Source organism: Bubalus kerabau, chromosome 2 (assembly GCF_029407905.1).
Source record: "Bubalus kerabau isolate K-KA32 ecotype Philippines breed swamp buffalo chromosome 2, PCC_UOA_SB_1v2, whole genome shotgun sequence".
Classification (NCBI taxonomy): Eukaryota; Metazoa; Chordata; class Mammalia; order Artiodactyla; family Bovidae; genus Bubalus; species Bubalus kerabau.
In genome coordinates this window covers 167,628,006-167,772,184 of record NC_073625.1, presented here as the reverse complement: position 1 = coordinate 167,772,184, position 144,179 = coordinate 167,628,006, and positions in this window count along the sequence as shown.

Below are 144,179 nucleotides of genomic sequence, written 5' to 3'. Positions count from 1 at the left end.
TATAGTATATATAAAATAGATATCTAATGAGAATCTAGCACAAAATCTAGGGTACTCTGGTGACTTAAATAGGAAGGAAATCTAAAAAAGAGTAGATATATGTATAAACACTATATTTTATGTTGATGAAATGTGCTGTGTAAATGTCAACATGCCAAGCCTTGTTTTAAGCACTTTATGAATATTAACTCATTTCATCTTCTGACAATCCTATGAGGTAGGTACAGTTAATTCCTTTTTATATAGGAGGAAATGTATGCACAGAACTTGTGAACTTCTGAACTTCACAAAGTCAGAAAGTGACAGAACTGTGTTAACTTGTGTATATTCTATAATTACATGAATAGATTCCCTGGTTTAAAATTTAATCCTACCAGATTAAATCTGGTATACTACAGGATTGTAAACTTTATGATGGTATATTTTGTCTGTATCAGGATAAGTTTTGTCTGTTGAATCCCCAGCACATTTCAGTGCTTTATGCAAACTAAAAGCCAAGAAATGTTTGTTGTAGACTGATCATAGATACTCAGTTTTTTTCTAAAATCTCAGCATCTTTCCTTTCCTGTTTTTTTTGTTTTTTGTTTTTTTTTGCTGTTAACTTAGACACTTATGATCTAGATTTGTGTGTGTCAAGAGAATATGCCCTCTCATACATGATATAATGAGGAAAGTCAAAAGGTTTTCACTTGAAATTATTTTCCTAAGTGATTAATGTTAGCCAACTTTTAATGATTCATAACTCTGTATTTAGCATCTTTCTTGGAAGTCCTCTCTTTAAAATGTAAATACTGTTTATGAGAGCTACAATACATCAAATAATACTGAGTGAATTTGTTTAGCTTATCTCTCTTATTGATAAACAGTAAAAATAGGTTTAACATGAAGATGCTTTTTGTGGGAATCAAGGTGAAATCAGGGAATCTAGAAGGGTTGAAATTAAACCTCATTGAACTCAGATTGTTTTAACTTCTATTGAAATATGGCATACATACAAAAAAAGTGTACCAGTCATAAAAGCAGATCCTGATGGGATTTTTCACAAAGTAAAGACACCTTCAGTTCAGTTCAGTCACTCAGTCGTGTCCAACTCTTTGTAACCCCATGAACTGCAGCACTCCAGGCCTCCCTGTCCATCACAAACTCCCAGAGTTACTCAAACTCACGTCCATCGAGTTGGTGATGCCATCCAACTATCTCATCCTCTGTCATCCCCTTCTCCTCCCCATTCAATATTTCCCAGCATTAGGGTCTTTTCCAATAAGTCTGTTATTCACATCAGGTAACCAAAGTATTGAAGTTTCAGCTTCAGCATCAGTCCTTCCAATGAATATTTAGGACTGATTTCCTTTAGGAAGGACTTGTTGGATCTCCTTGATGTCCAAGGGACTCTCAAGAGTCTTTTCCAGCACCACAGTTCAAAAGCATCAATTCTTCAGTACTCAGTTTTCTTTATAGTCCAACTGTCACATCCATACATGACTACTGGAAAACCATAGCATTGACTAGATGGAACTTTGTTGGCAAAACAATCTCTCTGCTTTTCAATATGTTGTCTAGGTTGGTAAGGGACTAGATCTGATAGAGTGCCTGATGAACTATGGATGGAGGTTCATGACATTGTACAGGAGACAAGGATTAAGACCATCTCCATGGAAAAGAAATGCAAAAATGCAAAATAGCTGTCTGGGGAGGCCTTACAAATAGCTGTGAAAAGAAGAGAAGTGAAAAGCAAAGGAGAAAAGGAAAGATATAAGCATCTGAATGCAGAGTTTCAAAGAATAGCAAGGAGAGATAAGAAAGCCTTCCTCAGCAATCAATGAAAAGAAATAGAGGAAAACAACGGAATGGGAAAGACTAGAGATCTCTTCAAGAAAATTGAGATACAAAGGGAACATTTCATGCAAAGATGAGCTTGATAAAGGACAGAACTGGTATGGACCTAACAGAAGCAGAAGATATTAAGAAGACATGGCAAGAATACACAGAACTATACAAAAAAGATCTTCATGACCAAGATAATCACAATGGTGTGATCACTCATGTAGAGCCAGATATCCTGCAATGTGAAGACAAGTGGGCCTTAGAAAGCATCACTATGAACAAAGCTAGTGGAGGAGATGGAATTCCAGTTGAGCTATTCCAAATCCTGAAATATGATGCTGTGAAAGTGCTGCACTCAATATGTCAACAAATTTGGAAAACTCAGCAGTGGCCACAGGACTGGAAAAGCTCAGTTTCCATTCCAGTCCCAAAGAAAGGCAATGCCAAAGAATGCTCAAACTACCGCACAATTGCACTCATCTCACACGCTAGTAATGTAATGCTCAAAATTCTCCAAGCCAGGTTTCAGCAATACAAGAACCGTGAACTTCCAGATGTTCAAGCTGGTTTTAGGAAAGGTAGAGGAACCAGAGATCAAATTGCCAACATCTGCTGGATCATGGAAAAAGCAAGAGAGTTCAAGAAAAAAAATCTCTTCCTGCTTTATTGACTATGCCAAAGCCTTTGACTGTGTGGATCACAATAAACTGGAAAATTCTGAAAGAGATGGGAATACCAGGCCACCTGACCTGCCTCTTGAGGAATTTGTATGCAGGTCAGGAAGCAACAGTTAGAACTGGACATGGAACAACAGACTGGTACCAAATAGGAAAAGGAGTACATCAAGGCTGTACATTGTCACCCTGCTTAGTTAACTTATCTGCAGAGTGCATCATGAGAAATGCTGGGCTGGAAGAAGCACAAGCTGGAATCAAAATTGTAGGCAGAAATATCAATAACCTCAGATATGCAGATGACACCACCCTTATGGCAGAAAGTGAAGAAGAACTAAAGAGCCTCTTGATGAAAGTGAAAAAGGAGAGTGAAAAAGTTGGCTTAAAGCTCAGCATTCAAAAAACTAAGATCACGGCATCTGGTCCCATCACTTCATGGGAAATAGATGGGGAAATGGTAGAAAGAGTGTCAGACTTCATTTTTTTGGGCTCCAAAATCACTGCAGATGGTGATTGCAGACATGAAATTAAAAGATGCTTACTCCTTGGAAGGAAAGTTATGACCAACCTAGATAGCATATTCAAAAGCAAAGACATTACTTTGCCAACAAAGTTCCGTCTAGTCAAGGCTATGGTTTTTCCAGTGGTCATATATGGATGTGAGAATTGGACTGTGAAGAAAGCTGAGCACTGAAGAGTTGATGCCTTTGAACTGTTGTGTTGTAGAAGACTCTTGCAAGTCCCTTGGACTGTAAGGAGATCTAACCAGTCCATCCTAAAGGAGACCATTCCTGGGTGTTCTTTGGAAGGACTGATGCTGAGGCTGAAATTCCAATACTTTGGCCACCTCATGTGAAGAGTTTACTCATTGGAAAACACCCCAATGTTGGGAGGGATTGGGGGCAGAAGGAGAAGGGGACGGCAGAGGATGAGATGGCTGGAAGGCATCACTGACTTGATGCACATGAGTTTGAGTGAACTCTGGGAGTTAATGATGGACAGGGAGGCCTGGCGTGCTGCAATTCATGGGGTCACAAAGAGTCGGACATGACTGAGAGACTGAAGTGAAGTGAACTGAACTGAGGTTGGTCATAGCTTTTCTTCCAATCAGCAAACATCTTTTAATTTCAAGGCTGAAGTCACCATCTGGAGTGATTTTGGAGCCCCCCAAAATAAATTCTGTCACTGTTTCCTTACTTTGCCAACAAAGGTTCATCTAGTCAAGGCTATGGTTTTTCCTGTGGTCATGTACGGATGTGAGAGTTGGACTGTGAAGAAGGCTGAGTGCTGAAGAATTGATGCTTTTGAACTGTGGTGTTGGAGAAGACTCTTGAGAGTCCCTTGGACTGCAAGGAGATCCAACCAGTCCATTTTGAAGGAGATCAGCCCTGGGATTTCTTTGGAAGCAATGATGCTAAAGCTGAAACTCCAGTACTTTGACCACGTCATGCGAAGAGTTGACTCATTGGAAAAGACTCTGATGCTGGGAGGGATTGGGGGCAGGAGGAGAAGGGGACGACAGAGGATGAGATGGCTGGATGGCATCACTGACTTGATGGACGTGAGTCTGAGTGAACTCCGGGAGTTGGTGATGGACAGGGAGGCCTGGCGTGCTGAAATTCATTGGGTTGCAAAGAGTCGGACACGACTGAGTGACTGATCTGATCTGAATAAGACCGGATGCCATGATCTTAGTTTTCTAAATGTTGAGCTTTAAGCCAACTTTTTCACTCTCCTCTTTCATGTTCATCAAGAGGCTCTTTAGTTCTTCTTCACTTTTTGCCATGAAGGTGGTGTCATCTGCATATCTGAGGTTATTGATATGTCTCCCGGAAATCTTGATTCCAGCTTGTGGTTTATCCAGCCCAGCATGTCTCATGATGTACTCTTCATATAAGTTAACTAAGCAGGGTGACAATATACAGCCTTAACGTTCTCCTTTCCCGATTTGGAAACAGTCTTTTGTTCCATGTTCTGTTAGAACTGTTGCTTCTTGACCTGCATACAGATTTCTCAAGAGGCAGGTCAGGTGGTCTTGTATTTCCATCTCTTTAAGAATGTTCCACAGTTTGTTGTGTTCCATACAGTCCACGGCTTAGAGGCAAAGTCAAAGATACCTTAACCAAGCACAGAACATATTAACGCCCTAGAGACTCTAGTCACTTACCCTCCAAAGAACAAAAACTTGCTGATTTCTTTCATCATTGATTACTTTGCCTGTTTTTGTACCTAATATAAACAGGATGCTAAATCATGTTCTTTTGTGTATGGCTTCCTTCACTCAGTTGTGTTTTTGAAATTTATTTATAATTTATGATTCTTTGTAATTAATTCATTCTCATTGCTGTGTTGTATTCCACTGCATAAGCACATCATGATTTATTTATCTGTTTTATTGTTGATAGTTGCTTGCATATTTCCACTTTGAGACTGTTATAAATAATACTGATAAAAACTGTATATGTGTCTTTAGTAAAAATGAATTTATTCTGGGTATATACATTGGAGTAAACTTTGCGGGCCATGTGCATTTGAAAAGTTTAGCTTTAGTAAATACTGCCAAATGTTGCACTCTCCACTTTTTGTTTTTCTTCCCTTTTTTGGTGATTTGGGAGTGGAGGGCTCATCTTGGTCATCTTCCCTGATCTATTTTTTAATTAAAAATTTTTAATTAAAAAATTAATACAAAGTTACTTTGCATTTAGTTATTTTAAAAATTGGCTATATTCCCCATGCAGTACAGCCCATCCTTGACCAGCCTATCTTACATCCACTAGTTTATACTTTCTAATTCCCCACCCCTATACTGCCCTCTATCACCTCCCCACTTGTAACCACTAGTTTGTTCTCTGTATCTGTGAATCTACTTTTTTTAATGCCATATTCACTAGTTTGTTTTATTTTTTTAGATTGCACATATAAATGGTATCACATACTTTCTCTGCCTGACTCATTTCACTTAACCTAATTCCCTCCAGCCCATCCATTTTGCTGAAAATGGCAAGATTTTATTCTTTTATGGCTAAGTAGTTTTCCATTGTATATAGCCATTTATATATCCCATCTTCTTTATCCACTCATCTATTGATGGACACTTTAGGTTGCTTCCATATCTTGGCAGTTGTAAATAATGTTACCATAAACACAAACAAACAAACAAACAAAAAAACACTTTCCAAATTAGTGTTTTTTTGTTTGTTTGTTTGTTTTTCAGATATATACCCAGGAGTATATTACTGGGTCATATGTTAGTTGTATTTTTGGTTTATTGAGAAACCTCCATACTGTTTGCCACAGTGCTAGTACCAATTTACAGTCCCACCAACACCATACTAGAGTTCCCTTTTCTCCACCTCCTCACCAACATGTTATTTGTGTTCTTTTTAATAAAAGCCATTCTGACAGATGTGAGGTGATACTGTGGTTTTGATTTGTATTTCCCTGCTGATTAGTAACACTGAATATCTTTTCATGAGCCTTTTGGCCATCTGCAATTCCTCTTTTGAAATTTGTCAGTTCAGTTCTTCTGACCTTTTTTTTTTTTTTTAATTTTATTTTATTTTTAAACTTTACATAACTGTATTAGTTTTGCCAAATATCAAAATGAATCCACCATTTTAAATTGTTTTCATTTTGTTTTGAGTGATATAGGTTGTTTTTACATGTTGAATATTAATCCCTCATCAGTCATATCAGTTGTCAATATTTTCTTCCATCTAGTAGGTTTCTTTTTATTGATGGTTTCCTTTGCTGTGCAAAAGCTTTTAACTTTAACTGTGTCCCATTGGTTTATTTTTACCTGTATTTCCTTTACTTTAAGAGTAAGATCCAAAAAATATGACCATATTACCCAAAGCAATATACAGATTCAGTACAATCCCTATCAAAATATCAATGGCATTTCTCACAGAACTAGAACACATAATTTTAAGATGTGTGTGTGTGAATTTAGTCACCAGTCACATCTAAATCTTTGCAACCCCATGGACTGTAACCTGTCAGGCTCCTCTGTTCATGGGATTTTCCCATCAAGAATACTGGAGTGGATTGCCATTTCCTCCTCCAGGGTGTCTTCCTAACTCAGGGATCCAAAAGGCATCTCTCGTGTCTCCTACATTGTCAGGCAGACTCTTTACCACTGCTCCACCTTCCTATTTTATGGAAACACAAAAGACCCTGAAGAGCCAAAGCAGTCCTGAGAAATAAATTCAGAACTGGAGGAATCACAATCATGCTCCCTGATTTGAAAGTATACTACAAAGCTACAGTCATCAAAACAGTATAGTATGGCCACAGAACAGACCCATGGATTAGTGGAACAGGATAGAGAGGTCAGAGATAAACCCACAGTCTCATGGTCACTTAATCTGTGACAAAGGAGGTGAGAATATACAGTGGAGAAAAGACAGTCTCTTCAATAAGTGGTGCTGGGAAAACTGTACAGCTAAGTGTAAAAGAATAAAATTAGAACATTCTCCAACATTATATACAGAAATAAAATGGATCCTTTTATTTTATCTGAATGTAAGACCATACATTATAAAACTCCTAGAGGAAAACATCGGCAAAGCATTATTTGATGTAAATTGCAGCACTGTTTTTTGTTTTTTTCTTTTAATCTATCTCATCTTACCTGATATATAAGGGCTTTCATGATACACTGAGCCCTTTATTGAGCAGGTATGTATTGAGACCCTGCTGTGTACACAGAAAGACTGATAATGAATTTTGTGCTTTGAGTTTAAAAAATATGCATGCATATAAATCTTCCATTCGGGGGGAGGAGCCAAGATGGCGGAGGAGTAGGATGGGGAGAACACTTTCTCCCCCACAAATTCATCAAAAGAGCATTTAAACGTTGAGTAAATTCCACAAAACAACTTCTGAATGCCGGCAGAGGACATCAGGCACCCAGAAAAGCAGCCCAACTCTTCGAAAGGAGGTAGGAAAAAATATAAAAGACAAAAAAAGAGACAAAAGAGGGAGGGACGGAGTTCCGTCCCGGGAAGGGAGTCTTAAAAAGAGAGAAGTTTCCAAACACCAGGAAACCTTCTCACTGCCGAATCTGTGCTGAGCTTTGGAAGCACAGAGGGCAACATAAAAGGGAGGGAAAAAAAATAAATAAACAATTAAAAATCGCAGATTGTGAGCCCTACGGTAACTCTGCCAGCGGAGAAGCAGCGCAGACGCCTGCACAAGGCATTAGCAAGCGGGGGCTGGGCAGGGAAGTGCGGCGCGGGTTGTGTCCCTTAGAGTAAGAATCGGGCGGAATGTTCTGAGCGCTATCTGAGCGAAATAATTTGGGCTAGCAAACCAGACTGTGGGATATCTACCACGCGAAAAGCCAGCCCTAACCTAAGACACCGCCAGGCCCGCGCACAGAACAAAGGACTGAACAGAGATAGCCGGCTGCAGACCTTCCCCCTCCGGTGACAGGCAGCCAGAGCCGGAAGGGGGCAATCGCAGCCCCAGAGAGACACTATCTATAAAACTGTAAGCAGGCTTCTTTGCTAACTAAAACTTCTTGGGGGTCTGGACGGTCAACATCTGCCTGAGAAGGTGCGCCGGTTTTACACCCAGATAACCGAGTGGCGGGGAGGCGATAAGTCGCAGCATTGGCGCCCGCCAAACACCTCATCACCTGAGCTGCTCGGGTCTGGGAAGAGCACAAAACGCAGGCCCAACCAAGTCTGCGCCTCTGAGGACTACCCGAGTGCCTGAACCTGAGCGGCTTGGACCTGGGAGCTCAGCCCAGGGCCGGCCTCTGATTGTTCCCGGCGAAACAACCTAGAGCCCGAGCAGTGTGGGCAGGGAGGCTACACGCGCTGTGAGCGGGGGCAGACCCAGTGTGGCTGATGCACTGCGAGCACACGCCAGTGTTATCTGTTTGCAGCATCCCTCCCTCCCTCCCCACAGCGCGGCTGAACAAGTGAGCCTAAATAAAAAAAAAAAAAAAAATAGTGTCTGTCCTCAACCGTCCCCTTTGTGTCAGGGCGGGAACCAGACACTGAAGAGACCAGCAAACAGAAGAAGCTATAACAGAGGGAAAAGCCTTGGAAGCTACAGGCCATAGATTAAAACCCTGTGGTTACTACGGATTACATAGGAAGGGGCCTATAGATCTTGAGAAATATAAGTCAGACTAAGGAACTAGCCAAAAATGAACTGAACCCACAATACTCACAACAAAACCGGAGAAAGACCTAGATATATTTTTACTATTTTTACGATCAATCTTTCTTTTTTTTAAAAAAAATTTTAAGTCCTCTATTGTCCTTTAATTTTCACTTTTATAACTATTACTTTGCAAAAAAAAAAAAAAAAGACCCTATTATTTTTTTTTCTTCTTCAGCAAACTTCATATATATATTTTATAATTTTTTGACCGTGTTTTTGTTTTTGTTTTCTTTTTCTTCTTTTTTTAACATTGTATTTTTTTAATTCCAAACTCTACTCTAGATTTTTAATTTTAGCCTTTTGGTATATGTTATCAATTTTGTACCTATAGTTATTTTTTTATAATTTCTGTGACTTTTTTTTCTTTTTTTTCCCTCTGTTTCTTTCTCTTCTTCTTTTATATAACATCGTATATCTGCAATTCCAAACTGTACTCAAGATTTTTAATTTATGCTTTTTGGTATTAGATATCAAATTTGTACCTGTATTTTCTTTATAATTTTTGCAACATTGTTTTTGTTGGTTTGTTTGTTTTCTCTCTTTATTTTTCTTCTTCTTTTTTTTTTTTTTAACGTTGTATTTTTGAAATTCCAAACTCTACTCTAGATTTTTAATTTTTGCTTTTTGGTATTAGTTATCAATTTTGTACCTGTAGTTTCTTTATAATTTTCGTGACCTTGTTTGTTTTTCTTTGTTCGTTTTTTCTCTCTTTCTTTTCCTTCTTCTTTTCATTAACATCGCATTTTTGAAATTCCAAACTCTACTCTAGATTTTTAATTTTTGCTTTTATGTATTTGTTACCAATTTTGTACCTTTAAGAACCCAATTTTCAGGACCCATTTTTCACTAGGGTACGAGATTACTGGCTTGACTGCTCTCTCTCCCTTTGGACTCTCCATTTTCTCCACCAGGTCACCTGTATCTCCTCCCTAACCCCTCTCTACTCTACCCAACTCTGTGAATTTCTGTGTGTTCCAGACGGTGGAGAACACTTAGGGAACTGATTACTGGCTGGATCTGTCTCCCTCTTTTTCATTTCCCCCTTTTATCCTTCTGGCCACCTCTGTCTCCTGCCTCCTTCTTCTCTTCTCTATATAACTCCGTGAACATCTCTGAGCAGTCCAGTTGTGGAGTGCACATAAGGAAGTGACTACTGGCTAGCCCACTCTCTCCACTATTGATTCCACCTCATCTCATTTGGGTCACCTCTAACTCCCTCCTCCCACTTCTCTTCTCCATGTAACGCTGTGAACCTCTCTGAGTGACCCTCACAGTAGAGAAACTTTTCATCTTTAACGTAGATGTTTTATCAATGGTGCTGTATAGAAGGAGAAGTTTTGAAACTACTGAAAAATAAGACCGATAACTGGAAGTAGGAGGCTTAAGTCCAAACCCTGACTCCAGGGAACTCCTGACTCCAAGGAACATTAATTGACAGGAGCTCATCAAACGCCTCCATACCGACACTGAAACCAAGCACCACACAAGGGCCAACAAGTTCCAGGGAAAGACATACCAAGCAAATTCTCCAGCAACAAAGGAACACAGCCCTGAGCTTCAAGATACAGGCTGCCCAAAGTCACTCCAAAACCTTAGACATCTCATAACATATTACTGGACATTTCATTACACTCCAGAGAGAAGAAATACAGCTCCATCCACCAGAACATCGACACAAGCTTCCCTAACCAGGAAACCTTGACAAGCCACCTGTACAAACCCACACACAATGAGGAAACGCCACAATAAAGAGAACTCCACAAACTGCCAGAATACAGAAAGGACACCCCAAACTCAGCAATTTAAACAAGATGAAGAGACAGAGGAATACCCAGCAGATAAAGGAACAGGATAAATGCCCACCAAACCAAACAAAAGAGGAAGAGATAGGGAATCTACCTGATAAAGAATTCCAATTAATGATAGTGAAGTTGATCCAAAATCTTGAAATTAAAATGGAATCACAGATAAATAGCCTGGAGGCAAGGATTGAGAAGATGCAAGAAAGGTTTAACAAGGACTTAGAAGAAATAAAAAAGAGTCAATATATAATGAATAATGCAATAAGTGAAATTAAAAACACTCTGGAGGCAACAAATAGTAGAATAACAGAGGCAGAAGATAGGATTAGTGAATTAGAAGATAGAATGGTAGAAATAAATGAATCAGAGAGGACAAAAGAAAAACGAATTAAAAGAAATGAGGACAATCTCAGAGACCTCCAGGACAATATTAAATGCTACAACATTCGAATCATAGGGGTCCCAGAAGAAGAAGACAAAAAGAAAGACCATGAGAAAATACTTGAGGAGATAATAGTTGAAAACTTCCCTAAAATGGGGAAGGAAATAATCACCCAAGTCCAAGAAACCCAGAGAGTCCCAAACAGGATAAACCCAAGGCAAAACACCCCAAGACACATATTAATCAAATTAACAAAGATCAAACACAAAGAACAAATACTAAAAGCAGCAAGGGAAAAACAACAAATAACACACAAGGGAATACCCATAAGGATAACAGCTGATCTTTCAATAGAAACTCTTCAAGCCAGGAGGGAATGGCAAGACATACTTAAAATGATGAAAGAAAATAACCTACAGCCCAGATTATTGTACCCAGCAAGGATCTCATTCAAGTATGAAGGAGAAATCAAAAGCTTTTCAGACAAGCAAAAGCTGAGAGAATTCTGCACCACCAAACCAGCTCTCCAACAAATACTAAAGGATATTCTCTAGATAGGAAACACAAAAATGGTGTATAAATTCGAACCCAAGACAATAAAGTAAATGGCAACGGGATCATACTTATCAGTAATTACCTTAAACGTAAATGGGTTGAATGCCCCGACCAAAAGACAAAGACTGGCTGAATGGATACAAAAACAAGACCCTAAATATGTTGTCTACAAGAGACCCACCTCAAAACTGGGGATGCATACAGACTGAAAGTGAAGGGCTGGAAAAAGATTTTCCATGCAAATAGGGACCAAAAGAAAGCAGGAGTAGCAATACTCATATCAGATAAAATAGACTTTAAAACAAAGACTGTGAAAAGAGACAAAGATGGTCACTACATAATGATCAAAGGATCAATCCGAGAAGAAGATATAACAATTATAAATATATATGCACCCAACACGGGAGCACCGCAGTATGTAAGACAAATGCTAACAAGTATGAAAGAAGAAATTAACAATAACACAATAATAGTGGGAGACTTTAATACCCCACTCACACCTATGGATAGATCAACTCAACAGAAAATTAACAAGGAAACACAAACTTTAAACGATACAATAGACCAGTTAGACCTAATTGATATCTATAGGACATTTCATCCCAAAACAATGAATTTCACCTTCTTCTCAAGCGCACATGGAACCTTCTCCAGGATAGATCACATCCTGGGCCATAAAGCTAGCCTTGGTAAATTCAAAAAAATAGAAATCATTCCAATCATCTTTTCTGACCACAGTGCAGTAAGACTAGATCTCAATTGCAGGAGAAAAACTATTAAAAAATCCAACATATGGAGGCTGAACAACACGCTGCTGAATAACCAACAAATCACAGAAGAAATCAAAAAAGAAATCAAAATTTGCATAGAAACGAATGAAAATGAAAACACAACAACCCAAAACCTGTGGGACACTGTAAAAGCAGTCCTAAGGGGAAAGTTCATAGCAATACAGGCACACCTCAAGAAACAAGAAAAAAGTCAAATAAATAACCTAACTCTACACCTAAAGCAACTAGAAAAGGAAGAAATGAAGAACCCCAGGGTTAGTAGAAGGAAAGAAATCTTAAAAATTAGAGCAGAAATAAATGCAAAAGAAACAAAAGAGACCATAGCAAAAATCAACAAAGCCAAAAGCTGGTTCTTTGAAAGGATAAATAAAATTGACAAACCATTAGCCAGACTCATCAAGAAACAAAGGGAGAAAAATCAAATCAATAAAATTAGAAATGAAAATGGAGATATCAAAACAGACAACACAGAAATACAAAGGATCATAAGAAACTACTATCAACAATTATATGCCAATAAAATGGACAACGAGGAAGAAATGGACAAATTCTTAGAAAAGTACAACTTTCCAAAACTTGACCAGGAAGAAATAGAAAATCTTAACAGACCCATCACAAGCACGGAAATTGAAACTGTAATCAAAAATCTTCCAGCAAACAAAAGCCCAGGTCCAGACGGCTTCACAGCTGAATTCTACCAAAAATTTAGAGAAGAGCTAACACCTATCCTGCTCAAACTCTTCCAGAAAATTGCAGAGGATGGTAAACTTCCAAACTCATTCTATGAGGCCACCATCACCCTAATACCAAAACTTGACAAAGATCCCACAAAAAAAGAAAACTACAGGCCAATATCACTGATGAACATAGATGCAAAAATCCTTAACAAAATTCTAGCAATCAGAATCCAACAACACATTAAAAAGATCATACACCATGACCAAGTGGGCTTTATCCCAGGGATGCAAGGATTCCTCAATATCCGCAAATCAATCAATGTAATACACCACATTAACAAATTGAAAAATAAAAACCATATGATTATCTCAATAGATGCAGAGAAAGCCTTTGACAAAATTCAACATCCATTTATGATAAAAACTCTGCAGAAAGCAGGAATAGAAGGAACATACCTCAACATAATCAAAGCTATATATGACAAACCCACAGCAAACATTATCCTCAATGGTGAAAAATTGAAAGCATTTCCTCTAAAGTCAGGAACAAGACAAGGGTGCCCACTTTCACCATGACTATTCAACAAAGTTTTGGAAGTTTTGGCCACAGCAATCTGAACAGAAAAAGAAATAAAAGGAATCCAAATAGGAAAAGAAGAAGTAAAGCTCTCACTGTTTGCAGATGACATGATCCTCTACATAGAAAACCCTAAAGACTCTACCAGAAAATTACTAGAACTAATCAATGACTATAGTAAAGTTGCAGGATATAAAATCAACACCCAGAAATCCCTTGCATTCCTATACACTAATAATGAGAAAACAGAAAGAGAAATTAAGGAAACAATTCCATTCACCGTTGCAACGGAAAGAATAAAATACTTAGGAATATATCTACCTAAAGAAACTAAAGACCTATATATAGAAAACTATAAAACACTGGTGAAAGAAATCAAAGAGGACACTAGCAGATGGAGAAATATACCATGTTCATGGATTGGAAGAATCAATATAGTGAAAATGAGTATACTACCCAAAGCAATCTATAGATTCAATGCAATCCCTATCAAGCTACCAACAGCATTCTTCACAGAGCTAGAACAAATAATTTCACAATTTGTATGGAAATACAAAAAACCTCGAATAGCCAAAGCAATCTTGAGAAAGAAGAATGGAACTGGAGGAATCAACCTACCTGACTTCAGGCTCTACTACAAAGCCACAGTCATCAAGACAGTATGGTACTGGCACAAAGACAGAAATATAGATCAATGGAACAAAATAGAAAGCCCAGAGATAAATCCACGCACATATGGACACCTTATCTTTGACAAAGGAGGCAAGAATATACAATGGATTAAAGACAATCTCTTTAACAAGTGATGCTGGGAAATCTGGTCAACCACTTGTAAAAGAATGAAACTAGAACACTTTCTTACACCATACACAAAAATAAACTCAAAATGGATTAAAGATCTAAATGTAAGACCAGAAACTATAAAACTCCTAGAGGAGAACATAGGCAAAACACTCTCTGACATACATCACAGCAGGATCCTTTATGACCCACCTCCCAGAATATTGGAAATAAAAGCAAAAATAAACAAATGGGACCTAATTAACCTTAAAAGCTTCTGCACATCAAAGGAAACTATTAGCAAGGTGAAAAGACAGCCTTCAGAATGGGAGAAGATAATAGCAAATGAAGCAACTGACAAACAACTAATCTCGAGAATATACAAGCAACTCCTACAGCTCAACTCCAGAAAAATAAATGAGCCAATCAAAAAATGGGCCAAAGAACTAAATAGACATTTCTCCAAAGAAGACATACAGATGGCTCACAAACACATGAAAAGATGCTCAACATCACTCATTCTCAGAGAAATGCAAATCAAAACCACTATGAGGTACCATTTCACACCAGTCAGAATGGCTGCGATCCAAAAGTCTACAAGTAATAAATGCTGGAGAGGGTGTGGAGAAAAGGGAACCCTCTTACACTGTTGATGGGAATGCAAACTAGTACAGCCACTATGGAGAACAGTGTGGAGATTCCTTAAAAAACTGGAAATAGACCTGCCTTATGATCCAGCAATCCCACTGCTGGGCATACACACTGAGGAAACCAGAAGGGAAAGAGACATGTGTACCCCAATGTTCACCGCAGCACTGTTTATAATAGCCAGGACATGGAAGCAACCTAGATGTCCATCAGCAGATGAATGGATAAGAAAGCTGTGGTACATATACACAATGGAGTATTATTCAGCCATTAAAAAGAATACATTTGAACCAGTTCTAATGAGGTGGATGAAACTGGAACCTATTATACAGAGTGAAGTAAGCCAGAAAGAAAAACACCAATACAGTATACTAACACATATATATGGAATTTAGAAAGATGGTAACAATAACCCTGTGTACGAGACAACAAAAGAGACACTGATGTATAGAACAGTCTTATGGACTCTGTGAGAGAGGGAGAGGGTGGGAAGATTTGGGAGAATGGCATTGAAACATGTAAAATATCATGTATGAAACGAGTTGCCAGTCCAGGTTCGATGCACGATACTGGATGCTTGGGGCTGGTGCACTGGGACAACCCAGAGGGATGGAATGGGGAGGGAGGAGGGAGGGGGGTTCGGGATGGGGAACACATGTATACCTGTGGAGGATTCATTTTGATATTTGGCAAAACTAATACAGTTATGTAAAGTTTAAAAATAAAATAAAATTTAAAAAAAAAATCTTCCATTCAGTCACCATAGAATCACTATAAAATAGATGGTTGTGTGGCATTATCATTCTTTCTTATATTTGGATTATGACATTTGAGAAGATTAAATGGCCTGCTCTTCCCAGCTGGTAAATAGCAGTGCTTGAACATGAGCACAGGCTTCTGACAGAAAATCCTTTTATGATGATTTTCCTTGGTCGGTTCACCTCACATTAGAGATATGACATATTTTCTCCTATCGGTCTACTTGTCATTTGAGACCAGAATAATAAGGAAATTATTTTGGCCATATAACCTACTCCTTTGTGACATCAGGGAAGTGACTTTGACTTATTGCCTTCTACTATTGTATATTGTCACCCTGCTTATTTAACTTATATGCAGAGTCCATCATGAGAAACACTGGGCTGGAAGAAGCACAAGCTGGAATCAAGATTGCTGGGAGAAATATCAATAACCTCAGATATGCAGATGACACCAACCTTATGGCAGAAAGTGAAGAGGAACTAAAAAGCCTCTTGATGAAAGTGAAAGAGGAGAGTGAAAAAGTTGGCTTAAAGCTCAACATTTAGAAAACTAAGATCACAGCATCTGGTCCCATCACTTCAAGGTAAATAGATGGGGAAACAATGGAAACAGTGTCAGACTTTATTTTGGGGGGCTCCAAAATCACTGCAGATGGTGACTGCAGCCATGAAATTAAAAGATGCTTACTCCTTGGAAGGAAAGTATGACCAACCTAGATAGCATATTCAAAAGCAGAGACATTACTTTGCCAACAAAGGTCCATCGAATCAAGGCTATGGTTTCTCCTGTGGTCATGTATGGATGTGAGAGGTGGACTGTGAAGAAAGCTGAGCACCGAAGAATTGATGCTTTTGAACTGTGGTGTTGGAGAAGACTCTTGAGAGTCCCATGGACTGCAAGGAGATCCAACCAGTCCATTCTAAAGGAGATCAGTCCTGGGTGTTCTTTGGAAGGACTGATGCTAAAGCTGAAACTCCAGTACTTTGGCCACCTCATGTGAAGAGTTGACTCACTGGAAAAGACTCTGATGCTGGGAGGGATTAGGGGCAGGAGGAAAAGGGGACGACAGAGGATGAGATGGCTGGATGGCATCACTGACTTGATGGACGTGAGTTTGAGTGAACTCTGGGAGTTGGTGATGGACAGAGAACCCTGGCATGCTGCAATTCATGGGGTCACAAAGAGTCACACACAACTGAGTGACTGAACTGAAACTGAACTGAACTCTTTTACCAGAGGAGTTGCTAGATGCGGGCATGATTGTGGGGCAAAGAAGTCAGTTCTCCTTTAATAGGCCCTGAATTTGCCTAGAGGTAAAAGTAGGCTGGACTTTTCTAGATACCTCGCTATGCAAAAGCATGCCTTTGAGCCAGAGGAGACAGGCACAGAGCCAACACTGTCCAGCCTGCTCAGTTATGCTTTTTCTGACAACCTTTTATTTCACAACTCTTTTCTCCCAAAACCTAATTTTATAAATCTACAACCACTTTTATCAGCCAGGTAAAATTAAACTTTGACTAACAAAATTTAAACTCAGTGGCAAAAGCATCCAGTAAGATGGATAGTAACAGAGAAAAGATGGAAAATAAATGGGAATTAAAAAAATAAAACATTTTTACTCAAATATCAATACAGTTAAAGAAATGGCATATAAAATATCACTGTACAAATGAAAAATGTCTAGTTGGTAAAGTACATTTTATAAAGACAAAAATCAAGCCAAATTGTACCTTTAATTATCTACCCATAAATTCATGTCAGTGCTCCTGGATTCATTCAGGGTCCAGAATGACACATTTTAATTGCACACAGAAGTCCTGGAACAATCTTTTGTTTCTTTATTTACCTCTATTATAAAACATCTTGGCAGACTTAGCCATTAACATTTTCTGCTTTCTCAAGGAAAAAATAATTTAGCCACTTAAAGATATTAGGCTCCTGTGTATTGTTTCCCTCCATTTGGTACCCATGATTCCCCCTCTGAACATTTGAGTGCTTGCAATCAGGGCACAATGACACTCACTAATAACAAATGAACCACCACATCAGCCATAATGCTGTGCAGCTCCCTGATTCACCAGCGCCGAGCCCCAGCTATGTGGAACAGAGTCCCAGAGCAGAGGCTGCTCCTCTCCACAGCTACATCTGTTCCTTCTCCCTCTGGAGCATCTGCTATGAAGCATAATCCCTGCTGAACATGTGTAGACCCCAATTTGGGCCTCTTTCCCCTGAAATTCTCAGGCCCTAAAATTCTAGTACTTACATTCAAATACTCAGACTCCAACAACCATTGGAACCTTGAGGGAGCTCAGAAGAAATAGTGTTCTTGCTTGTATCAAGGGTATTTTTCCACTGACAGAAGTAGTTAAGAGAAGTTAGCATTACTTTACTGAAAGAAAAATAGATATTTTAATTTTTATGATAGGTAGTAAAGAAATGGTATCTTTTTTGTATATAAAGTAAAGATCATATGGATCTTAAGATTATCCCCATTGGAGGAATTTTGTCACTTCATTAGTTGTTTTACCTTACAATGCCTTACCTTCATCCTCATGTTCAAGAATGTCAGGTTTTATTTTTATTGTATATGAATTAAAAATATTTGGCTGTTAAGGATCAAGAGTTGGCATGATCCCCTTGAATAATGAAGATAATCCAGTAAGTCACAATTCAGAATTTTTTTAACCAAATTAACTCATGAAGGTAACATGGAATTTTCTGTTAGAAACAGCAGAATCATCAGATTTCCTAGTGGCAATTTTGATTCTTTGGGGGTAGATCATATTGTATCCAGGGCTTCCTTCATGGCTCAGCGGGTAAAGAATCCACTTGCAATGTAGGAGACACAGGAGATGTGGGTTCAATCCCTGAGTCAGGAAGATCCCTAGGAGGAGGAAATGGCAACTCACTCCAGTATTCTTGCTTGGAAATTACATGGACAGAGGAGTCTGCTGGGCTGAAGTCCATGGGGTCACAAAAGAGTCAAACACAACTGAGGCCCAGCACAGAGCAGATAGTATATTGTACTCAGGGTCACCACTCATGGAGTTGTATTGTGATGGGTTCCCTCACTACTGTAATCTCTCTTAGTCCTTTAAAAATTGCAACAGTTTAATTTAGGAGATGGGGAGGGATATATCTTTCTGTCTTTAAAAAAGAAATCCATCTTTGTTCTCTCCAGCCAATACTTATAATGTTTTATTAGCCCAACAACATTCACCTCTGCTTATAGTCTCCCATTTTTCTTAAGCATTATCCAACCAACCTGATCAACCCTCTGAAAACAGTGATCATCACTTATACAACTCAGCAGTGACTGATATAACAGCAAAGCTTGCTGTTAACATCTATTGAATAAATGAATGATTAAAAGCATGAATTATAAGATTTCCCACATGCTTAGACCAGAGATTTGCCTTAGGAACGTCTGTTACTTTAATACCAAAATGTGGTTGATATATTATTTAAGTCATTTTTTAAAATGGAAGTTTCCTGTTCTCTCACTGTATCCTGGACCTTATAAAGATAGACAGATGTCTACACTGCAGTAAGAATAATTGCTAATTGACCTCTGGTCTTCTTCTCCCCTTGTCTTTGATTAGCCAGGCAGGTAAGCTAAGAGGCTATGTTTTACCACATTTCAGTCTGAATTAGTCCTGAGCTGTTGTCAGCAGGCTTTGTTTTGTAAGAGAGATGAAACAGTAAAATATCACAGTCTTCCTAGTCTTTCTCTTTAAACCCTTTCAAGCTTCCTTCAACCCCAGGCTATTTGTAATACCATCACTATGCTCAGACCTACAAGAAACAACCTCTTAAGCCAGAAAACTCAGGTTCCCAACTCTCTTTCCTCCGGGTAGCATACCAAGTATCACTGAGATTATCTATTTCTTTTTTTGGCATTACCAACCTGCTTTAGCATTTATTTGCCTCCCTCTCTTTTAATAGAAGAAATTAGGTATGAAGCTCAATGTTTATGTTAAGCTCATCATTACCTCTCAGCTGAGTTGGAAGATCAGTTAACTAATATATAAAGGGACCAGGAACATCTTTGGAAACAAGATATAGTATTAATGGCTAGCATGTACTTCCTGTTACCTTTGTAATACCCGTATATGGCTCCTGACAGGCACCTACACCAGAGCCTGGAGGAACTCTCATCACTCTGCAGCAGGAATTCAGCTGAGAATGCCATGTACCTAGTTGGAATAGCCTTTCAGCAGCAGAGGGGCTCTCAGTGTGTGCAGTCTCCTGCATGTAGCTGGTTGGCATGGCCAGCCAGCTGTGGTTACCTGTGGGTATCAGCCAGGCAAGGCCACATACTGAGGAGGAGACCCAGGCTCCCACAACCCCCCACATACAGATACAGCTCAGATTTGAGACACAGTGTGTTTTTAGGCATGTGAAGTGGGCTAGCATCAAGAAAGCTGATGGTCCCTCACAGATAACCCAGCCTCTCCAGGCAGCTCGAGCCAACAATGCATTTTATATCTATGTCTTTCTTTTTTACAAGTCACTGGTCTTTCTCTCTGCCTCTCTCTCCCCTCTTCCTCCCTCTTTCTTTCTCTCTCACACACACACAAATGCTGCCAAAAACAGCGTGGCTGTGCAAACCTGCAGAGAAGTGACTTGTTTTTCTCTGAAATAGGGAAGTAAAGCTTTAAATCCCTGCAAAAGCTTGCTACTTCCTCTTTTTTCATTTGTTTTCAGTTTAAATTTGGCCAAGATATCCATGGCAGCAAGGGAAGCATGATTGGAGGGTACAAGTCAGGCTCTCTCTTCTAAATTGTCTCAGTCCTGCAGAAACGTCTATTTGTGTGTTCTGAAAATGGCAAGAGATATGTATTGTATATTCGAATAATATGGCAGTAAAAGCAAGATTCAAGGGTTGTTAATCTCAAACATATTATGGGATTGCAGAGCAACTAAGGAACTGAGTGTCTCCATTTTAATTACTCTGGTTGGCAGAGGAATCCAATTATGTTACTGTGTCCCCGACATAACCCTTCCTGTCTTTGTTTGCTGCTCCTCTATTCTGATCATGTTTTGATCACCTTTGTTTATTTATTTGTTATGCTATGTTTTCTACTATGCCAGTTTCTTGCTATAATTGGATAGATTTTTTTTAGGTTTTATTTTCCATCAAAGAGCTGCTCATCTTCCTCTAGAAAGCATGAAATTTTTCATGTTAAGAATATTTTGTTTCTTTTATCATTCCCTAGTGAAATTGAAGCAACGAGGATGACTGGCTTCCCATATGTGCCAGACCATTGTTTGTTTGAATGTGATGGTTACCAGCATCAGTTGCACAAATTACTGTAACTCTGAGCTTCTGACATCCCTGGAAATTTCAGGCTGGGGTAAATTTTTCTTTCATAAGTATTCTTAATACAATGTGAAGAAAGGATCCTTAGATTTTCCACTTCCAAGTAGATTTCATGCCGTAGTATCTGTAAGGTCCCAGGACTGAGTGGAAATAAGTAAAATTTTCAATTCCAGTTAACACTCTCATTGAGAGTTGGACTGAAATATTACCTGTATAGATAATGCATATACTTTTATAATACACATCAGATTAGCCATCAAGTGCTTTACATTCCACCTTCCATTATCCATGAAATCCACTACTTTTGTTTCTTTTCCTTATTGCTACTATGTTAGCCCTCATTGTTCTTCTGTAAATATTTTAATAATGATTTGACTAGTCTCTGCTTCCAATCTACCCTTGCTTTCTCCCTCACTTTGATTTTTCCCCCCAAACAGAGGCATCTTATTTTTCTGCTCAAACATTTTACAGGGTTTCAATCTGCCTGTAAACTATCATTCACTCTCCTCATCTGACATTTGAAACCTTATCTGTCATGGCACTAATCTAACCTTTCTATATAAACTTTATTTCCACATGTTCAACACTTCCATCATACTGCATTATTTTTTTATAGAATAATCTATTTGATAAGTGGTATTTTATTTCTCTTTTGAATGTTTTATTTATCTATTTTTATTTTGGGATGTGCTGGGTCTTTGTTGCTACATGTGGGCTTTTCTCTAGTTGTGGCAAGCAGGGGCTACTCTCTAGTTGTAGTGTGCCGGCTTCTTAGTGCAGTAACTTCTCTTGTTGTGGAGCTTGGGCTCTAGGTGTGCAGGTTCAGTAGTTATGACTCATGGGCTTAGTTGCTCTGTGGTATGTGGGATCTTCCCAGACCAGGGATTGAACCTGTGCCCCCTGTGTTGTTAAGCAGATTCTTAACCACTGGACCACCAAGACAGTCCAATAAGTGGTATTTTCATATAAAATTGTCATTTTAAGATTACAGCATTAAATGTTATTGTTGTGTCCCCATGGATGGGATCCCCTTCATAAAAATCTGAATAAGCTGTTTTAAATACATGGCCTTGAAAGTTCTTTTCTTATTAAACAAGTTGCCCTCCCTCCTTCTTCCTCCCTCATTGAATTGGTTTTTCAATGGAGCTATACTTAGCATACAGTTTCAACTAAGTATGTTAGTTTCAGGTGTATAATATAGTGAGTTGATATTTTCATACATTATGAAATGATCATCAAAATTAGTCCAATTACCATATGTCACATACAAAGTTGTTGCAGTATTATTGACTATAAGCCAATCAGGCTTATATCCCTATGTATACATTTTATATATATATATATATATATATATATATATAATGTATATATCCTTATATCCCTATGTATACATTACCTCCCTCTAACTTATTTATTTTGTGGCTGGAAAATTCAATCCCCTTTACCTATGTTGTCTGTCTCCCCTCCCCTCTGGCAACCCATGTGTTTGTTCTCTTTATCTTTGAGTCTGTTTCTGTTTTGTTTTTGTTTTTGTTTTTACTTATTTTTTTAAAAAGATTATACATAGAAGTGAAATTGTATAATATTTGTCTTATTTTATTTAGAATAATACCATTTAGGTTTATCCATGTTATTAGAAATATCAAGATTTTATTATCTCTTTTTTCTTAAGTTTTTATTGAATTTGTTACAATTTTGCTTCTGTTTTGTTTCTTTTTTTGTTTTTTTGCCCTTGAGGCATATGCGGTCTTTGTTCCTCAGCAAGGTATCAAACCCATACCCCCTGCATTGGAAGGCAAAACCTTAACCAATGGACCACAAAGGAAGTCCCCTATTCTTTCTTCTGGCTAAATGATATTCCATTGTGTATATACACCACATCTTCTTTATCTGATCATTTATAGATGGACACTTAGGTTGCTTCCATATCTTGGCTATTATAAATAGTGCTGCAAAGAACATAGGGGTACATATATCTTTTTGAATTAGTGTTTTAATTTCCTCAGATAGAAGCTAAATTGCTGAATTGTATGATAGTTCTATTTTTAGTTTTTTGAGAAGTTCCATAAAGTTTCCCATTATAAATTGTTTGCACCAAATAACATACCCACTAACACTACACAAGGGTTCCCACTTCAGTTCTCGTCAACACTTGCTATTTATTATCTTTTTGGTGATAGACTCTCTGACAGATATGAAGTGGTATCTCATGGTTTTGACTTTCATTTCCCTGATGATTAGTGATGTTGAGAAACTTTTCATGTGCATGTTGGCCATCTGTATATATTGTTGGGAAAAATGTCTATTCAGGCCCACTGCCCATATTTTAATAAGATTGCATGGTTTTTTAGCATTCATTATGTGAGTTCTCTTTTATATTTTGGATATTACCTCTTGATGGGATGTATCCTTTGCAAATATCTTCTCCCATTCAATAGATTGCCTTTTCTTTCTGTTGATGTTTGAGTTCCAGATGCTTTTTTAGTTTGATGTAGTACCGTTTATTTATTTTTGCCTTTGTTTCCCTTGCCTGAGGAAACATAGTCACAAAAGTATTGCTAAGACTAGTGTCAAAGAGTTCACTGCATGTTTTCTCTTAGAAGTTTTATGGTTTCAAGCCTCACATTTAAATCTTTAATTCATTTTGTGTTTATTTTTGTATGCAGTATAAGCAGATGATCCAGTTTTATTCTTTTGCATGTACTTGTCCAGTTTTCCAACACCATTTGTTGATGAAACTGTTTTTTCCTCCTTTGTATATTCTTGCCTCAATAATTATATTTTAAATAGTGTAGATTATTTATAGATTATTGTAGATTAATTGCCCATATGAGTGAGGGTGTATTTCTGGGCTCTCTATTCTATTCCACTGATCTATGTGTCTGTTTTATGCCAGTACCATACTGTTTTGATTACTATAGCTTGGTAGTATAGTTTCAAGTCTGGGAGCATGATACTTCTGGTTTTATTCTTTTTTCTCAGGATTGCTTTGGCTATTTGGGAACTTTTGTGGTTCCATACAAATTTTAGGGCTATTTGTTATAGTTCTGTGAAAAATATCATTGGCATTTTGAAAGAGATTGCATTGAATTTGTAGATTTCTTTGGGTAGTATGACATTTTAATATTAACCCTTCCAATACATGAGCACCAATACATGAGTATATCATTCTATTTATTTATGCTGTTTTCAATTTCCTTCCTCAATGTCTTTTACAGAGTACAGGTCTTTTACCTCCTTAGTTAGATTTATTCCTGGATATCTTACTCTTTTTTGGTACAGTTGTAAATGAGATTGTTTTCTTTATTTCACTTTCTGGTAGTTTGTTATTAGTGTATAGAAATGTAAAAAATTTCTGTGTATTAATTATATATGTATATATATATTGACAATTTACTGATTTCATTTATTAGTTCTATTAAATAGTAGCTTTTTGATAGAATATTTGGGGTGCTAGATATAATATCATGTCATCTGCAAATAATGACCACCTTACTTCTTAATTTCTATTTTGGGGATGCTTTTTATTTCTTTTTCTTCCCAGACAGCTAGCAAGGACTTCAAATAAAATGTTGAATAAAAGTAGCAAGGATGAGCATCCCTGTCTTGTCTGTGACATTAGAGGAAATGTTTTTAGCTTTTCACATTGATTTTAGCTATGGGTTTGCCATATATGGCCCAGAAACCTCGGTTCTTCTTTAAGAAGAACTACTGTATATGTAGGTGTAGATTCAGTATGTCCATGGGAGGAGGTGAGCTCAGGTTCTTCCTATGGTACCATGTTGAACCCATTCCCCAAAACTGCATTACTGAGTAGGCGACATATTTTCTACCACTATCTTTTTGCTTTTCCTTGCCCTTTTATAGCTAGGAATTAGGTTTTACTTCCATTTTCTTATATTCAAATTTAACTCTCAAGAAAGCAGTTATTACTCTTGCCCCATTCAATTTCAAAGAAGTCTTTACCAAAACCTTTTTGTAGCATATTTTATACTTGCTTAATCTTCATTATGTATATATTGATATCATGTAACATACTGTAAACATCGTGATCCGAAAGGTTATGTTTTACACATCTTTGTGTATCCTAAGTTGCCTTGGTACTCTGACATTAATATACATATTCATTCATTCAACAAATATTCATTGAGTTCCTATTCAGTGTCAAGTGCTATGCTAAATGCTAGGGATCTGGCTATCAATATAACACAATCATTTTTTCCTGTTTGTGTAATATTTTCTGTCAGAGGAAATATGTAGCCCTGGGAAGGAAAGCAGTGCAAGAGGTATAAAATTGAGATAGTGGGATGTCATTTCAGGTAGGGAGAACAGGAAAAGTGGCATTAGAGAAAGTAAGAAAGCACAAAATAGTATGAGAAAAGGTAATGGCACATGGGGATGGGCCTTGCAGAATTCTAGGACAACAAGTGAAAAGGCTCTGTGGAGGATTTGCTGAAGGTGAAAGAGAAATTTAAAGAGTAGTAGAAAATGAAGTAAAATTATACTTGGATTGGATGGACAGTGGTGATCAATTATATAGTACTTTGGAGTTAGTTATAAAGACATTGGTTTTAATTTGAATACTACAGCAGGTTATGATCAGAACTGGGCAGGAAAGGGAAATAACATGAATCATGTTTCAAATCATCCTCCAGTTTTAGAAATTAAAGTGGATTGAAGGGGTCCAAGGATGGAAGCAGAGAGAGCAGTTACAATATTATAGGATGTGGTGTATTATAGATATAAATGTACTATCTCTGTTAAGCCCTCTTTCTAGCCAATTGCATGAAGGTAGAAGTTGCAGCTAGATATATACTCAATAATCTTTGCATTTTATTATCATGCCTGGAAAGTCAAAGCTAACTGGCCATTATACAATGTGACCTAATAAAAATAAAAAGGAGGAGGAACAGCTCTTGTTGCACTGACCCATGAGTGCCACCTATATAAGATTGGATATAATTAATAGTAGAAACACAAGCTGGAATCAAGATTGCCGGGAGAAATAGAAATAACCTCAGATATGCAGATGACACCACCCTTAGGGCAGAAAGTGAAGAAGAACTAAAAAGCCTCTTGATGAAAGTGAAAGTGGAGAGTGAAAAAGTTGGCTTAAAGCTCAACATTCAGAAAATGAAGATCATGGCATCCGGTCCCATCACTTCATGGGAATAGATGGGGAAACAGTGGAAACAGTGTCAAACTTTATTTTTCTGGGCTCCAAAATCACTGCAGATGGTGACTACAGCCATGAAATTAAAAGACACTCCTTGGAAGGAAAGTTATGACCAACTTAGATGGCATATTGAAAAGCAGACATTACTTTGCCAACAAAGGTCCATCTAGTTAAGGCTATGGTTTTTCCTGTGGTCACGTATGGATGTGAGAGTTGGACTATGAAGAAGGCTGAGAGCTGAAGAATTGATGCTTTTGAACTGTGGTGTTGGAGAAGTCTCTTGAGAGTTCCTTGGACTGCAAGGAGATCCAACCAGTCCATTCTGAAGGAGATCAGCCCTGGGATTTCTTTGGAAGGAATGATGCTAAAGCTGAAACTCCAGTACTTTGGCCACCTCATGCGAAAAGTTGACTCATTGGAAAAGACTCTGATGCTGGGAGGGATTGGGGGCAGGAGGAGAAGGAGACGACAGAGGATGAGATGGCTGGATGGCATCACTGACTTGATGGACGTGAGTCTGAGTGAACTCCGGGAGTTGGTGATGGACAGGGAGGCCTGGCGTGCTGCTTTCATGGGTTCGCAAAGAGTCGAACATGACTGAGTGACTGAACTGAACTGAAGGATAAGTAAAATAGTTTGAGATAGAATAAAAACAAGACTGTAAAGAAGCTTAATCTCTTGTAATTGAAAGTGAAATTAATCTCAGAGGGAGAGCAGTAAGTGGTCCTGAAGACAGATCTTAGTTCCCTGCCCAGGAATTAAACCTGGGTAGCCTGGATGAAAACCAAGAGTCCTACCCACTAGACCACTGGGGGCTAGAGGCTGGAAACAAAGCATCCCTGGATCTTGCCCCTATTTGAAAGCAAGAATTTTTCAAAGAGGCAAAAACTGTAAAATGAAAGGTACAAAGTTTATTATTAGAGACACACACAATGTATGAGAGAGTACACAGGAAAACAATTTGTTTATTCAACTCAAAAGCAAGGCAGAGACACACACCTAGAGAGGAATGCAGGCATCCTCAGTGAGGAGGAGTACAGTATGTCAGAAACTAGGCAGTGACAAAACAACCAAGTAAACAAAGCTGGACTTTAGCTACTGGACATTTGATAGCTGCTGAGAAGACTCTTGAGAGTCCCATGGACTGGAAGGAGATCCAACCAGTCCATTCTAAAGGAGATCAGTCCTGGGTGTTCTTTGGAAGGAATGATGCTAAAGCTGAAACTCCAGTACTTTGGCTACCTCGTGCGAAGAGTTGACTCATTGGAAAAGACTCTGATGCTGGGAGGGATTGGGGGCAGGAGGAGAAGGGGATGACAGAGGATGAGATGGCTGGATGGCATCACTGACTCGATGGACATGAGTTTGAATGAACTCCAGGAGTTGGTGATGGACAGGGAGGCCTGGTGTGCTGCAGTTCATGCGGTTGCAAAGAATCGGACACGACTGAGCAACTGAACTGAACTGAATTACTTTTAGGGAGTGTAAGAGGGAAATAAAATTTTAAAATTATCAAAACTTCATTTTAAAAAGGTTAAGCAAGAAGCCGTGTACAGAACTGATGGATAGAGATATCTGAACATGGAAAATTTTAAGACATCACTAAAATCCTATCTGTGTCTGTCTGTGGGTCTCCTGTCTTAACTAATATTGCTGTAATTGTTCTCAAACTTTAACACTGATGTTTCACTGCAGAAAGTATATTTCAAACCTTTATACTGGTCTATTCATTGCTGGAGATGGATCACATATCCAGAATTTAATTTGGGCTAAATGGTTGTCATTTCAAAGTAAGTAAACCTAGAACAACCACACTTAGAATGGAACTTTTATCTTACAATGGTGACTAAATCCACATTGCTCATGATATTGGTTACTAATCTAAATGCCACAATGCAAAGAGAGGCACTACATACATAATGGGGGGACTAGTTATTAATAAAAGAAAGTCAAACTAGTCCAGCAACCATTTCTCAGCTGCAGTCTGTGTAGATTAAAGCTAGGGAGACATTGGCGAGAACAGGATTTTTTAAACTGAAGAAAATTGTAGGAGTAAAAAGAGCTGTCAGGATTTCCCTCTCCTCCTTGCTGTGCTCTCTAAATTTAGTTAGGATTTTTAAAAAACCTTTGGAGAATTTAGGAGAAGTTGGGGTCAAGAAGGAGGAATTGACTTTTACTCCCTGGCTACGCGTTGCTGAGCTCAGAAACCCATAGATAGGGTCCTTGCCTCTGCCAGGGTGGAAAGTGTTTGGGAGGAGGGTTTGGCCTAGAGTTTTCATATCAAAGAAACAAGCCTGGATCTCACACTGAAACTTCTGGAGCTGGGAGAAAGCCTGGAGCATCCTTACACTGGTGAGGTGAAGAGAAGTCACAATGGAAGCAAACTGAAATTCTGCAGTTTGACAAGCAAGAGTGTTTAATTTTCCCTTGTATCAAGTGGATGCTGTGGAAGATAGCTAGTCTGCAGTCATCTTGAAAATACTTCCCCCAGCCCAGTAAGAAAAGGCTACTAGCCGTGGTGAGGATCTAGTGTGGTGTCTTGCAGGAGACACTAGCTGAGAGCAAAATCACAAGATCAGCTCAGGACACCCACATTCTCACCAGAGAATATACAATAGTGGAGACCACCATGGAGTGGGTAGAGAGGGATGGTTCATAAAGAATCCGACCTTGTATTTCATGAAAGTTCAAGTTGGACATCTGCCATGACAGAGTAATGACCAGCTAGTGCTAGCCAAGAAAAAATTCCCAGTTATCCCACTTAGTAAAAAAAAAAAAAACCTTTACTCTAACTTTTACTCTTCTCCTCTAACCTTCTTCATTAAGCTTTAGTTCTTAGAAGAACCAAGAGGATGAAGAGGAAGAGCACAGTGCAGGCAGGTATGGGTTTATCATGAAGCTGATGGAGTCCAAACTTCAGAGCCCCTCACTAGCACAGGTCTCCTAAGAAAGCCATGAACCAAATTAGTAGTCATTATTTGTTTTATTTTTTCATAAAGAGAGTGTATCTCCCCAAATTTTAAATGTTTAAAGCGCTATAAACCTGGGTAGGACACAAATAAATGGGTAAATAATTCATGTCATTTTCTTGTTGCTGCTTGCCTGGCCATGGGATAGACTAGATTGGTGTGTACTTACTGGCTCAGTCATGTTCGACTCTTTGCGACCCTATAGTCTGTAGCCCATCTGGCTCCTCTGTCCTTGGGATTCTCCAAGCAAGGATACTGGAGTAGGTAGCCTTTCTCTTCTCCATGGGATCTTCCCAACCCAGAGATTGAACCTGCATCTCCTGTGTCTCCTGCATTGCAGGCAGATTCTTTACCTGCTGAGCCAGGACTCAATTGGGGTGGTGTTTAAATGGAAGGAGAAATTAATGTTTTGATATAGAATGGGAAGGACTTATTAGTATCTGAAATTAAGACACTTCTAACATCTTTTTTTTTTTTTTTCACTTCTAACATCTGAAAGTTACTGGAAATCTTAGTAATGTGCTTGAGTTGCTGTGAAGAAACAAGGGAAGGGAGATCTGAGAGAAGGTAGGAAGACTGTGGAGGGAAGAATAAGCTGCTTCCTATTATACCATAGAAGTTTACCTCACTGAATACTTGTGTTTTGTTAGAAAAGAAAATATCAGTGCCAGTTTTATGGTGAGACTTAAACATAATTTGGAAGGAAGGCAACTTAAATCCTCTCTTTCCATTTCCATGTTTCATGTTTGGACTGAATTTGTATCCTTAAAGCCAAGATTTCAGAGAGGTGCAAGGCAAAATGGTTTGAATGCTGTACACATGCACATACATGCACACATACTAATGGGTGAGTGCACACAAACACAAATATTTCTAGCCAACATTTGTAGTCAATCTGTAGTCAATCTGTAATACATCTATAGGAAAATTGCTCTAAAATTTCCAGCCTTGTGCTCATCTCATGAACAAAGAATTCATTAAAAAGGTGAGGTTTATATTTTTGCCTCCTATTTGAAGTAGTACAGATGAAAAACATGGACCTAAATAAATGACATTCTGTTACCTCAAAAAAATGCTCATTTTGCCTATGAAACAGTCCTACTTCTATGTAAAAATAGTTGTTGGTGTGTTTATCATGTGATCAGTATATATAGCTTAATTTCATTTTTGATAAATGAAAAGACAAGAGAAGTCTTCTAAGTAAAGGAAAATAAAGCAGCAAGTTAAGATGCTAGTTGTAATAAAATGTAATATTTAAGTGCAAAAAAAGTCTGAGTTGACATTAAATTGGATAGTAAAACTTCAATTTATAGTTAGCATGCTATAATGTTTTTGTGTTCTTATTTATCAGAATATCCATGAATATACTATAATTTGCTCCCCACTAGTTATAATCAGCTCATATTTTATGTGAAATGTATCATCTTTTTCTTCTTAGAACATTGTGCCCTCCAGTCGCATTTGTTATACTTTTCGTCCTATCACAAACCCTTTGGAATACAGAGTATGTTGAATTGAATCTCCATTTGGATTTCTTCCAGAGTTATTGCTTTGAGAAGAACACATGAAATAACAAAATTGGCAGGCGCTGGTTTAACTCCATGTCTAACTCTGTTGTTTTCTGTTGATGACAAGTGCACGGAATAGTTGAAAATGTGATCTACAATGTCATTCCTCTATGCAGACAGATTACATTATATATAATTTAGCATTTATCTTCAGTTACATCGTGAAGCTTCACATATTTCAGTAAACATCTCTTTTTTAGCTTATGATGGATAATTGATAACAATAGAGGATTGAAAATGAAGAAGCAGAATGATAAGACTCCCATTCACTCACTTGTGCACAACAGCCAACCTTGGGTTTTTCTGTTTTATTGTGATAGTTTTCTGTTCTGGCAAAGGCAGTAATGTGATCTGGGAATTTGATATTCTCTCTTTACTGCAATGATATCAAATATGGGTAAGCATCCTGGCCCTAATGAAATTTAAAGGAAGATTGAGGACATTAAGTGTTAATCAGGGTATTTTTTAGAGGAGTGTGTGCAAATACTACTGTGGGATCCTTGTTCTGATTTCGTGTGTGCAAGCAGCATTCTGGAATCACTCTTCTAAAAGAAATGTCAGTATTAGGTAAGAAAAAGTACCAATAAATTTTGATGTTCAAAAACTTTTTTGTAACCTTAGAGGTCAACCTAGGTTCCCTGTGCATCTATAATTCTATTCAGTTACCTCCATTTCCTTCTCACACCACATGTCCTTGAACTTCAAGCTCCTGAGTATTTTGTAACTACACCACACAATTCTCCACTTCTTAATTATGCTACCTGTATCATTTCACTTCTCATCCTAAAAGAAAAACAACAGATGTATATGAGAACCTGATGAAGTAGTGGAACGTATGAAGGGAATGGTTTCAGTTTCAGCTTTGGCAAGAGATATATATTTCATTAGTTTACATTTTTTAATTATATGAACCCTTATTAGCAGCTACTAAATGTTGCTTTGAAATAATCTTTAAATGTTTAAAGGCAATAATTAATGTTTTAAAAGCCAAATGTCTAAAAGTTAAATACTAATACGCTTCAGATGATTTGAGAGAAAAGAGGAATGCTGTGTTTTATTAAGCTAGACCCTCACCTTTTTGGCTTCCCAGGTGGATTCGCAGAATCTGCCTACCAATTCAGGATATGCAGGAGATGCAGATTCGACCCCTGGGTCAGGAAGATCCCATGGAGGAGGAAATGGCAACCCTCTTCACTATTCTTGCCTGTAAAATCCCATGGACAAGGGAGCCTGGTGAGCTGCAGTCCATGGGGTCACAGAGTCAGACACGACTGAGCATGCACACACTCACTTTTTGTGAATAAACTGATGTTCAAGTAGTAAATAACAGCTAATCTCTTGGCTTAAATGCTGACTCCGAATTCTCTGATTCTGCTCAAATATCATCTCCCTGTGATACTTTCAACTAGATTCCATGATGATGAGTCTACTATGAAAGTGAAAGTGTTTGTCACTCGGTTGTGTCATACTCTTTGTGACCCATGGACTGTAATCCCTCAGGCTCCTCTGCCCATGGGATTATCCAGGCAAGAATAGTGGAGTGGGTTGCCGTTTCTTTCTACAGGGGATCTTCCCAACCCAAGGACTGAACCCAGGTCTCCCACATTGCAGGCAGATTCTTTACCATCTGAGCCAACTGTACCAGTATTGTCATTTATTTTGTCTGTACTCTTTTCCTTTCAAGAGTATTAAGACTGAGAATGCCAACTATTTTTTGAATTATTTAGTAAAACCTAATTTTAAAACTGGGCAAAAGACTTGAACAGACATTCCATAAAGAAAGATATATGACTTTTCAATAAGTACCCCCAAAATAACTCAACATTGTTAATTATCAAAGAGCTACTAAAACAATAATGAACTATCCAGTACATTAGTTATAATTGAAAACTATTGACAAGAATCTGGAGAAAATGAAACTTCTTACATTGTTACTAGAAGTAAAAATTTTTACAACCACTTTGGAAATTGGGTGGGTATTTTCTCAAAAAATGGAATATATATTTCTCTATCTTAAACTTTCATTTGAAATTCTGAGGTCAAATACGAAGCCATTTGAGAAAAAAGAGGAATGCTATAATTTCTAATTCAAGGTCACCATCCAAAACATAAATATTTATAAGTTGTAATTTTACATGTACTCATTATTTTTTAGCAATTTGATTATGGTTTGCCTAGTTGAAGTTTTCTTTATGAATGATATATACTTCAAACCAAACATTAAAATTAATTTGAGGTAGATAATAAGCCTCAATATAAAAAGCTCTCTTAAAAAGTAGAGACATTACTTTGTCAACAAAGGTCCATCTAGTCAAAGCTGTTTTTTCCAGTAGTCATGTATAGATGTAAGAGTTGGACTATAAAGAAAGCTGAGCACTGAAGAATTATGCTTTTGAACTGTTGTGTTGGAGAACACTCTTGAGAGTCCCTTGGACTGCAAGGAAATCCAACTAGTCCATCCTAAAGGAAATCAGTCCTGAGTATTCATTGGAAGGACAGATACTAAAGCTGAAACTCCAACACTTTGGCCACCTGATGAAAAGAACTGACTCACTGGAAAAGACCTTGATTCTGGGAAAGATTGAGGGCAGGAAGAGAAGGGAATGATGGAGGATGAGACGGTTGATGGTGTCAGTGACTTGATGGACATGAGTTTGAGCAAGCTCTGGGAGTTGGTGATGGACAGGGAAACACAGCGTGCTACAGTTCATGGGGTCCCAAAGAGTCAGACACGACTGAGCAACTGAACTGAACCGATAAAAGCTCTCACTTTAAGCTTTCTAAAACAAAACATTGGAGAATGTTTTTATGACTTTGGGGTAGCACAGAGCAAAACTCATTAATCATAGAAGAAAAAAAAAGCAATAAAACTGTCTTCACCAAAATTAAAATTTCTGCCCATCAGGAAACACCACTAAGACGGGTAAAAGACATCATAGGATGGTAGAACTTGTTTGAAATGCATTATTTCTCAAAAAGGGCTTCCCTAGTAGCTCAGATGGTAAAGAATTTTCCTTTACCTAGAGACCTGGGTTTAATCCCTGGATTGGGAAGATCCCCTGGAGAAGGAGAAAGCTACCCACTCCAGTATTGTTGCCTGGAGAATTCCATGGACAGAGGAGCCTGGTGGGTTGCAACAGGTGACTGAGCACCATGTGACAAAAGACTTATATCCAATATATATCCATGTGTGTATGAGCATCAATATTACAAAAACAAATATGGGCAAGATACTTGAATAGGAACTTAATAAAAAATCAGAATTGCCAATAAACATATGAAAAAGAGTTTATCTTGACCAGCGATACACACATTAACATAATAAAAGGAAAACAGATTGGAAAATAAGAAGTAAAACTCCCAGTGTTTGCAGATTACAGGATCCTCTACATAGAAAACCCCAAAGACACCACCAGAAAATTACTAGAGCTAATCAATGATATTAATGTTTCAGGATACAAAATTAATACACAGAAATCCTTTGTACTCCTATACACTAAAAATGAGAAAACAGAAAGAGAAATTAAGGAAACAATCCAATTCACCATTGAAACAAACAAACAAAAAAACACTTAGGAATAAATTTACCCAAATAAAAGACCTATATATAAAAAACTATAAAACACTGATGAAAGAAATCAAAGATGACACAAATAGATGGAGAAATGTGCCATGTTCATGGATTGGAAGAATCAATATAGTGGGAATGAGTATATTACCCAAAGCAATCTATAGACTCAACACAACCCCTATCAAGCTATAGGTATTTTCCACAGAACTAGAACAAACAATTTCACAATTTGTATGGAAACACAAAAATCCTCAAAGAGCCAAAGCAATCTTGAGAAAGAGGAATGGAACTGGAGGAATCAACCTGCCTGACTTCAGGCTCTACTACAAAGCCACAGTCATCAAGCCAGTATGGTACTGGCACAAAAACAGAAATGTAGATCAATGGAACAAAATAGAAAGCCCAGAGATACATCCATGCACCTATAGACACCTTATCTTTGACACAGGAGGCAAAAATATACCATGGAGAAAAGACAATCCCTTTTACAAGTGGTGCTGGGAAAAATGGTCAACCACCTATAAAAGAATGAATCTAGAATACTTTCTAATACCATACCCAAAATTAAACTCAAAATGGATTAAAGATCTAAATGTAAGATCAGAAATTATAAAACTCTTAGAGGAAAACATAGGCAGAACACTCTCCGACATAAATCACAGCAAGATCCACTATGATCCATCTCCCAGAGTAACAGAAATAAAAACAAAAATAAACAAATGGGACATAATTAGAATTAAAAGCTTTTGCAGAATGAAGGAAACTATAAGCAAAGTGAAAAGGCAGCCTTCAGAATGGGAGAAAATAATAACAAATGAAACAACTGACAATTAACCTCCAAAATATACAAGCAGCTCATGCAGCTCAATACCATAAAAATACACGACCCAATCAAAAAGTGGGAAAAAACCTAAAGAGACATTTCTCCAAAGAAGACATACAGATGGCTAACAAACACATGAAAAGATGCTCAACATCACTCATTATCAGAGAAATGAAAATCAAAACCACAATGAGGTACCATTTCACGCCAGTCAGAATGGCTGCGATCCAAAAGTCTACAAGCAAGAAATGCTGGAGAGGGTGTGGAGAAAAGGGAACCCTCTTACACTGTTGGTGGGAATGCAAACTAGTACAGCCACTATGGAGAACAGTGTGGATATTCCCTAAAAAACTGGAAATAGAACTGCCTTATGACCCAGCAATCCTACTACTGGACCTACACACTGAGGAAACCAGAACTGAAAGAGACACGTGCACCCCAATGTTCATCACAGCACTGTTTATAATAGCCAGGACATGGAAGCAACCTAGATGTCCATCAGCAGATGAATGGATAAGAAAGCTGTGGTGTATATATATATATATATACATACATACATATATACACACACACACACACACAATGGAATATTACTCAGCTATAAGAGAACACATTTGAGTCAGTTTTAATGAGGTAGATGAAACTGGAGCTTATTACACAGAGTGAAGTAAGTCACAAAGAGAAACGCCAATACAGTATATTAATACATATATGTGGAATTTAAAAAGATGGTAATGATGACCCTATATTCAAGGGCACTCAAAGCCAATGCTCTGGGACAACCCAGAGGGATGGGGTGGGAAGGGAGATGGGAGGGGGTTCAGGATGGGGTAACACATGTACACCCATGGCTGATTCATGTCGATGTATGGCAAAAACCACCACAGTTCAGTTCAGTTCAGTCACTCAGTCATGTCCAACTCTTTGTGTAATTAAAAAAATATGACAGTGTGATGTAGTTACACAAGTACTATAATGATAAATTAAAAACACTGACAATTCCAAGTGTTGTCAGTAATGTGGAGCAACTAATATTCTCATGCACTTCTGTGCTGGGAGTGTAAATTAATATAACCATTTTGGAAAACTATTTTTGCTGCATCTATAACAAATCCATAACTAAATATATAAATTCAAATCCTCATTATAATCTTAGAAAACATGAAAGTCTGTGAGTCAGGATCTTCACAGCCATTACCCAATACCTATAAAGGACCCAAATGTCTGTCAACAGTACAGAGGATGAATATACTGTGGTGCACATATACCATGAAACAATATACAGCAATATTACATGCAATAATACAGATACATCTCACAAAGGTCCTGTTGTACCAGAAAAGCCGGGTAAATCAAGATTGGGAAGAAGCAGGAGAAGTCTTTCAAGTTATAGATTACTTTCGAATTATGGACCTGGGGATGTACTCGCTTGGTAAAATTTTATCAAGCTGACAGTTGTGAATTGGGTCTTTTTCTGTATATATTCAGTAAAAGTCTATTTTTAAAACATCCTTTTTAGTGCTGTAACCACAGATGCCCCAAAATATAATAAATAAAGCCTGTATAATACTTTTCTTATACAAGCATTGCCTTGATTCTCATTCAAAATGTTGTTACCTTTGCCATTCCCTTCTCCAGAGGCTCTCCCTGAACCAGTGATCGAACCCAGGTCTCAATTACAGGCAGATTCTTTACCATCTAAGCCACCAGGGAAGCCCTTATTTTACATTTAACTCATACCAAATTACCTTTTCTTGATTTCAAAATAATAGCAGATGAGCAGTAGGTTGGGAGTATTGGTTATTCAAAGAATGCTCCCTGTCAACAGAAAGATAAGCAGTGAACCTGAGGAAAAAATAGAAGAAACACATTAAGTACTCAAAATTTACAGAAATTTGGAGACATAAAGATCTTAGATTTTTAATATCTCCTAGAGTAACCTGCCATATTACAAGAGGATAGAATAACAGATAATTCAGCATGACAGTCTTTAGTCTACAATAATTATTTTAATAAATTAACTACATTTAATATTAAGTATTATATTAAATTACTGGCATGGGAAGTTATAGTGACAATAGATGCCTCTTTGCTTTCATGGAGCTTGCATTTTCATCAGGGAAATAGAATGAAAACAGGTAAACAAACGCAGAAGACCACTTTAAATAATGCTAAATGCTGTGAAAAAAGATGGTGTGATGGCCTATAAGTGACATTTAATCTGATACTTGAATGAGAGGTAATGGTTTGTGCAAAAACTATGAAGTAGAAACAAGCTAGATGTGTTCAAAAACAGAAAGAGACAAGTACGGATGAAACATGGTAACCATGGGTGGAGAGTTGGGAGACTGAGGATGGGAGAAAAGTGAGGTCAAAGGAGGAGGCAAGATACAGATCATGTGAAGTTTAAAGGCATGCAAAGGGTTTGTGTTTTAAGTGTGAATTTAAATTATTGTATAGTTTTAAGCAGGGCTGGAATAAAATAATCTGATTTGTATTTTTTATCACTCTGTAGAAAATGGACTGTAGTAGGGATGAGGAAGTGGGAACATATGAGTTATGCATCTATTGAACTATTTTGTGAAATAGAGAAATAGGAAATAACATTCATAAATATAACCAATAAAGATTATAAGTTATATGGTAAATTATATATATATATATAGCTGTCCTAATATCTCAAATTTATGGTGTGATATATTCCCCAAATTTTCAATATATTTAGTAAGTTTGTTTTTAAAACAAAGGAGCCCAAAACAGGTAAAGGCATATGTATTTTCTTATTTTCTAATCATATATAGTGTTATATAGTGAAGCTGCTCAGTTATGTCCGACTCTTTGTGACCCCATGGACTGTAGCCAACCAGGCTCCTCTGTCCATGGGATTTTCCAGACAAGAGTACCGGAGTGGGTTGCCATTTCCTTCTCCAGGGTATGTTTATGACCTAGGGATCAAACCCAGGTCTCCCGCACTATAGGCAGACATTTTACCCTCTGAGCCACCAGGGAATAACCATTTCCAATCATAGAACCACTATTAAATGTGAGGTTTGAAGGATTAAGTGATCATTGAGAATATATTTAATTTAAATATTCTATGATCATCATCATGAATTAAGTGATACTTACTTACAGAACTGAAGAGCACAATTAACTGTATTTTCTGTATTATTTAGAAAAATTGTTAGCCCTTACTAAGAGTTAATAGAAATTACATTTTAAAGGTCAGTATAATATAATGGGCTTCCCAAGTGGCACAGTGGTAAAGAATATGCCACCAATGTAGGACCAAGTGATGCAGATTCAATCCCTAGGTAAGGAAGACCCCCTGGAATAGTAAAAGACAACCCGCCGCAGTATTCTTGCCTAGAAAATTCCATGGACAGAGGAGCCTGGCAGGCTACATTCCATGGGATCACAAAGAGTTGGACATGACTGAGCACACAGGCATAACACTAACTTTAAAAAATCTTTTCGAACTTGGACTTCTGGGGAGATGAAGTAGACATAATTTATTCCTCCTCCTAGTAAGTACATCTGTTAACTCTAGAATTATATGTAGAACAATCATAAGAATGCTCTGAAAGGTTAGAGAAGGAGGAAGAAAAACTAAAGCCTAGGGTGTAAGGAGAGAGGATGGTGAGTTCTCTGGGTTTTCTTTGTTTCCTATATCCTAGCTGAAGCTTGCAACCCAGAAGTGCCAGGGGATATAGACAAAAATTTCTTAACAGAAGTCTGTCCTCTGCAAAAATCCTTAACAAAATTCTAGCAAACAGAATCCAACAACATATTAAAGATCATATATCATGACCAAGTGGGATTTATCCCAGGGATGCAAGGATTCTTTGATATCCACAAATCAATCAATGTAATACACCACATTAACAAATTGGAAAATAAAAACCATATGATTATCTCAAAAGATTCAGAGAAAGACTTTGACAAAATTCAACATCCATTTATGATAAAACTCTCCAGAAGCAGGAATAGAAGGAACATACCTCAACATAGTAAAAGCTATATATGACAAACCCACAGCAAACATTATCCTCAATGGTGAAAAATTGAAAGCATTTCCCCTAAAGTCAGGAACAAGACAAGGGTGCCCACTCTCACCACTACTATTCAACATAGTTTTGGAAGTTTTGGCCACAGCAATCAGAGCAGAAAAAGAAATAAAAGGAATCCAAATTGGAAAAGAAGAAGTAAAACTCTCACTGTTTGAAGATGTCATGATCCTCTACATAGAAAACCCTAAAGACTCCAGCAGAAAATTACTAGAGCTAATCAATGAATACAGTAAAGTTGAAGGATATAAAATCAACACTCAGAAATCCCTTACATTCCTATACACTAATAATGAGAAAACAGAAAAAGAAATTAAGGAACAATTCCATTCACCATTGCAACGAAAAGAATAAAATACTTAGGAATATATCTACCTAAAGAAACTAAAGACCTATATATAGAAAACTATAAAACATTGGTGAAAGAAATCAAAGAGGACACTAACAGATGGAGAAATATACCATGTTCATGGATTGGAAGAATCAATATAGTGAAAATGAGTATACTACCCAAAGCAATCTATAGATTTAATGCAATCCCTATCAAGCTACCAACGATATTTTCACAGAAGTAGAACAAATAATTTCACAATTTGTATAGAAATGCAAAAAAAAAACTCAAATAGCCAAAGCAATCTTGAGAAAGAAGAATGGAACTGGAGGAATCAACCTGCCTGACTTCAGGCTCTACTACAAAGCCACAGTCATCAAGACAATATGGTTCACAAAGACAGAAATATAGATCAATGGAACAAAATAGAAAGCCCAGAGATAAATCCTTGCACATATGGTCACCTTATCTTCAACAAAGGAGGCAAGAATATACAGTGGAGAAAAGACAATCTCTTTAACAAGTGGTGCTGGGAAAACTGGTCAACCACTTGTAAAAGAATGAAACTAGAACACTTTCTAACAGCATACACAAAAATAAACTCAAAATGGATTAAAGATCTAAATGCAAGACCAGAAACTATAAAACTCCTAGAGGAAAATATAGGCAAAACACTCTCCGACATAAAACACAGCAGGATCCTCTATGACCCACCTCCCAGAATATTGGAAATAAATGCAAAAATAAACAAATGGGACCTAATTAAAATTAAAGCATCTGCACAACAAAGGAAACTATAAGCAAGGTAAAAAGACAGCCTTCAGAATGGGAGAAAACAATAGCAAATGAAGCAACTGACAAACAACTAATCTCAAAAATATATAAGGAACTCCTGCAGCTCAATTCCAGAAAAATAAATGACCCAGTCAAAAAATGGGCCAAAGAACTAAACAGACATTTCTCCAAAGAAGACATACAGATGGCTAACAAACGCATGAAAGATGTTCAACATCACTCCTTACCAGAGAAATGCAAACCAAAACCACAATGAGGTACCATTTCATGCCAGTCAGAATGGCTGCTATCCAAAAGTCTACAAGCAAGAAATGCTGGAGAGGGTGTGGAGAAAAGGGAACCCTCTTACACTGTTGGTGGGAATGCAAACTGGTACAGCCACTATGGAGAACAGTGTGGAGATTCCTTAAAAAAAACTGGAAATAGAACTGCCATATGACCCAGCAATCCTACTTCTGGGCATATACACCAAGGAAACCAGAATTGAAAGAGACACGTGCACCCCAATGTTCATCACAGCACTGTTTACAATAGCCAGGACATGGAAGCAACCCAGATGTCCATTAGCAGATGAATGGATAAGAAAGCTGTGGTACAGATACACAATGGAATATTACTCAGTCATTTAAAAGGTTACATTTGAATCAGTTCTAATAAGGTGGATGAAACTGGAGCCTATTATACAGAGTGAAGTAAGCCAGAAAGAAAAACACCAATACAGTATACTAACACATATATATGGAATTTAGAAAGATGGTAACAATAACCCTTTTTGCGAGACAGCAAAAGAGACACAGATGTATAGAACAGTCTTTTGGACTCTGAGGGAGAGGGTGAGGGTGGGATGATTTGGGAGAATGGCACTGAAACATGTATGATATCATATGTGAAACAAATCTCCAGTCCAGGTTCAATGCATGATACAGGGTGCTCAGAGCTGGTGCATTGGGATGACCCAGAGGAATGGGATGGGGAGGGAGGTGGGAAGGGTGTTCAGGATGGGGAATACGTGTACACCTGTGCTAGATTCATGTCAATGTATGTCAAAACCAATACAATATTGTAAAGTAATTAGCCTCCAATTAAAATAAATAAATTTATATTAAAAAAAAAAGAAAGACATCTGTCCTCTTCAGCCAAAGGACTAGGAAGAGGGCAGGCTAGCATGAAAGAAAAATTTCAGAAGATAATTGATATACAATTGGTAAAAAATTTCATTCAGCTATTTTAACTAATGAAAAGTAGATATACAGACACTTGTGTGTGTGTATGCGTGTATTCATAGACCCATACATTCAAGCCCACAAATTCTACAATGATGAAACTTTCATGCTTAGCCAAATAATAGTTAACTTTCTTTTCTGAATTTGCAAGATGGCCACATCATAGAGGAAATCAACTAATCAAGGCTTTTCATTGTTTTAAATGTTGCTGTTGCCACTATGCTCAATTCAAATTAAATTCTGGTAATAGTTTGATTATAAATCAGGTACTCATTTTTCCCAGGCAGTGAATTTTAAAACAATAATAGTAGTCTGCCTAACCAGCTCAAACTTTTAAAATGTAGATGGAGTAAATGTCAAACAAATAATAAATCTAGATTATAGCTATTTAATATAGGAAAAGATCTTTTAGGTCTTTGGGATAAATATAACAGAAATGTTTTTAAATTTAATTTAAATACTTCAATTTTGCAGTTTTAAAGGGTTCTAACTTTTTACAAAGGTCACTATTAAAAATTGTCATGTCTTAGTGTGACAGTGATCCAAAGCCTTCCTTGGCAAGATCTTATCTTCTTAAAGGTGATCTTTCTTAATATAAAGTCTCATTTTATTATGGCTGTGAATTATATGTCATTATACTAGCTTTCAATATTTTGCAATCATTTTACAGTTTTTGTTAATCATTAAAATCTTGTTCTGGAATAGTTAGCAGTTCTTTTCAAGCAATTCCTCAACTTGCTCTGTATCACTGTCCTATCTGAGTGAGGAAATTAAAAGGCAGAAAGTCTAAAATTCAAAGAATTGCTAGATAAATAATTGTTAAAAATCAGAAGGCTTTCCTAACCCAGGTTTTCTTTGCTGGTCTTTACAGTTTTTTTTCTTTTTTATAACCTCTTCAGCTAGTCTTCTGAAGCTACATTTAACTTCTAAAGAATTTGTATTTCTGTTTCTGGGTTACATAGTTTTGCTTGCTTACTGTTGTCTTTGTTTTTAATTCCTGTGAAAGAGAGGAAGAGGAAATGAGGAACAAGTAGAAAATCTTACCCAGAATAATAAAATTATAAATCTGTAACTTAAGTTCAGAGACCATCTTGTTTAGTCTCTATCTTTCCTATCTTCACCAAATTAGGAAAAAATTTTATCCATTTTACAGTTTAAGCAATAGAGGCTAAGAGATGTTAAAATGATTTCCAAGACTACTGCATGGTACATGTTAAGGACATAAATATTAGTTGAATGGATATTTGAATGACTGTCACTAAAATATGCTAAAGTTGAGAATATAATCTATGCTTATCTCTTTTAACCCTGTACAACCACTAACTGCATTGCCGATTGCAGTAAATATAAAGAACTTTATAAAATTATTAAATTCTATTTATGTTCAAGGATTGACATTTCTTGTTAAAATACTAATTTTTGCTTTTTTCTCTTCCCTAGAACTTTGTCTATTTAATGTTATGGCAAAGAGAAAAGCATAACCCAGTGGGAATCAGGAAATCATTCATTAAGCCACCCTATTAAGTCACTTAAATATCTGATATTCAATCCAGACCTTTCTTTCAAATGTCTTATTTGCATTCTTCTAGAAATTATATATTTTTCAAACAAGTATGAGATGTTTCATATGTCTACATCTTGCTATATCCACTTACATGAGCTGCTCAGCTTAAAATCATATTAGTCTTATAAAACTTTATTTTTGTTGGTTAATGTATACATTTTACACTTAGGAACAGGTGTAAACTCTGACATCTGAAACATCCATCAGAAAAGAATGTCCCTGAGGCACTTACACAAGAGGATATCAATACACATTCACACAATGACATTTCAGACAGATAAGCGCCCTTATATCAGGGCACCGAATAAGAAAATAGAAAGCATGAGCAAAGAGCACATGACATAAAATGAAATACATATGTAGAGACTGACCACCATTTGAAGGGGTTAAAGCCTTATCCCATGGTAAAACTGAAGTCCATTTTAAAATGGAAGGTTTAACATTTAACAGCTAAGCACATAAAAAGGAATTTGTAACAGAAAAAACTACATCAATGGGAGTGACCTTTCTCAGAGATATCTTTTACAGATTTTTCCTTCTGGCTGTCTCTTCTCTTCCTTTCTCTACCCTAGACCTTTTTCAATAGAGACCTTTCTCTTTCTTTCCTCATAGATTAACCACATGTTAACATCTTTCGTCTTAGGAAACAGCTTCCAAGGTGGAAAAGTTTGAGATGATATTTCTGTCCTAGTGTTTGATGACTTTGGGAATTCCAGAGTTCTCTGATTATATCAGACTCCTTCTGTCAGGAAGTTGGTTCAAATTATGATAATAGAAAAAAGAAACATAGAAATTTGTCATGGTTGATATACATTAAACCCTTCAAAAATCCTTTGTCATGTTTCCTTTATTTTATCCCATCAAAATAGGAGCATAAGGGACCCTACTTGCCAGCCCAAAGTCGGGGCATTAAAAGAAAGTTATAAATTTGCTATTAGAAGACTTTTTGAGTGATGGATGTAACCTCAGTTTTATAATAAATTTGATTAATATTCTCTTGAGAATGGATTAAATAAGTACTATAGAAATGTCAAATCATATATATATATATATATATATATATATATATATATATCTCCTTGGTCAGAACCTTTATTTGTATGGCAACTCACTCAGACCCATGGAGGAAGTTTTTGAAATTTACAAAACAAGTTATTCCAGTACCTAAGTTGTAACCAATTTGCATTCACAAGCTTAAAGGTTACAGTTTTGGGGGAAAGGTACAAGAAAATATCATACCTGAAGAGTTTAATGAGCAGGGCTTCTGAAATCTCCTCCAGTTCCCTAGTTTAGATATGTCCTCAGATGGTGGCAGGCTTATGTGCTGGTCCAGAGTGAGAACTGATCATAAGCAGTTAAGAGCATCAAGAAAGGGCTTAACAAACTTCTTATACCCCAGTCATATAACTTAGGAACTCTAATATTACATGGTTTATAAACACCTTTGTGAAAGACATATTGCTTCTAACTTTAGGTTATAATTTCCTACTAGACAAACATTATCCTTTATGTATTTTCCATAGACTATATAAAAATGACAAGGCATCACCCTTGTATAACAGCTTTGAAAAATATATAAGAATGCACAGTATGACCATATGCAATTATTTATTTGACACAAGAATTAAAAAAACCTGACCAAGTCCTATCAAGGCAAAAAAGTAATTTCTTAGAGAAGTGCTTCTTTAAGCAGATCATTGTAATGAGCCAAAATGATATATGTGTACTTCAGTCTCCCACGGTCCTTGAGAATGGCCACTATGGTTACTCTTAGAAATAACCATAATAACTGAGTCAGGCTAGGAAACTCAATCAATGACCCTGGTAACATGCCATCCAAACCATGCCATATTCAAAGGTGATGTTCTCTTTGCTCATGTATTAAAAAGGTCCATTAGTTCCAAATGTAAACTATGGCAATCAGGGAAAAATACAATAAAATAATTCACTTGAAACCCATTCACCATTATTTTTAAAACAATGAAGAAAATAGCCTATCTTGAATAGAATATTATCATTGGACTATATGTACATCTATGGCAAAAGAATCATAGCTTGAGAGACTAAATTGAATTCACCCTAAGACTCAAACAGTCTGGTGAGTCTGTTTAAATGTCTACCAGGATCTTTTTGCATGCAGAACTAAGGAACTTCCTAGAAAAGAACAAATCTCTTGGAAAAAGAGAGTCAATAGCACAGAATTGCTTTAAGTTTTGAGAGAAAATAGAAAATTCACATGTAGATCAGATATTACAAATTCCCTCTAATTTCTTAAAGATATAGAGCAGATACCTGAGCATAGGAAATATACATTAAAAAGAGCTGATTCCTTAAGAATCTCTGTAAAACATAAAGAAAATAGAGCAACCAGAGCCTAGTGGTCTACCCGGCAGAGTATAGTACTTCCTATAATTTATATAATTATTGTCTCCTAGGTCACATTGGACATCCCAGGTGGCACTAGTGATAAACAACCCACCTGGCAATACAGGAGACATAAGAGATGTGGGTTCAGTCCCTTGATCGGGAGGATTCCCTGGAGAAGGGCATGGCAATCCACTCCAGTATTCTTGCCTGGAGAATCCCATGGACAGAGGAGCCTAGGGGATTATAGTCCATGGAGTTGCAAAGAGTCAGACATGACTGAGATGACTTCACACAGCACAACACACATGGTCACATTATCTGAAGCAGAAAACCAATCCAACCTCTGTGTGGAATGAAGGGCTGGAACATCAGAGCATTAAGAGAAGAAAGACATGACCTTACAGAGTCTGGTGTAGAAGACAAGAGAAATGGAGGACTCCCTGTGATATCCAAGAAGAGAAGATTATACTCCTTGAGTATAAACTGGTGGACTGCATCTTGCTATCCCCATGGGGAAAGCATGAAGTCTTTTGGAGAAATCTAAGGGAAGCTGAGCACCGAAGAATTGATGCTTTTGAACTGTGGTGTTGGAGAAGACTCTTGAGAGTCCCTTGGACTGCAAGGAGATCCAACCAGTCCATTCTAAAGGAGATCAGTCCTGGGTGTTCTTTGAAAGGAATGATGCTGAAGCTGAAACTCCAGTACTTTGGCCACCTCATGTGAAGAGTTGACTCATTGGAAAAGACTCATGCTGGGAGGGATTGGGGGCAGGAGGAGAAGGGGACGACAGAGGATTAGATGGCTGGATGGCATCACCGACTCGATGGACATGAGTTTGAGTGAACTCTGGGTGTTGGTGATGGACAGGGAGGCCTGGCGTGCTGCGATTCATGGGGTTGCAAAGAGTTGGACACGACTGAGCGACTGAAATGATCTGAACTGAACTGAACTTAAGGGAAGCTGAAGCTCCTGAAATTTTATGGATAGTGGCAAAAACAGAAAAGTACTATTTTATTACTCTTGTTAGTACATTATCTTTATTCCTAGACTGGTTTGTGTTGGAGAAATATGGATTACAAATATATAGTATTTAGTGAATTTCTTTTTCATATTATTTTTATAATGATCCTCCCTTAGAAAAATCTGAAGTCAAAGTCAACTTGCATAAGTTTTTGATAGAATGCATAGAATGCACCATTTTGAGCAAATGGCTTGGATAATTTTGTATTGTCAGTACGAGCTGGCTGGAAGTAGAAGTCTATTTTTGGGATTTGTTAAACTTTGTGTCCATAATCAATTCTTCAGCACTCAGCTTTAGTCCAACTCTCGCATCCATACATGACTACTGGAAAAAACCATACCTTTGACTAGATGGACCTTTGTTGGCAAACTAATGTCCCTGCTTTTTAATATGCTGTCTAGGTTGGCCATAATTTTTCTTCCAAGGAGCAAATGTCTTTACATTTCATGGCTACAGTCACCGTCTGCAGTGATTTTGGAGCCCCCAAAAATAAAGTCTGCCACTGTTGCCCCATCTATTTGCCATGAAGTGATGGGACCAGATGCCATGATCTTAGTTTCCTGAATGCTGAGCTTTAAGCCAACTTTCTCATCCTCCTCTTTCACTTTCATCAAGAGGCTTTTTAGTTCCTCTTCACTTTCTGCCATAAGGGTGGTGTCATCTGCATATTTGAGGTTATTTATATTTCTCCCAGCAATCTTGATTCCAACTTGTGCTTTATCCAGCCCAGTGTTTCTCATGATGTTCTCTGCATATAAGTTAAATAAGCAAGGTGAAATATAAAGCTTTGACATACTCCTTTCCTTACTTGGACCAGTCTGTTGTTCCATGTCCAGTTCTAACTGTTGCTTCCTGACCTGCATACAGATTTCTCAAGAGGCAAGTCAAGTGATCTGGTATTCCCATCTCTTTAGGAATTTTCCAGAGTTTGTTGTGGTACACAGTCAAATGCTTTGGCAATAAAGCAGAAGTAGATGTTTTTCTGGAACTCTTGCTTTTTCAATGATCCAACAGATGTTGGCAATTTAATCTCTGCTTCCTCTGCCTTTTCTAAATCCATCTTGAACATTTGGAAGTTCATGGTTTATGTACTGTTGAAACCTGACTTGGAGAATTTTGAGCATTACTTTGCTAGCATGTGAGATGCGTGGAATTGTGTGGTAGTTGGAGCATTCTTTGGCATTGCCTTTCTTTGGGATTGGAATGAAAACTGACCTTTTCCAGTCCTGTGGCCACTGCTGAGTTTTCCAAATTTGCTGACATATTGAGTGTAGCAGTTTCACAGCATCATCTTTTAGGATTTGAAATAGCTCAACTGGAATTCCATCACCTCCATTTGCTTTGTTCATAGTGATGCTTCCTTTTTTTTAGATTTATTTATTTATTTTTTGTTCTTGTTGCTCTTGTTTTTTTTTTATTTTATTTTTAAACTTTACAATATTGTATTGGTTTTGCCAAATATCGAAATGAATCCACCACAGGTATACATGTGTTCCCCATCCTGAACCCTCCTCCCTCCTCCCTCCCCATACTATCCCTCTGGGTCATCCCAGTGCACCAGCCCCAAGCATCCAGTATCGTGCATAGAACCTGGACTGGCAACTCGTTCCATATATGATATTATATGTATTTCAATGCCATTCTCCCAAATCATTCCACCCTCTCCCTCTCCCACAGAATTTAGAAAGATGGTAACAATAACCCTGTATACAAGACAGCAAAAGAGACACTGATGCATAGTGATGCTTCCTAAAGCCCACTTGATTTCGCATTCCAGGATGTCTGGCTATAGGTGAGTAATCACACCACTGTGATTATCTGGGTGTGAAGATCTTTTTTGTATAGTTCTCTGTGTATTCTTGCCACATCTTAATATCTTCTGCTTCTGTTAAGTCCATACTATTTCTGTCCTTTATTGTGCCCATCTTTGCATGAAGTGTTCCTTTTGTATCTCTAATTTTCTTTTAGAGATTTATAGAGTCCTGACAAAATGTGGTCCACTGGAGAAGGGAATGGTAAACCACTTCAGTATTCTTGCCTTGAGAACCCCATGAACAGTATGAAAAACAGACATATTGTCATTTTTATTCTTTACTTTGGTATATTTGCATTTTGTTTTACTATCCTGTTCTTTGTCAGGGAAAAGCAATATGGGAAACTTAACCCACTGGACCTAGAACCAAACCAACAGTTCCTCTTAACCAGATTTTTTTATTATTAGGTGAATGCCTTTAATTCATGCTTATGTTTAGAGAAAATATTTTTATTTGTGGAATTAAAATATTCCAAAATTGTTGTCTCTGTTGATGTTTCTTTGCATGGGAATACCTGATATCTGTGATATGATGTTCTCAGTAGAAGGAAATGGGAGAAAAATAAACAATAAATATCCTAAAACTTTAGTTTTTGGTCTTCCTAAAAAATCCTCTTTTTTCCTCGTGGACATGGGATGTCAGATATCTAATTTATATACATAATTTAAATGTTAATCAGAACAAGAAATAGCCAAACACAATTGAAAATCATACTCACCGTAGCAAGATCAGAAATCAGTGTTCTGTAAAGACCCTTTCACTCTTTTCTGTTTCATGATGAAATCACACCCCTACACTATCCACCAGTGATATTAAAATGAATAGGTCAAACTAAGCTGTTGATTAGGTAAAAATCTTCCCAACTCTAGGAAAAGTGCCTCACCAACATTGTATCAAACTCATTTCTGTATTGAATTATTTCATTGCTTAAATGAAAAACACCATGCTTTGGAAAGAACTTTGAAGAATAACTGGCATTTTCAATAAATCCAAGTACTGTGTTATAGCTATACTTTAGCAAATATTTAATTGCTTTCTTATTAGTTTTCTATTAGTAAACTCATTTTGCCCTTAGCATCAAAAGCACATTTTCCCTCACACCCCTGCATGCATGTGTGCTAAGTCACTTCAGTCATATTCTACCCTTCATGACCTTGTGGGCTATAGGCTGCCAGGCTCTATCTGTCCATGGGATTCTCCAAGCAGGAATAGTGGAGTGGGTTGCCATGCTTTCCCCCAGGGGATTGTCCTTCTGACCCAGTGATTGAACCTGTGTCTCTTATTTCTCCTGAGTTGGCAGGTGGGTTCTTTACCACTAGCGCCACCTGTGAAGCCCTCTCACCCCTGACTTCCCCTCCAAAAGGATAAAAACAAAAGCCTCTCAACTTTTTACAGTAAAGAAGAGAGCATTTACAAACAGCTAAACTTGGGATGAAAACATAAAATGATTTCAATTTAATTCAGTAGAAAGAGTAGCTCACATTTTTAATGTACATTCTAAAGCTAGTTTTTCCAGGCTCCTTTTAAATGAGTAAAGGGAGATGTAATTGAAACTGGGCTTTCCTTGTAGCTCAGTTGGTAAAGAATCTGCATGCAGTGCAGGAGACCTGGGTTTGATTCCTAAGTTGGGAAGATGCCCTGTAGAAGGAAATGGCAACCCATTCCAATATTCTTGCCTAGAGAATCCTATGGACAGAGGAGCCTGGCAGGCTACTGTCCACAGGGTTGCAAAAGTCGGACATGACTTAGCGATAAACAGACTTTCTATTTGATAGGAATTAACAAGATAGGTGCCTTCTTTATGGACTAACTCTTACATCCAAAAAGAAGGCATCTGTCTTGTTAATTCTTGTCAAATAGGAAATACGTTTATATGCTGGGCACATGCACATAGTTCATTTGCTAGAATCATCTCTTTGCATCTGTTCCTATATAACACTTCATTATAGTAGTAACATATTGTTACAGATTGAAGAGGTTTTTGCATTTTCAAACTTTTGTTTATATATAATATGAAAGTTGATCCATAAAGAAGGCTGAGCATCAAAGAATTGGTGCTTTTGAATTGTGGTGTTAGAGAAGACTCTTGAGAGTCCCTTGGACTGCAAGGAGGTCAAATCAGTCAGTCCTAAAGGAAATCAACCCTGAATATTCCTTAGAAGGACTCGCTGAAACTGAAGCTACAATACTTTGGCCACCTGTTGTGAAACATGACTCATTGGAAAAGACCCTGATGCTGGGAAAGATTGAAGGCAAAAGAAGGGGAGGGCAGAAGATAAAATAGCATCACTGACTGACTCAAAGTATATGAATTTGAGCAAACTTTAGGAGATAGTGGAGGACAGAGGAGCCTAGCATGCTGCAGTCCCTGGGATCACAAAGAGTCAGACACAACTTAGTGACTGAACAACAGCAACATGATAGATATAAAGCTAGATTCTGTCTCCCATTACAGAAGACAAAGTGGGGAAGTTGTCATATGGATGATAATAAGCTAATCAGACACTCCCTTCTAGAGTTTCAAACTTTGAGAAAGTTAGAACAAAGTACAGGCTCCAGTAGAGATTATTTCTATAGATGTAGTAAAGTAGCATATCAGCTAATGTCAGAGATGGCAGAGAGTCCCATACTATATTCTGTTTGAAGTTGACAAGTGTTAGGGTCTTGGCCCTCCTTAAGCCCGGTTTTCCAACCTTCTTTTCTAGTCCATGATGCATCCTTCCAGAAAATTCCTTTTCTGCTTAGGGAACTGAAGTGGTTTCTGTCCTCTATATTCAGAAATCCCACTCATACAGTGCCTTGCCTTCATATGCATTGGCATTAATCTATGATAGTTTAGGTTTGGCATGGCCAAATACAGGGCCTAAGTAAGTGTGTTATCCTTTTGGAATCAGAACACACAAAAGAGGAAATGTAGTTCACATTACTCATAAAAACATATTTTATAACTCTTTACTTTAAAATGTGAAATTGCTGATATTTGATGATTTTTGACAGTCAGTGGTGATTTCCTATGGTGCAACATAATAAAAATAATATTGTATTGAATTAAATAGACACTTCTATGACACATTTTCTTCTTAGGATTATAGAAAATTAAATTTTTGCCACATTAATATTCTTATCTGCCAGAAGTTACTGGATTTTTGTGATAACCTATAAAATATCAGAATGTTAAGGACACAAGATGGAGACTTTCATGTTTAGAAGAAAATAAATTTTGACTATGATTTATTGAGAGAGAATTATGAGGTGGTTTATTTTGAAAAAATTATGTGTGAATATATAACAGATCAAACACACCTTCCCCATGAGATCATTAATTTCAAAATATGGTATTAACTAGCATATTTTTTAAGAGGGATTCCTGGAAATGTCTTATGTAAAATATAAAGCAACTCAGTACAGAATGCCTGGCAAGTACTTAATTATTATTAATATTCAAAATCAAAATAGCTAATATTTATTGGATACCTACTATGTCCTAGGCACTACATTATGCTCTTTATATATATTATCTCATTTAATCCTCACAACAAGCCTGTTAGAAGTATATTGTCATCATGCTTACTTACGAAATAAGATATTCAATCTTTAAAAGGTCAAATAATATACTGAAGAATGTGGAGTAGAAAGTGACATGGCTAGGATGATAATCAGGTCTATCTGACTCTAAAAAAGTGATTACTAGCACTATTTTATTAATTTAGCAGATGACCTGAATATTATTGCTAATTACCAGATAATAGGCAAACACGAAGCACATTGTGTCCAACAGGATTGAAATACTTTGATTTTCTTTTAACCCTTTGACAATGGCAGTTCCCTCTATTGGGAAATTGGCACCTGTATTTTCTTCTATATTATTTAAAGAACATTAGTTAAAGCTGATCAGGAAGATCTTATTCAAGGTACTACCAATGAGGTTTTGTAGTAGGAAAGAGGAGATACTGGGCTCACTTCCAAATACAGCATGAACAAGTAGGGATTGATAACCAAGGAGCTATAAGGTTGGGGTGCAGGGCTGTGGATAGAAAATTATGAGGAGGAGGCATCAGGAGTGGGGAATCTTCGTAACTTGGTCAACAGAATTCTTGCTGAAAGCAGGCAAGCATAGTCAGATCCCAAGGATGGAAGAGTTTGGCTAAACTTATTTAGTGGGATTCTTGAACAATGCAGAGACTGACATTGAAGTCCATAGGTTAAGTCCCAGTCCAGAAAATGGCTCAGAAGAGCTTGACTTAACTTTGGTTAAACAGTCTTTGTCAGGTCCTCCTTTGGTTGAAGGAAAGAAGAGATGTTCTTCCTTCCTCTAAATAATACATGTGCATTTTCTCTTACAGTTGCCTTTTGTTGCAAAACTTGGCAGTGTTACCCAACTCCAGTCAGGCTGTTCATCACTCAGAAGTCAATACTCGAGAAGCAAGTGCTGGTAAAAACAGAAAGGTTGCTTTAATCAGAAAGTTAGCACTCTGGAGATAAAGCAGACTCATGCCCCAGGACCAAATCTGAAGCTTCTGCTCAGCTGTGAATGTTTTTCAAAGGAAAAGGGAAAATAATCTCAATTAATCATTGAGATAGGGGATCAGAGCATTGCCAGCTCCCACAGCATGAAGCCTTGTGACTCTTTCTGATCTTTTTTTAGATGTTATTTTGTTCACACAATTTGTTTGCCAGATTACTGAAGGGCGAGGTAGGAAAGAGACCTGGTCATCTGTTAATTACTTATTCTTTATTTCTACTTCTTTAATCTATGGAAAGAACCAACAGGCTAGGCAAGGTATTGTGTGATCAAAAGATTTGAAAAGTGTGCTTGGGCCAGAGATTAGCAGAGCGTGGGGTACCTGGTTTAAAATGTTAGTTACAATATAGCTTTGCTGAAGTGACAAGACAAAAGGGTCTCCTGCTGAGGTCAGTTTCCTGCAAAGAGCTGGTTACAGATCTCTATTTGTCAGACACCATTCCATTTCTATGGAATCATAGGTGAAGATACATCTTCTGTAACTTCATGCTGATGTAGGGAATCATATTTTTAAAGTGGAAGATGTTGACTTGGGCATATATCATCTCTTTGCTGATGGTTTTAGTTGCCTGCTTACATATGTGGACAGAACAAGCTAAATTATTTTGATACCCACAAAGATACAGAATATTATAAGCAATAATATTAATCATCCCATTTTCTTGAGACCAGTTTTTTGAATTGTGAGGCCATAGATTCAGTACTGCTCAAAATGGAACAGCTTATGTCAGGGCTAGAGTGTGGTCACCTTGCAGTAAGCTTCTTTTCCTCTGGTGGCAGTTATAATATCTGTAAAGCAGCTCATAAGTGTACATCAGACATGGAAAGATTCTGCAACTCTATTATCTTAATCACTGACTACTTGAACCTACTCTTTTTTGACTAGGGAGCTTGCGGGGAGGGGCCTACAGTGTTCTGACTGATTTCAATTCCTTTTCTTTGATACTCCTTAATCCTGAGGAGGAACAAGTGCAGAATATGAAAGGAGTAAAGTTTTGGACTTTATCATAAACTTGACAGAGGAGCTCACGTGTTCTGTTCAATTTCAATAGCAGAGAATATTTGCTAAACGGTACAAGCAGTCAGGCATTTAATGAGGGGAATTTCTATGGAAAAAAAAATTAGTAGTTTCAAACCTAGTTTCTGAATCAAGACAGCAACCAGTTGAGAAGACTTCTAGTTACTGAGCTCAAAATAACTTTAGTTAGAGGAGTGAGGGCAACAGTCTTCTGGCAGAGTCATCCATGCCAGTACACCCATGCCACACTGCCTGCATCTGCAAAATGCAGGACAAACTACCTGTGCATTTATCCCTGTTACTAATATATATGCTTCACATTCCAGAGAGGGGAGGAGAGTCAAGTAGAGAGAGACAAAAATGTTTTATGTAACAGAAACCACTGTCCTACTCTAAATAGTGACATGTCAGTTGGTTTTTGGCTCTTAAGCCTCTGGTTTCTTCCCTCTAGTCCACACAGCCCAACAGTTCAAGATACCAAAAGCATTTCATTTAGGCCTTTACTGATTAAACCAACACTGGCCATCAGATAACACATAAACTAGTTCAAGGCCAGGTTGCCTTTGTTAACTTCTAACCTAGCGTTATATGAACTGAGAACTTCCAGATGCTCAAGCTGGGTTTAGAAAAGGCAGAGGAATGAGAGATCAAATTGCCAACGTTTGATGGATCATAGAGAAAGCAAGGGAATTCCAGAAAAACATCTACCTCTGTGTCACTGACTAGTCAACGCCTTTGACTCTGTGGATGATAATAAACTGTGGAAAACTCTTAGAGATGGGAATACCAAACCATCTTATCTGTCTCCTGAGAAAGCTGTGTGTGGATCAAGTTAGAACCCTATCTGTAACAATTGACAGGTTTAGGATTGAGAAAGCCATATGGTAAAGTTGTTTATTATCACCTCGTTTATATAACTTACACGTACAATGCATCATGCAAAATGCTAGGCTGGATGAATTACAAGCCAGAATCAAGATTGCGGGGAAAAATATCAACAACCTCAGATATGCAGGTGATACCACTCTAATGGCATAAAGTGAAGAGGAACTAAAGAACCTCTTGATGAGGGTAAAAGAGGAGAAAGAAAAAGCCAGCTTAAAAATAAATATTAAAAAAAAAAAAAAAGAATCATGGCATCCAGTCCCATCACTTCATGACAAATGGGAAGGGAAAGGATGGAAGCAGTGACAGATTTCCTCTTATTGGGCTCTAAAATCATGGCAGATGGTGACTGCAGCCAGGAAATTAGATGACTGCTTCTTGGCAGGAAAGCTATGACAGACCTAGACAGTATTTTAAAAAGCAAAGACATCACTTTACTGACAAAGGTCCATATAGTAAAGACTTTTTATGTATAGTATATATCAGATCAGATCAGTCGCTCAGTCGTGTCCGACTCTTTGTGACCCCATGAATCGCAGCACGCCAGGCCTCCCTGTCCATCACCAACTCCCGGAGTTCACTCAGACTCATGTCCCATCGAGTCAGTGATGCCATCCAGCCATCTCATCCTCTATCATCCTCTTCTCCTCCTGCCCCCAATCCCTCCCAGCATCAGAGTCTTTTCCAATGAGTCAACTCTTCCCATGACGTGGCCAAAGTACTGGAGTTTCAGCTTTAGCATCGTTCCTTCCAAGAACACCCAGGACTGATCTCCTTTAGAATGGACTGGTTGGATCACCTTGCAGGCCAAGGGACTCTCAAGAGTCTTCTCCAACACCACAGTTCAAAAGCATCAATTCTTCGATGCTCAGCCTTCTTCACAGTCCAACCCTCACATCCATACATGACCACAGGAAAAAACATAGCCTTGACTAGACGAACATTTGTTGGCAAAGTAATGTCTCTGCTTTTCAATATGCTATCTAGGTTGGTCATAACTGTCCTTCCAAGGAGTAGGTGCCTTTTAATTTCATGGCTGCAGTCACCATCTGCAGTGATTTTGGAGCCCAGAAAAATAAAGTCTGCCACTGTTTCCACTGTTTCCCCATCTATTTCCCATGAAGTGATGGGACCGGATGCCATGATCTTCATTTTCTGAATGTTGAGCTTTAAGCCAACTTTTTCACTCTCCACTTTCACCTTCATCAAGAGGCTTTTTAGTTCCTCTTCACTTTCTGCCATAAGGGTGGTGTCATCTGCATATCTGAGGTTATTGCTATTTCTCCCGGCAATCTTGATTCTAGCTTGTGTTTCTTCCAATCCAGCGTTTCTCATGATGTACTCTGCATAGAAGTTAAATAAACAGGGTGACAATATACAGCCTTGACATACTCCTTTTCCTATTTGGAACCAGTCTGTTGTTCCATGTCCAGTTCTAACTTTCCTGACCTGCATATAGGTTTCTCAAGAGGCATGTCAGGTGGTCTGGTATTCCCATCTCTTTCAGAATTTTCCACAGTTTATTGTGATCCACACAGTCAAAGGCTTTGGCATAGTCAATAAAGCAGAAATAGATGTTTTTCTGGAACTCTCTTGCTTTTTCCATGATCCAGCGGATGTTGGCAATTTGATCTCTGCTTCCTCTGCCTTTCTAATTCCAGCTTGAACATCTGGAAGTTCACAGTTCACATATTGCTGAAGCCTGGCTTGGAGAATTTTGAGCATTACTTTACTAGCGTGTGAGATGAGTGCAATTGTGCGGTAGTTTGAGTATTCTTTGGCATTGCCTTTCTTTGGGATTGGAATGAAAACTGACCTTTTCCAGTCCTGTGGCCACTGCTGAGTTTTCCAAATGTGCTGGCATATTGAGTGCAGCACTTTCACAGCATCGTCTTTCAGGATTTGGAATAGAGCAACTGGAATTCCATCACTTCCACTAGCTTTGTTCGTAGTGATGCTTTCTAAGGCCCACTTGACTTCACGTTCCAGGATGTCTGGCTCTAGGTCAGTGATCACACCATCGTGATTATCTGGGTCGTGAAGATCTCTTTTGTACAGTTCTTCTGTGTATTCTTGCCATCTCTTCTTAATATCTTCTGCTTCTGCTAGGTCCATACCATTTCTGTCCTTTATCGAGCCCATCTTTGCATGAAATGTTGCTTTGGTATCTCTGATTTTCTTGAAGAGATCCCTAGTCTTTCCCATTCTGTTGTTTTCCTCTATTTCTTTGCATTGATCGCTAAAGAAGGCTTTCTTATCTCTTCTTGCTATTCTTTGGAACTCTGCATTCAGATATTTATATCTTTCCTTTTCTCCTTTGCTTTTCACTTCTCTTATTTTCACAGCTATTTGTAAGGCCTCCCCAGACAGCCATAGTATATATAGTATAGGTCTATATAGTAAAGGCTTTATATATATATATATATATATATATATATATATATATATATTTAATATAGTATAAATATACTATATATATATATGGTAAAGACAAAGACCCATATAGTAAAGTCTTTCCAGTAGTCATGTATGGATGTGAGAGTTGGAACATAAAGATGGCAGAGTGCTGAAGAACTGATGCTTTCAACCTGTGGTGTTGAAGACTCTTTGAGAGTCCCTTGAAGAGCAGGGAGATTAAACCAGTCAATCTTAAAAGGAATTCAACCCTGAATATTCACTGGCAGGATTGATACTGAAGCTGAAGCTCCAATACTTTGGCCACCTGATGCAAAGAGCTGACTCATTGGAAAAGACCATGATGCTGGGAAAGATTGAAGACAGAAGGAAAAGAGAGCAACAGAGGATGAGATGGTTGGATGGCATCAAAGATGGACATGCACTTGGGTAAACTCTGGGAGTTGATGCGGTATGGAGAAGCCTGACATGCTGCAGTCCATGGGGTCATGAAGAGTCAAACACAATTTGGCAACTGACAAGAACAACCTAGGCTACTGATGACTTTTAGAGAGTTTAACAGTGTATAGCCCAGGAAAGGTTAGGACAAAGAAAAATACCTTATGATAATATAAAGTGTTTTGTTTAGGTGCTCCTTATGCCAACTGCTAGGAGACTTAGCATCCTCATCTTTCATCCATATTCCCAAATTTGAAATCCAAATTTTCAGCCATAAAACAGTAGATATTTATCCAAAAAATTGTTTTATCTAGCAGATTAATTACTTCAAAAAAATTTTAACCAACGTATTTTAGTATGCATATACACATAGAATTTATCATCTTTATCATGTATAGAACATCATTGCTAATTGAGAACTGTGAGAATGCAGTGGCTCTATAATAATCTATGGCTTTTAGAAATGCCAAACTTGTGCTAGCTCTTTGAGGGGGCAGGAAATGTATGGTGGCGTAGTGTTAAGGCTGCTAAGATGTATACTATTGAATTCATTTCTTTTATTCACCTGAGTACCACAGTATTATACAAGCTCTGAAAATATATTTTAAGGGTGGTTTCCAGGATACAAGTGACAATCTGCCCTGATGCAAATTAGTGGTCTCATTCATTAGCTTTTGAAAGCATCTCCAAAAATAAAAATATCCTCTTTTAGGCTGATTGTTTGGTATTGTCTTAATTTCCTTCTTTGTGTATGAGAAGAATGGAGCGGGGGGCGGAATAATAATGAAAGCATACTGTGCACAGCAATTCAAGTGGCTGCTTAGAACCTTATTCTACTTGTATCATCAGAATAATCAATTTCACATAACTTCTTTTCTTGTTTCTTTTCTTTTTTGGTGGGGGAGGGAGAACCTCCTACTTGCAACATAAACCTTTTACATTTCAGGTCATTTATCAGGGTTATCCTTTTTGGTGTATGTGCCTGAACATGGCAGATTCTGAGCAGAGGAGTTATAGGACTCCTCACTAATATTTTGAGAGTAGAACTCTACAGTACTGGGGAAAAGAATAGAAAGGTAGACTGTCTCAAAGATAGTCTTGCTACCTTTGGAATTTGGCACGACATCTGGAACCACCAGGGCTTTTGCAGGAGCCAGTCGTTCACCTACTGCTGCCAGAAGAGAAGAGTTTACACCTGCTGACAGCTTTTTCATCTGATGCTGGGTCTCCCTTGAAGAAGGCAACCAGAACCTAGTTGACAAGAGAGTATGTGAAATGTAATTTGCTGTCTTTAGCCTGTCGGTACAAAGGAGAGTCTAGAAGAGAGAAGAATATGATAGGGTTGAACATGAACTCATAGTGTGTGGTAATTCCCAACCCTTGGATTACTTGGCATCCATACTTTCTCTTGCCAAATTTAAACTTTGAATAGCAACAACAATGCAACAGCATATTTCTACTCACATGGTGCAACTATTCTTTATATAAATGATGATACTTTCATTCTTTTCCCCCTGAAAGTAGAAAAATAGTCCTAAAAATAGCCCTAGCACCATAACTATTTTTGGATAATGTTAATTTCTCTTCTATTTCAGTCACAATTTCATCCTCAATACTCTTTATTTAAAATAATGAGGAAAGTAATTGATCATAAGATGGTGTTTAACATTTCTGATTTCCTTCTTCTACTACAATCCTTTCATCTGTCTTGTCCAGGATTTTCCACAGTTTAAGATGGCCTAGCAACCTAAATATTTGCTTCCCAAGGTCTAATTACTGAGTAATCTTCCCTTCATTGTTTATATGTAGTCTTCTATTAACTTTACTTGAGCATTGAAATACTAAGGCAATTCCCAGATAGTCTATTGGACCCTACACAGAATTCTCTCCTTAATAGTTGGTATCTATCATAACAGAACAGAATACCTTATTACTTTGTCTGTTTACCTCAAAAGCCCCAAATGGTAAGGTAGCGATCATAATTTTCATTTTCAAAAATAATTTTTGTCCCTTATTGGAATTATTTCTTCTTTTGAACTAACATTTTAAACTAATTGAACCCAAAGCATTCAGACAGGAAGCAAAAAATAGACACATGCGATATCAAGTTCATAAGAAAGAAAAAACATTCTTATATCCATCTGTTAAATTCTAGACCAGTGTATACTGGTCATGGAAGGCTATTGGTTTGAAATATGCGCTGAATTGTGTAGGACAGTGCCCAAATTTGCAAAATTTTGTTCTTCAGCTGTCAGTGAGCCTTCAGCAAGTTATTTCATTGTTCCATTGTTCTACAAAGCCAACTGCTTCTAGTAGGGTATATTGTAAGAGCAGTGAATATTATAGGTATAAGCCCATTGCTTAAAAAAAAAAAAAAGAAAACTAAATGAGTTATTTAGTCAAAACAACATGATTTAGAATACCATAGTGGAGAATAAAGTCTTTAGTAAGTCCAAAGATGGCAGTGTTAGCAATAGTGAAGCAGATGGGGAAAAAAGTAGAAATATCGATCCCTGTGAGGACCCCTCCATGAAAGAAATGTCTGATGTAGTCACTTTGCTATCAGATGGACAAATGGTCTGTTGAAATTCAGATACCATCTCTGGAATTCAGCTTTGGCCTTTGCTAATGGCAACAAGGGCACCATTAGTGGCAAAAAAGCTTTGTCAAATGGAGATGTTTGTCACAGAACCCATTTATAACACCCTTTTCTGAAGCCATATTCACTTTGTGCATGAATCCATTGGTCATATTTCGGGATTACTAGAGAAAGAAAAGTCAACTGATATCTACAGAGTGGACCATTGTGTCCGCTGGTAGAGTGTTCTCTGCAGTGGTTGAAATCACTAAATACAAATATCCTAACATGCTATGCTCTTCCCAACATTATTATTCATGTGCTTTGTACTCTGTCACTAATTTTTCCAAACTTGTTTTTTTAAGTCCTTTAGTATCCATCTAGATGAAAGAAATTATGAAGAATATAATTTAAAAGAATATGTTTTATTTTATGCATAATTATGGATTACTTGTGCCTAGCACTTTCTTGGGTATTAATATTATGGTGAGCAAAACAGCCAGGAAATTGAAAGGTTAACAATGCTGAACAAAAGGGATTTTGTTCTCAAGGAACTTAAAGTTTAGTACTGAATACACTAACCAAATAATAGTCAAAGAATGTAACATCAAACTCTCATGAGTCCTATAGCAAAGAGAACATTACAGAAGTTATAAAAGCATGTAGCAAATCTAGCATGGTGGGTCAGGGACTTTTTTTAAATCAAAATTGTATTTGAGTCAAGATATAAAGCTGTGTTCTGCATGAGTTAATTAAATAAAAAAAAATTGAGGGGGTGGGATGAATATATTTCCAGACAGAGAGTATGTTTAAAGATTCTGATACGTTTCAAGCATCTGAAAGAAGCCAGTGTGCTTGGGGTGCATGGACTGAGAAAGAATGATTTGAGATGGTTCTGGAGATGGTGCTGTGAGATGAGGGAACCAGCTTATGTAGGACTTTGAAGGATAGATGAAGAATGGGGGCCTTCAAACACAGAAAATGGAAGCTTTGAAAAAGAAAAAAGAAAAATAGTGAGACTTAAAGAATTATCTCTGACTTTAATATAGAGGAAAGATTAAAGGAAGTAAGAGAGAAAAGGAGATCATCAGAAGCTAAAATATCACCCTTAGTGAAATTCATCCATATTAAGCTAAGTGGGCTCTGGCATGTTGGCTTTGGAAGTCAATTGTTACTTACAGCACTGAATATATAGAAAAACCATTTCTTCATTCTAACTTGTAACTCAAGTATATAGGGACCTCTGTTCGTGAAGTAGTAGTTTCTGCTCTGTAAAGCTCTTCTCTGACCACAACTCATTCAATATTTACATGATAGACAAGGCTGCATAAATATCCATAATATGGGAATTGGAAGTAGGGTGAAAGGCATGAACTTTGGAAAAAAGATGACTTGATTTAGAACATCAGATTCACCCTTTGTTAACCATGTTAGTTTTTTGTAAATAATATCTCCAGGGCTTGGATTTTTAGCTTGACATATTGTTTGAGTTGGAACATGTATAATAATACCTAGTGCAAAGTGTCATCAAATGGATTAACAGGAGATAATGGATACACAAGACCTAGTATAGAGTGAAGCTGGTAGAAAGCAACCCAAACATTTTATTCCCTTCACTAAAGTAATCTGAAAGCCTAGTGATAGGATCTTCTATTAATATTACTTCCATATAACAATATCATTATAATTTATTGTATGTATTTTGCCCATCATTATACCCCATTTTCATGCATATTTCCATTGTTCAGATTATATAATGAATAGAGCAAAGTATGAACTATATCTTTTCACTTTTCTAATTAAAGCAAAAACATCTAATATGTGGGAATTTTTATGGACAAAAGGTTAATAAATAATGGTTAATTCATATATTATAAAAATTGAAAGCACTTTATTGACTGTGCCAAAGCCTTAGACTGTGTGGATCACAATAAACTGTGGAAAATTCTGAAAGAGATGGGAATGCCAGACCACCTGACCTGCCTCTTGAGAAATCTGTATGCAGGTCAGGAAGAAACAGTTAGAACTGGACATAGAACAGACTGGTTCCAAATACAGAAAGGAGTATATCAAGGCTGTATGTAGTCACCCTGCTTATTTAACTTATATGCAGAGTCCATCATGAGAAACACTGGGCTGGATGAAGCACAAGTTGGAATCAAGATTGCTGGGAGAAATATCAATAACCTCAGATATGCAGATGGCACCACCTTTATGGCAGAAAGTCAAGAACTAAAGAGCCTCTTGATGAAATTGAAAGAAGAGAGTGAAAAAGTTGGCTTAAAGCTCAACATTCAGAAAACTAAGATCATGGCATCTGGTCTCTTCACTTCATGACAAATAGATGGGGAAACAGTGGCAGACTTTATCTTTTTGGGCTCCAAAATCACTGCAGATGGTGACTGCAGCCATGAAATTTAAAGACACTTGCTCCTTGGAAGAAAAAATATGACCAACCTAGATAGCATATTAAAAAGCAGAGACATTACTTTGCCAACAAAGGTCCGTCTAGCCAAAGCTATGGTTTTTCCAGTAGTCATGTATGGATGTGAGAGTTGGACTAAAGCTGAACTCTGAGGAATTGATGCTTTTGAACTGTGGTGTCTGAGAAGATTCTTGACAGTCCCTTGAATTGCAAGGAGATCCAACCAGTCTATCCTAAAGGAAATTAGTCATGAATATTCATTGGAAGGACTGATGTTGAAGCTGAAACTCCAAAACTTTGGCCACCTGATGTAAAGAGCTGACTCATTAGAGAAGACCCTGATGCTGGGAAAGATTGAAGGCGGGAGGAGAAGGGGACAACAGAGGATGAGATGGATGGATGGCATCTCTGACTCAATGGACATGAGTTTGAGTAAACTCCGGGAGTTGGTGATGGACAGGGAAGCCCGGCATGCTGCAGTCCATGGGGTCACAAAGAGTTGGGCACAAATGAGAGACTGAACTGAACTGAACTGATATCTAGAAAAAATGGCTTTATCATTGTTAAATTTGGAAGTCTTGAAAGAAGATTTTTTTCTTCTTCAAATAGCAAGAAATGCCTTTTAATCTTCTTCATAAGAAAAAGAAATAAAATAATAATTTAGAGTTTTATGGAAATCACTCTATGGGAAGTTTTTTATGTATTTGTACCATTTTTTTTTCTTCTGTGCATTATTTTAGCCATTTTACACCACAGGAAACTCTAGAGGGTCAAAAGGTTTAAATCTGTAGCCCAGTGGAATTCAGGCAGTAACTGAAGGAGCCAGAATATCAACAAGGACCAGTTGGCTCATTTTCTCTCCTATCTGGTTGTTTTCTGGAGCAGCTACTAAGAGGAAGGGGTCCCAATTTCCCTTTGTTTCTTCTCTGTCTCAGACTGGCTCAGTCCTCCTGGGAAATCAGAACATGACAAGGGACAAGATCGATTTCATAAGTCAATTGCTTTCTTAATATCATGAAATCCTTGGTAGAACTCAATAGCAAACAGGAACTCAGTACCATAAATAGTATATATAAATTTTAAAGGAAAGCAACAACACTTTTTCTTTCCCACTTCTTTCTCCTTTCATTTATTCATCTCAGGGAAAACTGCTCTCCTAGGGAAATACTAGAAAGTATTTAAGTGTGATGTCTGAATATCTGCTAGACAAACAGTAGGAATAAGGCATATGATGCTTTTATGATAGGCATGTTTCCCCCTGGCTGTTGTTTAAAACCACATATGACTTAGTAATTGTGGAATATACTAGTAGCAGACTCCTTTTTTTGCCTATCTAGGCATTTTGGGGGAAAATGTGACATTTTCCAGCTGTTACATCAAATCCACTTTAATCAGGCAGTATATCCTTATTTTTAAAAAGTAGTAATTTTATCCAAAAATTACTTGGAATCTAGTTTAGAAAAGAGCTTGCTTAATAATTTTGATAATATTCTGAGGCTTGGTTAAAATGTTATGTCCTACAATTTATAAATTTAATAAAGATGGTAGCATTTCAAAACCTTGTCTAACAGGTTACTGCATTTGTGTGAATGTGTAGTTTTTAAGTTACAAAATGAATACTACTTTAAAATACTGAGTACAGATATATGAAATACAGCTCCTACTTGATCCAAAGACCTGGAACAGAATAAGTCTTCTCATCTGTAGATTCTTTCTTTAAAAATTTTAATGAAGTATAATTGATACACAATATTATATGTCATAGGTATACAGTGTAGTGATTCACAGTTTTTTAAATTTATACTCCATTTGCAGCTACTATAATATATTGGCTGTGCTGTACATATATCCTTGTAACTTTCTTATATATAGCAGTTTGTACCACTTACACAACCACCCCCATATTGTCCCTTCCCTCTCCCCACTGGTAACCACTAGTTCTCTATATCTGTGAGTCTGATTTTTTTTTTCATTATATTCACTAGTTTGTTGTATTTTGTAGTTTCTGCATGTGAGTAATAAGTACTTGTCTTTCTCTGTCTGATTTATTTCACTCAGCATAATGCCCTCCAATTCAATCCATGTTGCTGCAAATGGAACTTTTTTCATTTTTAATGACTGAGTAATATTCCATTGTATATATGGACCACAACTTCTTTATTGGCTCATCTGTTGATGGACAGTTAGGTTGCTTCCATAACTTGGCTGTTGTGAATAATCTCATGTAGAGTCCTGAACAGTGAATAAATCAACCATAATCTTTAAAAAAAAAAAAAAGATATATGAAACTCAACAAATGATATTACAAAAAATATAAAACAGAGTGAAGTGTTAATTTCAAAGTGTCCTCATGAATTCTGCCTTCAACATCCAAAAATTATAAGACCCAAATGATGCTGGTTCATGTTTCTCCATTCTCAAGGCAGTTCCCTTGTTCAGACACGAGGTTTTAGAAATGACCCATGCTTCTTTCCACGAAAAGCTTTCTGTCTCACCTTTAGTGACAAGCTTAAAGAGTATGTGTTGGGTTGGCAAAAAAGTTCATTTGGGTTTTTCTGTAACAGCGAATGGAAAAACCCAGATGAACTCTTTGGCCAACCCAGTATGTCAGGAAAATCTTAAACATAGAATGGTTTTTCCAGTAGTCATATATGGATGTGAGAGCCGGACCATAAAAAAGTCTGAGCACCAAAAAATTGATGATTTTGAATCATGGTGCTAGAGAAGACTCTTGAGAATCCTATGGACTACAAGGAGGTCAAACCAGTCAATCCTAAAGGAAATCAACTCTGAGTATTCATTAGAAGGACTGATGCCAAAGCTGAAACTCCAATATTTTGGCCACCTGATACAAACAAAGAGTTGACTCATTGGAAAAGATTCTGATGCTGGGAACGATTGAAGGCAAAAGAAGGAAATGACAGAGAATGAGATAGTTAGATAGCATCACCGACTCAGTGGAAGTGAATTTGAACAAATTCTGGGAGACAGTGGAGGACAGAGGAGCCTGGTGTGCTGCAGTACATGGGGGTCTCAGAGAGTAGGACATAACTTAGTGAATGAATAAAAACAAGATTTCCATGCTTAGCTCAAGTATGTATAAACATAATCACATAGATGCCACACAAACACAAGAGAATGATTACATATTTTTAAAATTTTTATTGAACTGTAGTTGCTTTACATTGTTGTGTTAGTCTCTAATGTACAGCAAAATGAATCAGCTATATGAATACATATATCCTCTCTTTTTTTTTTTATCAAGAAAACTTTCCCTTATCAACAACATGAAAAGAATCATCTCAAGAAAATCCACAACAATCATTGAGTAAAACTCTGTTTCCATACACACACAAAATTGAAAACAAGTTTAGAAACCATTGTATTCTTGCTTGGCAATGGCCTGTTTGGGATTTTTCAAATAAATGTTTCATAAGAAGGAAACAAGTTTATTTTTAAATTTCATGTAGTACAACAATACTTTTTAGTAGGAAAAAAAATACACTACGCCAGAAAATCAGTCTCTGTCCCTTGTATAGAAGGTGATCTGTTTGTAGATGATGCCTTAATGCTGTCTATTTTGATGCACAGTGGGTGAACACAGTTCCTGGGAACTATTCTCTCCACTGGTTTTTTTTTTGGTGGCCCAGCAGATAGACTGAGACATCACTGGTGACGCTGTGAATATAATGTAATGGTCATCTTTAGCATTAATCAGGATCAGGAAAGATTCTGATTGCTAAGAGACATTCTTAAAATGTTTTATACACATAGGGCCATAGAATCCATTTACAAATGTGTTTTCATTGTACTTCTAGTCTATGATAGAATTAACTGAATTTGCACTTTGATATGAAGAACAAATCTCTTAGCACTGTTGACTTTTTTAAAACACGCACAAAATATCTGTATTTCTTATTAGGAAAAACAGAATACTTTGTGTAATTTAGATTTGCTTATTTTAAAATAATGGAGAAGGAAATGGCAACCCACTCCAGTGTTCTTACCTGGAGAATCCCAGGGATGGGGGAGCCTGGTGGGCTACCGCCTATGGGGTCGCACAGAGTCGGACACGACTAAAGTGACTTAGCAGTAGCAGCATTTTAAAATAGACATGTGAGATATATATATATACACACACACACATATATATATATATATATATCTTCATGAAAACATAATAGCCAAATTAATTTTTCTTGAGTGGATAAGGAGAAAGAATATAGAATATATAGGATGATTTAAGTCCCACCTTCTTCGTAAGTCCTGCTCTTTACTCTTATCTCTATAAAAGTACAGGATAGAATAAATTGTTTCTGATTGGAGGAGACAAATAGAAGTAAATGACAAAATGCAATGTAAATTGGCTTTTGAAGGGAAAAAGTGGTAAGATAAAATTATTGACTCCTATAACAGAAAGACTTTGATCCAAGGTTCAAGCACTGTCATTGGGATGTTTGGTTCCCTGCCCCCAACTCTTATTCATTTCCTCAAATAGACACTTTCTTCATTGAGAGTAACTCCAACCATATTCTCCCAAGTTCAAATAAAGAATATTAGATAGCACCTTTCTTTCCAGCCTAGATCCTAAATTAATTCTGATTAGCTGTGATTGAATCATGTGCTATACATAAACCAATTATTATGGCAGGAAAGGATTACGAATGTGGCAGTGATGCTTCCCCAGAATAAACTCAGGATATGTTACCAAAAGAAGAGGAATACACACTACTATCAGTTCAGTTCAGTTGCTCAGTCATGTCCGACTCTTTGCGACCCTATGAATCACAGCACGCCAGGCCTCTCTGTCCATCACCAACTCCCAGAGTTCACTCAAACTCATGTCCATCGAGTTGGTGATGCCATCCAGCTATCTCATCCTCTGTTGTCCCCTTCACCTCCTGCCCCCAATCTCTCCCAGCATCAGAGTCCTTTCCAATGAGTCAACTCTTCACATGAGGTGGCCAAGGTATTGGAGTTTCAACTTTAGCATCAGTCCTTCCAGTGAACACCCAGGATTGATCTCCTTTAGAATGGACTGGTTGGATCTCCTTGCAGTCCAAGGGACTCTCAAGAGTCTTCTCCAACACCACAGTTCAAAAGCATCAATTCTTCGGCGCTCAGCTTTCTTCACAGTCCAACTCTCACATCCATACATGACCACTGGAAAAACCAAAGCCTTGACTAGACAGACCTTTGTTGGCAAAGTAATGTCTCTGCTTTTCAATACGCTATCTAGGTTGGTCATAACTTTCCTTCCAAGAAGTAAGTGTCTTTTAATTTATAGATAAAATATGTGTGTGTGTGCTCAGTCATTCCTGATTCTTTGCAGCCCCATGGACTGTAGCCTGCCAGGCTCCTCTTTCCATGGTATTTCTCAGGCAAGAATACAGGAGTGGGTATTCTCTACTCCAGGGGATCTTCCTGACCCAAGGATTGAACTCCATCTCTTGTGTCTCCTGTATTGGCAGGTGGATTCTTTACCACTTGTGCTACCTAACAGATAACTAATAAGGAACCTCTGTATGGCACAAGGAACTCTACTCTGTACTCTGTAATGATATATATGAGAAAGAATCTAAAGGAGTGGATATATGTATAACTGATTCACTCTGCTGCTATATAGCAGAAACTAACACAACATTCAGAATCACCATACTCCAATAAAAATTTAGTAAGTTAAAGAACATACTTATAGATGATTCATATTGATGCACAGAAGAAACCAACACAACACTGTAAAGCAGTTATCCTCCAATTAAAAATAAGTTTTAAAAGAACAATAAAGAGGAAATTAATGGCAGGCAGCCCAAATATACAACAAATATTCTTTACATTAAGGGCAACTTTGATGAGTCCAAAATTAAATGCTGCTATTGAAAGTTTATCAAATTGTGAGTTCAAAGGAAAGAAGTTTCAGGTGTGTTGAAAGAATGGAAAGTATATCAAAATAGCTAGAAAACAGAAAAAGATTTATGTAAAGCTATAAGAATATTAAGGCTGAGTTCAGAATGTGAAAAAAATTTAATGAGGCAATAATTTTGGACTCTGGTTCTATAATTTATGAATAATCAAAACTTATGATATGAGTGCCAAGAATGTTATCTGCATTTAACACTGTATTTAGTACCTCATATGCCCTCAATGAAGGGTGCAGTTTAAGAAAATTAATATGATAGTAATTAAAACACTGAGTTGGAGTGATAGGGTAATACAGTTAGGATTCTGCTAAAAGAGATCAGCAATGAAATTCAAAGAACTTATTGAGTTCTGATTTATCAAAAATTTTTCAGTCCTTGCTAATTGATTTAACTGTATTTGTTTCAAATTGGTTCAGAATTGTTAGGAAAGTTCAACTGTCTCAAATGTCTGAATAGTGACAGCATCTGGTTCAACTGATTGTAAATAATTCAAACCAATTAAGAGCTAATTCAAAATTGTTTTTGTAATCATAAGTATTTGGAGTCTTTGAAACTACTGCTTTCTTGAATATTTATTCTGCTGGGAATCAAATTAGAGTTCTTTTAGAACAGAGCATAAAAAATAATTGGGAATTTGACAATTGGAGCCTATGTGGATGAAGAATTGGAGCAAGTGGTGAGAAACACAGAATCTTCTCAATGACACCTTTTCTGCAAGCACTGAAAAGCAGTCCTTACTCTAGAGAGGGAGGGAGACAGTGCTGCTTTTCCTCTTATATTAGAAAGAGTGGAGAGAAAACTTGCTCTTGTGTCTGTTGTAGTTTGCTTTCTGTCTTCTAGCTTGAAGTTGGTAACTTGCTTACTTTGTCCTTCCCAGTAGAGGAGGACAAATGATGTGTCTTCTCCACTCATGTCTGTATCATGTCCCTGGATCTGGCCACCTGACCGTCAGTCAAACTCATCCTTAGAAGAGACCCTCTCATGGAAATAGCTCAGTCCGTATCCTAAAGGCTAATCAACCTCACTCTTTCTGGCATTTCTAGCTTTGTGTCTAGCCAGAGGGGACATAGATTTTTACTCCAAAGAAGCAATGGCTGAAAACTAAGTCAAGAACATTAAATGCAGTAAGATGAGTTATTTCATGTGGAGAGTGTGGTCCTCAGAGTCAGATGACCAGGGATGATATAGCCATGGCTCAGGAGTGATCTCATAGATACGTGGTGCTTAGTCTTTTCAGACCTAATATCCATGTCTACAACTTGAAGTCAGTAATGTCCCTCCCTCATATGATGATTGTGAGGAAACTCTCATAATGCATTCAGTTAATGGGCCCAGCCCAATATCTTACACATCCTATTCTCAACAAATATTAGCTCCAATAGGGAAGAGATCTAAGAAATGCTTTATATACTTGGCTGGCTGTGTGTGTTGTGGAGGAAGATGATGGGAGATTCCTGAAAAGATGTGACATGTAAAATAAAGTTTTAATCAGTGTGGGAAGTAAAGCATTTTGCAGCTTATATTTTATGATGCCATATTGGAAGAGGGATGGCAGAAGATAGGAAAATCAAGTTTGACGCTGAAGGATTCTAACAGATTTGATGGCTTAGGAAAATTTGAGGGAAATAATATGGCATTTAAAACATTATTAAATATATATCCAGAGTATAAGCCTATAATACAAGCAGAGCAGTCCACTGAAAGCCACTAAAGAAAACTGGAGATTCAAAATAAACAATTAGGTAACAGGAGAAATGTTCATTCAATGGATATTGCCAATAATCATTGTGAAAACACTTCGAAACTTAGAAAGTTTCCAAGGGCTAAAGAAAGAAAAAATCTATTTAGGAAATAACTTGGGAAGAATATATTAACATATCCATATAAAAATCCCTTGTGTAGTTCTGAGAATTGGATATATACTGGGACAGATATAGAAAATTCAGACACTAGAATTCAACTGTTTTCTTATGATTTAATATATAAAATATTAGACTTCCCAAGTGGTCCAGTGGTTAAGACTCCATGTTTCCAATGTAGGGGGTGAGAATTTGATCCCTGCAAAGCAACTTAGCAGCAGCAGCAGAGGAACTAAGATCCCGCATGCCACATGGCACGGTTAAATTTTTTTTAATTAAGTACAATATAAAATATTTAAAACCCTATTTTACCACTTTATACTATATTCAAGTTCATTCTTTTTTAATTTATTTTTTAAATTATTTGAGGGTTAATTATTATTTAATTATTTGAGGGATAATTGCTTTACAGAATTTTTTTTTTTTTCTGTCAAGCATCAACAAGAATCAGTCATAGGTGCACTCATGTCCCCTCCCTCCCGAAAAGTTCATTCTTTTGTACCATATATAATCATGACTTCTCAGTTAGAGAAAACTATCTTCTTCATTAAGATGTTTCATTAAGCTACCATTTGTGATTTAATGCCACACACATTTGTTTACCATTCTCATTCCTGTATGCTCAATAGTATGCCAGGTTAGACTTAAGAAGAATGCATGAAGTCTCAGGCAAGCTCAGGGGGAGACCTTTAACCAGATCTAGGTGTTTCCACTCTCTAACCCTCTTCTCTTCCAGAGAGCACTAACACAGGGTGACCAGAGACACCACCAGGAGTATTTATATACGACATAGAAAATTCTTTGATTTTGTTTCAGTTCTCTTAAACTCTGTAGGTCAAAAGGTTAGATTAAAATAACCAGCCAACAGCTTTCTAAGTGTGCATGACCAATCAGTTATTTTAAGTGTAATCAGAATTTTAGAAGAAATAAGAGTGTTGAATGAAGAATGGGAAAAAATAATTTCATAATGTGACATATAATAAGAATTACCACCAATTGAATATTTACTCTGTTCAAAATCCATAGCATATTTATATTTGGTCAGCCTTACCAAATGTTAAGATAGAGATACAGATTTCACCAGGTAACACATGAGGCAAAGAAGTCAATGCAGTTAGCTGACTTTTACAAAGATAGTTGGAAGTTGAAGTGCCATACTGTTGTTGTTCAGTTGCTAAGTCATGTCCAACTCTTTTTAACCCCATGAACAGCAGCACACCAGAATTCCCTGTCCTTCACTATATCCTGGAGTTTGCTCATACTCATGTCCACTGAGCAGTGATGCCATCCAACAATTTCATCCTCTGTCATCCCCTTCTCCTCTTGCCCTCAATTTTTCCCAGCCTCAGGATCATTTGCAATGAGTCAGCTTTTCATATCAGGTGGCCAAAGTACTGGGGCTTCAGCTACAGCATCAGTCCTTCCAATAAATATTCAGGGTTGATTTCCTTTAGGATTGACTGGTTTGATCTCCTTGCAGTCCAAGGGACCCTCAAGAGTCTTCTCCAGCACCGCAGTTTGAAAGTATCAATTCTTTGGTGCTCAGCCTTCTTCATGATCTCACATCCATACATGACTACTGGACAAATCATAACTTTGACTATACGGACTTTTGTCAGCAAAGTGATGTCTCTACTTTTTAATACTCTGTCTAAATTTGTCATATCTTTTCTTCCAAGGTGCAAGCATCTTTTAATTTCGTGGCTGCAGTCATCATCCACAGTGATTTTTAAAGCCCAAGAAAGTGAAATCTGAAACTGTTTCCATTGTTTCCCATCTATTTGCCATGAAATGATGGGACTGGATGCCATGATCTTAGTTTTTTGAATGTTAAATTTTAAGACAGCTTTTTCACTCTCCTCTTTCACCTTCATCAAGAGGCTCTTTAGTTCCTCTTCACTTTCTGCCATTAAAGTGATATCATCTGCATGTATGAGGTTGTTGATGTTTCTCCCAGCAATCTTGATTCCAGCTTGTGAGTCATTCGGCATACCATTTCGTGTGATGGACTCTGCATATAAGTTACATAAGCAGGGTGACAAGCTTTGACATACTCCTTTCCCAATTTTGAACCAGTCCATTCTTCCGTGTCCAGTTCTAACTGTTGTTTCTTATCTTGCATACAGGTTTCTCAGGAAGCAGGTAAGGTGGTCCGGTATTCCCATCTCTTTAAGAATATTTCACAGTTTATTGTGATCCACACAGCCAAAGGCTTTAGCATAGTCAATGAAGCAGAAATAGATGTTTTTCTTGGAATTCCCTTGTTTTTTGTATGATCCACTGCATGTTGGCAATTTGATCTCTAGTTCCTCTGTCTTTTCTAAATCCAATTTGTACATCTAGAAGTTCTCAGTTCACATATTGTTGAAGCCTAGCTTGAAGGATTTTGAACATAATCCTGCTAGCATGTAAATAAGTGCATTTTATGGTAATGTGAACATTCTTAAGCAATGCCTTTCTTGGAGATTGGAATGAAAACTGATTTTTTCCAGTCCTATGGCCACTGCTCAGTTTTCCAAATTTGCTGGCATATTCACTGCAGCGCTTTAATAGCATTATCTTTTAGGATTTGAAATAGCTCAACTGAAATGTCATAACCTCTATTAGCTTTGTTAATAGTAATGATTCCTAAGATCGGCTTGACTTTGCACTCCAGGATGTCTGGCTATAGGTGAGTGACCATACCATTGTGGTTTATCTGGGTCATTAAGAGCTTTTTTTTACAGTTTTTCTGTGTATTCTTTCCACCGCTTCTTAATATCTTCTGCTTCTATGAGGTCCTTGCTCTTTTTGTCCTTTATTGTGTCTATCTTTGCATGAAATGTTCCCTTGGTATGTCCAATTTTCTTGAAGAGATCTCTAGTCTTTCCCAGTCTATTGTTTTCCTCTTTTTGTTTGCATTTTTCACTTCAGAAGGCTTTCTTTTCTCTCCAGGCTATTCTCTGGAACTCTGCATTCAGTTGGGTATATCTTTTCCTTTCTCCTTTGCCTTTCACTTCTCTTCTTTTCTCAGCTATTTGTAAGGCCTCCTCAGACAACTACTTTGCCTTCTTGCATTTCTTTTTCTTGAGGATGGTTTTGGTCACCACCTCCTGTACAGTGTTATAAACCTCCATCCAAAGTTCTTCATGTACTTCATCTACCAGATCTAGTCCCTTGAATCTGTTCATCAACTCCACTATATAATCATAACTGATTTGATTTAGGTTATCCCTGAATGGCCTAGTGGTTTTCCCCACTTTCTTCAATTTGAGCCTGAATTTTGCAATAAGGAGCCTAATGATCTGAGCCACAGTCAGATCTAGGTCTCGTTTTTGTTGAATGTATACAGCTTCTCCATTTTGGGCTGCAAAGAATATTATCAATCTGATTTTAGTGTTGACCATCTGGTGACGTCCATGTATAAAGTTGTCTCTTGTGTTGTTGGAAGGGGGTTTTGCTGTGACCAGTGCATTTTCTTGGCAAAGCTGTTAGCCTTTGCCCTGCTTCATTTTGTACTCCAAGGCCAAACTTGCCTGTTACTCCAGGTATCTCTTGATTTCCTACTTTTGAATTCCAGTCCCCTATGATGAAAAGGACATCTTTTACTGATTTTAGTTCTAGGAGGTCTTATAGGTCTTCATAGAATCATTCGTCTTCTTCAGCATTAGTGATTGGGGCATAGATTTAGATTACTGTGATTTGAATTGTTGGAATTCAACAATTGGAATTGGAAACAACCAATTTGTTTCCAATTGGAAACAACCTGAGATCATTTTGGCATTTTTGAGATTGCAACCAAGTACTGCATTTTGGACTCTTTTTGACTATGAGGGCTACTCCATTTTTTCTAAGGGATTCTTGCCCACTGTAGTAGATATAACGGTCATCTGAATTCACCCATTCCAGTCCATTTTAGTTCACTGATTCCTAAAATGTCGATATTCACTCTTGTTATCTCCTGTTTGACCACACCAAACTTACCTTGATTCATGGACCTAACATTCCAGGGTCCTGTGCAATATTGTTCTTTACAGAATCAGAATTTACTTTCAGCACCAGACACAACCAAAACTGGGTGTGATTTCCACTTTGGCTCAGCCTCATCATTCTTTCTGGACCTATTTCTTTGCTCTTCCCAGTAGTATATGGGACACCTACTGACCTGGGCCTCTTGATGAAAGAGAAAGGAGGGTGAAAAAGTTGGCTTAAAACTCAACATTCAGAGAACTAAGATTATGGCATCCAGTCCCATCACTTCATGGCAAATAGATGAGGAAACAATGGAAACAGTAAAAGATTTTATTTTGCGGGGCTCCAAAATTACTGCAGATGGTGACTGCAACCATGATATTAAAAGATGCTTGCTCCTTGGAAGAAAAGCTATGACCACCCTAGACATCATATGAAAAAGCAGAGACGTTACTTTACCAACAAAAGTCCATCTAGTCAAAGCTATGATCTTTCCAGTAGTCATGTATGGATGTGAGAGTTGGACCATAAAGAAAGCTGAGCACCAAAGAATTGATGCTTTTGAACTGTGGTGTTGGAGAAGACTCTTAAGAGTCTCTTGGACTGTAAGGAGATCAAACCAGTCAATCCATAATGAAATCAGTCCTAAATAATCATTGGAAGGACTAATGCTGAAGCTGAAACTCCAATACTTTGGCCACCTGATGCGAAGAGCTGACTCATTTGAAAAGACCCTGATGCTGGGAAAGATTGAAGGCGGGAAGAGAAGAGGACGACAGAGGATAAGATTCCATTGGATGGTCACCAACATGATGGACATGAATTTGAGTAGGCTCTGGGAGTTGGTGATGGACAGGGAAGCCTGGCAGGCTGCAGTCCACGGGGTTGCAAAGAGTCAGAACTGACTGAGTGACTGAACTGAACTGAACTGACCTGGGAAGCTCATCTTTCAATGTCTTATCTTTTTGCCTTTTCATACTGTTCATGGAGTTCTCAAGGCAAGAATACTGAAGTGGTTTGCCATTCCCTTTTCCAGTGGACCACATTTTGTCAGGCCTTAACTAGCAGGGTCATGCCTTTTAGCTGTTCCAAGTAGCTGGATGACATCCCCGGTGCTGTGGTTGTCCCACTGGTGTTCCTTTGAATGTGTAAACTTTCACTGGCAGTCGGACGTCAGCCAACGTGTGGCCAGGGCTTGAGGCAGAGGCCCTGCTGGAATGGTTGAGAACGGGTTCTGGGGATGGCTGTCCTCTCTGCTGCCTCTGGCTGGTTTGGAGCTGATCCAACACCCAGGAGTTGCTGAAAGCCCTGGAGCCAGTATGCTGCCTAAAAGCAGAGGGCCTCCTGGCCTCACCACTGCCACTGGCCATACTATGATCCCAGGTGTTTTGTTTTTTTTTTTTTCTTATTGTTAAATTATGTTTGAAGACTATTTTACATATCATAACAACCATGTTTCAAGTGTACAGTTTAATGATTTTGTATTTTTACTTTATTGAATGCTGCAATGACCACTATAAATCAGTTTTAGAACTTTTTTGCCCCCTCAGTAAGATTCTTCATGAACATTTATATTTAATCCTCATTTCCATCTCCTGCCTCAGCAAATAATAAATCTATTTGCTATTTGCAGGGCTTTCCTGATAGCTCAATAGGTAAAGAATCCACCTGCAATGCAGGAGACCCCAGTTCAATTCCTCGGTAGTGAAGATCCACTGGAGAAGGGATAGGCTACCCACTCCAGTATTCTTGGGCTTCTCTTGTGGCTCAACTGGTAAAGAACCTGACAGCAATGCAGGAGACCTGAGTTCGACCCCTGGGTTGGGAAGGTTTCCCTTCTTCCCCTGGAGAAGGGAAAGGCTGCCCACTCCAGTATTCTGGCCTGAAGAATTCCATGTACTGTCAATGGGGTGCCATAGAGTTGGACACAACTAAGTGACTTTCATTGCTATTTATAAGTTTGCCTTTCCTGGTCATTCCATATAAATGCAATCATATTTTTGTGTGGTCTGTTGTAGCTGATTTCTTTCACTTAGTGTGCTGTTTTGTTTTAGGTCCATCTGCGGGTGAATTGTTCATTCATGTCTTTTGCCCATATTTTGTTGAGTTGTTTGTCTTTTTATTATTGAGTTATAAGAGGATTTTATGCACTCTAGTTACAAACCCTTAACTGAATATATGATTTGCAATTTTTTTCTCCCAGTCTGTTGCTTGTCTTTTCATTTTCTTAATGAAGTATTTTGAAATGGGAATGTTTTGAAATATCATTATATTATGATGCCAAATTTATTATTATATTTTATGGACCATGTTTTTTGTGTCATATTGAAAAACATTTTGCTTAATTCAAGGTCTTAAAGAATTTTTATGCTTTCTTCTAAAATTTATATTGTTTTAGCTCTTATATTTAAGTCAGTCATCCAATTTGAGCTAATTTTTAGGTATGATGTAAGGTGATTGTCTACATTCATCTTTCTGCATGTGGATACAATTGTCCCAAATCCAGGTTTTCTGATCCCAGTGCCAGTACAGTTCCTCTATGCTAAGCAGAGTAGATAAATCTGAGTGGAGATCAGTACCGACTGACTTCCAGTAGTGACTAATTAGCAGTTGAATGGAAGTACACAATTTCATTTCTTTTTGATCAAAAAGAATATCATTTCTTTTTGATCCAGTGTAAGTCTAAGATTTCTATAAGTCTTAACAAATACACATATAGATAGAAAACCATATAGAGATAACAAATGAGTTATATTTTTGAATAGCAGTCTCTTTAGGTAATTTGGGGGTTTTTTGTGTGTCCAATTCTAGATTTCTTTTGAATTCTATCATAAAAATGTGTATTTCCTTCAAGAGAAAAATTATCTCAAGATATTAGTCTAGAAAATAGTTTGATTATAAGACTTATACCCCACCTTGATCCATAAGGTTGATTTGCCTTGTATCCTTAGATACATATAATGTGGGCCTTTGCTTAACCTTCCCCATAGCAGTTGGGTCTTTTCTTCAGTAATTGTGTACTGGCAAAGGAAAACTAACCATAATTTTCATGGGCTGGTTCTAGCAAAACACTGTTCAGAAGCATCCAGAGCAAAACTCAAACCTGTCTTAAATGTCTATGAGAGTCCTGTGATGAATAGAATTCAAACATGAATTAATCTCATAACCAGTTCTCTAGCAGGCTCCACTTTGTGGATATTTTCATATTTGTTTTGCTTATAGTTCCAATGGACATCACATAGAATCATTACAAATCACTTGCAGAAGCATTACACTGGCTCCCTGATACTTGGAATGAGGACTGTTGTGGTAGGAAGTAAAGGACCTCACTTTTCCTGTCACAATAGTAACCTCTGAGAGTATTGAAGTTGTTACTGAACAGCCTTGAAAGATGAAGACTTGTTCATTCCCAAGTCACATTTTCTATTCCTATTTTGGCTTACTAAAAAGACTCGTGAACTTCAGAAAGATGGTAGATTATGGAAAACTGCATCGGTTATAACTAATGCTACTGCTGTTCTAGTGGGGGCTTCTTACTAAAAAAATAAAAGTGTCCCTGGTACTTGATGCGCATTGAAATGTCCAGTACATTTACTCCTTCCTATACAGAGAAAATTGGAAAAACATCTTAAAAGGCCAGCTGTACAAATGCAATACCATACCTAGAGAATAGAAAAACACAGTAGCTAACTACTTCAACCATTCCACTATTCAAAATATTACACCGATTCACTGTATTTATCCCATGAAATGATCTAAAAAGTGGGAAGTAATAAGTAAGTGTGAAACACTGGAAATAAATGAGAAATCAGAGAAAATGACAGTGACCACATCACACCACTTTGAGGGATTGAATGGCGTTGAGCTTATCAAATAATCCCTTCCTCTAAAAAATGACATCATTCCTCTTGTTTTTGTTGTCCAGTCACTCAGTCATGTCCAACTCTTTGTGACCCGGTGGATGGCAGCATGTCAGGCTTCCCTGTCCTTCACTATCTCCCAAGGTTTGCTCAAACTCATGTCCATTGAGTAGATGATGCGATTCAACAATTTCATCTTCTGTCACCCCCTTCTTTTCTTGACCTCAATTTTTCCCAGCATCAGGGGCTTTTCCAGTGAGTCAGCTCTTCAAATCAGGTGGTCAAAGTATTGCAGCTTCAGCTTCAGCATCAGTCCTTCCAATAAATATTAATTTCCTTTAGAATTGACTGGTTTGATCTCCTTGCAGTCCAAGGTACTCTCAAGAGTCTTCTCCAGTACCACACTTCAAAAGCATCAGTTCTTTGACACTCAGCCTCCTTTGGGTTTCCAGGTGCCACTAGTGATAAAGAAATTTCCTTCCAATTTAGGAGACATAAGAGACCCAGGCTCGATCCCAAGTCAGGAAGATCCTCTAGAGGTGGGCATGGCAACCCATTCCAGTATTCTTGTCTGGAGAATCTTATGGATAGAGGAGCCTGTCAGGCTACAGTCCTTAGGGTCACGAAGAGCTGGACAGGACTGAAGCGACTTAGCAGACAGCCTTCTTTATGGTCCAACTCTCACATCCATACACATGACTACTGGAAAAACCATACCTTTGACTAGACAGACCTCTGTCAGCAAAGTAATGTCTCCACTTTTTAGTACACTGTCTAAGTTTGTCATAGTTTTTCAAGGAGCAAGAGTATTTTAATTTTATGGCTGCAGTCACTATCCATAGTGATTTTGGAGCCCAAGAAAATAAAGTGTATCACTGTTTCCATTGTTTCCCCATCTATTTGCCATGAGCTGATGGGACTGGATGCCATGATCTTAATTTTTTGAGTGTTGAGTTTTAAGCCAGCATTTTCACTGCCTTCTTTTACCTTCATCAAGAGGCTCTTTAGTTCCTCTTTGCTTTCTGCTATTAGGGTATTGTCATCTGCATATCTGAGGTTATTGATCTTTCTCCCAGCAGTCTTGATTCCAGCTTGAGCTTCATCCAGCCCAGGCTTTTGCATGATATACTTTGCATATAAGTTAAACAAGCAGGGTGACAGTATACAACCTTGTTGTTCTCCTTTCTCAGTTTTGAACCAGTTCTAGTGGAGGACAAATCACTGTACTTTGTCCTGTATCACCAAATTGTTGCTGTTGTTTTTCAGTCACCCGGTTGTGTCCGACTCTTTGTTACCCCATGAACTGCAGCATTCTAGGCTTCCCTGTCCCTCACCATTTCCCAGGGTTTGCCCAAGTTCAAGTTAATGGCATCAGTCCAACCATCTCATCCTCTGATGCCCTCTTCTCCTTCCGCCCTCAATCTTTCCCAGTATCAGGCACTTTTCCAATGATTCATCTGTTAGCATCAGATGACCAAAATAGTGGCGCTTTAGCTTCAGCATCAGTCCTTCCAGTGAATATTCAGAGTTGACCTCCCTTAAGGTTGACTGGTTTGATCTTGCTGTCCAAGGGATTTTTGGGAGTCTTCTCCAGCACCACAGTTCAAAGGCAGCAATTCTTTGGTGTTCAGGGAGGCACAATACCTGTTTTGTTACTTAGTTTGCAAGCATATACCATCTGTAGATGTCCAGTGTGACCCCAATTTGAGATAGAACTCAGAGGAAATGCATAACCCAACTGGTTCAGACCACAATTTGAGCAACTCTGTCTCTAATCTTTTTGACTTAATGAGCCAGTGCTGCTGAAACTAATTTGAGGGGCTTCTCTCATCCTCCTATAGGAATCATGTGAAAAACCATTATAGAATAGTTACAGCAAAGGTGACTGGGATTTTTGAGGTAGGCCTCAAGCAAGTTATTATTCCCTGTCTGGGAAATAGCCTGTGTCTGTGGTTGAATAGTGCTTGGAAGATCAGGTGACCAACTTACCTGAGTTGTCCTTCTTGAATTAGGCACTGTATGGTCTAATTAGCCAAAAAGTGGATTTCCTTGCCCGAATAGGTCTTCAAAGCCTAGATAAGTTTTTTTTTCAAGAAACTGTTCATACTCCCAACACATCTTTTCCTGCCACAACATTGACTTTCCTCAATCAATATCAAAGATGAGGACCTCATGGGAAGCTTCCCTTGTGTTTGACAATAAGGAAACTGAAGAGTAGATTACAGCTGGCTCTGAGCAAAATGCAGTCACCTCCTGAAATTGGCAGTTATTATATCACAGCCCCATTCAGAGGGGCCTCTGAAAGACAGTGGAGAATGGGACATCTCGCAGAGGTCAGCATAGCTTCAGGCTGTACAGTTCACTGTTATGGTTGAGATCATTGACCCTGACTCACAGGGGTAAATGGAGTCGCTGGTTTAGATAGTGTAGCTGCTGGTGGTGGCAGTGGGTGGAGAGTATAGATGTAATGTAGGGAATTCCTCTTTCATGCTAATAGGAAGTCTGCATTGTCAAGAATTAAAAACTATGGCATCTCTGTTTGAACAGGACTCACTAGATGCTCTGACTCCTCAGGAATAATAACTTGAATCACCCTAATAGCTAAAAGCATCTGAAAAGGAGAGATACTGAATAAGAGTATGAAATAAATACTGGAGGAATTAAGTCAGAAATACCATCTCTGGCTTTCTTATAATTTGCAAAAATTAAGAATATAATCTACTCTTTACTTATGGAACAAATGATATTTAAAATACTCTATTCTTTTTATTTTTTCTTCTCTTATGCATATAATGTGTTGTTGTGAGTAATATATAGGGCTTGCCTTTATAGGTTGCGAAGTCCCATGGGAGAACCATGACGGAACTAGAGGAAAACAGACATTGTCCAGAGATATTCCAAAAACAGTGATACAATTTCTGTGTGAAGCAGCTAGACTTGATTTGGGGTTGCTTCTAATTAAGAGGAATAAGCCCATTTGAGGTCCTATATAGGAGAGAATTATGTTAACCAAGCCATTTTTAAATCATATGTTCAGAACAGTAAAGAATCTACCTGCAATGTGGGAGACCTAGGTTTGTTTCCCTGGGTCAGGAAGATCCCCTGGAGAAGGAAATGACAACCCACTTCAGTATTCTTACCTGGAAAATCCCATGACAGAGGATTCTGGTGGGATACAGTCCATGAGGTCACAAAAAGTCAGACATAACTGAGTGACTAACGCTTCTTTTCAGAGGATAAGAAATTTTCTTTGTAATTTTGAAGAAGTTTAGGGAACTAAAATTTCTATCTTTCCTGAATAAGTTTTCTTTTCCCACTTTTTAATAACAAATTGCATCCCTCAGGCCACTAAGTTGAGTTACATTCCATGGTAGATTATTTCTTCTTTCAGCACTGGTTGGTGATGAGCTAGGTGAAAGTCAATGAGATTTGAGTAATCTAATGATGACAAACAAGATACAAACTGGTGAGACAAGAGGAGAGGCCTGTCTCCTGGTTTTACTTTTGCTTGAACTTTGTGAGCTACCTCAGTGTCCTTCGAATCTCTTTTCCTTCTCTTCTCTCCTTTCCCCTCTCCCCATGTTCTCTTCCCCTCCTCTTTTTTTCTGTGTCTCAGGGTCATCTTATGTTTCTTGCAATCATGGCACTTCAGCTTATATAGAAATGAGTTACAAGTGATAGATTCTTAGAGAAATATAGGTGTTTGGAATTGGGTATTGGAGTGATTACTGGATAAGGCAAAACACACTGAGACATGTGCAGAGAAATGAAGGAAGCATTCCATTTCTTTAAGAAAAGAATCTTAAAGGAACTACAAGCAGTGGCTGACTTGGACCTGAGAATCCTAAAGATGAGGTTGGGAGAAAAGGTGACTACTGTCATAAGCCTGTTTAAGGGATGAGGAATGGTAGGGTCACATAGTATTAATATCTGACAGGCTCAGTAATGACGTTGAAGCAGGAAATGCTCAGGCCATAGGGTGGTTTGTAAACTGGCCTTGTGCACAGAGGGCAATGAGAAACCAAAGAAAGAGGAAACCACTCCAGATGGGCACATGGCAGTTTTAATAAACAGAAGAACTTACTTAGGAGGCTTGTCTTTGGGGGCTTCAAGACAAGTAGATCTTTGCCCAGGATCTTAAAAGTTTTTTATAGAGGCCTTAACTGGTTTAGTCATGTGTACCATTAGATGGTTTCCACACCACCTTACTCTCTCAAGGCTCTATCCCTGGAACAACTCCAGGAGAGGCCTGGGAATGGTTGGCAGGATGTACATATATTTGAAGGACAGGGGAAGGGATGAGGAGTCTGATTGCTTGGGTCCAGTTCACAGGTCAACCATTGGTCATGTCTTCTCCATTATCTTCTCCAACACCATATACCCTTCACAGCACAGGGTGAAATCAAGATTCATGTGTGAGCATGCAAAACAGTCACTTACTGCTTGATCACACTGAAAATTAATCCAAGACATGCATTTTTCACATTTATGAATTACAGTATTAGGGGGATTCATAAACTCTCCAGGTCATTTATGTAAAAGGATATCAATTAAGAAAGTGTCAACTCAGTATAAAGTCATAGTAAGATACATGCATCTATATAACTGAGTTCAAAATCCCCTCTTTATCTACCACGAAGAACTGAGGGATCTTGAATAAGTTATGTGAATTCTGTGTCTTATTTTTCCAGGGGAACATTGATAATATTATTACTAAAATTATTTAATAGGTGCGTTTTGAAGATTGAATTAGACAATCCACATTAAACACGTGCCTGGTACATAAGGCAGTGTTCAGTAGATGTTAGCTGTTAATTCAAATGAAATCTTTAATAACTTTCAAATACATGTTAGAGAATTTATAATTAAGCATTACAGATTTATTACATGCTTACCCCGGTAAAACTCTTCATGTTTAAAGAAATTTAAAGTGTGTTTCTTAAAATCAAGGCACTTCCAATTATTCTGGGAAGGCAGGACTAAAACTTGAAAATTGAAATGACAACACAGGAGATAAATAAAGGTCAGTGTGGTGAGATAAGAAGTCACAAGCCTTTACAGGATTGTTGCCAAATGAATATTTTAGTTAAAAAGAAAAAAAGTTATATTTTTCACATGACTCTGTCTGGTTTACTGTATTCAAATAAACTCATCAACATATGTCTTATTTTTGTTTATGTTCTTATAACAGGGATCAGTCAAACCTAAATAGTTGCTGCAGAACTTTACACTTTGGATTTTAACATTTATTTTCAATTTTCTAAGCCAACAACTGAATCTTTAAAACCTGTAAGACAATACAGCAATCCAAGTGGAAAATATTTTGAAAGCTCTTTGTAGTTGGCAATAAGGCTTTATTAATGACAATTGTTTTTACAAGATAGACGAACTTTCCATAATACCTATGGGCTTATACTATTACTGTTAGTATTTCCTTGAGCAATTCCCTAAGTGACCAGGTATAATTTAATACACCTAAGTTCTCCAAGCATGTTGTCTTTAGGATTTGTCAGTAGCATATCTTAATGAAAAAAGTATCCTCTTAAATTAAATGTAAATGACTTTTTTGAAAACAATTTAACTACAGATACAACACACTTTCAAAAATATAATCTTGCAAGGCATTTGTTAAAAAAGTTTTGGTAATTGAATCATGTTTTCCATTGACTTGCATTATTACATTAGATATGTATCTTTAGGGGAAGAAATTTGACCCAAGGTCAATAGCCCAACTTAGAAATGAAGAATGATTTTAGATCACATACTCAGAAAACATTTTGCTAAGATAATACATAAAAATATATTTGTAAAATACTTGATACATCTATAAATATTTTGATAATACCTTAATCACATAGTCTTCATCAGGATCAAATAAATAAGACTCTCAATCCTATAGATTCTTTAGACTGTGAAATATCCTTATCATCATCGTTGCTTGCTCTATAGATGCTAACATGACAATTTGGTACAAAATGCTACCTAAACTCATTTCCATTTCTCTATTTCTTCTAAATTATCTTATTATTTATCAATATTTTCATATGTTGAAGATCAATTATATTATTGCTAATTTTTCCATTGATATCTAACTTCCAGCAATGTCTTAACTTTTTAATAATTCCTTAAATTTAGTTTGCATCATAGCAGGTGGGTTCCTTCTTCAATAAAGATCAGAAAGAAGGAATTTTGGTCATTTTCCTGGAGTACTCAATAGCTTAGAAAACTTCAGTCTGGCTCTAAAGTGAGAAAAAAGACAGGGAAATGTTGATTATATCCCCTCTGCTTTATTCTTATGGTTCATCTCATGATTCCTATTCAACCATAATACCTGAAGTATCTCTTGATGCTTACTTGAGTGAGATTCCTGAAATGTACACTTAGCGCTCATGTTCCTATAAACCCACCCACAAAGCATTTCTCCTTTCTACTCTGTCTGCCATTCTATCACTATAACTTGAGTCAAGTGGACTTTTCTCTCCATGAACTATATATCTTAATGATCTAATGCAACTACACATAATGCTAGTCCTTTCATAACACCTATGATCTTCAACTGTCTAGTCCTTCTTTTTCCCCATCCACCTTCCCAACAACTATAAAGTTATAGATGATCATAAATCTAATCACCTTCCCAGAAAACCAGCAATAATTCTTCACTGCTTATGAAGTAAAATCCAAACTCTTAAGTCTGCAACTGTATCTGCTATAATCTAATCCTACTTCTAAACTGGGAAAGGAGTACATCAAGGCTGTATATTGTCACCCTGCTTATTTAACTTATATTCAGAGTACACCATGGGAAATGCCAGGCTGGATGAAGCACAAGCTGGAATCAAGATTGCCAGGAGAAATATCAATAATCTCAGATATGCAGATGACACCATCATTATGGCAGAAAACAAAGAGGAACTAAAGAGCCTCCTGATGAAAGTGAAAGAGGAGAGTGAAAAACTGGCTTAAAACTCAACATTCAAAAAACAAAGATCATGGCATCCGGTCCCATCATTTCATGGCAAATAGATGGGGAAACAATGGAAACAGTGACAGACTTTATTGTCTTGGGCTCCAAAATCACTGCAGATGGTGACTGCAGCCATGAAATTAAAGGACGCTTACTCCTTGGAACAAAAGTTACGACCAACCTAGATAGCATATTCAAAAGCAGAGACATTACTTTGCCAACAAAGGTCCATCTAGTCAAGGCTATGGTTTTTCCACTGGTCATGTATGGATGTGAGAGTTGGACTGTAAAGAAAGCTGAGTGCCGAAGAATTGATGCTTTTGAACTGTGGTGTTGGAGAAGACTCTTGAGAATCCCTTGGACTGCAAGGAGATCTAACCAGTCAATCCTAAAGGAAATGAGTTCTGAATATTCATGGGAAGGACTGATGCTGAAGCTGAAGCTCCAATTCTTTGGCCACCTGATGCAAAGTGCAGACTCATTGGAAAAGACCCTGATGCTGGGAAAGATTGAAGGCAGGAGGAGAAGGAGACAACAGAGGATGAAATGGTTGGATGGCATCACTGACTCAATGGACCTGAGTTTGAGCAAGCTCCGGGAGTTGGCGAAGGACAGGGAAACCTGCTGTGCTGCAGTCCATAGGGTCACAAAGAACTGGACACGACTTAGTGACTGAACTGAACTGAACCCTATTTCTCTTCCATGCCACATTTCTTCCTGACTTGCCAGTCAAACCAGAGCACTCACTTTTCCTTTTCACGCCATACATGCACTCCCCTTCATTCCTTTGCTGATGTCAGGCCTGAGCATACTACCTCCATCTTCTCACACTGATGTTCTCCAACCCCTCCAACTGGTTTCTCTTCATTGAATATCAAAATACTTAATTTTTAATACTCATGTATACTGTTTAATTCTGTCTTAAATTATTTGAAGCTTAGAATTTTGAGTATTGAAATGAAGAGATTGAATTTAGGTCATCTTTAAGTTTCCTAAAGACCAAAAATTCTATTCCAGGCACTTGAGCCTGGACAAATGTATATTCCTATTGATGAAAGTGTAACATAAAGGTTCCGTTTGAAGGATATTTGGCCATGCTTGTTTTATTTTTCCTTTAATGCTTGAAAATAGCACTAGTTATAGATGGCCTTAGTCTTCTAAGGTACTATGATTTCTTATTTTCCCTCTCTACCTAAAGGATGGCCTGGTTTTTTTTTATAATAACACAATAGACAAGGAGTAAAAGTTTAATAATCCTTTTTCAAAAATTCCAGTTATCACTTGGGAAGTATTTCATCCTTAAATCAATATTCTATTTAGGTCATAACAGCAAATATTTAGCAAACTATGAAATATTTAGAAAACAGAGTGGAAAATATTGTACCAAAATATTGTTCATATATCTTTGGGAAACTGAATTCTTTAGGTTTGAAATAAAGACTTAAGACTATCCCAGAGAGATAATTCAGAACTTACAAATTGATAAACACATTTATTTTGAACTGAGCTTTCTGCTAATACATATCTTTTCAACTATAGTTCCAAAGCTAAGGAATAGAGGCCATTTCTAATAAATTTTATGAAGCATTGGAGTTGTTTTTGAACTCTGATACTTTGGAGACACTTTTTTTAACACGTTGATGGTACGTGATGATTTTTAGAAGAGAGATTTGAATCATCAGGACTCAGCTTCAAGGGCAAGAAAAATGAAGTGAAAACAACGTAACATCTCCAAATGAATTTCTATCATTTCTACAGCTTTTAGAAGACAGAAGATAGATCTGTGCCCTTCATTCATGTATTCATTTAAACAACAAATAGTTTTGAACACATATTGTATACCAATCACTGTTTGAGACAAGGTGCTACAGCAGTGAACAACAGGAAAAATCCCTGCCTTGTGGAATTACATCCTAGCTGGAGGACACAGGCACTATTAGTAATAAATTATACACTAGATTGGCTTCCCTGGTGGCTCAGACAGTAAAGAATCTGCCTGCAATGCAGGAGGCCCAGGTTCAATCCCTGGATCAGGGAGATGCCCTGGAGAAGGGAATGGCAACCCACTCCAGTATTCTTGCCTGGAGAATCCCATGGAGTCTTGCAGGCTACAGGCCATGGGATTGCAAAGAGTCGGACACAACTGAGCCACTAACACGACTAACACACACTGTGTATTACTTTAGAAGATGTATACTATAAGAAAGGGAAAGAAGGAGATCTCAGGAATAGTGTGACATAATTTAAAATAAGATAAATGGGAAGTATTCACTGATGCTATGACTCAAGTAAAAGAGCCTCAGTCATAACATTTGTCAATGTCCCTGAAAAGGGACATTGTCTAGAAAGGGGCTGTCAGTTTCAGGTATATCCCCTTGGCTTGTCCAACTCTTTGCTTTATGGCAGGTGGGGTTCAACAAGAAGGAAAACAGAAATAGCACCTCTAAAAGAACAGTCACAGGGCAAAGGCATCAATTTCCCATAATTAGGAGTCATCCTATTGCCCAGGCTTGAGGATATTGAGGGAGGGAGAGGAACACATCTGGGGAAAGAAAACTCCAGGCTGAGAGAACTACAAAGGTTCTAACAATGAGAATGCATGGCAAACTTAACAACCAAGGGCTGAGGCAGAGTAATTGGGGGTGAGTTGGGGGTTAGGGAGGTCAGAGATTAATAATAGAGGGACAAAGCAGCAGAATTCTGCAAGAATATTATAAGGACAAGTTTTTATCTGAGTGAATTGGGTGGGGGGAATTGTTGCTGAGGATAAGCAGAGGATTGTCATGATAAGTTTTGCATTTTAAAAGAATCATGACAAATAATAGAAGAGCTAGCAGATATCTTTGAGTAGGTATCTTAATTTACTTGAATTCTCATTCAAGTAGCATTTATGGATAATAACTGTTATTTGTGTAACTAGATCTGTGGGCTGGGGAGGAAGAAGTTCTGATTCTAACTAATGCCAAGTAGACACATAGTTCTGAAAAAGACTTTTGATCTTGATCGTACTGTACTTTTTTGCCATTTACTTATAAAATTAACCTGTTAGACTAAGAGGCCAAATATTATAACTTTGTTAAGAAGTTGTTATTTAATATGAACTCTCAGAAGCTTCTTAAATTATTCTAATTTTTAACTAATTTTGAATATTTTCCATCCAATTTATAGGTTTTAAGTAACTCTAATAATCAGTAATTTCATTATGATAAAAGTTTAACAGTTCCTTCTGACATTAGTGAAATTATTATGCTACTTAAAATAGAGCATATGCTGGTTGCCTATGGGAAATGCAGATTTTTTTTTTAAACTTTACAATATTGTATTGGTTTTGCCAAATATCGAAATGAATCCACCACAGATATACATGTGTTCCCCATCCTGAACCCTCCTCCCACCTCCCTCCCCATACCATCCCACTAGGTCATCCCAGTGCACCAGCCCTAAGCATCCAGTATCGTGCATAGAACCTGGACTGGCAACTCATTTCATACATGATATTACACATGTTTCAATGCCATTCTCCCAAATCTTCCCACCCTCTCCCTCTCCCACAGAGTCCATAAGACTGTTCTATACATCAGTGTCTCTTTTGCTGTCTCGTACACAGGGTTATTGTTACCATCTTTCTAAATTCCATATATATGCGTTAGTATACTGTATTGGTGTTTTTCTTTCTGGCTTACTTCACTCTGTATAATAGGCTCCAGTTTCATCCACCTCATTAGAACTGATTCAAATGTATTCTTTTTCATGGCTGAGTAATACTCCATTGTGTATATGTACCACTGCTTTCTTATCCATTTATCTGCTGATGAACATCTAGGTTGCTTCCATGTCCTGGCTATTATAAACAGTGCTGCGATGAACATTGGGGTACACGTGTCTCTTTCCCTTCTGGTTTCCTCAGTGTGTATGCCCAGCAGTGGGATTGCTGGATCATAAGGCAGTTCTATTTCCAGTTTTTTAAGGAATCTCCACACTGTTTCCATAGTGGCTGTACTAGTTTGCATTCCCACCAACAGTGTAAGAAGGTTCCCTTTTCTCCACACCCTCTCCAGCATTTATTGCTTATAGACTTTTGGATCGCAGCCATTCTGACTGGTGTGAAATGGTACCTCATAGTGGTTTTGATTTTCATTTCTCTGATAATGAGTGATGTTGAGCATCTTTTCATGTGTTTGTTAGCCATCTGTATGTCTTCTTTGGAGAAATGTCTATTTAGTTCTTTGGCCCATTTTTTGATTTGGTCATTTATTTTTCTGGAATTGAGCTGTAGGAGTTGCTTGTATATTTTTGAGATTAATTCTTTGTCAGTTGCTTCATTTGCTATTGTTTTCTCCCATTCTGAAGGCTGTCTTTTCACCTTGCTTATAGTTTCCTTTGATGTGCAGAAGCTTTTAAGTTTAATTAGGTCCCATTTGTTTATTTTTGCATTTATTTCCAATATTCTGGGAGGTGGGTCATAGAGGATCCTGCTGTGATGTATGTCGGAGAGTGTTTTGCCTATGTTCTCCTCTAGGAGTTTTATAGTTTCTGGTCTTACATTTAGATCTTTAATCCATTTTGAGTTTATTTTTGTGTATGGTGTTAGAAAGTGTTCTAGTTTCATTCTTTTGCAAGTGGTTGACCAGTTTTCCCAGCACCACTTGTTAAAAGAGATTGTCTTTAATCCATTGTATATTCTTGCCTCCTTTGTCAAAGATAAGGTGTCCATATGTGCGTGGATTTATCTCTGGGCTTTCTATTTTGCTCCATTGATCTATATTTCTGTCTTTGTGCCAGTACCATACTTTCTTTCTCTGTGCAGTATAAACAAAGTTTATAAATAAAGTTGTAAGCAGTTATTGGGATAAAAACTGTGCATAATTCACTTAAAATAAGAATGTTCTACAGCATGTGTCACTTTTCTGTTAAAAACAGATTAATTGGAGAGATCTGAATGCTCACAATTTCAATATTCTTGAGATATTATTATGTTTATAAGCATCCTACATCAGAGTATGTTAGTTTGTTATTATAAAGCAACTCAGAAAATCTACACAGACTTTAGCACTTGATCAATCCTAAAATTATTCTTAAAAATGTGAAAGTAGCTTCTTTAAATAGACTAAATTGGAAAAATAAAAAAACTATTTCAATGGTTTATTTAGCACACTCATAGTGAGTTACATCATTGGCATAGTCAGAAATGCAATCAACTTGTTAGGAGTATTCCCTCCATCTTGGAATAAGCTTTTTGAAATAGTGTAACTTTCATTTTCTCGTCTGAGTGCACACTCCAAGCTCTCTGTTAGCTCTGTTTAGCCACCACTTTTAAGAGTGCAACTGTTCAGTTCCTTGTGCATGAATAGCAACTTCAGAAAAGAGTCCTATTCATTGAACAAGTTGGTGAATAACATTTGGAGAAAATGAAGGCTCTCAAGTACTAATCAAAATTTCCTTTGGTGTCCTGTTACTCTCTTGCTGCAACTGCTTGACAATCTTACAATTACAGCTTCAAGATTTTAGCCAGAATGGGTTTGTTTGGTCTCACTGTCATCTATTTTTGCCATACATCATACTAACTAATGTTTGTTGTAGTCTTTCTTAGTCGAGTCTTTCTCATGAGACTAGAAAGTCAAAGCAGTAATATCTAATACTGTATAATGAGAAAGATATCCTAATCGGTTGATAGTTTCTTTTCTTGCCTTCTTTTTTTGTTTTTCATGACTGACTAGCTGTTAGATCTTTCTATTTGAAGTTAATTAGGCTAGATTTTAAAAATGAAATACAAGGAAAAGGGAAGGAAATCAAAAAGGAGGAAGAAAAAGTGAGCATATATTATAACTATGAAATTTTTTTTTAAATATCAGGATGTGCCACCATTTCATTTGTCAGGCTAACTAGTGTACTAAAACCTTTATATTTTGCCCCAGGATATTAATTCACACTCACTTCTTAAGCAAAAATGCAAATTAAAAAATCATCTCATATGCTCATCCCATTCCTCTCTCGAACCATATTCTCCACTAGAATTCCCATATCTGAACTAGAGTTCACATTTGAAACCATAAAAGACATTTATGTATTAGAGTTTCTTAGTTTTATATCTACCAATGTAACTTTAGCATGAAAATCTTATTTGTGTATTTATCTCCATAGCATACTTCATTCCTCCATTAAATTACTAATTCATTCATCCACTCCAGCACCTAACCTACCAGAAATGTTGCATATTTTATACTGGGATATTTTATACTGCATATTTTATATTTTGGTTTGATTTAACATAAAATTCTTTAACATAAATGTTGAGTTTCTGGTCAAATATTTTCAGCACTGTGAAGAGTTTATTTTGATAGGTGAAAGTTTAATCTGAGACTATATTCAGAACAAATGACAAATGACAGAATAGATGATTAAAGGCATGTTGCTTGTTTGCATTTAGATAGGAATAAAAATAGGAAAAAATAATTCACTGGACTATAAGAAAGCCTTTTTTGACTAAACTGATTTCCTCAAACCAACTAAATCATGTTTAAAACTTGAAATGTCTTAGAGGAATGTCCTATCACATATCAAAACATATTGTAGCATAAAAAATTTTTAAACAGATCAGTGGAAGCAGAGTCTAGCATATGTAAAAAACATTTTATGTGATAAAGTAGCACAGTTTAATGGGAAAATAACTGACTATTCCAAACATGTAGCTGATAAAACTGCCATATACAGAGGGAAAAAAATGTGGCTCAGATCCTCATCTCTGACTCTACAGAACATCCAAATGAAGAATGAATTTGCAGGATGGGGGCCCATTAAAAAATGAAAAGAAATAACACAAGAGCTCATAGAAAAGCTAGACATGAGTAAAAGTAGCAGGATAGAAAATATTATTTCCAAAAACCAAGAAAAGAGATAATAAAGGAAAAGATTGACTATCTAAAATTTAACATAGCATGCAAATTAAAAGGCAAAGTCTAATATATTTGCCATATATGTGACACAGCATTGCATAATCTTATGTAACAAGATCTTATGAATGAGGAAGTGAATTATGCATGTCAATAAAGGAAAAATAAGGGTGAATAGAAACACAATACTGTAAAACAGTAATAAATGTATATATGTATATTTTTATATTATTAGAATTATATTCATTATATTTTTATTGTAGTTATAGTATTCAAAGCTGCCTGCAGAAGGGATAGGCTACCCGCTCCAGTATTCCTGCCTGGAGAATCCCCATGGACAGAGGATCCTGATGGGCTACGGTTCATAGGGTTACAAAGAGGCAGACATGACTGAGTGACTAAGCACATTATTCAAAGCTAGTTGGGATTGTGATAAGGCAGTCAAATGAGGCTTTGGCACCTGTAGAGTTTGTTTCCCCTTATCAATTTTCAACTTGTTTTCTGCTTCTCTTTTCCCAAAAACTCTACTAAAACAAGTTTGAAGGGAGGAAGACAGCTAAATCATTTAACTATGTAATACCAAATATTTAAATACAAGTCCTGTTTCCTCAGTTGAGATTTAAAATTTAGGATGAAAAAAGTAATTTCTGTCTTTTTAAACCAGCAAATCTAAAAATGCTTTTCTTTTCTTTTTTTTTTTTTGTTAGAACACTAGCATAAATTTTTCATCTCAGCAGGTATTCTTCTTAGATCATGTTTTTACCTTTTTCATTTAATATGCATTATATCTGTATATACAGCATGTTTATATGCTGTATATATATATATATATATATATATATATATATATATATGTATATGTATAATTAACAGAAAAGGAAATGGCAACCCACTCCAGTATTCTTGCCTGAACAGAGGAGCCTGGCTGGCTACAATCTATGGGGTCACAAAGAGTCCAACATGACTTAGCGGCTAGAAAACAATATAAAATGAATATATACAGTACTTTTATTTTCTCAATCATTTATTTCCATGGAAGCTTCTCGCCTCCACCCGAGATACTATTATTCAAATAGAAAACTTGGGTGACAAATGAACATAGCAGAATTGAAGGCTGATTGTTTAATTATGAATAGGTAGTCTTTATGCAATAAGAAGTCTAAGCCAGTTGAGGATCTTAATTTTTCTGCAATTTAGAGTAAATAACTCATATAGGTATGCATGGTAAGCAGCTTCAGTTGTGGCTGACTCTCTGTGACCCTATGGACTGTAGCCTGCCTGGTTCCTCTGTCCATGGGATTCTCCAGGCAAGCATGTTGGAGTGGGTTGCTGTGCCCTCCTCCAGAGGATTTTCCCAATCTAGGGATCAAACCCAGGTCTTTTACATCTCCTGAATTGGCAGGCAGGTTCTTTACCACTAGTGCCAACTCTGAAGGCCAAATTACTTATATACCTTCATGACTCATATACCTACCATGTTCATCTTTAATTTCAATGACAGTAAAAATATGATGGAGACAGAATAAAGAAGGGCAACCAGGAATTATCTAATACATTAGTCACTTGAGGACTGTCATGGCCCACAGCCTAATGCCATAAAGAGCAGTGAACTGCACTCAGAAGTACCTGAGGCTCCTGGAAACTGGTGGAATCCTCCTAACACTAAAACAACATTAGCCATCAAATTTCAGGGGCCTCCAGAAAGTTCTACATGTTGGCTGAATTAGTGGTACATCAAAGGGAAAGTAACTTTGAAAGAAGTCTATTATCTTCATTCCAGATCTTAAACCTGAATTAAACCCTATAGGTTGGCCTAGTTCATCAGTCCTATTAAAAAGAAAGTCTGGATTTAATTTAAAACTCAGTAACTTATTTGAAAAGACCCTGATGCTAGGAAAGATTGAGGGAAGGAGGAGAAGGGGACGACAGAGGATGAGATGGTTGGATGGCATCACGGACACAATGGACGTGGGTTTGGGTGGACTCCAGGAAACCTGGCGTGCTGTGGTTCATGGGATTGCAAAGAGTCGGACACGACTGAGCGACTGAATGGAACTGAACTGAAGGCATTAAAAGGTCCCCTTATACCCCATCTAGTAAGGATATACTCATCCCAAACCCTAAAGTCTAACTAACCAAAATAAGGGTCTTGTCTTGTGTCCAGAGATTTAATTCCCCAAGAACTGGCAAATAGTGAGTGCACTGACGTATCCTAGTTTACATCATATATCCATTCTTAATCACTCTCTCCCAAATGAGGCCTTAACATAATTGCCCTGCAGAAATAAAGTTTCCAGGAGGATAAAATTACAAGGAGAATGACTTTAATTACTTGAGAGGATCCTCATGTCATCTTTAGTTTATTCCTATTCATGAAATGAAACAGTTCAGTTTTAAAGTAGGTACAACTTGAGTTTCATCCTGGCTAAAACTCACAGAAAATGTATGTTGCTTGGTCATGCCATTGATTATTCTGTGAAAATAGTCTGTCTGCTGAATTGTGCTTTCATTGCCAAATGGTAGACAAAACCAACAGATTGTTTATCTCACGCTTTTGTATAATTGTATAATTAACTTAAAATTGCACAACACTATCCCTGCATAAAAACAGTGGACAATTTCAGGAAAAGAAATGGAAGAATTTCAAATAGACTCATGGCGGAACCCCTGTGTGATAATTTACATCAGTAAATTTCTACCAAAATTATTAACCTGTTCTCAGAAATGCCAAATGAGTTAACTATTGAAACGTAAAATTGGAATCTTCAAAATCAACAGTAATTTTTTTCTTAACATAAAACATTTAAAATTGTGTGTTTGGCACAGGTAAATTATGTGACCTGTAATTCACTGAACTGTTAAAAGAGCCAAGATCCCCAAGACAATAGAAAGCTAAACATCTGGAGAAAATCTAGTACCCAAAGATGGATTATACAGTGTGGTAACAGGTGGTGCTAAGAACTATTAAGCTGATTTAAATAAAAAGGGCAAATACCTCCAATTCCATTTTTTCCAATAAATTCCTTTAAGCAGGTGCAGGGGCAAAGCAGAATTTGTTCACTTGTGTTAAGTATGAAAGGGCTTTCTTTTCTTTTCTTTTTAGAATATTTGAGATGACATTAACTCTAATTAAAATATCACTGTATATTGTGTTTTGTTTTTGTCATTCAAAAGAAATGTAAATGATACAGTATCAAAGTCGCTAAATATCTGAAACAACTGTCTACATGCTGACAGATTAAATGGAGGAAAATAAACCAGTCAAAAAAATGTAAAACTATGTTCCTTTCCCTTAAAAGGAGTTGAAATTTTGTTTTTAACAAAGACCAAATAATAAAGACATCTTAGGAAAATAGCCTTTAAAAATCAAAGGAAAATCTTTGTTCTCAGAAGTATACATTTTATCTTAGGCTCGGCCACTTCTATTTCTCAGTCTTTAGTTTTCTCAGCTCCAAAGGAAAAATAGGAGACAGTTTGGTCTCTCCATATTAAAAAATACGGCATAAATCTAAGATTGGGGGTAATTTTCTTAAAAATATAAAGCTTCAGCTCTCTCATTTTGCATCCAAGATAACAAAGTAATAATGGTTCAGAAAAGAGGTGGTCATCTAACTTCAGCTAGACTGACAATAAATGGAGATCAAGTTTTAATTACCTGTAAAGAGTGAAAACTCTGAGGTTAATAGACACTGAAATATTGTCTGGATATTTAAATACTATGACCAACTTTTTTTTTTATTTTAATACTTAGAGCTGACATCTAGAAACATGTTTTTCATTACACTTTTAATCTGCGCCTTGCCAGGCATGTCAGTGCTTTACAAGCAGCACCAACAGAAGTCTGCCCTGCCTAATCTGTTTTGCAGATTCACACACTGAAGTGGAAACCTTTGGTGACTCATGAAGTCTGAATTTTCATTTTTAAAAAATGTTCATATTTCAATACATTTTTCCAAGATTTATGTCTCAACTACTATTGTGAGAATTTGAGGCCAAAAGATATGCTGTATATAAAGTGATTTAATTTCCAATCTAAAACAAAACACTTCTCAAATGATTTTTAAATGATTGTGTGTTTTCTTTCTTCCAATAGTCCATGAAGCCATGTAGTCTAATTTGTATATCACATTATACAAATGTGGTATACATTTGTTTTCGATTGTTTGACTTGCATTCATTATAGCAAAGCAAAATTCTATCAATGTAGAGTTTGATATATTTTCCTACATCTATGTGTGGTTCATAATATGTATTATAATTCAGGCTTCAGAAATATTGCTTGCCACATTACTAAATTCTCTACATATTTATTTCTGAAAGAGCACACCCCTGCTTCACCACATAGCAACTTTTATTGGTATAGTTCTTTATGAAACCAAAAAAAGAATTTGACACTTATGTTTTTCCCTCTACTTCAACTTTTTATTTTGTACTGGAGTATACCAAATTAATAAACAATGTTATGATAGTTTCAGGAGAACAGTGAAGGGACTCAGCCATACATGTACATGTATCCATTCTCCCCAAAACTCCTCCCGTCCAGGCTGCCACAAAACATTGAGCACAGTTCCATGTGCTATATTGTTGGATGACACCTGTACCTGTAAATATAGAGCTTGGAAACGTTGGAGCTCTCTGGGTCTAAGGTGTTTTAAGGAGACAGATATATAGAAATTCTAGGGTTGGTTCAGCTGCTTGTATTTTCAAATCTCCAGATTATTCTCTCAAGAGTAAGCCATAATGTATCTGATCTTCGTACCATTTTTCTTAGATGTCTTTTCACCTCACCAGCTGAGAAGCTCACAATGAGAATGATAAAGTTATTATTTAGTGAAGATGATTAAAGAAGCCCTGTGAATTCTTTAAGAATGAATAATACCAAGCTTAAAAGGACACTGCTGAGATGCAAGCAAAAATGGGGCACTGAAAATATTTCCAGATGCAGCCCCTTTCCTTTAGAATTAGTGTTTCCTTTTCATCACAGAGAAGTTCCTATATTCTACATTAATATAGTAAAATATTTTAATATCACATCCATTTTTATAACTACAAAGAATGTGGGATTTTTTTTTTTTTGTCTTATAATACCTTACCAAAGTAACTCATCTGTTCAATGAAGGAAAAAACCCAAGAGATTTGACACTGCAGCCTATCTGCTACCTTTTCTCCAACCCCTACAGTTATGCTCTATCTTTTCCCTTCCCTTCTTGCTCTCTTACTTAGTTTTTCCATCACTCCCGAGTCAAAACAGGGGAAAAATATGCTTTCTACCTTCAAGGAGCTTAGACCTCAGCAGAGCAAGCAGAAAATTAAACTGCAGGTAAGAGCAGAGTAGAAATCAAGGACTACAGTCAAGCTCTTGTTCTCAATTCAAGGCTCCTTCCACTCTGTCTGGCTGTTTTAAGTCCTTTAGCCCCAGTGTTTGCAACAGATTAGCTTACTCTGGAGATGTGAATTAAAGGGATTAGCCATTGAAAAGTTATAGTTTTGGAAATAGTTTTGATTTTAAAATTTTGGAATCCCTTGTATATAATTTTAGAAGTATAGAAATGCAATGAAGTGTTTCTTCTACATTTGCTTAATTGATGTTTTATTGAACAGAAGTAAATGAACTATTTTAACACCCTACATCTCCTTATAAGAAAATCTTCATCAGCTAAAGAGAGTTATTTTGACTATAGTCTTCTATTTTTGCTTTATAATTTTACATCTTTCTAATCTGAAACTCCCCATATGCTTTTTTTATGGACTCATTTTCTGGCCTTGAAGAGAATTGCCACAGTGCCTAAATCATTAGTAGAATATCTGATAAAGCTGAATTAACTTAGATTGGCATTTTGCGTACACTATTGAATATTAAGAGATAAAGAGCACAGTGTCCAGGAAGTTGTTTTTTAATTTTCCTGGGGTAACTAAAAGCCCATGGCCACTGGTGGGGAAAGATGATAGAAACATACCCATCAGCAAATATAAGAGAGCCATTGCATCTATTGAATAAAAATGAAGGAACATTAGAGTAACTGACAGAGCAGGAAATGAGAAATTGTAATAAAGCACATAATAGCACATATTAAGAAAGTAGTACTCAACATGGGCATTTTTCTGCATTGAGATTAATTTGGTGTCAATATAGGTTCAGAGAATGGAAAATCATCTTAGTCACTAATGCAAATTGAAAATTAGTGGAAGTAATATGAATTAAAACTAGTTAATAGTACATTTGCAATTAGCTCTATATCCTCTAATCCTCTAAAAGAGTATAATCCATCAGTGACTGTAAATAAATAAATCTGGCTATAATAAGATAAAGCACCAGCAAGGGTGGCTCTTCCATTAGTACACAGAAACCATTTCAAAATAAGCTTGAAATACCATGCGAATCTAGACTCAACATTTACGGCTCATGATTATAAATCCAAGAATAGGTTATTATCATCTATACTTTGGAAATGCTTTTACAAATGAATATGTATATCAGGGATAATAAATGAATATTGATGGCATGGAAGAAACCAAATCCAAGAAAATAGCAAACTGACTGGAAGGGGATGATGTGTGTATTGGAAAAAGAGCTCAACCATCCGGAATAGATCTAACTTTGAGTGGGAAACTTGCCTGTGCTTCATTTTCTTTACCTGTAAACTGGACATGGTCGGAGCTATCTTATAAGTTTTATCTGGGATTTAGGAATTTTACACACGCACACACACTAAACACATAATGTCTGGCTGGCATTGTATCTGACACATACTAGGCATCTGAAACAATAACTAAAACAATAAAAATACTTTTATTGTCATTATGATTATTGTTGGTATTACTTCTATTATTATGATGATCATTATTATCACATTAAGTTGGTCAAAGTTCCCAATAACTAGATCAATATATTGTCTCTTTTAGAATGAATTGAGTGGTGAGTGATGAGTATGAATATTCAGCTGAATGGCAATTAAAGAGAGATGAGTTTTTCTAAATATATACTATATATATTCATTGTATAATTTCTAATTATGTACATATATTATAGTCATTACCCTTAGGTAGGATGCAAAAATTTTCATTCTTCTACTAGAATTAAAAGAAATGACATCATGTTGCAAAGTATGGTTACCAATTGCTTTCTTATTTCATGATAGTTTGCCACAGCTGTTAAATGAAGTTTCAGTGCCTTTTGTTAAACCTGTATGAAAGTACTCTTCAATTAACAACACTGAATAAAAGATGGTTAACTAAAAAAAGAAATTCTTCAAGCATTTTATTTCATGATGGCCCTGGAGAGCATTGGACAGAAAGTTCAGGATAATCTATAAAAAGCAAGGTGAAGGGAGGGGGTGGTGAAAGGGGCCAAGGGGCTAGGGGCCATGTGAATCCATGTGGAAAAATGATCAGTGCTGGAGAAGGTTAAATTCCCAGTCCCTGAAGTCTTGCTGTTGTGGCTACAGCCCAAGAAAGTTAATGAAAGAAAGGAGCACTGACAACTCCTGCTGCTTCGACATGAGCTTACCACCTCATTACTGGACAGATTCTTACAACCAAAAGAAAAGAATACTCCTGCCAAGGAAAAGAGTAAGAGCCAGAGTGAGAGAGTCATCCAAGCAAGGCATTGCTGATATTGGATGAAGATCAAAGTGATAGCAAACAAAAGAAACTGGACAAAAAGTAGCTGAGCCAAGGACTATGACCACAGACTAGACAACTACCCAAAACCCTAGGCAGGAGAGATGGAAAAACCAGTTAAATCCCTCAGTCCTCCCTGCCGAACAGGAAACAGTAAATGAAGGGACACCATCTGCTCACTTTCCCAGAAGAGAGAGTTTCAACTCCTCTTGGTAGCAATGCAAACATTTTCAAAAGCATTACTCTAATTACAAATGATTAGAAATGATTCCTAGAAGTAAAGACTTAACTCACGGTGTGCCTGACTAATGAACACTTTCTGCATATCCCACTGCACTTGGAGCTAACTTTGAAAGCACTGGCTGGAAATGGTTTCTGAGGGTTTAAACTGATCCTTGTCAAGATAATAGGCTGTGTCACTTTTTCTCCCTATTTCTCTAATCACATCATTCAAGATCTTTTTTCTACAGTACAGCATAAATTCACAGGCTATTCCAGGACTAGAAAGTGGAGCTTTTGTTGTTCAGTTGGTGTCTGGGGTTGGATTTGTGATTGTGCATGCCAAACTGAGGGGGGAACCACAGAGCAACTAAAATTAAATGTTTAAACTTAAATTTATAATAATACTTTGCATGGAAATTTAATTTATTATTATAGATTTAAATTTCAGTATCATCTCTATATAAGGAGTAAATCATCCTTACACCACCATTAAAAATTGGTAGTACCAAGTGTTGGCAGAGGAGTGGAGCAATAGGAACTCTTATACATTGCTGGTGGGTATAAATTCGGAAAGCTGTTTGATAGTTTCTATCCAATCGACATAAGCTTCTCTTATCACCCTGAAACTACATAATTCAGGATATACATAACCAAAATACATATGTATATGCATCAAAAGATGTGTTCTAAAAGTTTCTTAGCATCCTTAACCAATGTTCAGTTCAGTTCAGTAGCTCAGTCATGTCCGACTCTTTGCGACCCGATGGACTGCAGCACACCAGGTCTCCCTGTCCATCACCAGCTCCCGGAGTTTACTCAAACTTATGTCCAATGAGTCGGTGATGCCATCCAACGATCTCATCCTCTGTCGTCCCCTTCCTCTTCTCCTCTCACTTTCAATCTTTCCCAGCATCAGGGTCTTTTCCAGTGAGTCGGTTCTTTGCATCAGGTAGCCAAAGTATTGGGAGTTTCAGCTTCAACATCAGTTCTTCCAATGAATATTCAGGACTGATTTCCTTTAGGATGGATTGATTGGATAAATAAGTTGTACTGTAAGTACACTTAACAATAGAATAGTCTACAGCATGGGTTGGGAAACTATGGCTCATGGACCAAATCTGGCCACCATCTGATTTTGTAAATAAAGTTTTATTAAAACATAGGCACATCTGTTCATTTACACATTGTCTACTGCTGCTCTCATGCTGTAACATACCACAATATTAGAACTGAGTATTTGCAACAGAAACCACAGAGCCTAAAAAACATGAAATATTTATTGTATATACCTGTGATAGAAAATGTCTGCTTTCTAGCAATGAAAACAAATGTACTGTGGTTATAGTTAACAACATGGATAAATCTCAAAAATAAAATATTGAGTAAAAGCAGACAGACACAATAGAGAAATTACTATTTGATTACATTTGTATAATGTTCAAAAGGAGGCAAAATTAGAATGATAAGTGTCAGAAAAATGATTACCTTTGTGAGGGGATTAAAGACTAGAAGAGAGCATGTTGGAGATTTCCAGTTCCATCTCCAGGTGGAAATGTTCATTTGTAAATTCACTTACATTTGTGAACTTTTCTATATGTTTCAATGAATCTGCTTTGGAAAGCCAAAAACAGGTTAACCAAAAGTAAAAAACAGAGGCAGTATTATGTTTGTTAATGATTACTTAAGATATTTTCAAGATTTTACCTATATTTTATTTACATATTTATGTAAATATTTACATTTTTTATTGAAGTATGGTTGATTTACTTTGTTCTGTTAATTTCTGCTCTATACTGTAGTGACTCAGTTTATATATACACACATAATATATTTTTTTCATATTTTCTGTATAATTTATCACAGGATACTGAAGATAGTTCCCTGTGCTATACTGTAGGACTTTGTTGTTTAGCTATTCTATATGTAATAGCTTACATCTGCTAACCCCAAACTCCCTTTCCACCACACTCCCCTTTGGCAACCACGAATCTGTTCTCTATGCCTGTGAGCCTGTTTCTGTTTTGTAGATAAGTTCTTTTGTGTCATATTTTAGATTCCACATATGAGTGCTATCAGACTTCCCTGGTAGCTCAGTGGTAAAGAATCTGCCTGCAATGCCAAAGATTCAGGACATGGGGGGTTGATCCCTGGGTCTGAAAAACTCCCTGGGTCTGAAAGACCCCCTGGAGGAGGGCATGGCAACTCACTCCAATTTTCTTGCCTTGAAAATTCCATGGACAGAGGAGCCTGGTGGGCTACAGTCCATGGGTTTGCAAGTGACTGAGACACATTTGAAAAGACCCTGATGCCGGGAAAGATTGAAGGCAGGAGGAGAAGGGGACAACAGAGGATGAGATGGCTGGATGGCATCACTGACTCAATGAACATGAGTTTGAGTAAACTCCAGGAGTTGGCAATGGATACGGAAGCCTGGTGTGCTGCAGTCCATGGAGTCACAAAGAGTTGGACATGACTGAGCAACTGAACTGAACTGAACTGAGCACATTAATGTATCATAAGGTATTTGTTTGTCGCTTTCTGACTTAGTTCACTTAGTATGATAATTTCTAGGTCCATCCATGTTGCTGCAGATGGCATTATTTTGTTCTTTTTTATGGCTGAGTCATGTTTCACTGTAGATATGTACCATCTCTTCTTTATCCATTCATCTGTCAATGGACATTTAGGTTGCTTCCATGTCTTGACTATTGTGAATTGTGCTGCAGTGAAAAGGGGTGCATGTATTTTTTTTTTTGAATTCCAGGAGTGGGATTGGAATACACCATATTTTGGCATTGAGAGTCATGACCATGAAAATGAACATATTATCATAAGTAACAATTTATACAATCAAGATGTATATATGCAGGTTCCTAATTATTTTCCCAACAATATACAAAATCTAAAATGTCCAAACACTACATTTTTACAAGAAACCCTCAAACAGAAACAACACAAAACCATGTTGTTTTGAGATTGCTCTTTGATATTTGCAACTCCATTAAGTTATTTGGAATATTTAGGGTTGTTTAGAATTTTTTTCTTTCTCGAACTTAATTAAAAGAAACCACTATTTAATGGTTTAACCATTTATAAATTAAGCATTTAACCATTTATTAATATCAATTTCCCACTCTATCTTGCACATTGACTAGGTGAGTAGAGCTATAAATGAGTGCATGGCTCTTCAAATTTGTATTGCGGCATAAGATATTGAAAAACTATCTATAATTACTTTTATAAAATTATTACATATCCCAGATTAATCATGATAGTTTAGAAAATTAATAATATATTTTGGAAATCCATTAGTCATGGCTTTTTTTTTTCAATTTTATTTTATTTTATTTTTAAACCTGAAACACTGTATTAATTTTGTCAAACATCAAAACGAATCCGCCACAGGTATACATACGCTCCCCATCCTGAACCCTCCTACATCCTCCCTCCCCACACCATCCCTCTGGGTCGTCCCAGTGCACCAGCCCCAAGCATCCAGTATCGTGCATCGAACCTGGACTGGCAACTCGTTTCATACATGATATTACACATGTTTCAATGCCATTCTCCCAAATCTTCCCACCCTCTCCCTCTCCCACAGAGTCCATAAGACTGTTCTATACATCAGTGTCTCTTTTGCTGTCTCGTACACAGGGTTATTGTTACCATCTTTCTAAATTCCATATATATGCGTTAGTATACTGTATTGGTGTTTTTCTTTCTGGCTTACTTCACTCTGTATAATAGGCTCCAGTTTCATCCACCTTATTAGAACTGATTCAAATGTGTTCTTTTTAATGGCTGAGTAGTACTCCATTGTGTATATGTACACTGCTTTCTTATCCATTCATCTGTTGATGGACATCTAGGTTGCTTCCATGTCCTGGCTATTATAAACAGTGCTGTGATGAACATTGGGGTACACGTGTCTCTTTCCCTTCTGGTTTCCTCAGTGTGTATGCCCAGCAGTGGGATTGCTGGATCATAAGGCAGTTCTATTTCCAGTTTTTTAAGGAATCTCCACACTGTTCTCCATAGTGGCTGTACTAGTTTGCATTCCCACCAACAGTGTAAGAGGGTTCCCTTTTCTCCACACCCTCTCCAGCATTTATTGCTTGTAGACTTTTGGATCACAGCCATTCTGACTGGTGTGAAATGGTACCTCATAGTGGTTTTGATTTTCATTTCTCTGATAATGAGTGATGTTGAGCATCTTTTCATGTGTTTGTTAGCCATCTGTATGTCTTCTTTGGAGAAATGTCTATTTAGTTCTTTGGCCCATTTTTTGATTGGGTCATTTATTTTTTTGAAGTTGAGCTGTAGGAGTTGCTTGTACATTTTTGAGATTAGTTGTTTGTCAGTTGCTTCATTTGCTATTATTTTCTCCCATTCTGAAGGCTGCCTTTTCACCTTGCTAATAGTTTCCTTTGATGTGCAAATTAGGTCCCATTTGTTTATTTTTGCTTTTTTTTTAAATTTTATTTTATTTTTAAACTTTACATAACTGTATTAGTTTTGCCAAATATCAAAATGAATCTGCCACAGGTGGGAGGTGGGTCATAGAGGATCCTGCTGTGATGTATGTCGGAGAGTGTTTTGCCTATGTTCTCCTCTAGGAGTTTTATAGTTTCTGGTCTTACATTTAGATCTTTAATCCATTTTGAGTTTCTTTTTGTGTATGCTGTTAGAAAGTGTTCTAGTTTCTTTCTTTTACAAGTGGTTGACCAGATTTCCCAGCACCACTTGTTAAAGAGATGGTCTTTAATCCATTGTATATTCTTGCCTCCTTTGTCAAAGATAAGGTGTCCATATGTGCGTGGATTTATCTCTGGGCTTTCTATTTTGTTCCATTGATCTATATTTCTGTCTTTGTGCCAGTACCATACTGTCTTGATAACTGTGGCTTTGTAGTAGAGCCTGAAGTCAGGTAGGTTGATTCCTCCAGTTCCATTCTTCTTTCTCAAGATCGCTTTGGCTATTCGAGGTTTTTTGTATTTCCATACAATTTGGGAAATTATTTGTTCTAGCTCTGTGAAGAATACCGTTGGTAGCTTGATAGGGATTGCGTTGAATCTATAAATTGCTTTGGGTAGTATACTCATTTTCACTATATTGATTCTTCCAATCCATGAACATGGTATATTTCTCCATCTATTAGTGTCCTCTTTGATTTCTTTCACCAGTGTTTTATAGTTTTCTATATATAGGTCTTTAGTTTCTTTAGGTAGATATATTCCTAAGTATTTTATTCTTTCCGTTGCAATGGTGAATGGAATTGTTTCCTTAATTTCTTTTTCTGTTTTCTCATTATTAGTGTATAGGAATGCAAGGGATTTCTGTGTGTTGATTTTATATCCTGCAACTTTACTATAATCATTGATTAGTTCTAGTAATTTTCTGGTGGAGTCTTTAGGGTTTTCTATGTAGAGGATCATGTCATCTGCAAATAGTGAGAGTTTTACTTCTTCTTTTCCAATTTGGATTCCTTTGATTTCTTTTTCTGTTCGGATTGCTGTGGCCAAAACTTCGAAAACAATGTTGAATAGTAATGGTGAAAGTGGGCACCCTTGTCTTGTTCCTGACTTTAGAGGAAATGCTTTCAATTTTTCACCATTGAGGATAATGTTTGCTGTGTGTTTGTCATATATAGCTTTTATTATGTTGAGGTATGTTCCTTCTATTCCTGTTTTCTGGAGAGTTTTTATCATAAACGGATGTTGAATTTTGTCAAAGGCTTTCTCTGCATCTATTGAGATAATCATATGGTTTTTATTTTTCAATTTGTTAATGTGGTGTATTACATTGATTTGCGGATATTGAAGAATCCTTGCATCCCTGGGATAAAGCCCACTTGGTCATGGTGTATGATCTTTTTAATGTGTTGTTGGATTCTGATTGCTAGAATTTTGTTAAGCATTTTTGCATCTATGTTCATCAGTGATATTGGCCTGTAGTTTTCTTTTTTTGTGGGATCTTTGTCATGTTTTGGTATTAGGGTGATGGTGGCCTCATAGAATGAGTTTGGAAGTTTACCATCCTCTGCAATTTTCTGAAAGAGTTTGAGCAGGATAGGTGTTAGCTCTTCTCTAAATTTTTGGTAGAATTCAGCTGTGAAGCTGTCTGGACCTGGGCTTTTGTTTGCTGGAAGATTTCTGATTACAGTTTCAATTTCCGTGCTTGTGATGGGTCTGTTAAGATTTTCTATTTCTTCCTGGTCCAGTTTTGGAAAGTTGTACTTTTCTAAGAATTTGTCCATTTCCTCCATGTTGTCCATCTTATTGGCATATACTTGTTGATAGTAGTCTCTTATGATCCTTTGTATTTCTGTGTTGTCTGTTGTGATCTCTCCATTTACATTTCTAATTTTATTCATTTGATTTTTCTCCCTTTGTTTCTTGATGAGTCTGGCTAATGGTTTGTCAATTTTATTTATCCTTTCAAAGAACCAGCTTTTGGCTTTGTTGATTTTTGCTATGGTCTCTTTTGTTTCTTTTGCATTTCTTTCTGCTCTAATTTTTAAGATTTCTTTCCTTCTATTAACCCTGGGGTTCTTCATTTCTTCCTTTTCTAGTTGCTTTAGGTGTAGAGTTAGGTTATTTACTTGACTTTTTTCTTGTTTCTTGAGGTGTGCCTGTATTGCTATGAACTTTCCCCTTAGGACTGCTTTTACAGTGTCCCATAGGTTTGGGGTTGTTGTGTTTTCATTTTCATTCATTTCTATGCAAATTTTGATTTCTTCTGTGATTTGTTGGTTATTCAGCAGCGTGTTGTTCAGCCTCCATATGTTGGAATTTTTAATAGTTTTTCTCTTGTAATTGAGATCTAATCTTACTGCATTGTGGTCAGAAAGGATGCTTGGAATGATTTCTATTTTTTTGAATTTACCAAGGCTAGCTTTATGGCCCAGGATGTGATCTATCCTGGAGAAGGTTCCATGTGCGCTTGAGAAAAAGGTGAAATTTATTGTTTGGGGATGAAATGTCCTATAGATATCAATTAGGTCTAACGGGTCTATTGTATCATTTAAAGTTTGTGTTTCCTTGTTAATTTTCTGTTTAGTTGATCTATCCATAGGTGTGAGTGGGGTATTAAAGTCTCCCACTATTATTGTGTTATTGTTAATTTCTCCTTTCATAGTTGTTAGCATTTGTCTTACATATTGCAGTGCTTCCGTGTTGGGTGCATATATATTTATAATTGTTATATCTTCTTCTTGGATTGATCCTTTGATCATTATGTAGTGACCATCTTTGTCTCTTTTCACAGCCTTCGTTTTAAAGTCTATTTTATCTGATATGAGTATTGCTACTCCTGCTTTCTTTTGGTCCCTATTCGCATGGAAAATCTTTTTCCAGCCCTTCACTTTCAGTCTGTATGTGTCCCCTGTTTTGAGGTGGGTCTCTTGTAGACAACATATGTAGGGGTCTTGTTTTTGTATCCATTCAGCCAGTCTTTGTCTTTTGGTTGGGGCATTCAACCCATTTACATTTAAGGTAATTACTGAAAGGTATGATCCCGTTGCCATTTACTTTATTGTTTTGGGTTCGAATTTATACACCATTTTTGTGTTTCCTGTCTAGAGAATATCCTTTAGTATTTGTTGGAGAGCTGGTTTGGTGGTGCAGAATTCTCTCAGCTTTTGCTTGTCTGAAAAGCTTTTGATTTCTCCTTCATACTTGAATGAGATCCTTGCTGGGTACAATAATCTGGGCTGTAGGTTATTTTCTTTCATCATTTTAAGTATGTCTTGCCATTCCCTCCTGGCTTGAAGAGTTTCTATTGAAAGATCAGCTGTTATCCTTATGGGAATCGCCTTGTGTGTTATTTGTTGTTTTTCCCTTGCTGCTTTTAATATTTGTTCTTTGTGTTTGATCTTTGTTAATTTGATTAATATGTGTCTTGGGGTGTTTTGCCTTGGATTTATCCTGTTTGGGACTCTCTGGGTTTCTTGGACTTGGGTGATTATTTCCTTCCCCATTTTAGGGAAGTTTTCAACTATTATCTCCTCAAGTATTTTCTCATGGTCTTTCTTTTTGTCTTCTTCTTCTGGGACCCCTATGATTCGAATGTTGTAGCATTTAAAAAATTTTAAGTCCTCAATCATTCCTTTAATTTTCACTTTTATAACCTATTACTTTGCAAAAAAAAAAAAAAGAAAAAAGGCCCTATATTTTTTTACAGCAAACTTCATATATATATATATATATATTTTATAACTTTTTGACCTTGCTTTTTTTTCTTCTTCTTCCTCTCTTTAACATTGTATTTTTGAAATTCCAAACTCTACTCTAGATTTTTAATTTTAGCTTTTTGATATTTGTTATCAATTTTGTACCTATAGTTTTTTTTTTTTATAATTTCTGTGACTTTTTTTTTTTTCCTGTTTCTCTTCTTCTGTTATATAACATTGTATATCTGAAATTCCAAACTCTACTCTAGATTTTTAACTTTTGCTTTTTGGTGTTAGTCATCAATCTTGTACCTATATTCTCTTTATTATTTTTGCGACCTTGTTTGTTTTTGTTTGTTCATATTTTCTCTTTCTTTTCCTTCTTCTTTTCTTTAACATCGTATTTTTGAAATTCCAAACTCTACTCTAGATTTTTAGTTTTTGCTTTTATGTATTTGTTACCAATTTTGTACCTTTAAGAACCCAATCTTCAGTACCCATTTTTCACTAGGGAGCGAGATTACTGGCTTGACTGCTCTCTCTCCCTTTGGACTCTCCTTTTTCTCCACCAGGTCACCGGTGTCTCCTCCCTAACCCCTCTCTACTCTACCCAACTCTGAATTTCTGTGTGTTTCAGATGGGGAGAACACTTAGGGAACTGATTACTGGCTGGATCTGTCTCCCTCCTTTTCATTCCCCCCTTTTATCCTGCTGGCCACCTCTGTCTCCTTCCTCCTCCTTCTCTCCTCTGTATAACTCCGTGAACACTTCATTGCACTCCAGAGAGAAGAAATCCAGCTCCACCCACCAGAACACCGACACAAGCTTCCCTAACCAGGAAACCTTGACAAACCACCTGTACAAACCCACACACAATGAGGAAACGCCACAATAAAGAGAACTCCACAAACTGCCAGAATACAGATAGGACACCCCAAAATCAGCAATTTAAACAAGATGAAGAGACAGAGGAATACCCAGCAGATAAAGGAACAGGATAATTGCCCACCAAACCAAACAAAAGAGGAAGAGATAGGGAATCTACCTGATAAAGAATTCCGAATAATGAGAGTGAAATTGATCCAAAATCTTGAAATCAAAATGGAATCACAGATAAATAGCCTGGAGACAAAGATTGAGAAGATGCAAGAAAGGTTTAACAAGGACCTAGAAGAAATAAAAAAGAGTCAAAATATAATGAATAATGCAATAAGTGAAATTAAAAACACTCTGGAGGCAACAAATAGTAGAATAACAGAGGCAGAAGATAGGATTAGTGAATTAGAAGATAGAATGGTAGAAATAAATGAATCAGAGAGGATAAAAGAAAAACGAATTAAAAGAAATGAGGACAATCTGAGAGACCTCCAAGACAATATTAAACGCTAGTCATGGCTTAAATTTAAGCTTTTTTGCCCTCAATTCTCTTTCTTACTTATTGTTATTTTTTTAATATTACTAAAAATCTCACTTTAAACATAGTTTTATAAACTAGAAACCTTTTGAGGGATGAAAAAATCATAAGATAAATGCTTTTATCAGTTCCATTATTAAAGAGACAGCTATATCATAAATGCTGCTCTCAATTGCCTACCTATATCTGAGTTTCTGAAATTATTTCTGGTTGGTTTCAGTTTTTTCAACATATGTGGACTATTAATATGATTCCCACATATTAAATATTGGGATTTAAAGTGAAGACTCAATGTTATAAACCCTTGAAAACCCGTGATTTCTGTCAAAAGAAGGTATTTTGATGATTAGATAGTACTTATAAAGTGTTTAATAAATTAATAACAAATCAGGAACATAATCAAGTGATTATCCAACTTGGCTGGAACGAAGAATGCCTAAATTTATGACGAGAAAAATTTCAAGTTAGCTGAAAAATTATAATTCCTTCCATAATATGATCAGAATAAGAAAAGCATGCACACACACAAAAACATTGCATATATTCAAACACAGTTTCTGAATGTCTAGATTATGAACATTGAAGATTATCCATGTTTTCTTTTTTTACTTACCTATAATATAATAGGATTCACAAGTTTTAAATTGAAACCTGACTTTTTCTGTAAATTGTTATCATCTGCTTCTCTAACTATAAGTTTCATGAAGGTAGAGATATGTGTGTTTGCTCAATAATATTTTTCCAAAGTTACTATGGTACCTGAAATGCAGCAGGAAGTCAATGAATATTAACTATTAACTGCATGAAAATAAAGAAGGTAGAGCAAATGGATCCCAAATAGCAGCAACAGAGCCATCAGATAAAAGAAACTTCAAAAAATATTTAATCTATTACATAAGAAGTGAAACATAGTCAAGGGCGGACATAGGGGACATTTTGGGATTTGGAAACCTTTATTTATTCATATAAAGCCACAAACCAAATCCAATTAATAAAAGTTGTTTAAGGCAAATATTAGGGGATACTTGGGGATGAAAGAGTTAAAAATGATGAATATTCTTTTTATAAAGGTGTTTTATAAAAATATTCTAAAACAAGGTTTATTATTTTATGATCAGAAGAAAATGTGACATGAAGGAAAATAAAATACCTATTTCAACAAATATATACTTATTATTGCCTAGTATGCTGGACATTGTTCGTGTATCAACATGTAGATATATTGTTGTTTAGTCGCTAATTCACATCCAAATCTTTTGCAACCTCGTGGACTTAGCCTGCAAGGTTCCTCTGTACATGTATATCCCAGGAAAGAATAATAAAAAACACAAAATCCCTACCCTTACGACCTCAGACTTGTAAGGAAGACAGAGATGATGTGAACCATTATAATTAGGATATGATCACTGAAATAGCTGTATTTTTTAAGCACTAGAATGAACACAACCAACTGTGTGTGTGTGTGTGTGTGTGTGTGTGTGTGTGTGTGTGTACAGAGAGGCCTGAGGAGTTTCATGGAGTAGATGACATATAAACTATTTCCTTCAAGGTAACATTTAAAGGAATTATTAAATGAATTAGTAATCATGTTTAGTTGTAATGATCTTAAACCACTCCATTACATTTTTATTATAATTATAACATCTTGAGAGAACCTGATGAACAAGCTAATCATTTAAAATTTAAGTAATAATCACCAACATGCAGCAAGAAAATGAATAAGTAATGGGAAATATTTGTGATGGAGAAGTAAAAGGATTTTTTTTATGGCATGTCAATGTTAATTGAAGATCAATGAGTTTTTATAAGTCAGCAGTTCCAATATTTTGTTATTTCAGAAAATGATAAAAATTCTTAATTTTATTTTATTTTTTAACTTTACAATATTGTATTGGTTTAGCCATATATCAACATGAATCCGCCACAGGTATACACGTGTTCCCCATCCTGAACCCTCCTCCCTCCTCCCTCCCTGTACCATCCCTCTGGGTCATCCAAGTGCACCAGCCCCAAGCATCCAGTATCGTGCATCGAACCTAGACTGGCGACTTGTTTCATATATGATATTATACATGTTTCAATGCCATTCTCCCAAATCATCCCACCCTCTCCCTCTCCCACAGAGTCCAAAAGACTTATAGAACAGAAAATGATAAAAATTCTTTAGTGATCAGTCTTATGATAGAACAATCTTTTGATCCCATAAATTTACAAGAATCATCCAAAACTAAGAGGTAAGTGCTGTATTTAATTTTTAAAAGCAAAACAAAAACAAAAAAGAGAGAAGCCTGAGAAGGCTATTTTGTTTCCTATTATTTGGCCAGCTTTTTGTATGTGCATTTTTTTAAAAAACCAGTGGAGGATTAATAAGGAGTATTTTTTGCTCTTTTTCTGGAAACTGGAAACTAGTGGGTTCTTTACACTCACACACACACACACACACACACACACACACACTGTGTGTGAGAGGAATAAAAGCATCAGCTTCTTGATAATGCCTCACCCTGTGTGAAATGTAAACCTTTAATATATATTCAGCCTTCTGGCGGGACATTTTTGGATGTTTAACTGGTTAATGAGTTAAGGTTACATCTGATTTCAGGCAATGACTTGTACCTTTTTAGATGTTTAAATCGGAAAAGCTTTGTTTGATGGTGATTTTTATTATCATTTTCTGAGTTTTGTGGAGGTTCCAAGCAGTGAAATAAATGTAGTAAGATGCTATCTTCATTGTTCAACTTATTAAAAATAATGTTTGAATTTTATTTATTGTATAAAAGCTGAGGCTATCCAATATAAAAATACCACCTATTGATCTTGTCTAAGGAATCAATTACTGAAAAGTGACTTAACCCTCAGCATATCTTGAAGGATAAACATTCATAAGCCATGAATTAGAGCCTTGCTTTTCACAAGCCTGGAGCTAAGAGTGAACCATCTTCAGTGGTAAAAAGTATTTGGGAAAACTTACCTTTTCTAGGGGTTTCCCTAATTTCCCTGGTGATTCAGCTGTAAAGAATCTGCCTCCCAATGCAGGAGACACAGATTTGATCCCTGGGTTCGACCCCTGTGTTCAATCCCCGGGTTGGGAAGATTCCCTGGAAAAGCAAATTGCAACCCCCTCCAGTATTCTTGCCCAAGAAATCCCATGGATAGAGGAGCTTTGCAGGCTACAGTCCATGGGGTCACAAAAGAATCAGACAGGACTTAGCAACTAAACATCAACACCAACCTTTTCTAGGTTTGTTTGCAAGATATCAGGCTCCAGTCTTATCATCTAGGACACCAAAGTGAGGCATCTGCAAAAGTAAACAACAAATCATAAAAGCCATTTTGCATAAAATGGCTTGTATTTGAAGGGATATTTGTTAGGAGAAACTTGTTTCAGAATTAGCCCTGGTTCTACAAGTGGCCTCTAAATATAATTGTATATTCTTTACATTCCATTTGCTTTTGGCTAGGACTGGCAATGATTGTTTTCTAGGTATTAATGAACTTTTGCAGATGGATTGGAGACAGAATACACAATCTACAGATGCAGTATATGTTAACTAAATCTTGAAAACAAATGTGTTTACCTTTTGTCCAAACAATATGTGTATATTGTTACATATATTAGAGAAATTTTTGAAATTATTTTTCCATAATAACAAAGGAGGTTAGAATCAGGGATGATGTCAGGGATAAGGTAAGAGAAGAGGCTTTTAAGGGTATGAATTACATAATTATATGTTTATTCTATACAAGTGAAAGTGAAAGTTGCCCAGTCATGTCAGACACTTCGTGACCCCATGGACTATGCAATCCATGGAATTCTCCAGGCCAGAGTACTGGAGTGGGTAGCCTTTCCCTTCTCCAGGGGATCTTCCCAACCCAGGGATTGAACCCAGTTCTCCCACATTGCAGGCAGATTCTTTACTAGCTGAGCCACCAGGGAAGCCCAAGAATACTGGAATGGGTAGCCTATCCCTTCTCCAGCAGATCTTCCCAACCCAGGAATCAAACCAGGGTCTCCTGCATTGCAGGAAGAAAGCAATATAAAGAAAATAGTACAAGATACATATATTCTCTACCATCATAATGATAGTGAAATAAAGGGCTTTGGGGCCATTCTTTGAAATTCAAGTATAAATTAATCTGGCCTATCAACTATACTATGAAATTATCTTTACTAGGACATTATGTGAGTCTCAGATGAACCATATTCCCCAACTCCCTGCTGATAACAAATTTTCCAAGATGCAATTAATGTTCTGAATCCCACTGAAGAACACTTCCAGCAATCTGCCACCAAGACAAAAAGTCTACTGTGAACTCTTTCTTAGTTGTGTCTCAGAACAGGATCACTAGGCTTCTACTCTTCAAAAATCCATGAAGAACAGATGATTTTTTTGTCTAATACAATATTATGCTTGTTTCCTCCCTAACCCTTGGAAGAATGAACCAGAGACCTGGATACAATTATACATTTTAAAATGCATCTTAGAAAATCAAGGTTTTATGTTAGCTAGATTTGAAAATATCTGCCATAACTTTTCAGACTGGATTGAAAAATCAACATTCAACAAGACTAAAAATGCAAGATTTAGGAACACAGCATTAAGACCTGTGCCAGAATTGTAATTTCTTTTAAAGAGAAAATGAATTAGCTGTCATACCCCAGATGGATGAACATAAGGCAAACTAATTTCCAGGCAATGAGCAAGTCTTGAGGGAAGACCCTCTCCTACACAGTCCCATGTATCAAGAGAAGCTCCTGTCCAGCTCTATGTACTACAGGGGCTTTATCTGCCTCCCACCATGCCCCTCTACTAGGCTCCATCAGTTCAAAGGGGAATACAAAAAGGCAGTGTAAGGTATGATCATCTATTATCTATTCCAGATCCAGATTTATAATTCTTTTTAATATTGTCACATATGCACAAAATATTTAACAGTATGTGTTGTAGATTTTTCACTGTCAACTACAGAGTCAATTTTATTATTTCTGATTTAGAATAGTAATTAAATTCCTAATTGTAGCCATAATTATGACATGCAGCTTCTTACTCTAATATATTTGACCCTAATTGGCTTCATAATCTGAGGTTTCATTTATAGTGTGACTACTATATCAGATACGGGGGTAGATAGTGAGAATGTGGGATGTGCTTTCATGGCACTTATATTCTAGAGGAGAAGACAGGCACACAATGAAGGGATAAAGAAAAATCTAGTGATACAAGCTATGAAGGAAACCAATGTGGGTGATGCTGCTCTTTGTAGAGAGCAATTAGGCTGGATCATCAGAGAGAATCCTTTGGGATGTAGAAATGATGTGGTTTCTGACTGATGAAAAGGAGGCAGTTGTGGTTGATCTGGCCAACCAGAAGGAAGATCATGAAGAAACCCTGGGTCAGCTACGTGCTTGGTGTATCCTCAGGTCAGGCAGGTAGCCACTGAGGGCAGAGAACAGAGGAGACCTTGGTATGAGATTAAATCAGAAAGAAAGGAAGATCACAGCAAGATTATACAGGGTTTTTTAGATCTGAAATTCAAAGTGTGATGAAGAAGCTGCTGATGGATTCTATGCTAAGGTATAATGTGATCTAACTTGTCTCCCTGATTGCATGTGTGGAATGGATTGTAAAAGGGGCCAAGCATGGAAAGAAAAAGTGAAAGTGAAATCGCTCAGTCATGTCCGACTCTTTGTGACCCTATGGACTGTAGCCCACCAGTCTCCTCCGTCATTGGAATTTTCCAGGCAAGAGTACTAGAGTGGATTTCCATATCCTTATCCAGGGGATCTTCCCGACCCAGGGAATGAACCCGGGTCTCCTGCAATGTAAGCAGACGCTTTACCATCTGAGATACCAGGGAAGCCAAGCATGGAAGGTGAGGGTAATTCAGAGGCTGGGTGGCTGACATTGGAGGCTTGTATGAAGGGCAGTAGTCAGAATGGATGAACTTTTCCTAGATGGAAAGTCAATACGACCTACTAACCAATGGGATGCAAGAGCTGAGGTGCCTCAAAACTTCAGAGATCTTAATGTAATAACTATCTTTAAGAAAGATACATCATTGAAGATGGTGACTGCAGCCATGAAATTAAAAGACACTCACTCTTTTGAAAGAAAAGCTATGACCAACCTAGACAGCATGTTAAAAAACAGAGACATTACTTTACCAACAAAGGTCTGTCTAGTCAAATCTATGGTTTTTTCCAGTAGTCATGTATGGATGTGAGAAAAGGACTATGAAGAAAGCTGAGTGCCGAAGAATTGATGCTTTTGAACTGTGGTGTTGGAGAAGATGCTTGAAAGTCCCTTGGACTGAAAGGACATCCAACCAGTCCATCCTAAAGGAAATCAGTCCTGAATATTCATTTGAAGGACTGATGTTAAAGCTGAAACTCCAATACTTTGGCCACATGATGCGAAGAACCAATTCATTGGAAAAGACCCTGATGCTGGAAAAGATTGAAGGCAGGAGGAGAAGGGGATGACAGAGGATGAGATGGTTGGATGGCATCACTGACTCAATGGACATAAGTTTGAGTAAACTCTGAGAGTTGGCGATGGACAGGGACACCTGGTGTGCTGCAATCCACAGGATCACAAAGAGTCAGAAACGACTGAACGACTGAACTGAATCTTTAAGAAGTGCAATGATGACATTTAGTGCATGCACTCAACTTTTTGTGTTCATAACTTCTGTACTTCTCCATCTAACCCCAGACAAAAGATAATAAAAGTTAAACTTGTGTTTGCAAGGATTGAAACAAAGAAAAACTATGAACATTCTAATTACATGAACATCTTGTCAACTTATGTAGGAAATTGTGCTTTGGTGTCTGAGCATCACCTCAGGAACAACAACAAGAAAGATCAGAACAAAAATCTTCCATTTTCAAGACATAAAGTATAAGGTAATTAAGTTGGAGAATAGAAGATTTACTTGTTCCTAATATGTTAGATAGTATCACTGACTCAATGGACACAAATCTGAGCAAACTCTGGGAGATAATGGAAGACGGGGAAACCTGGCATACTGCCCCCCATGGGGTCGCAAAGAGGGGAACATGACTTAGCAACTGAACAATAGCAAGTACAGATATTCAAACCCATTCAACCCAATAAATAATAAAAATAGTATGAACAAGGTTAATGGCAATGGCTAACTTTAACAACAGTGATAGAGCGTCCCAGGAACTTCAATGACCTAGGATAAACAAAAACCATGAAATTACATTTTTCTTTATAAGCATAATTTTTTCAAGATTGCCTCTTAAATAATGGCTTACATAAAAAGAAGGGGAAAGAGGATTAGTAATTTAAATGTGGATGGGCATAGACCACTGGGGATGGGTGGGGTAGAGAAGAGAAAGAATCAGAAAAAGAAACTGTCCCTCACTGTTTCACTCCATCTTTCGGCTCTAGAATTAAAGGAGGAAATTGCTTAGAAAGCTGGTGTGAATATCTCTTCAGTCTTTTTTTATTAACACCTCAGTAAGATGACTAAATTCTTTACTAGATTGATCCACTTATTCCTTAACTCTACATATTACTGGAAATTATTAGCTCAGGAACATTTATATTAAAATTTCCATAGATCCCAGAAAGGCTTGCCTCTTTTTGATGTGTTGATTAAGATGATGGTGGTGAGAACAGGGGAGAAAAGGTTATCAAATGTTGAGGAAATACACAAGAAGTGTGACTTTTTTTTTCTTGGGAAATGATGTCTTTAATTAAGTGGTTTGTAAATTTTTTTGTTTCTCTTTGTAGTATAAAATATAGAGGAGTGTTGATTTTAGAGATGGATTTTTGCACAAATCATAGCATCTGTAGATTTTGTCTTTTTACTTGATTAAACAGTTTCTCTACATAACAGTGTAAAAAAAATTAAACACACACACATACATATATACACATGTAAAAAGAACCATTACATAGCTTTCAATTTATGTTTATGTGAGCTTAAAACTTAAATGTTAATTCCCTTGGTGGTAAAGTCTAAAAATCACTATTTTGAAGTTACTGATGTTTTGGGTATTTGACCTTTCGTTATCTATTCACAATTTCAAGGAAAATATTTTAGCAATAAAACTGAATTAAAACCCAACCATTTATCAAAGTCATACTAAGGATTCAAGATACAACATGTTCCAAGAATAAACTATAAACAGCCTTGTAATTACAAAATCTACTTTGCTAAACATCAACTCTTGTTCTCGGTCTTCTACCAGCTAAATAATTTTAAAAAGACTTATTTAGCAGTGTCTATAGAAACAATATGTTCAATGCTTTCAAGAAAGCAAGTGTGACATGCCAAAGAAATAGAGTAATGAAAACAGTGGAATACTTTATATCTGCTCTGGGAAAACTGAAATAAGAAGATAGGAAATTTTGTGTTCGGTTTTATGGAAAAGTACAAGGGGAATAAAATGCTCCTTGGTAAAAATTAAGAGAACAAATCATCTGTATGTAAAAGACAAAATAAATATGCTTCCTAGAATAAACTTAAGTTTTAACTATAGAAAACATTTATTTTATCTGTTCATTTTTTTGTACTACACACTGTTCTTTTTTATACTCTTTTCTTACACTCTTTATAAATTCTAACTTTGAAGTGGAAAAAAATTATGGCAGTATTTAGCTATGGCAAGACCATTAAATTTGAAAAGTATTTATTCGAATAAAGAAACAGCAACAAAAGATGTTTTGAGAATAAGTGATCATCTTGAAAACTCATCTCAGAGATAGTAGGCACTCATTAGTAGAATTTTTGCCACCATCAGACCCATATTATCAGTGATGATGAAGCTTACCAGGATTTCTTAAAAGGAACACAGTCAGGACCTGTTCCTAGCAAAATGCAGTATGCTCTTTGAAAGGTAGGGGTTCTTCCAGAGGGGATTATATCTTGCCAAAAAGCTCATTTGTATGAGCTATCCCCCCTCCCAAGCTCCCTAGAAACTCTCCCCTTTGCTTGGCACCATGCAGCATCAACATGTGACTTTTTGGACTGGCTGATTGCGTTCATTGAACATAAAGCCTTGGCAGTGGCAATTATGTTGGCAGTGGTGGAAGCCAGGAAACATATACCAATAAATGGATTTCATTTTAATCACTGTACATAGGGTGTACTTGATTTATCCCATATCATACCAACCTCCAATGTGGCAGCGAGACTCTGCATTCAGTTGCCATGCTCAACAAAAGTCCTAAGGTCGAACTTTGGTTACATTGCCAATGTACAGTTTTCTCAATATCCTTTTAATGTTCAGTGATGAGGTTGAAGAGGTTCAACTTTAATTTTTAGAAACTGTAGAACAATATAGCTATTTCTGTTTGAACCACAAGCTACCTTTAATAGGATTTTAAAATACAGATTAGAAATCATTATTCTGAAAGAGATTAGTAGAATTTCCGCTCCATTAACTTTTCATGTAGTCTGAATCTTTCACGTCTCCATTAATCTTTCTTTAAATACAATACTTCATATTCTTTCTTTAATTGTGTTAATAGAGTTAAAGTATTTAAAATTGCACTGAGAACATAATACATAATGAAGAACTGTTAGTTGGTCTGCTCTTTGGACTAATCACTTGTCAGCTTATCTAATATTTGTCTCACCCTTAGGCTCTCATCCACTGTGGTCACTTACCCTGTTGATTTGTATCCCCAGTGACTGTCAAATAGACTGTGCTCAATCATATTTGTAAACCTATAGCAAATAGTCATCATTGTCATTACTGTCTTCAGGAAAAATAACTCACTATTATTGCTATGAATATGAAACAATAGTTACACTTCAAAGTAAGCAAAAAAGACAGTTCCTAGTCCATAGGCTGCACACTAACTAATGGTAGGTTAAAAATAGGAAGAACTAAGATGGGAAATGGTTTAAGACTAAATGTAGTCTCTACAACCTCACAGACTGATCAGAAGGAGACAGAGAGAGGTAAATGAAAAATTCTAATGTGACATTATAGGTCCTAATTAAATATATATAACTAAATTCAATTTGTTCTTGCAGTGCTCTGTGAAAAGTTTCACAGACTCTATTTTCTACTTTTGAGAAGTAGATTGGTTATTTATTAAACAACTGCTATGTGCCCGGTACTATAGTCAGTTTACAGAGTATTCATCATTATACTCTGCCATATTGATGTTACTACTCCTTTTAAAAAGTTTGGAAATTGTAGCTAGACATTTTTATTAAGTTCCTTGGTGTTTTAGTTAGCACATGCCTGAGGAAGGATTAATACAAGAAAAGTCATATTGACACTTAACATATTGCGATGGTCTTTTTGATGTGTCCACTTGGCTGGGCTACCCTCCATCCATAGTTATTAAATAAAATGTCAATCTATGTGTTCCTATAAGTGTATTTTGTAAATGTGATTAAAGACTGTAAGTGGATAACTTTTAAGATTATCCTAAATAATATGGGTAGTTTGAGTCAATCAGCTGAAAGCCTTTAAAATCAAAGCTGAAGCTTCTTTAAAGAAAAAATTCCACATGTGGACAACAGCTTCAGCCCCATGCCCAAAATTATAGCCTGTCCTTTCTGATGGGCTGCCCTATGAGTTTCATATTTGCCTTTCAAGCCCCTGAAATCATGTAAAAAGATTCCTTATCATAAATCTCTTAATATTTATCTCCAACTGGTTCTAGGTTTTTGGTTGAACCCTACTGACACAGATTTCAGTATCTAGGGAGTACAGAACTGCTATAACAAGCACCTAAAAATGTAAAAGTGGCTTTGGAATTAGGCAGTGAGAAGAGGCTTGGAGAATTTTGAAGAATGTAATTTTTAGAAATAAATTAGCTTCTAATTAAAATAAATAAATTTTAAAAAATAAAAAAAGCAAAAATACTTTTACTTTTTTAATTAGAAGCTAATTTATATTTAAAAATTACATTCTTCAAAATTCTCCAAGCCTCTTCTCACAGAAAGCTATGGTACATATACACAATGGAGTATTACTCAGCCATTAAAAAGAATACATTTGAATCAGTTCTAATGAGGTGGATGAAACTGGAGCCTATTATACAGAGTGAAGTAAGCCAGAAAGAAAAACACCAATACAGTATACTAATGCATATATATGGAATTTAGAAAGATGGTAACAATAACCCTGTGTACGAGACAGCAAAAGAGACACTGATGTATGGAACAGTCTTATGGACTCTGTGGGAGAGGGAGAGGGTGGGAAGATTTGGGAGAATGGCATTGAAACATGTAAAATATCATGTATGAAACGAGTTGCCAGTCCAGGTTCGATGCACGATACTGGATGCTTGGGGCTGGTGCACTGGGACGACCCAGAGGGATGGTATGCGGAGGGAGGAGGGAGGAGGGTTCAGGATGGGGAACACATGTATACCTGTGGCGGATTCATTTCGATATTTGGCAAAACTAATACAATATTGTAAAGTTTAAAAATAAAATAAAATTTTTAAAAAAAGTAAAAATAAAAAATTACCCATGTAAATTACTTGAACATACTTAGTAGAAACATAGGTATATTGTGAAGTTTACTATTAAGAACTCAGAAGGAAATGAGGACCACTGAAGAGAAAACCTAAATTATCTTTGCAATACCTAAATTGTGATGAAGAAACTTTTAGTAACTATATGGATGTTAACAGTGTTGCTGGTGAGGACTCAAGAAGAAATGAGGAATATGATACTAAAAACCAAAGAAAGGGGAAATTCTTATTGTTTAGTGGCAGAATTATGTTTTGAAGTCATATGGAAAAAATAATTTGGAAACAGTGAAATTTGACATTTAGCTGAGGTCTCCAAGCAAAATGTGGAGCTTGTGTCGTGTTTTTTCTTGCTGTATACAGTAAAATGCAAGAGGAAAGAGATAATTTGAGAAAAGTAATATTAATCACAGAGGAACAAGAACCTGGTGATTTGGAAATTTTTCAGCCTATCCAAATTGCAAAAGATCATAAAATTAAGATATTCCCCATCAGAAAAGCAGACTCTGGAGAAAAAAAAATAAGTGTAGTTATATAATCTTTAGCTAAAGTCTCAAGAAGATAAAAATGTCGGAGCATTCAATGACACAAATGCTCTCTGTAGAGATAAGGTATGTGACTCATCAATCCCCTCAGTCAGCTAGGAAGAAGCCAAAAAATAGACATGAGATTTTCTAGGAAAGATTTATGGGAGAGACCTTTATCTACTGGAGTCAATCTCCATGATATATACAGGAAACCCACAAGGTTCTTGAGAATGTTATACCAAGGAAAACAGCACCAGCTTGAACTGAAATGAACAACAACAACAAAAAGGACAAAGAAAGCTTTCTGATCTGCAAAACTCTCCAGGGAGGAAACAGGTTGATATTACTGCTCAGCAGCATACATATGATATCATTTTATAAAAAAAAAAAAGAAAAAAAAAATAACTCAGGAGGTAGAACCGCAAGACAAGAGGGTGGAACCTCAAATTCAGACTGCAGAGCTGGAAGGTGGACCCACTGTTTCCAGAATCTTAAACCTGATAGTGTTTGCCTGGCTGGATTTTGAAATTATTTGGGATCAGTGACTCAGTTTTTGTTTTCTTCTCTCCCTTTTTGAGATGAAGTGTCTATCACTACTATAGACAGTCCTACTACTGTCTTTTGGGAACAGATAATTTTCTAGTTTCATGAGTTCAAAACTGGAGAAAATTTTGCACCAGGATTCATTATACTTATACCTAATTTATATGATTTCAATGATGATCAGTTTGGGGGCTTTTATGCAGATGATAGTTAGATGAGATGTTGAACTTTGAATCGATGCTTATAGTGGGTTGGGATATTGTGGACCTTGGAACAGAGTGAATATATTTTGTACATAGTATGGATTTCAATCTTTGAGGTACAAAGGATAAACTGTGATCATAAAATAGTAAGTCTCCAAAATGTATACACTGTAGTTTCTGGAAGCTATAAATATGGTACCTTATTTGGAAAAGAGGACTCTGCAAGTGTGACCTTAAGATTAGGTACCTTGAGATAAAGAGATTACCTTGAGTGGGCCCAATATAAACACAAGGATCCTTCAAAGTGAAGAAAAGAGAGAGAAAAGAGTCAGAGGGAGATGTGACTGTGGAAGAGGTCAGAGTGATGCCATGTGAGGGATATGATAAGGACTTGATTCACCTTTGATAGCTTTGAAGATAGAAGGAAAAGTCTATCATTTAAGAATGCAAGCAATCTCCAGAAACTGGAAAGGCAAGGAAACAAATCCTATCCAGAGACTACAGAAAAGAATTCAGGCCTAAAAATCTCTATTTTAGCCTGTTGAGACAGTACCAGGCTTTTGCCCTACAGTACTGTAAGATAATAAAGTTTTATTATTTAAGTGTAGCAAGAGCCCATACTGACTCATGGTATTTTGGCCAACAGTCTGGCTGAATAATCAGGTAGTAGGGAAGGAACACAATTTAGAATCTGGTGTTAAGGAGGTTTGGCAGGGAGATAAATGAATAGAATTTTTTGAATGGTCAAAGAGTATGAAGATATTTATGTCCTATGTGAATGTTTACCAAACGGTGACCTCAGCAAAGCAAGATATTTAATAATCACAAAGGATGACTTTGGCTGTGGATACCAATGAATCTCTTACCCTAGCTGCTCTTCTCATTGCTGAATGGGCTTGTGAACAGAGTAACCATGGTTTCAGGGATAGAGATTATGCATAGGCTTAGCAACATAAACTTCCTCTCACAGAAGTGACCTGGATACAGTTATTGTTCAGAGTTCAGTCAGCTAGCATTCATTAGACACCAATACTGAGTACTTGATATGACATCATACCTTGGTGTGATCAGCCAGCTACCTGGTGATAGGTTAACTACATTGAAATATGTCCATCATAAAAGAATCAGTACTTTTTTAGTCTACTAAAAATGATATGTTCTAAATATTGATTTGCCTTGCATGGAAATAATGCTTCTGCCAAAACTACCATCCATGGACTTAGAGAATGTCCTATCCTTCATAATCATGTTATTTCACATATCATTGTTTCTGATCAGGGAACTCAATTTCCTACAAATGAAGTACATCATTAGGCCCATGCTCATGGAATTCTTTGGGCTTACCCTGTTCCCCATCATCTTGAAGCAGTTGGCTGGCCAGAAAAATGGAATAGCTTTGAAGACTCTGTTATTGTGCAATATCTTGGGGACTTAGACAAGCTCCAGAATGCTGCATATACTGTTAATCAGCATCCAGAATTTGATGTTCTTTCTCCTATACCCAGCAATCCCAGGTCCAACATCAAAGAGTGTAAATGGGAGTAATGTCATTCAGTATTACACAAAGTGATTCACTGGCAAAAATGTTTGCTTCCTGTATCCATAATCGTATATTCTACGATTCTAGTCTAGGATTCTTAGTTCAAAAGGGAAAATAGCTTTTACTTGGAGACATAATGATGATTTCACTGAATTGAAAATTAAGAGCAGCAGAAGGTCACTTTGGGCTCCTCATGCCTCTGAAACAACAAAGAAGTGGATTTCTGTGTTAGCTTGTATATAAGGTAAATTTGTTTTCTACTACACAATGGAGTTAAGGAAGAGTATGTCTGGAATATGAAAGATCCTTTAAGGCATCTCTTAGTTCTACTATCTTTTGTAAAGTCAATAGAAAACTATGGAAACCCAATTCAGGAAGAACTGTTAATGGCTCCAACCCTTCAGGAATAAAGTCATGGAATATGTCGTGCCTATATGACCTACATAGGTCATAAGTAATGATCTGTGACCACTGAGGGCAAAGGAAATATAGAGTGGGTAATTGAAGATGATATTTATAAATACTAGCTCTGGCCACATGATCACTGTGGAACAAGATTATAATCATGAATATTTCATCCTCAATTTGTTATGAATATTTTCTATATATCTTAAACATTTTTATTTTCTTCCATCTATTATCCCATTATCATCTAACAAAATTTATTAGTAAAAGTTAACTTTATCTTATAGTATTTAAACTTCAGGAAATCAAAGGAAAAGAGTGAACATCACCCAAGGACTTTTCATCCCCTTTTAAGAAAAATGATTAGTTTGTTTTTGTTGTTCCCAAGATATTTTATCATGTTCAGAAGAAATATGATTTTGTTATTGTATTTATTTGTGGACTAAGACTTAATGAGATATGTTCCAAGGAGATAAGTGCCTTGACAAGGGGTGGACTGTGATAGTCTTTTTCATGTGTCCACTTGGCTGGCCTACAGTCCCTAGTTATTAATCAAAAATCTAGGAATTGAAGTGCAAGTATTTTGTAGATATGCTTTAATCCTATCGTTAGTTGAAAGTGGACATTTTGGAAGAATTAGTTAAAGCTGGCAAGCTGAGTATTTTCTACTGATGGAAAAATTACATGGGATGTCCAGAGTGCAATTTAGAAGTCCAAAGCACTATCCATTGTGCAACAATAGAGTTCAGTTTAAAGGCAGTGCTGATGTTGAGCTGAAGTACCTGGAGTGACTTCACTCAACCCTGATTTAGTACTTCATGAGTAGAATGTAATGGTCACTTGAAGAAAGGAAGTAGAGAATGGCTAATGTATACCATTAGGATATTATGATTGGCGTGAAGAACGAATTAGCTGAGGTCAGAAAACAGAGATTGACATGGATAAATAAATAAGAAAAAGTGGTTTGGAATATGAGAAGAGTAGATGCGTTTAAATAAAAGCAATATTTTGCTTGACTTTGATTTTGATGCAGGACATGAAGAAAATTGCTGAAGAATAGAGTACTGAAGAATAATAGAAAGCAAAGTGCTGGATGGATTAAAAAGCTGCATACAGAGTTCTAATACCAACAATACTAAAACTAAAAGTATTAAGATAAATAGTATTTATTAAAGTAACCAGCACTATATGAATACTTATGAACTATAGTCACCCACAGAGAACCTATACCTTAGCATTTTATTGCTGCAAAAGAAAGAACTAGTCTCATCTTGTTTACCTTTAAAATAAGGGAACAGAGGCCCAGAGCAGGTGCCATTGCCAGCATCACAGATTGATGTCGGGAGCCGCGTTAGGCATTACTGACAGGTTCAAAGTCGCAGAACTACTAAAATTCATCCTTGTTTTCTGTTCATCTCAGTGCCAAGATAAATCCCCATTTTCCTAGTTTGAGACTTAGCATGGTGTAATGATAACAGCACTGGCAGGCAAACCAGACAACCTGGCTTCAAATTCTGAATCGGACACTTGTAAGTTGTGTGACCTTAGTTAGATGGTACCTTGACTTATTCATCTCTAATATGAACATGATGATGACTGTGTCAATCTCACAGGAATGTTTTTGAGCATAAATGAGTTTGTCCATGTAAAGTGTTTAGAATAGTGCCAAACACACAGTAAATGCTGAATAGATGTGAGCTATTGTTATTATGTGAGCTGTTCTATGAAATTGACATAGATAGATTTTGGACTTTTAGGTTACAAAAGATATGGAGCACCGAGTCATAAACTTAAACCAGAGTCCTAATCTCTGCATTCCTAATGTAAGGATGGTTAAACAGGAGGATGAAAGAAAGGCCACCACAAGATCTTTCTTCATTGTATTGAATTAGAGATTGTGATGTGTGCTAAGTGCTGTGGTATCCAGCTCTTTGTGACCACATGGACGTAGCCTACTAGGCTCCTACATCCATGGGATTTCCCTGGCAAGAATACTGGAGTGGGTTGCTGTTTCCTCCTCCAAGGGATCTTCCTGACCCAGGGATAGAACCTGAGTCTCCTGCATTGCCTGCACTGCAGGTAAACTCTTTACCCACTGAGCCATTTAGATCAGATCGGATCAGATCAGTCGATCAGTTGTGTCCGACTCTTTGTGACCCCATGAATTGCAGCACGCCAGGCCTCCCTGTCCATCACAAACTCCCGGAGTTCACTCAGACTCACGTCCATCGAGTCAGTGATGCCATCCAGCCATCTCATCCTCTGTCGTCCCCTTCTCCTCCTGCCCCCAATCCCTCCCAGCATCAGAGTCTTTTCCAATGAGTCAACTCTTCGCATGAGGTGGCCAAAGTACTGGAGTTTCAGCTTTAGCATCATTCCTTCCAAAGAAATCCTAGGGCTGATCTCCTTCAGAATGGACTGGTTGGATCTCCTTGCACTCCAAGGGACTCTCAAGAGTCTTCTCCAACTGAGCCATCGGGGAAGCCCAAAGAGTATGGTTCAGTTCAGTTCAGTTCAGTCGCTCAGTCCTGTCCAACTCTTTGCGACCCCATGTACCACAGCACGCCAGACCTCCCTGTCTATCACCAACTCCCGGAGTTTACCCAAACTCATGTCCATTGAGTCGGTGATGCCATCCAACCATCTCATCCTCTGTCGTCCCCTTCTCCTCCTGTTTCCAATCTTTTCCAACATCAGGGTCTTTTCAAATGAGTCAGCTCCTCACATCAGGTGGCCAAAGTATTGGAGTTTCAGTTTTAACTTCAGTCCTTTCAAAGAACACCCAGGACTGATCTCTTTTAGGATGGACTGGTTGGATCTCCTTGCAGTCCAAGGAACTCTCAAGAGTCTTCTCCAACACCACAGTTCAAAACCATCAATTCTTCTGTGCTAAGTCTTCTTTACAGTCCAACTCTCACATCCATACATGACTACTGGAAAAACCATAGCCTTGACTAGACGGACCTTTGTTGACAAAGTAATGTCTCTGCTTTTTAATATGCTGTCTAGGTTGGTCATAACTTTCCTTCCAAAGAGTCAGATCAGATCAGTCGCTCAGTTGTGTCCGACTTTTTGCAACCCCATGAAGCATGCCAGGCCTCCCTGTCCATCACCAACTCCCGGAGTTCACTCAGACTCACGTCCATCGAGTCAGTGATGTCATCCAGCCATCTCATCCTCTGTCGTCCCCTTCTCCTCCTGCCCCCAATCCCTCCCAGCATCAGAGTCTTTTCCAATGAGTCAACTCTTCGCATGAGGTGGCCAAAGTACTGGAGTTTAAGCTTTAGCATCATTCCTTCCAAAGAAATCCCAGGGCTGATCTCCTTCAGAATGGACTGGTTGGATCTCCTTGTAGTCCAAGGGACTCTCAAGAGTCTTCTCCAACACCACAGTTCAAAAGCATCAATTCTTCGACGCTCAGCCTTCTTCACAGTCCAACTCTCACATCCATACATGACCACAGGAAAAACCATAGCCTTGACTAGATGAACTTTGTTGGCAAAGTAATGTCTCTGCTTTTGAATAGGCTATCTAGGTTGGTCATAACTTTCCTTCCAAGGAGTAAGCATCTTTTAATTTCATAGCTGCAGTCACCATCTGCAGTGATTTTGGAGCCCAAAAAATAAAGTCAGCCACTGTTTCCACTGTTTCCCCATCTATTTGCCATGAAGTGATGGGACATGATACCATGATCTTAGTTTTCTGAATGTTGAGCTTTAAGCCAAATTTCTCACTTTCACTTTCATCAAGAGGCTTTTGAGTTCCTCTTCACTTTCTGCCATAAGGGTGGTGTCATCTGCATATCTGAGGTTATTGATATTTCTCCCAGCTATCTTGATTCCAGCTTGTGCTTCTTCCAGCCCAGCATTTCTCATGATGTACTCTGCATAGAAGTTAAATAAACAGGGTGACAATATACAGCCTTGATGTACTCCTTTTCCTATTTGGAACCAGTCTGTTGTTCCATGCCCAGTTCTAACTGTTGCTTCCTGACCTGCATATAGGTTTCTCAAGAGGCAGGTCAGGTGGTCTGATATTCCCATCTCTTTCAGAATTTTCCACAGTTTATTGTGATCCACATAGTCAAAGGCTTTGGAATAGTCAATAAAGCAGGAATAGATGTTTTTTTTCTGGAACTCTCTTGCTTTTTCAATGATCCAGCAAGATTGTGGTAGGGCATCTATTAAAAAGCCAAATATACATGATTCTTTTTTTAAAAATTGATTCATAGGATCACCTTAAGAAGCTACAAAACAAAAGGATTTGACCAGTAGAAGCTAAAGTCACTTCTTAAAATCTTCAATGGTAGTTTGGTTGAGAAAAAAATACAGAGTTCTCAGAGCACTTTCTGTGATGGAAACAGTTATAAAGGGATTCTCAAGCAGCAACTCCAGCTAAGTGGTCAAAAGTGGGGAGAGCAACATATCTCTATCTCTTTGGTTGGCTGGTGGGACACTTCATAAACCTGTGAGCTATTGATAGATTGAAATAATCACAGCTGATGAACAGTTTCAGCTCACTATGTAGAAAGAAACAGGGTCTGGGAGCCACAGCATAATATTCAACTACTCCAACAAAGAGTCATTAGACTTAAATAGACAAATAGGGCCAATAGAACTCAGATGAAACCTCTCAGTGGCATAACTGACTTTTTGAGAGCAACTAAAAGTTAAATGTATTTAAAATGCTAAGCTCTGTGACAGAATCTTTCTCTGGATACATTTCCATGGAAATGGCTTTTTGAATGGGTGGAGCAGTTGGCGAACCCTAGCTGAACAAGACTCCATATGTTTTTGGCGTAGGAGTTGCATCAGTGAGTCACAAAATGCAGTTAAGGAATTAACCGTTTATAGTGCTGGGTACTAAGAGTTTTTGTATCTGGCTACATAACATATTTCCTTTCCACAGGAGGTAGTTATGACAAATTAGAAGTCTGAAAATTTTCTGATGGTGTAAAGGCCCAGCTGTCACTGGGGAGATAGTGATCAGATTTCATAGCTGCGTGGTCCCGTGGCGCCATGGAGAGCTCCATATGGTCACCCAAATGTTCCAGCTAAATCCACTGAAAATTTTCAGTCTGAGATTTACTTGTAAAGACTAAAAACTCTCCCTGTATAAATTTATCATTATGTGCCTACCAAGAGAAAAAGTCTTGTTAACTGATTACATTTTAAAAAATGGAAAAAATAATCCACTTTAGACCAACTTTGTACAGCTGTGATGCTGTCTTCATGGTAAACAGATGATGATGCACAAAATTTGGGAATTTACAAAATTTACTTTATGTTAATTGTCATATAACCTAAGAAAGATGGACTTTTAAAGTTATGTATGATAAATAACTAAAATCTGTGGGAATACCTATTTCTATGATAAAAACAATTGTGTAAACCACTGTTCTCTCCTCCCCCAGAAAAATCACCTCCAGTAAATTGTTAATGTGATCACTCAGTGCTGGGACACTTGTATGCATGTCAAAGATGTCAGCTAAGTCTTAAGCAATAACAAATGACAAATGCATAATTTATGGATTCATAAATGGCTATGCCCTTGGATATATTCCATATAAGTAATTTGCTTAGAAACATATCTGGCTCATGAAGGTAACAACTGTTTTAAAGAAGGTCAACTCCATATTTTAAACTTAAAAAGGATACAGTGATCTTATTTATTATATTTCTTTACTGAATCAAGTAAAGTTTTAAGTTTCATAGGTCCATTTTGGGACTTGTGACATAAATAGTATAGCAAAAGTCTTTAACTGAAATTTCTAAATATTGAAAATATAAGCAAGGAGCCAAATATTGCTTCAAAACACATCACTTCATTTTTACCAAAAACATCTGGTGTATCTAATTTTAATGATCCAATCAGACTCTACTAGATTGAATATTTGTTTTTTATGCAATGTAAATGCAAGTATTTGGCATTTATTATTGAAAATGCAAAACTTTAATATTAATGAGTTCAAATATTTAATACTTTTAATTAAAGCTATTTGCCATTAATTCTTAATCTTATATAGCCTGTGTAGTTATTAGCATTTCTTGTGTTGTTTTTAAGCTCATAGAAACATCCAAAATGTTATATTTCATTAATTATCTTATTCATTATTTTCTCTGATAGAAGCAAAAAATGCTTTTTGAAGTATACTTCAAATTTTATTCTGCTGGTGTGCAAAGAAATGCAGAGTAGAGAAAATACATTTTCAAAACCTTTTAATAAATATCCAGGGACCTTTAACTTTACATTTCACCTTGCAGCCCACACAAAATGTTTAATTATTTGAGGATTAATGGAGGTAGTTTATAATTAAGCTGAAGTATGAACTGATGTCATCATCTCAGTATGATGATATACATTCTTATGCCAAAGCACCTGTTGTTTTGGAAGGGAGCAGCTGATATCATTATCTGCGCAGCCAGATAGCCCTGTTTCCTGCTGCTTAAAAAATTATTCTAAGGGTTACCTAAGTTGGAGTAATTCAGAATTTACGTTTTCATACCCAGAAGAAGAAAGAATGGAGAAAATGACTTCTCCTGCAATCAAAGGAAGGGAAAGTGAGAGACACACTTGGAAAAGGGAAGAAGGAGGAAAGGAAGAGCTTCAGTTTAGGTGACCAGAGGATACTGCTACTCATCCCAGGGATGGCTTTCTTAATTCTTCTAATTTTTGCATGTAGAGTCTGCAAAAGAACAAAACAGTGGAAGCACTCATTTTATTAATATAAATGAAATGATGCATTGTTGGAGGAAGCAGAGGGGGAAACTATACAGGTTTATACTTTAACACAGAATATAACATTTCCACGTTTCTAAATACTCATAAAAATGTTCCTATTCCCAAAGTTTATGTGTAAAGAAGCAATGAACTACAGATGAGATTCAAGCAACCCAAATTTTTATTTTCTCATGTCTATTAGATGACTGCCCCTGAATGGTTTTTTGGTTTATCAGCTGGCTGGTTGGTTTTGTTGTGCATTGATTAGGGATGAGGCCATTGATTAAGGTGAAGGTATATGCAATACAAACACAACAACTATATACACATGTCAGTCAACATATTCATTTGCCCTTGCACTGACTTCTTCCCCAAAGTGGGAAGAAATCACCAAATCTCCTAGCATGAGAAAATTCTACAGTGTCTCACACAGCCAAAACTATATTTCAGATATAATTTTGACCATGTATATTGCTACCCCTCTCCTCTATCAAAAGTTGCATATTAGTGTTCTGCTTCATTAAACATAACTTATTTGCAACTTAGTTCTTACTTCCTTTTCAATGGGACTCCTGGTCCTAATCAATACTGCTTATCTGCCACGTCTCACTCTATGCTATTTCTTTTTTCCTCTCCACAGGTTATTGCCAGAATACCTATATTCACGAGCTATTATTTCCCCAAAGATCATTGCTGCTGTTCATTTAAGCTATATTTCATTTCTATAAAAATCTCATAAGGTAGTTATTATTAGTTTTAATACTAGAGATGAAAATGCTGATCTTTTAAAGAGTTAAAGTAACTTGCTCATGGTCATACAGTTACTTAATGATGGAACTGATACTCAACTTTGGTCTACCATATTCAAAGGCCTGAAGTGAAGTGAAGTGAAAGTCGCTATGTCTGACTCTTTGCGACCACCTGGACTGTAGTCCATGGAATTCTCTAGGCCAGAATACTGGATTTGGTAGCCTTTCCCTTCTCCAGGGGATCTTCCCAACTCAGGTATCAACCCAGGTCTCCTGCATTGCAAGTGGATTCTTCACTAGCTGAGCCACCAGGGAAGCCCAAGAATACTGGAGTGGGTAGCCTATCTCTTCTCTAGCAGATCTTCCCAACCCAGGAATTGAACCAGGGTCTCCTGCATTGCAAGCATATTCTTTAACAACTGAGCTATCAGGGATGCCTTGGGTCTTCATTGTATATCAAAGGCCTGAGTCTTCATTATACATTATGTCCTATCCACTCTAACCTTTACTTCAAGTGCTCTTTCCATCCCCTTTCTTTAACTGAACCTGACTCCTAATAGATCAAGGGTCATGATGAGCAGTCAATTTGCTTCTCAGTAATGTTTCTAGATCTGTATTCCACTACACTCAGCACACCATATTTACTTGTATAAAACTGAGATAAGCTATGTTTCATCTTCTGTATTTTGCGTCTGTTGTCTACCATCTTCTCTGAAGCTTATAAACATCTTCCTGAATTTTATCTGGCAAGCCTAGTAGCTATGCAAGTATTGGATTCTCAGTCACTCAGCATCCATAACTACAGTGAGCTAGACTCCACTCTATTTCAGTTGCAATTTGGGTTTCATCATCTTGTTTTGCTCATAGAATTTGGAATTCTAAAATACTCTCTGACTCAAAGATATTCTCCCTAAATGTATTTTATTTCACATTCTATTTACTGTGTTCTTCATCTTCTCATGACTTCTAGTTCCCCACCCCTTTTGTAGTACTTTATTCTGTTACTCCAGTTTTTAGGACATTTACACCCCTACTTAATGTGAATGCATGAAGTTTGAGGTTATTCAACTGTCTTACTGCCACCCTACAATGTTTTACTCCTGTGATCTTCTCTCTCATAGCCTATTTGCATACTTTATGTACTTCCATTTTTGAAGAACATCTGAAAATCATGTTAATTAGATCACTTACATTTTTAGGCTATCTAATCTCAATGATGCAGTCATGCACCTAGTAACAAAAATTCCTAGTTCACTAACTTTGTCAGTATACAAGCATTTTCCAGTCTTATTAGTAATATAACTACCTTCCCACTGTATTATTTCTAACTCCCTACCAGAGATTATTTTGCCTACAATTTATCCCAAAAGATCAAAATAAAGTTTAATAGTTATTTCAGTGTTTTCCCCCTTCCTCTTCATCTTACCTTTTCTTGGGGAAAAAATAGTTTACCTTTTCCCTCCTAGTAATGAAGAATGAAAAGTTAGACCCCTGTTTCTTTGATGTCATTCTTTCCCACTTTGGCAATGTTCTTCATTTTTTTTTCATTGTATATATTCCACCGTTATTGGTTGTGTGTCTTTCTTCCTTTATCCCCAGACTTTTTCAAAGTATAAATTACATTCACTGCTTTCATTTGTTGTATTAGTTGGAGGTAATTACATCCTGCTACCTAACAAACAACCCAGAAAACAGAGGGGATTAATAAAAATTTCCTGCTCACTCATGTCAAAATTCAAGGCAGATGGGTTTTTGATCCTTTAATTTTAGAAAAATCTGAGAGGGAATTATTTAGAGGGGAGAATTTTCTCCAAGTGATAATTCAGAGATATTGTCTCCTTCCATCTGATGGTGTAATTTGCCTCATATGCAAGGAGTTACCCTGCAGCATTGTTAGCAATGGCGAAATAATGGGAACAACTGTGCACCGAGCACTGGGGCTGTTCAATGCAATAGAATATTGTGCTCTTATTGGAGAGAATGATGTTGCTGTTTACGTAGTGATACAGAAAAAAAATACCCATTATATTGTAGAACAAAAAAAAAAAAACAAGGTGCAGAAGAGTGTGCATCATAAATTACTCTATGTCTGTCTATGTGTTTGTATGTGCATTCTCTGGAAGAAAACACAAGAAAACGATGACAGTGTATGTCATCATTGGGGGAGATGGATGAATCGGAAACTAGGGGGAAAAGTGGTTTTTCATCTTATATCCATTTGTACTACTTGAATTTTGTACCATATGCATGTACTATCTACTTTAAAAAGCTAGTAAGTAAAACAAATACCAAAAATATTTCTAAAATAACACAAGCATTGCAGATAAAGATGCTACCAGGGAAAAACTTGAATCTTACCACAAGGATAATGTCCTCAGTGTAAGAATAGATAGTGTTTACCAAGGTCACAAGAGAATATTTGGTGCTTTAGTATCGCAGTGGACTTATGTATCACTCAGTTTCTAATTGGAAAAGTAGAAATCATTCATAATATTTAAAATATAGAGAATTTAATATGAGAATTGGTTTTACTTGTGAAGGAGAAAGCTAAGAAACCAAAGAGAGGGTGAGTTACCCTGCAGATTAGCAACAGCTGGAGGCCACTGCCTCCAGACTAGAGGGGAAAAGGGGAGTAAGAGATGTTACAGCATCAAGTCATGAGGTAGGAGCGAAAACTGTCAAATGGGAGCTGAGACCACAGAGAAGCCCCAGTGCTACTGGAGGTGTCTGGGTTAAGGGGGCAGAAATATTCTGGTTGCTCTCCCTTTCTTCAGCTCAGTATTTGGAACCTTCCACTGGCTGAACCAGGCAGGAAATCAGCTCACAGGGGAACCTGGGAAGTGAAAGATTGAGGGATTACTTCACCTGAAATACAGAGCAGCACTGACTGAATGAAACCAGACTCAGGACCAGCTCGCTCCTCCTTTGGTTTACTCAGCAGCAATTGTCATTGTTTTGCCCACATGTAAGTTTCATATCAATATTATAAGGTCATGTTTCTGTCTAATATGTGACTGTCACTCATCATACAAACTGAAATGCTCTTGCCTTTTCTCCAACATTGTATTATTCTCACACTCAGAATCTACAAGAAATTTCTAATCCTGCCCATTAGATCCAGATGTCACAGCTCGTGGGGTCTGGTGACATATGAACTGACCTTTACACTCCTTACACAAAATAATAAAAAGTGTGGATGGGGAAATGGAAATATATATATATATAATCCTTGAATATGTACATTTTTATTTTTATATATATGTATAGACACATATTCATGAACAGCTACTAAAGTCCTCAGTTCTGAGGGTATGGCTATAAGTGTATCATTGATACTTATCACTACTCATTCTATGTTAACCTTGCTCTCAGATCAGCCTGTTACTTGCTACTCTTGTTACTTGTTACATTGTTACTCTCCTCACTACTCATTTTATGTTACCCTTGCTCTCAGATCATCTGGTCAGGATTCTTTACATCAAGAAGCATCCCAAACCTTAATTTCAGAATTGTCTGAATTCTTAATGGTTTTGCCTTTATTAGAAGAGTCATTTTTATGGGCCAGGGAAGAAACGAACTCCAGAGAATCCCATGGTATTTCTTGCTCTTATTTTAGAGCAGCAACCCAGTTTTCCCTTGTTGATTTGAAATAATCACCCCTAAAATACAATGTGGTCACAAAAGAGTCGGATACGACTTAGTGACTAAACAACAAACAACATGTAATACTATAACCTCGTTGATGCCTTTTATTTCAGAGGTATGAGCCTTTGTGTCTCTGAAAATGGTCAGGTTGTAGATTTAACTTCCAGTTTAATGGGGCTGTTTTGGGGTGTCATAGTAGATACTTGGACAAGATTGCAGAAACTAAAAGAGAAATGTCTCTGAATGGGTTATTTTGTGTAATAGTGAGAGGGACATATTTCACTTCTACTTCTTGGATCCAGGACTTGTGAATAATGGCTTTGAAAGAACTAGCATCCTGTTAGGTGTGGTTGATTCAAAGAATATACTACATGCTGTAGGAGAACATTTCAACTTCACCTGCTATTCTATCAAATATCATAACTGTCTTTATTAGGCTATCCACCCTTCTTTCAGTTCCACTTCATATGGGTGATGGAGTTTGCAATTAGATCAGAGAACTCCCTGAGAGTGAGCCCACTGTTCCCCTTCCTTTGCAGAAAAACCTCCCTTGGTCAGAAGACTGTTATGTGGGATAATATCTGGGAATTTTGTGGTGGTGCTCACAGAAGCATGGTCATGGTAGATATAGAAGAAAATTCATAAAAATAATATATGTTTAATCCACTAATTCCACTTCTGGGTATATATCTAAAACAGCTGAAATCAGAATCTCAAAGAGAGATCTACACCTCCACATTCATTGCAGCATTACTCACAATAGCTAAGCTGTGGACCCAATCTAAATGTCCACTGATGAAAAAATTGACACAGAAAATGTAGTCTATACATATAATGCAGCCTTAAGAAAGGAAATGCTGTCATGCATTGTAACATGAATGAACCTTAAGAACATTATTTTAAAAAAGAGAATATATGTTCATACAGTAAGGAAAATTCACTTTACAATGTAAAAGGGCCTATGTCATGCACCTGCAGCAGGTGAACTGGTACCTCTAGAAATGGTGCAATACTGAACTTTCAGTATTGGCACCTATGGTTCAGAAATTGGACATTTATCAGACACAATAATGAAATCAACCTTGATGAGGGAACGTGCATGTTGTTGAGACCATGCATAACCTACATCCTGCTGATATGGCCATTTTTATCATGAGCCTATCAATAACAAACTCAGAATGGATGGGAAACTAGGCTGCCAGTTCTGTGGCAGGACATCTTGCCCACGTAATTAGTGAGATCCTCCTTAGCTGTCGGGAGACACACATAAGAGAAGCATAAGAAAGAGAAGCATAAGAAAGAGAAGCAGTTAATTGCTCAGTCATGTCCAACTCTTTGTGACCCCATGGACTATAGCCCACCAGGATCCTCTGTCCATGGGATTCTCCAGACGAGAATACTGGAGAAGACAAGCATACCTTTTTGGCAAAGTCTGTGAGCTCCTCTCAACCTATTTGCCATCAGTCTTTCAATCTTACTCTTCTCAAGTTTCTGACCAATGAAGACAAATAAACATTGTCATGAATCAGAGTAGAACTTCACCTCAAGCTGTCTCTCTTGTTAGACCAAAAAACAAACAAACAAAAAAAACAGGTATAATGTCCAAAGTCTTAATTACAGGAAGCTTTAGCTTCACCATCACCATCCTCCAAGATCATCCCTGAGTGAGAGAATAATCTGACAACAGTCTCTGTGAAGGCTGTGCCACAATATCATGCAAATTCTGTGTAAACCAAGACCAACTATTTCTTCCTCCATCTGCTGATCATAAAGAGTTCATGACAGGCCATGGTGGTGGTGGTTTAGTCGCTAAGTCATGTCCAACTCTGAAACCCCATGGACTGTAGTCCACCAGGCTCCTCTATCCATGGAATTTTCCAGGCCAGAATACTGGAATGCATTGCCGTTTTCTTCCCCAGGGGATCTTCCCAACCCAGGAATGGAACCCACATCTCCTGCACTGACAGGCACTGGCAGGTGGTTTCTTTACCTCTAAGCCTCCAGGGAAGCCCATAACAGTCCATAGTCGTTGATTAATAGAGGAGTGGCAGTGCAGCAGAAATAGGTGTCAGGCAAGCAGGAGTTTTTTTCATTCCATTGTGCCTTCAGAATCTGTTCAAGAAAAGTCACTCATTATCAGAGAAATGCAAATCAAAACCACTATGAGGTACCATTTCACGCCAGTCAGAATGGCTGCGATCCAAAAGTCTACAAGTAATAAATGCTGAAGAGGGTGTGGACAAAAGGGAACCCTCTTACACTGTTGGTGGGAATGCAAACTAGTACAGCCACTATGGAGAACAGTGTGGAGATTCCTTAAAAAGCTGGAAATAGAACTGCCTTATGATCCAGCAATCCCACTGCTGGGCATACACACTGAGGAAACCAGAAGGGAAAGAGACACGTGTACCCCAATGTTCATCGCAACACTGTTTATAATAGCCAGGGCATGGAAGCAACCTAGATGTCCATCAGCAGATGAATGGATAAGAAAGCTGTGGTACATATACACAATGGAGTATTACTCAGCCATTAAAAAGAATACATTTGAATCAGTTCTAATGAGGTGGATGAAACTGGAGCCTATTATACAGAGTGAAGTAAGCCAGAAAGAAAAACACCAATACAGTATACTAATGCATATATATGGAATTTAGAAAGATGGTAACAATAACCCTGTGTATGAGACAGCGAAAGAGACACTGATGTATAGAACAGTCTTATGGACTCTGTGGGAGAGGGAGAGGGTGGGAAGATTTGGGAGAATGGCATTGAAACATGTAAAATATCATGTATGAAACAAGTTTCCAGTCCAGGTTCGATGCACAATACTGGATGCTTGGGGCTAGTGCACTGGGACGACCCAGAGGGATGGTATGGGGAGGGAGGAGGGAGGAGGGTTCAGGATGGGGAACACATGTATACCTGTGGCGGATTCATTTTGATATTTGGCAAAACTAATACAATTATGTAAAGTTTAAAGATAAAATAAAATTAAAAAAATAAGAAATAAAAATAAAATAAAAATTTAAAAAAAGAAAAGTTTTATATACTAATTCTATTTCAAAATGTTCTGCTGTTGCACATGTTAAACTTTAACACCAGTCCCTTTACAAGTTTGTATATTCCAGTTAAATTGTATTTCTATCATGTATTCCATTGGATTTGGGGGTCTGATCCTCATATATCTTCTCTGCCACTACAGAAGATTAGATATTATTCTAGGGTACCTATGACATTCCGCTGGTTCTCTAACCATGACATGAACAAAGAACTCTTAAGACCTGAGTCTGTAATTTTCTTTCTGTAAATTCTTCAAAGCTGTCAGAAGCAGATATTCCAAGGGTGGTAATGAAATGTAATGAAATCATCATTACAACCAGACTGGTATGGAGCTGTGGTTACTTGCTTTCCCAAAGCATTGCTTTGAATGGCATTTCATTCCAATAAAGCACGGGTTAATTTAAGTAATTTAAGCCACTGCATGTCAGGTATTAGGATTATCCTATTTTCCACCTTCAAGGATGTCATTTTTATAGTCATACTCAAATAAAGAAGAAGCCCAATCCTGCAAACCCACCTTGAAAGCCTGACACTTGGAGTGATTTCTAATAACAAGAAGTCATCAATGATGGTGTAATAAGAAAAATAAATCCACTCCAAGTCATAAACAGAAATTAATGTAGTAAAATGGTTACAAAAGTGACAGAAGAGGCTGAGAATCAAACCAGGGAGTCATCCAGAGATTAACAGCAGGAAGTCCTACTTGCCCCTAGAATGAAATGACTGAGAGATCAGGAGGTATTCCTGAAAATCAGGGACCCACGAAAATCAGAAGAATCTGAATCAGAAGGACTGGAGTCAAATACGAGATCTGACACCTGCCTCTACACTGTCTGAGGCTGAATCAGAGGAAGAAAACACTGTAACAGCTCCTTTCCACTTGTCTTTTAATATTTGGCAGAACATCCCCATAGCAAAACCCCAGTGGAAAAGAGTTAACCCAGGAGACTGGGAGATGCAGCCAGCTGAGATCAGCCTGTGTGTGACTCAGCAGGGCAGGAAAAGTGTAAGGAGTGAAGCTGAGGGCAGATTCAGAACCAGCACAGGGCTTTTTTTGGGGGGTGGGTGTGGTGTCACAGATGCTGAGGTCAACATGTAGGGTAAAAATCCAGTATAGAAAAATTCATCTTGGAAATTCCTTAAGCTTTTTCCATAAGGCAGAACAAAGTATTTTTAAACACAAGAGGCATCTCAGCTTGGGTAGATGCTCACACCATATGGGTTCTTAGGAGAATAGAGACCAACTGAATAAAGCAGATCCTTGTGTCCCTCTTCTGCACTAGGATAGGTGTACATGGAGTGGAATAGTGGAGACCTTAGCTGAATTTGAGAAAGTTAAATTTACGTACACTATGACTCCACTATCCTTTAAGGAATTGTATGAGTAAGACTTCGAATTAATAATAAAACCACTGAAGTAAAAACTGATCAGCCCACCTAATAGACACTAAATTGTATGAGGCAAGTTATATGGATGTAATTATTCAACCAGGAGAATCCCAAGAGAACAGACCAGACACATGAGTTTTACCCAGTAAGAAAGTCATTATTTTCAAAGTTGAGAGGGGAGAAGTGGCTCTGGCTTTAGAATGGAATTCATCTCTCTGGTCAGTTTCTTGCACATCAGGAATGGGAAATTAATTAGAATGAGAAGTTTCTTCCAATTCTATAAAACATTAAGATCACAAACTTCTTAAGCCTTGTCCTATCTTGTAGAGTATAACATAAATAGGAGAGAGCTATTAGGATTGCTCAATGATTGCCCCCAAACTTGGGCACCATAAAACTAGAAATACTGAGGTTACCAAGAAGAGCATTGGCAGAACAATGAGAATGATCACCATGCCTGGCAAAGCAACAGCTTTCTGTAATCAGAGATCATAGTGCTCAGGAAAGCTGCAACTGAAAACAGCAGCAATAAGAATTTCTAGAAATATACAGGAAGAGAAAGTATATTGTAGAATATTGGGGTTCTATGTTTTTAATTTTTAAATATACAAGGTGCTAGTGTCACCTTGTATATGTATCCACAGGCTTTTAAGGCCTAGAGAAATTTGGGACGCCCAGATAATGATATGTAGATTAGACAAATTTCAGTAGGAAATTCTTTTGTAGGATTCTTCCTTAGTGAATCTGTCTCTACCTGAGTGTGTTGTAAATTGCGAAGGCTTTCTCCAAAATTATATTTTTTAACTCTCCTTTTTTCTTTTTCTAATTTCTTCCTGTGGCTTAGAACAATGGGCCTAAACCGTATGTGCACATTAAAATAACATGGAGAGCTTGTTTATAATACTAATGATGACTCATCAGTACTGCTATGTGTCCCTGATGTCCACACTGGGAATCAGACTCATCCAGAATACAAGATATTCCTTCAAAAAATTGGCCTATATTCCTCAGAAGATTCAAGGTAATGAACAGAGAGAGGCAGAGAATCTTCTAAATTAAGATGAACTAAATCCAACCAGTCCGTTCTAAAGGAGATCAGCTCTGGTTGTTCTTTGGAAGGAATGATGCTAAAGCTGAAACTCCAGTACTTTGGCCACCTCATGCGAAGAGTTGACTCATTGGAAAAGACTTTGATTCTGGAAGGGATTGGAGGCAGGAGGAAAAGGGGATGACAGAGGATGAGATGGCTGGATGGCATCACCGACTCGATGGACTTGAGTTTGAGTGAACTCTGGGAGATGGTGATGGACAGGGAGGCCTGGCATGCTGTGATTCATGGGGTCACAAAGAGTTGGACACGACTGAGTGACTGAACTGAACTGAACTGAAAGACATATGAAAGCTCTATCAGTAGCTAATTGATTAGATCTTTTACAGGAAATAATATATAATTTCTACATGTCATCTAATATAGTACATCTTTGAGGACAATAAGAATACCATAAACAGTTACACCAGACAACAGGAACTAAATGGGGATGTCTCAGGCAAACTAGGATATACTGTTTCCTAGTTACAAAGAACATTTTTCAAAGAATTAGGAAAATATGAAAATGGTCTGTACACTGAAAAATGTTGCTGAATTATGTTGATTTTCTGAGGGGTGATGGAGTCATGGTTATATAGAGAATGTCCTTATTCTTGGAAAGTTTCATTCCAATCCCAAAGAAAGGCAATGTCAAAGAATGCTCAAACTATCATTTGACATGCTAGCAAGTTAATGCTCAAAATCCTACAAGCTTGGCTTCAACAGTACATTAACTGAGAACTTCCAGATGTACAAGATAGATTTAGAAAAGGCAGAATAATCAGAGATTGAATTGCCAACAACCGTTGGATCATAGAAAACACAAGAGAATTCCAGAAAAATGGCTGTTTCTGCTTCATTGACTACACTAAAGCCTTTGAATGTGTGGATCACAAAAAAACTGTGGAAAATTCTTCAAGAGATGGGAATACCAGACCATCTTACCTGCCTCCTGAGAAATATCTATGCAGGTCAAAAAGCAACAGTTAGTACTGGACACGAAGCAACAGAGTGGTTTCAAATAAGGAAAGGAGTATGTCAAAGCTGTATACTGTTACCCTGATTATTTAATTTACACACAGAGTTCAGTTCAGTTCAGTTCAGTCGCTCAGTCGTGTCCAACTCTTTGAGACCCCATAAATCACAGCACGCCAGGCCTCCCTGTCCATCACCGACTCCGGGAGTTCACCCAAACTCATGTGCATCGAGTCGGTTATGCCATCCAGCCATCTCATCCTCTGTGGTCCCCTTCTCCTGCCCCAGTCCCTCCCAGCATCAGGATCTTTTCCAATGAGTCAACTCTTCCCATGAAATGGCCAAAGTATTTGAGTTTAAGCTTTAGCATCAGATCAGATCAGATCAGGTCGCTCAGTCATGTCCGACTCTTTGTGACCCCATGAATCGCAGCACGCCAGGCCTCCCTGTCCATCACAAACTCCCGGAGTTCAACCAGACTCACATCCATCGAGTCATTGATGCCATCCAGCCATCTCATCCTCTGTCGTCCCCTTCTCCTCCTGCCCCCAATCCCTCCCAGCATCAGAGTCTTTTCAAATGAGTCAACTCTTCACAAGAGGTGGCCAAAGTACTGGAGTTTCAGCTTTAGCATCAGTCCTTCCAAAGAAATCCCAGGGCTGATCTCCTTCAGAATGGACTGTTGGATCTCCTTGCAGTCCAAGGGACTCTCAAGAGTCTTCTCCAACACAACAGTTCAAAAGCATCAATTCTTCGGTGCTCAGCCTTCTTCACAGTCCAACTCTCACATCCATACATGACCACTGGAAAAACCATAGCCTTGACTAGACGAACCTTTATTGGCAAAGTAATGTCTCTGCTTTTGAATATGCTATCTAGGTTGGTCATAACTTTCCTTCCAAGGAGTAAGCGTCTTTTAATTTCCTGGCTGCAGTCACCATCTGCAGTGATTTTGGAGCTCAGAAAAATAAAGTCTGACACTGTTTCCACTGTTTCCCCATCTATTTCCCATGAAGTGATGGGACTAGTTGCCATGATCTTCATTTTCTGAATGTTGAGCTTTAAGCCAACTTTTTCACTCTCCTCTTTCACTTTCACCAAGAGGCTTTTTAGTTCCTCTTCACTTTCTGCCATAAGGTTGGTGTCATCTGCATATCTGAGGTTATTGATATTTCTCCTGGCAATCTTGATTCCAGCTTGTGCTTCCTCCAACCCAGTGTTTCTCATGATGTACTCTGTATTTAAGTTAAATAAACAGGGTGACATTATACACACAGAGTACATTGTGCAAAATACCAGAGTGGATGAATCACAAACTGGAATCATGATTGCCAGAATAAATAACAATAACCTCAGATATGCAGATGATACCATTCTAATGACAGAAAGGGAAGAAGCTTAAGAGTCTCCTGATAAGGATGAAAGAGGAGAGTGAAAAATCTGGCTTAAAACTCAACATTCAAAAAACAAAGATAATGGCATCCGGTCCCATCACTTCATGGCAGATAGATAGGGAAAATGTGGAAACAGTGACAGACTTCTTTTCCCTTGGACTCCAAAATCACTGCAGATGGAGACTGCAGCCATGAAATTAAAAGACACTTGCTCCTTGGAAGAAAAGCTATGACCAAAGCAGAGATGCCAATTTGCTGACAAAGATCCACATAGTCAAAGCCATGGTTTTTCCAGTAGTCATGTACAGATGTGAGAGTTGGACCATAGAAAAGGCTGAGTGCTGAAGAACTGTTGCTTTTAAACTGTTGTTCAGGAGAAGACTCTTGAGAGTCCTTTGGACGGCAAGGAGAACCAACCAGTTAATCCTAAAGGAAATCAACCCTGAATATTCATTGGAAGGACTGATGTTGAAACTGAAGCTCCAATACTTTGGCCACCTAATGTGAAGGGCCAACTCATTGGAAAAGACCCTTATGCTGGGAAAGATTGAGGGCAAAAGGAGAAAGGGGTAAGGATGAGATGGTTGGATGGCATCACCAACTGAATGGGCATGAGTTTGTGCAAACTCAGGGAGAAATCGAAGGACAGGGAAGCCTGCCATGCTGCAGTCCATGCGTCACAGAGTCAGACATGACTTAGCTTATGATGAACAACAACATTTATACTGAAGTGTTTGAAATAAAATACCATGATGTATTTGTCCTTCTTGTGGATGGTTTGACAAAATGGAAGTGTGTGTGTTTGTGTGTTTTATAAAGAAATATATGAAGCTAGTTTGCTGCTGCTGCTGCTAAGTCGCTTCAGTCGTGTCCAACTCTGTACGACCCCATAGATGGCAGCCCACCAGGCTCCCCCATCCCTGGGATTCTCCAGGCAAGAACACTGGAGTGGGTTGCCATTTCCTTCTCCAATGCATGAAAGTGAAAAGTGAAAGTGAAGTTGCTCAGTCATGTCCGACTCTTAGTGACCCCATGGACTGCAGCCCACCAGG